The sequence below is a fragment of the Accipiter gentilis genome, chromosome 8, assembly GCF_929443795.1.
Source record: "Accipiter gentilis chromosome 8, bAccGen1.1, whole genome shotgun sequence".
In the NCBI taxonomy this organism is placed as follows: Eukaryota; Metazoa; Chordata; class Aves; order Accipitriformes; family Accipitridae; genus Astur; species Astur gentilis.
The window spans coordinates 7,182,661-7,326,839 of NC_064887.1; the positions used below are offsets into that span (position 1 = coordinate 7,182,661).

Below are 144,179 nucleotides of genomic sequence, written 5' to 3' on the forward strand. Positions count from 1 at the left end.
TTTTAGACTTCAAGTTTTCACTATCTATACATCTATCTCAGCCTTAAAAACTTTCTATTCTTCTCTTTCCCAAATCCAAGCAATTCACAGGAAGAAAGTTTAAAAGAAAGGAACAGTTGTGTTGTCTCTTTCTGGCCCAACTTTGTGGGCTAAGGAGAAGCCAACTTCGCAACCCTCCTCATAAAGGAAATAATATTAGACCCTGTTCCTGAGTCCTGCTCCACCCAAGGTCTGGGTTGGACCTTTGGATTACAGGTACCACCCACAACCAAAAAAATATGCGGGCTTAGTCCCATGGACTTCTGACTATTCTTCATCATCTCTCATGGAGCCTCTTATTCCTTTGACAGAAACAAACAAACTAACATTTCGGTTTGACAGTTTTATGGCCAATGTCATAGGTGCTGATGATACCAGATAAGCAAGGAATCAAGCCTGTCGTTCTCTCTCATCAATCTCTTACACGACAATCAAAAGACATTCTTCTTGAGGGGTTTTGAGGCCTTTACTGGGGAAGAGGAATATCTTTTTCTTTTTTTTTTTTTTTTTTTTTGGCTGCTGGAAATCATCATCCCCTTTAAAGGACAGGTTCAGTGTGCAGTTATTTTGAAATAAACTTGGAAAAGGGTTTCCTAACTGCTTAGTCTACAGGATATGCTCCTTCAACTGTAGGTGGGTCTCCTCTGGCAAAGGCTGAGGCTTGATTAAGAAGTTAAACAGTGTATGCATCATCCTGAAATTTTGGGCCTGATTCTACAAGGTGCTAAAACATACCTTCACCCCTGCATTCACCACATCAGACTCTCAGGGATTCAAAGGGACTCTTGGGCACCCAGCTTCTCACAGAATCACAGTGTAAGGGACTGAAGTTTAAAGCTAATCAAAGAGTTTTTGATAAAACTGTACAAATCTGCATATTCTCAGCTGGTTCAGGAGTATAATAAATAGGTCTGCTTCACCAGCAAAACTTCCACTGGGCTTTACTGGACACAGCTAATTGATTTGACCTATATTCTGTAAACATTTTACATATAAATCTATCCCAAAAGTCAGTTGGAAGGCTATTTTATTGTTCAGCTGTGTAGCTGAAATTAAAAAATGTGGGGTTTTTTGCAATTTTTAGGGCCAAGCATTTATGTCTTTCAGGAAGCAATCTTTCCTTCTATGATTCATGATCGTGTTGAATTGTCTAAGGTAGGAAATATCAGCTTGAAATTACTGTCATGTGCTACGTGACCCCAAAGGGAGAGTGTGGAACTAGATCTTCTCCAGCAGGAAAACAGCTGGTAAAGAATTAAGCCAACTGTGTTTCCAAGTAAATCCTGGAATGCAGTATGCAAAACAACATGTGTTCAATCACAAATCCTCAAAAGAAAAGACCATTTCATCAAGCAGATTAGCTACCTCAGATGAAGGACATTATAATCAAATAAGCAACTTGCCATCCAGGTACCTCTGTAGGCCTGCTTTTCCTTCGTTTCCTTTTTTCCCACAATTCCAACAGAAGCTGAGAATACTCAACACCATAAAATAGGTGAGGATTTAAGAGAGTATGACAGCAGGCACTGTCTCCGGAGTTGAACTAAACATGGAAATTTCTCTTGATTCTTAACAGTTTTCTCCTAAGACACCCCACACTCAGTTATCTCTTTTGCTTCATTAGTCTCACTTCTGACTCTTAATGTGAATGATATACAATATGTGAAAAATTCTACCACATATATTAAACTGCATACTGTTACTCAATCTTCTGGACATACTTTCGGAGATATTCACACAGCTGCCACACGGGCAAAAATCAGCAAGACAGAAACTTTACCAGAGCTCTGGAAGGCAGACATACAGATTTTTTATATATATTCACAAGAGCAATTGTTTTATCTTAAAACCTTTCTAAAACAGGCATATACTGCAGGCTTTGGCAGTAGAGATAAAATATTATGGGATCCAGCCTTACTTTGTTTTTCTCATCCAAATATACACATTGTTATAACAGAGGAATAGTTGCATCCAGAATTACTACTGCTGCTTGATGACCAAAATGCCTCATATACTGCTCTACACATGAAACTACTGCAAATACCCATCTCACCTGATCAACAACAGCTTCTTTGGGGTGGAGGAAAAGAAAAGAAGCATATATATGGTTCACTTAAAATGCAGTGACAAAAACAGCATTTGAAGGCATGTGTTCAAAACAGTCCCATATTGTTATTACAGATGGAAACAGTGAAGGAAGAGAAACAGAAGAAACAAAAGCCAGCTTTTGTGAGTTCCAGAGCAATCCCTTATGATCCTGGGTCTTGTATAAGATGATTTGGAAGCTTTGGAAAGGCATTCAGGGTCTCTCCCTGAATAAGGCACTGTAACACACTGTCTTCCATGAGCCTGGCCCAGTGCCATGACAGTTTCTGCGTAATTCATTGCACGTTTTGCTAAGTGTTCTCTGTATGTCTATATAGATATATACACATAGACATATATGTAATTTTCCATATGCTTTCCTGCAAAACATCAGAAAAACAAAATCAATTACATAATGGAATACAGAATTCAGAATATGCTAAACTTAGTACCTGCTGACATGTCACACGTGCCCCAAACCAAACCAGAGATGTGTTGATTCGGAAGTAATATGTACTCTAAATCTGCAGATGTAAATTATTTCTTCTCTCACAAAAACTTCATACAGCCCAGCCAGGAGACGTCTAACGTCTGACTTTCTAAGTAGCTTCTGCCCTTTTCAAGCCCCATCATCTTTTCAGCATATTAGCACCATTCCTAGCAATTCCTTGTGTCATTCCCTACGACAAAATGTTAACTAGGGACAAAACTAAACATTTTTTTTCAAGTCTTAGAGTTTATATCTCCAAAAGTAGAGAGTAGTGTCTTGAACCTCATCATCTTCGAACATAAAATGCTTAAGAGATGCATCAAGCAGATCCCTTTTCTTCTTACAGAAAAATGCATATTCTTCAAACATAATTCTCCATCCTTTCTTCTGCAGTTGAAAAAAAAAAAAAAAGAGGTTCAACTACAGAGATTGAGTGGCTGGCCAAATTGTTTATGGAATACTGAGATCTTAATTTCAATTACCAGTCTGGAAGCAAAGTCAGCATCAATCACAACCTGTAACTGGCCAGAGACCTTCCAGTGAATCTGGTGAAGTGAACAATGAACCCTCACCAAGACTTAGCAGTAGCAAAAGCACAGGCTGTTGTGAGAACTGGCTATCCTGGACCAGGCATCAATCCAGCACTGCATACCACCTCCAAAAGTGACCTGAAGTACATATTCTTTCCATAAGAAATATGCCAATGATAGCATTATCTTCCCACTCTGAGTGGTCAGTGTTTTAAGGACTATTTGAGACAGAGGTTGTAATCTTAATGCCATGTTTAACAGACACCAATGGGTCTATCTTCCTTTAATTTGTCTAATTTTTTAAATCCATTTTCACATGGTCTTCTGCATCAGAAAGCTTCACAGCTTGTTCTTTGTTTTCCTTTTGAACCAGTTGCTTAAAAATATCATAAAATACCTTTTCATTTTTTGTTATCAGAATCAGTAAATAATGACCTTCATATTTACCTACTGTGTCTGCTGTGGCTATAAGCAGAAGCGACTATGAACAGCCCACTGCCTCTGATAAAACACAAATCTATACTGACCATTTCATTTTACAAAATAATGTATTTTCAACCCTTCTTGATTCTGCAATTCCCAGTCATGTTTTAGTGGAAGTCTTTGAGTCCAGGGCTCAGACACCCACTTGTTATGTTTTAATCATACTTGTAAATTGGAAGTATTTATACAAGAGTCTGAGAACTAGGTCCTTGATTTAACTAAACTACAGTTGTTACCTCACACATGATGCAATTGTGTGAGTTCACATTTTATCTCAGTTCTTCTTCCTCTTCCTCATCTTCCATTTCCTCTTCTGAGTCATCCTTATTCTTTGAACTGTTGCTGAATTCAAGGTTCCCTTCAATATCCAGCACCTGTAAGTGCTTTAGGTTTTGGAAGGTACTTTCCTTCAGTGCTCCAACTGCAATCTTATTAAACCTTTAAACAAACAAAAAGGCCTTCCTGTTAAAATAAACCCATTTTTATATCCAGCACAGAAATGAGGAGACTAGGAGGAAACCATTCTGCAGAGTTACTCTAACTTACACTGACCCAAGTTACTCTAACATTACACTGACCCACAACAGCACTCTAGGAGTACTGATTCCTCTGGATGGAAAAAGGAAGGGAAAGCAGGTGCCGATTAGCAAGCAGGTAAATGCAGTGACTGAAAAAAGTTTGCTGACAGCACTCTGTATCACCACAAAGGACCTTGCAGGAAAATATTGGGAAACATTAAGTATTTCCCACTGATTTCAAGTTCACTGATCAAGCTTTCAAAAAACTCCTACTTTTTTCTGCCCCAGCCCCTCTTCCCCCTTCTATAACTGTATTCTACAAGGAAAAAAAATCGTAATATTGGAATTCCTCCCCCACAGATTCTTTCTCTTGGTATTCTGCTTTCTCCTTCCCAGAGAGGAAAGGCATCTGCTCCATAGCCCACATTTCAAAGTGTAACATGATTTTTCATAAAATTCTGTGTCATCCCTGGATAGTTTAATTCTTCTCCCACAAAACTCAAAATACTGGTACAAAGTATCCCTTTAGAAACAAAGCAACATGCAATAATTTTTCATCTGTTATTTGGGTTTCCGGGAATATAAATAAACTAATCTGCAATTTAAGAACCTCTCACATATACTGCTTAGTATGTTGCTCTCGAACATGCTTAAAATCATATTCTGTCTAATATTCCAGATGTCTATTATGGTTTCACAGCATTGCAATGATTAATAGCCTCCTATTAAGAAATACAACTTAGCTTGAGTGGAGGTGCCTCCTAAATATGTTAGCAAAACAGTTTTGCAAATTCCTTTTTTCTCTTTATATAAAAATATAGAATGTGGTATGTGGTTTCTGGTTTGCATCCAAGCATTCACTAAAATCTCATAAATGTGAGCAGCTGAATAGACAGACTGCTCTAATTTACACCAGACTTTGTAATTTTATTTGCTTGGTATGGAATCACTCATCCAAAAAGGTATGCTTCAGAACTATTCAGAACTACAGAACAGTTTAGTTGCATACAGACAAAATAAGGCCATATTTAGTCTTGTGCAGCAGGCAGCCTAGGCTTTTTGAACACATACATTGGATCAGCTTAATCAAATACTCTGTAGAGGTTCATAAATGACTTGTAAGCAATATTTGCAATAATGTTCCATCAGATTAAAATTGAATATATTACGCGGCCAGATTCTTGCTTCACCACTTCTAGTATAAATCTCTGCTTGAATCAGTTACATTACTGTGAATTTACATTATATGTAATAAAGGTCAGTATCTGTCACCTAGAAAAACAAAGTCCTCATCCAACTGACAGAGTAGGGAAAAAAAAACAGAGAAGCTTCTAAACTTAGTTACATAACTGTCACAGTTGTAACTTGTCACCTGTTTCTGACAAAACTATGAAGTGAATGCACACAACTTCAAGATTAGTCATACGCACCTCACTAGAGGGGGATTTTGTCAAAATCCAGGGCTAACAGACACAGGCGAAGCTGTAGTTCTACAAGTAAACTGTAGACTGTAAACTTTTAGCTCACAGCTGAATGTTGGAATATGACATAATGTTAAACATTAATTTCCCAGAATTTCTAACATGCCTAATCCATTCTAATAAGCACATAAAAGACAAACTCTCCGAACAGAAAGAGCTTATTATGTGTATCCATGTCTTCTCTAAGCAAATGAAAATAGTTTCATCATGCATTACTATAAACCAAAGTTGCTTATTTAGAACGTTAGGATTTTAAACACTTTCTAAAAAGTAAGCAGTTATAAAGTGGATGAAGAAGAAGAAATTTTGTGTGTTGAAGTGGAAACTTGACCTTACCTGAGGTAAATCCCCTTTATTTTGGGCGTGGATTCAAAAGCATTCTCTGAAACTGTTGTGATCTTGTTGTTCTGAAGGTACAGATATTCCAGAGATTCTGGCAGGCCTGATGGGATAGAAGTCAGCTGGTTGCCAGCCATGTCTAGTGACTGCAAGGAAGAGTCAACAAGGGGTCAAATAAATAATTGAATTTAAATATTAGCAGCACTCCAAAAAGGTATTTGACAACAAATGAGCTTTCAAAGGCTGGCTCTATGCACACATACCCCTTCCTTTGGAAGTTTATCCATTCTTTTTAATATATATATATACACACATACACATAAGTCTATAAAAATACATATATATGCACTTATAAAAAACTTAGTATGGTAACAGTGCAGAAGTGAGATGTTTATGCAAAGCTTATCCAGGATTTGTTGCGTTTGAAAATCATCTGGAAACAGGCTTTATTTTTCAGATGGTACTTTGCTGAGTCTGCTTCAGAACATCTCCCTTCTGGTGAGGTCAGGAAAATGACAAACACCATGTATACAGTGGACATTGCAAATTGTGAGCCATGCAGAAAGGTTCAGTTTGAGTTTACAGTGGAAAACTGAAGTGATATTTATTATAGCATAAACTAATTTAATCTACCTTTTAATTTGCATCAAGGTAAGTGTGGCCATGACAATTCTGCTCTCTTACATTACTATTTAGCATCATGATTTCACATGAGACACCATGCTGTTTTGTTTAGGAGTTCCAGCATTTCTTTATCTCTGTCCTCGGGCTTTAGCCCATGCCTGCTTTAAGTGAATTAAAAGCAGACTGGGTTTCAGATATGCATGGGAATTCCTTGAAAGCTGCTACTGCAAACACTTCACTACCTAAGGTTAGTGACTAGTTATAGTTACACATAAAAACACATGAAAGTATTCTAACATGGACAATGTATGAAGACATCAAGACTAAAGGCCATGATCATTTCTCAGATGAATTTTATGCAAGAAAATGGATCAACAGAAGTGTTGTTTTATCCTGTATTGTAGCATTTTCATAGCACCAAGCTGACACACTAGTTACAGATTATTCAAAGCTACACTTCTGCAAATGATTGTCATGATTTCAGTGGTTTTATTCTCCACATAACCCCAGTCTGGCAAACAATTATGTAAATGTCTAGCTTTGCAATTGCAGTCTTCAGTGATTTCCATGGAAACAGTGTGGACTGAAGTGTATGCTAAGTACACGTAGGATCAGGATCTTACATGATGGTTATTTGTCAAATCCACTCCAGTGCACCAACTCAACCTATTTCACAGTTAAGCCCTTAATGATAAAAAAGATTCATATGTACTATCATGGAAATAACTAACAAGTAGTAACGCTGTTCCAGAAAAAAGCAACAGCCAACAATGCACCGTTAGTCTAACAGAATTTTAAGTATGTGCTATTACCTTTAACCTTGTTTAATATGAACAGGGTTTGCTGTGGGGTAGGTTCAACTGAAGGGCCAATGTTTGATTCAGCAACATGTTACTCTGGCTTGACACTGACTACAAGGGAGTGCCAGTAGAATAAAAGTAACGTGAAGTAGCTACGAATCAGGCCTGTCAAGAAGGAGAGCTTGTCATTCCAACCAACAACTAAAGCTAACACACACACACACATACACACACGCATATATCACTGAGGGACCAAACAAATGCAAAATGTATTATTAAAGCCATGGACCAAATCTGCAGCTGATGCAAACCAACAGCTCTACAGATGCTGTTGCTGCATTGCTGATTCACATTAACTGAAAAACAAGCTATTGTTCATTCCCAGAAACAACAGAAAGAGAAATGTTCACATAGATAAATGTTTGGATTGTCTGAAAACACACTGGGGGCCAGTGTGACATATGCTCCATGTCCCTTATGCCTGATCTCTGAGGCATACAAACTTTGCCTGTACAGTGACCTAACCATATGCACCCTAGATGGTTGCCATATGACATAGGTAATACCTTTTACTGCAGGAAACAGGCTGTTGCCTAAAAGGAAATGCAGACAAATCCTTCAGCCAGCGTAACAATTCTGAAAGGTCATTTGGCACAGCATAAATGTGATTGTTCCTGCCTGCCTTATGGTTTGTGTTTAACTTTCTCCAACAATTAAGCAAACGAGAAGACTGCTGATTGAATCCAGACCTCCTAGCTGCTATCCAGGTGCCTTAGCCAGCTGAGCTGCTAAATCCTACAGCTTGGCCTGTCTGACTATAAGCTGATGTGGGGGCTTTGAGAATTAAGAGCGTTTTTGTTTATGCATTCCTTCCTCCTGCTGTCTCTCTTCAGAGCTGATTTTAAATCTTTTGGGAGACAAGCTATTTAAAAGGCATAATTTCAGTTTTAATGACAGCATTCACTAATGTTTATCTGAAAATATAGGACACCGTTAGGGTTCAGAAACAAAGATGTTTTTACATTTCCCAATATCAGCAGTACACGGTGGACCACCACCCTGGTCAGCAGTGGCAGGTACCCACCTCTGGCACAACAGCACATCACTTCTACTCTAGAAACAGAGGGTGCAGCACTTGCAATGCAAGCCCAGAACATGAGAACCAAGCACATCTAGTATTGGTGCTGTACAAATTGGCTTAGGCAGACAGACAACGACATCAGCATTACCAAAACAAGTAGAGAAGATGGTGTTTCTACCTGGAGACTGCTGAGTTCTCTCCATGCTCTCGAATAAATTGAATTTACTTTCAGTTTATTGTTGCTCAAATACAGTTCCCGCAGCTTTGTCATCCCAGACAAAGTCCCTTTTGGGATGATGCTTATCTCGTTCTCCTTCAGCTTCAGAATCTGCAAGTTCTTTGGAAAGCCAAAGGGCACCGTGTGGAGATTGTTTCCAGAAAGATCCAAGGACTTTAGTTGCCTCAGTTTACGGAAGGCCTCCCGATGGATCTGGGGACTTTTGAGCTTGTTGTAGCTCAGGTTCAGCTCTTCAAGGAAGTAAGTGGTAGCAAAGTCATTCCTGTTAATCTCAGAGATCTGGTTATGAAGGATCATAAGTGTTTTCACTCGTCGGGGGAGCCCACTGGGAATTCTTTCCAGCATGTTGTTGTACAGGTGGACAGTGTGCAGCTTCTTTAAGCCCTGGAAGGCTAATGGGTGAATACCTCGGGCTTTTAATTTGTTATTGTGGAGCAGAAGGTACTCCAGGTTCTTAATTTGGGTCAGGACATCTCTGCCAATCACCTTAATTGCATTCTTCTCCAGGTGGAGGAGGACAATGTTTCGAGGTAAACCACTTGGGATTTGTGAGAGGTTATTGCTGGACAAATCCAGATATTCAAGACTAGACAATTTCCTTGGGAAAGCAGGAAAGAAAACACTCTCCATTTAGATTCTGCAAGGTGAAACAATAACCAACTTGCCCTAGGATTTTACAATCTTTGCTTTAGAGTCTTTTTACCCAGCACAGCTCCCACTACTGCCTTTCTTTGTCTCATGATATGGCTGATGTGGACAGCAAAACAGGGAGCTCCTACACTGCCATGAGGGATTAGGACCAGGCATTGCCATTGCTCCCCAGCCACACTAGCAAGAGAACTTGCTAGAGTCCACAGACATCCAAACTGCCAACGGGCTGAGACCTGAGATCAGTTTTGCAGTCCCCTGTTCTCTCATTTGACACCACAGATAGCAACATATGAGCAATTTCAGTGAACAAATACTACAAGAAAGATGCCGTGGGAGCACCATTAGAACATAGAATTTAGCCCTTGCTTTCAAAGAAATATAGCCTGAGCATGAGTGATTTTTGTCTCTCTGAAAGTGTATATTGAAATTGAAAAGCAGGTCTGCTTTTTAGATGACAAAATGTTACTCTTATGAAAAGTAGGAATGCTAATTCAATGTCCTAGGCTAAGGTAGTGAACTTCTGACCCTCCAGCATTATGGAAGTGAGTCAGGGCTAGAGCTGCTTTGTGTAAGCTACTGAATCTGGATTCCACAGACTCAGTTGAGGCTAAAATAAATCCTCAGACCAGCCCCTTATACCAACTGGATGAGGATCAATGGTATTATATGCCAGGACTGAGGAGCCCTGTATTCCCTTGTATTTCAAGTCAGTTTCTCAGTTCAAATGAGACTTCTAATCTGCATGGCACTAGTAACCCACTGCAGATGACTAGAAAGTTTTCAGGAAATGGGAGAACTAATGCATTACAGGCATTACTTATTGGTTACTACACTGCTATTCACAACTATCCAAACATGCTCTGAATGAGCAAATATACTCTTTGGGTAAATCACTTCATTGCTGCAAGCCGTAACGTTTCCCTGGCTTGGGCACATCTCAGTAGCACTATGCTGTGCTGTACAGAGCTATCATGAGAGCAAGGAGCAATATCCACCCCCTCTGCTGACTGTAACTGGTGCCTTAGCTATAGCCACTGTACTCTGTTCATCAAAATCTTAACAGAAATGATATGTCCAACATGATCTGCAGGCAGACACAACACAGCTATGGCAAATTACTAAGGGAGGTTTCTGGGAGTGGGAAGTGGAAAAGGAAAGCACGGTTTGATACATTTTCATGTCTGGAGACCAGAAAATTTACAGAATTAATTTATGGGCAGGACAGATTATGTGATCTGGATTTTCATGTAGAACAAAGGCAGCACCCAGTGCAAGCAGAGACACAAATGTTAACTTTTTGAAGTGCTAAGTTCCAGGCTAAATTTAGGACAGCCAAAGGCTATTCCTGTTGCACTGGTTTGTAGCAAAGCTTTTGCAGCCATCTGGCTATTGAGCAGCACCACTGCATCCCTGCCTACTGCAGCAATCATCTGCACTGGGGTACAGCTGTGCCAGATGAATTCAAATCTGTGTATCTGTGGCTGCTTTCAGGTCACCCTCACAGAAACACAGAAGTGGCTTTAGCAAAGATGGACGTCTGGCCTTAACTTCCAGTCAACTGTCCCTCAAACTGGCAAGTCCCAAGTAACCTCACTTTTGAGTGGTTTGGAAGAACAGAGACCAGCTTTCAACATTGTTCTAGGTGGCCTTTTTCCAGAAGGCACTTAATACCTGGTGTGATTGGGTCTGTGGCAATCAGGGAGTGATGCAATCTGTTCAGTGTCTTTTGTTTAAAAGTATTCTGCAGTATGAATTCAAACCACTCACCCAGGCCTTTGCTTTTGAATGGCAGCATCTGAATCTTAAGACTTTTCATAAAGACTTAGCAGAGAAATGCATAACGTCATGCAGCTTTTAATAAATGTACTTTTTAAGATGTACTTTGTTCAGTAGGTGTACTACTGTACCAGAGGAGGTAGACAGAGATACAAACTACAGATCTCAATCTCACCAGAAAGTTTCGTTGTCCATTCCTTCATTAGTCAAGTAGTTATTCTGTAAATACAGCTCCCGCAGACCTGTAAGTTCACTGAAGGCTCCTTTGGGAATCTTCTCTAGCTTGTTGTTCTAGAGTCACCAGAAGCATAAAGCACATTATTTAGCGTGAAACAACATACGACATTCAGGTTCTGCTCAACTAGCACCAGGCCATTAAACTTCAAAAGGGATAGACATAAGATATTTCAGTGGGCATTATACTTCTGCTTAAGAAATAAATACAAATACTAGACTGAAATATTACAACCTATTTTTATTGATTCCCCATGGAATCTTTGGGCTAAGGAGTTAGAATTTCCCCCCCGCCCCCTGGACAGTTTTATTTTGCGTTCATAGTCCTTCCACCTTTGTGCAAATGTATAATGTAATCTAGGCAACTACCTCTGGAGTTTGCTCAAAATTCCTGGATTTTCTAAGACAGATTTCACCATAAAGAAGAATTAGGTTGGAAGCTGGGAACCAGCCATCCTTCCAGCATTAATGGCCTTCCAAAAAGTACAGTTCCTGCAGTGTAGATTCCAAAATAATTACTCCCATTGCCTTAGTGTGGCTTTGGAGTAGCCAGCAGGCAGACACGAGCAAAATATAAAACTAAATTCCACTTAGAAATTCCATACAGGAACTGTAGGAATTATAAAAGGATATATAAAACACTGACACTGAAACTGTTAAAATTCCCACAACCCACATATATACAATAACGTGATGGCCAGACTAGACTAGATTCACGTGCCAACTAATATAAAGTGGATGACACCACAGACAGATTTGGCTGAGTGTCTCAATTAATAGTGAAAGAAAAAAAAAAAGATCTGTCACATCTAAAGTACACCTTTTGGACACTTTTGGTCTACTATTGGCTGTCTCTCCTTTCTCATTGTCCTGTTTTTTTCCCAGTCAAAATATCAAGGTAAATGTTACTACTGACAGGCGGTGTACTTGAAAACAAAATGCTCGTTTCTCTCTACAGCTCCTCTGCCCTTAACACAACTGGTAACAGCAGGGAAGGATATGGGTTCAAAGTGTAGTCCTCAAAGTCTGAGACCCCTTTAGGAGATATGATTACCTATAAATGGCAATAAAATGCAAGGGACTAGTAACTTCACACTTTGCACGGAAATTCCAGCAATTTAAAGGATGAGGCTGTTTGCCTTTTCTTCAAGCTGGAGAAGCCTGTTTTCTAGAAGACTTTAATGGGAAATAGCGGTGAAACCTTCAAGGGAAAAGAAAGCTGGGAGGCAACACAGAACTGCCTAAGTCCAGGGGCTGATAACAGACTCCAGTCTACACATGTCCAAGGAGCTGTCAACACTAGGAGCAAGCGGAACCAGGACTCCCTACCGCTGCAAGCTCTCCCGTTGTTAACAAGGCTGAGATCTCTAGCACAGACATGATGAAGTGCTTTTATCGAAATCAGATGACACAGAATTAAAAATGCTGGAGACTAGTTAATACCACAACTTCTGCTATTGCACTATTGCTGGAGAAGTTGTAGCAGTAAAGAATCACTGATCCAAATTTTCTCTGTGCTGTCTGAATTGCCAGTTCAGTAGCAAACAGAAATCACTGATGCTAGAAAACAGTAGTCTATGTGAAATGAGTTATTGAGCAAAGCCAGTACGTAGTGGGTAAGCAGCTGTCAGGAAAAACAGCATCATCAGTGGCAAACTTAACTGGGAGGCCAATCACTGGATGGCCATGGAGAATGATCTACCTTCTTGTACTAATATGTATTAATATCATTATATACAGGGAACAGAACAACAATGCTACCACACAGGCGTTTGCAATACATTCCCCTGAAACACAGAAAAGCATTTTTGTCCCCTGTGAGCATTTTGGTGTTTTGCAAAAACACACTGTTACTCATGAAAAAAGTAAGGACATGGGAGACAGCTACTGTTGAGGATATAGCAGATGAGACTTAAAATGGGCCTGGGAATGTTTCCAAGTGCACTGAAATGGCCTGGCTGTGTGGTTTGAATCCCACACAAACACAGTACTTTGTCACAATCGTAAAGGAATACAAAACCTTGCTGTCATTACCTTTAAGTGTAATTTAAATAGTGCTGGAGGGAGATTCTTTGGAACATACTTCAAGAAATTGCTGGACATAATGAGTATCTCCACATTATCAGAGCCATTGAACATATTATCAGGTAACCCAGCATCTGAAAGTTTGTTGTTATGAAGATACACAGATCTGTTGGAAGGAGAAAAAAGACGAAGTCAAACAGAGAGTGAGATCTGGGTCTTCCTGTTTACCAAGAGAAACCTGTTCAAAAATTATATTTCAATATTTTCTTCTTTCCTTGAGATAATTAGATTTGTTTTGAAAATTTGCCCTTTCATTTAGCAAGGGATATAGATGCAAAACAAAATGGTTGGTCCAAATACTCTCTGAAATTTAGGTCTATTCAAAATCCAAACCTGCATGTGAATATAAATTTCACAAGTAGCCTTATCTTCTTCACAAGAAACTAAGTGCAAGTCTGGGATTGTTCAGCGCTTTGAAACAAAGAATGTCAGTGTGGTGGCCTCACTGGAGAGGGTTAAAACTCATATCTGATTAGTAGATATGCCCCCAATTTTAACTTCTATTTGGAATCAAATCTGGGCTTCTTGGCCTTGCAAAATCAACCTCTTAAGAAAGGGGCATCTCTCACCCCTCCATTCTTTCTGCTCCCATGAAGGCTGGAGATACCCCAGGAAACAGTTTCTCTCCTACTAGAACTCAGAAAGGTGTAGAGTAATGACAGGAAGAGAGCAGATTTACTCAGTCTGGAAGAATTTTGTTTTCTAATGAACCTTTGAGGTAGGGAGAAAGAGGGCTTCTTATTTTCCCTTTATCCTTCTTACTTTTCAACTTTAATATTCACAGAAGAGTTTCTCCAATCAGATTCTTAAAAATGGATTCATTCTTTCTTACACGGGCTTTAATTCTGTATAAAACAATGGACCCTTATGAAGTTATTCCTCTTTTTCATTGGCTTAATTGCTAAATGAATTAATTTGACTTTAACAAAAGAAATTATAGGATTTTACTGACTTTGATTACCTCTTCCTTTCCTGTGTTTACCCCAAGATGCAGCAGGCAGCTAAAATTGTAGAGACAGGTTAAAACTGCAAAAAGGCACAGTGTCAAAGTGTGCTCTTTTAACTTGTTCATGGATTCTCTACCAGTTGCAGAGGACTTGGCAACATCTTTCTGGAAGGAAGGAAAGGCTCAGTATGGAAACAGAGTCATGTGATCACACACTCCAGGGAGTTCAGAGCCACACTGAAAATATTGTTCACCCTGCATGGTCAGCTGTACTTTTAACTCATAAATATTTGCCTTTCTGAAAACCTTGCTTTCCAAATAATCAGTCTGAGACCGTGAACTCTGCCGGGGGCAAATAAACCAACTGAAACAACTTTGTTAGGATTTTATATCAGCAATCTTGGAAATCAATGAGTTACTATTCTGACTAAAATTAGTGTTGGTATAGGAGAGTGCAAAAATCACTTCAGAAGAGTGCAAGAATTTTAATATAAAAACACGGCAGCTTCTGCAACTCAGATTAAGGAAGAACACATGTATAAATCTATCTTCTTTCATGACGAGATATTGCCAGAAATCAGTGAGTGACTCAGCCTTTTCAGCTACCAAGAGCCTGTGAGACTAAAGGCCTAGTAAGTACAGAGTAGCTTCAGCTCTCAACTAATTCAGTGGGAATAGAGAGTTCTTCAGTTCATCACAAGACTGGGCTGTAGGAGCTACACTGCGTCAGCTATTATTAACCGCTTCCAAACTTGGGATTTGTAAATTGCTACCAATAGAGTCTGAGATGTCTTTGCAGGATTTAGATGCTGCAGTGTCTATATCGATTACTCAAAATGCCTTTGGAAAAGACTGTATCTCACAGGAGGTGGTCTATGAGCATCTGCGTTTGAGATGGGCCAATGTGCTGAACTGGATCCAGCTGAGAAAACCACAACCTGAAACTAGCAGAGACCTTTGAAACCAGACCTGAGGGTATGAACCACTTCTGAAGGTGCTAAAGTGCTTAGCTGTAATATAGTTGAGTTACACACAACTGCACTGAGTACTGTACTGTCAACCTGATTCAATTTTTTTAAATGAATGGACTATAATAAAACTAGGGATTTCTAAACAGTTAATCTCCATTTTGAGAAACCAAACCTGTTCCTTTCAACTCGTAACTGATACACAAATGAAATGGAGACAATTTAATTTTTATCTATGCAAAAGTGCCTGGCAGCTAGTAAAAGCCCTTGGAATGTGTTTGTCTGAGAGCTTATTTAATCTTTCATGCTGAGAATAACAAACAGTCAGCTTCTTTCCAAAAAACGTAAGTAGGCAATAATATGTTTTAGCCAGATAGTTTCTTATCACCCACCAACTGCATCCAAGCAGTGGCAGAACACTATTATTGTTTTACTTCCCGATCCCTTACCTCAAGTTTGGTTTCTGTCCAAATGTGAGCCCATATATCTTAGTGAGATAATTGGCTGCAAAATCTGCACTGATCAAGGTATTTGGTAGGAATTTCGGAGCCACTGTTAGCTGTAAAAGAAATATACAGGGGAATTCCAACTAAATGCAACAAATGTTTTAACCAAGTATTAGACTAGCAACAAAGTACTTTGAAATTTATTTTCTCTAAACAGGCAAAAATAAATTAAACTGAATGCAGATTGTATGAACGAAAACAAATTGTCCTCACTCACTAATCTCTCCAGGAAGGAGACAGACTTTTGCTCCAAGATATATGAATGTTTGTTTTGGTTGGAAGAGTCCTGTCTCTTTTTGGTGGAAGAAATCAGGAAATTGTTATTCAGAGAGCAAACACTTTGCTTATTATTGTTCCTAGTTCCTCAGTCTGCTGTGCCAAAAAAATCCAACCCACCTCACAGTGGCCTACTACTTACTCTCTTATGAAAGTATACTGTGGGGGGGAAGTGTCACTTCATATGTCTGTTCCAACATTCCATCCATGTACAATGATCTTATCAATGGAGGGTTCAGGTTCCCAAAGGACAGGGATGCTTCTGAGCCAAATGATGGAATATTAAATGGAACTTCAAAGCAAAGACCTACTGTACAGGGATACTTTGTTCATTAAACAAGTGATGTATCAGAAACAAAATACAGAAAGGTCCTGTCTCCAAAACTTTATAGCTGATGAGAGGTATAGAATTTGATGTGTTTGCTCTTAGTCTGTTGCTATTTTTATAACTTAATTTAAAAAATAATGCTTGTAACATCTGCATCTGAACAAAAATTGGTGGAGTGAAAACTAATGATCCAAACCGCTCAGTTTTACAGAGCATCCAGATAATACAATAGCTAGGTTCACTGAGTGGCTGCTAATAGCAAAGTCATTCACCTAGAAACCAAGAATACAGGTTACAATACAGGCTGGAGGACAGTTTTCTGGAAAGCGTAAACCCAGAAGATTTATGCATCAAGATTAAGCCCTTGGAAAACAACTTATTAACAGAATGCTGTAATAGATACAACCCTTGAGTACAGAAGCAGAAGATTACTGAATTGCAGTAGGCAGGTGCAATCACCATGGTTACAGATGTTAGCTATAGTACTAATGAGACCACTCATGATATTTTATGTACACTCTGAAGAGCTCTGGAGAGAACATCTTTTCTAGGGAGATACTGAATTCTTTGTCATCTAAAGCTTTGAGAACAGGATGGGAAAGTCTGGGCCTAATACAGTCCTGTTTTTTAAAAGATGAAAGTACATTATTTACTGTTTTTCATTTTCACCTGTGCCAAAACCTCCATCCTTAAGCTGTCTTAATTGTTTAATGGTCACAAACACAAAGAAAGATCTTTCCCACAAATCACGCTCCTATCAGCATTTCCAGATAGTACATAAGCAGTGGAAATAGGCATTCTACATACTACTACAGTTGCGATACTGCTCTTGGCTTTACCAGTAATCTCTCACCTCCTGATCTGGGAGATAGGATTTCAGGGAAGTGGATAAAGGCACTCGTCTCTGACTAGGAAGGTCTGACAGTGCCTCAGAAAGAAAGAAGTCTCGACTGTGACACAATATTGAGAATTCAGACACAGGAAACAGACCTAATCACTTTCATACACAGTGGCACATTAAAGCTTTTCTCTTGAAACACCGTCTGTTAGGTCATAACTTTTATACAAAACAAAGGGCATGGCTCAGATATGTGAAATGAGAGACATCAGAACCACAAAAAAGAGACAGGAGAAAGAGAAGTTTCATCCAAAAAGATTTTTCACTTGCTCAGGACTTTGCTTTGGCATTTCAGCACTTAGTCATGAGACTCATGTCTTCACTAGTTGACTGCTTGAAGGATTAATGCTGGATTGTTGTAACTGTTAGCAAAAATAAAGTTGACTGAGTAGCTTTGTCTAGTATATTGCCTAGTAAGTAGCAATCTGCATTTCTCCAGCTGCAATTTTCTTGCAGCTTTACTGCTGGATCTTCCTTTCCATATGGCAGACAGTGTTTCTCCACTGTTAACTAATGAGTTAACCAATGAACTCGGGTTATACAAAAGTTATTACCAGTTTTGGAAAAAGTTTTCTTGCTTATAACAAAAGTTTTCTTGCTTATATAAACAGAAGTACTGGATCCAGGTGAATCCCATATCACCTGGGGGATACAGGGAAATGTAAAACCTTCTGTCACCGAAATCACCAGCTTAAAGTAAATAATAATGACAGCTCAGGACCTGGTCTACAGTTTGGTGGAAGAGATTTCTGTTATTAACAAGGCTTACTGTGGATACTCTGTGATAGATACAAATTATGAGACTGGGGTGAAAAACTAAAAAGGACAATACACCATCCATTCTTTACTTGAAGTACTTGTTACTCATAAGCCACAGAAGGCTTTTAGTCTACTATGATATTTCTTTTCTCCGACCAACTATGAAAGATAATTTAGCTACATCTGATGGGATCACAATTGAAGATAAAGCAGCATTAAGATAATCCATAAAACAAGGAGCAAACTACCAGCAAATCCCTGCTCTCCTCCAGACACCACAGTTACTTGATCTGCAGTGTTTCCTGCTGCAGAGTGGATGCAGTTTGAAGCCAATCTGGTTTGTCCTGGCTTGTGATTTATAAAGAAATGTGTTATTTTTGTGGGTCCACAACTTCTCACTATAACTAGTTCTGACATTCGCTGATGTTTGCATTTTCTTTTGGGATCCTTTTCTCTCTGCAGTAAAGCCAGAAAAACCAAACACTTTGTTTTGTCACACAGGGAAAATTGGAGTGCAAAGTTCTGGAATATTAGTCACAGTCTGGCTTGTTCCTTTTTATGGAGTTATTAACTGCCAAGATTGTTATATGGAAATGGTGCTTGAAAGGGAGAAAAGAACACAATGTTACTGTACTAAGGAATGGGTTCTATTCTCAGTCACTCCATACAGAAATCTATGGAGTGATTCTGGATATGTCTTGGCCTGACTGAAACCTGAATGTGGCCACATGTATATAAACAAAACATCAAAAGGTCACAGATTTTAAGAGGATAATAAAATATATATATACAGACATGCATATAAAGAGAGAGAGAGACAGAGAGGGGGGGGATGGAAGGGCACGGTTTTGTAGACAAAAGAAGCTCTGCCTGACGTTTTAACTTATATTTTTCTGCGGGATCCCAGTTTCTTCTGTGGCAAATATTTGTGGATGATCACTGGGGATAACGAAAGCCATAGCGGAAACCACCCAGGTGTAAGGGTATGTGAGAAATTATTTCATTTCCTAGCCTTGGCAGGAAAGATGTGCTTCTGTCATGACATCCAACTCAGGTCATTAATAGGAAAGCACCTAGGACCTTCTTCATTAAAAAAGAAATTCAACTTCCGCCACTGCAGCTAAAACAATAAATTCATAACTTGCACAGCTTCACTGTGTGTGGGTATCCTCGCCCCTCATAAAACCTAGTAAGAATGGGAGTCAGGGAAAACTGGATAGCTTTTTACAGATCTTGATGGCTCAAACACAGGTAATTGGGATGTGTTTGTTCTCAAATTTTTCAACCAGCCTCATCCAATGAGATATGCAGCATTTCACATCATTACCCCACAGCTTATTTGCGTACAGGCAGCTACCAAATCTGCATGCAGCTGATCCAAAGCCTGCTGAAGACAGTGGTAATTTATAAATGCAGGGGCTTTCTGTACCTCCCTACACACACAAGAGAAACCTTTCACCAGTTGCACAAATACATAAGTGTTCAAAATATACCGGCATGTGTACCCTTTAACTTTTTAGCACACTGATTGTCTTGACCTTATATGAACCTACATTAGAATATCAATTTAGCAAAATCATACATACATAGGATATGTATTGTAAAAAAATTGAAGACTTGCTTGTTTAACTTTCAGAACTTGATTAGAAAAGACCTCTGAGAGCCTTGTGAGACTCTTACCTTATTGTTTGCCAGGTACAGGTAATTCAGGTTCTCCAGATGCTCAAATGCTTCCTCTGGCAACCCTTAAAAACAGGAATAACTCATCAGTGACATTGGCACCTTATTGCCTCTGAGTGAAAATACCAGAGGGTAGCTTTCTCCCTCTGGTAATATCTTTAATATGAGATTTAAATATTTTTCATTGCTACTCAAACAATCTGACTCAGATCTATTGTTGTCTTTATTTTATTTTTTTTCAATTAAAAAAACCAACCACAGACTGTTAAGAGCAATGGAAGACCATTAAAAATCCAAAGCATGCAAGATTTGTGGCCAACCCCACTGGCAAGGGTCAGGTACAGAGCTGTGTAGATTTGCTGTACAGCTGGTTATTGGTGCTCACAGCAACCACGCCATCTGAGAAGTTTCTTTTGTCATTTGCTCATAAATCTGCAAATCATTTTTCTTGGAAGGACATAATCTGACGTTGTTTAATGATCACATCAATCTGATCTATGACCACAATGTTGCCAAAATAACACCAGCATCTGCATGTCATAACCCTTCTCTTGTTCTGCTCCCCCAGAATCCAGGCAGCCACACAGTAACCAGCTCAGAGAGCTGATCCAACTCGGAGCTTACCCTCCCCCAATACTTATTAATTTTCAGCTGAATCACTCCACATCCAGCTGATCACACAAGCACAATTGCTGTCACAATGGAAAGGCTGCAAATAACATTTTCACCTGGCACTTGATAACCATAAGTCAAAGGTGAAGCTATTTCCCATGTCAAAACATATTGGAAACTCAGGGCTGCAGTGAAGCTTGTGAGAGAAACATCAAGCCCCAAAGGTAATAATGTCAAAGTCCGAATCTGTTAAGCGCAGCCTTCCTTGTACTATGTAAGAGTGCTATGTTTTGGGTCGCATGCAAGGTCCCACATTCTCAATGAAGGCTGTTCTCCATCATTGCAATAAGGATAGCAGCAGCATTCAGAGCAACTGGGTGACACACAAGTTAACAACAATTCTATCTTTTTGTATTGCATATCCTCCTCACTTACTATTTACTCCAATTCCTCTGTTTCTTTTGCTTTCCTTGCTAACTCCTTGTGAAGTTTCCCTAATAAGCATATGACTTAGCAAGCAAAACCTGCCTACAAAAATCAAAATGGTTTTAGAAGAAGGGTAGAAGTTCCCTTATTTGCAATATATATTACTTGTATTCATACCAAATTTGACAAGGACTGAACTGGACTAAACTGCACTGACTGACTGACTAGGCTGAACTAAACGAGTGGATTAAGAAACAAGGTCAGTCAGAAGGAAATCATTCAGCATGTAGACATTTCTGGTTCTCAAGTGCATTGCATTGATGTGCCTGTGGGACCGGAGGGAGTTTCCTGGATGAGAAGATCTTGAGCCACAGTACACAGTGCTGCTGCCAGGTCTCCTCCACTGGTTCAGTAATGCTGCATTCTTATACACTGAGTATTATGTTTCTGATGATAAAGTGCCTCCATGATCTGTGTGACAGCCAAAGGAGTGAGGCTTATAGCTAACCACTCCAACCGAGTCAATCCATCACTCTGTGGCTTTCCTTATCAGCTGTCACTGTCCTCATTGCTCAAGCTGGTGTTGTGGAGGCACAGGCTCTGTCCACTTCACAGCTCTGCCAGCTTACCTTTTGAAGTTAGCCTGTTATTTTGCAAATTGAGAGTTTCTAGTCTGTAAAGACGAGCAAGCTCTTCTGGAAAGATTTCTTCTATCTGGTTATTCTAAGAAAAAGGAGAGTATTAATCATCAGCAAAGCTATCCAAGAAGAATCCCAATAAACCCAGACTGGGAACTCCAATAAAATTTGGAAATGAACCCACCATGTCAAATCATTGTCAAGACTTCTCTCTGAAATAAGCCAAGCTCAGATCTCAAACCCAAGACTTTCAAACCCAGCAGCATTGGAAGGCATGAACCAAGTTTCGTAGCTTGTGCTCATCTCCAGAAATATCCAGCTTATGAACCAGTAGCGCACAAAGAGTGTGATTATGCCTGGCAAGGCCTATAATCCATCTGCCACAGCCAAACCTCGTAGCTGCAGCAAAGCATTTGCTACAAGGTTGGCACTGTGGATTTCCAAGTTTATTACTTCTGTTATTTACATGTTGTTTTAAAAACAACTCGTCACGGGCAGGGAGAGTCAAATTGGGCTCATTTTCTCTGGTTCTACTGTCAGGGGTGACTGCCATCAGATATTCATTAGCATGCTGACTAACATTTTGACCATTAATGAGTGATTCTAGTGTTTTAGCACCTAGGGGACCAGTCAAGGACCCACTGTGCTGGAAGCCAGGCCAATACACAGAAAGTGACAGCTGCTGCTCCAAAAAGCTTCTTTGCTTTTAGCAGTAGAGGCTGGAGCCATGGCGAGCTCGCGCCTGGGACAGATCTGCTGAGGAAGATACCAGCTTACGCTACAGTTTTTCTAAATACGCTGCACTTGGATGGAAAGCTCTGAACAAAACCTGCATTTCATCCATTGAACAGAATTGGCAAATAGGAGCAGTAAACAAAAAGCAGTTGGTTAAGGGCCAAAGAGGCGTTGAAAAGCCTGGAACTACTGCCACCGCTCAGAGGAGGGACGGACACGGAGCTGCCACGCTCCAGCGCTGCCCACGTCCTCAGGTGTCAGAGCACAGGCTGGGAAAGGACGCCTGCCCAAACGCTGGTCATAGGGATCCATTAACTAACAGCAGAGCACGGAAACCTGCGGACAGTCCAGGACAGGGTGCTGCTTCTACCTGAAGCGTGGATCTCATAACTTCACACGCCTTTATCCTGACAAGACATGATGTCTCTGCAGCAGACCATTTGCCGCAGCCATGACGTTAGCCTCCTGGCTCCAGGCAGCCCAGCAAGCACCAGCACCAGGCAACGCCTGTCACTCTGACGGATGGCTTCGGCCATGTTACGCCTGCTCCTTGGTGAGCCCGTGTGCTGCAGGGAGAGACGGGACGCTGGGGGACACCGTTTGGGTCTGTGTCTGGACTGGTGCACTGCGTTTACGACGCTTTAACTAACGCGTAGTGCTGCCAGAAAAATTCTCATTAGTGAAGTAATCTGGCCGGCCCTCGTCAAAGACGCCTTAGAAGGAAAGGCCTTCACCAGAAAGAGTCACTATTAGCTCGGACGAAAATTCTCCTCTTGGGGGTGGGAGAGAGCGAGGAGAGGAACTCCCCACCTTTCTCCCTCCCCGGATCTGTGAGGAGACAATTCCTGCCCCCCATCCAGGAGCGACATTCGCCTCTTGGGGCCGGGAGAGAGCGAGGAGAGGAACTTCCCACCTTTCTCCCTCCCTGGATCTGTGAGGAGACAGCCCCTGCCCCCCTCCAGGAGCGACATTCGCCTCTTGGGGCTAAGAGAGAGCGAGGAGAGGAACTCCCCACCTTTCTCCCTCCCCGCATCTGTGAGGAGACAGCCCCTGCCCCCCTCCAGGAGCGACCGTCGAGCGCAGGCGCCGTGCCTGCCGCCCCTCCCGCTTCCGGCGCGGGAAGGAGCCGGCTGCCGGCGGAGGCAGGGACAGGGGCCGCCGCGGCCCGGTACTCGCTCACCCGCGGCCGGGTCTCGGCTCCCTTACCTGCAGGGAGAGGTGGTTGGTCCGCTCCGGCAGCAGGAGCGGGAACTCCTTCAGGTCGATGCCTCCGCAGTCCACGACGCCCTCCTGGGTGCAGCCGCAGTCGCGGGGGCAGGCGGGGACCGGGCCGTGCGGCCTCCGCCGCTCGGGGGAGCCCTCGGGGAAGTCGTTGTCGGCGACCGCCGGCGGCGGGCGGGCGGCGGCGCAGCCCAGCGCCAGGAGCCCCAGCGCCAGCAGCGCCCGGCCGCCGGCCGGCATCGCCCCTGAAAGGCGAGAGCACGGCGCGGGCTCAGGGCCCCGGCGGCGGCGGCAGCGCCAGGGCCCGGCCCGCCTCGGCGCACACACGCACGGACGGACGGACGGACCCCGGCCCCGCCGCAGCTCCCGCCCGGGGGCCGCGGGAGCCTGAGGCGCCAGCCCCGCCGCCGCCGCCGCCCTGCGTCCCCCCGCTTTCCCTGGGTGCTTTTCAGCTCCTTTCGAGGCGGTTTGGGGAGCGGGGTGAGGCCGAGGAGCGCTGCCCGGCCCCGGGCAGCCAGCCTGGCGCTGACCCGCCCGCGGGACCCCGGCTACGGCCTGGCAGCACCCCCGCACCGTCCCCGACACCTCCAGCTATTTCTTGCTTTTTTTTAAACATTGAGAAACGCCAGATGATCCCGGAGATTTATAGAGGAGGTTTTGCAGTGTGATTTCTGTGTAACTGTTGGTCGTACTGTTTCCTCGCAGCTGTGCATAGGGAAGAAGCTGGTTAATGCAAACAAGGTACGCTGGAAAAGGGTGACTCACGCTCTCAGGATGCTTCTCGGAGGGGCTGCTTCACATGCATCGAACAATAACAAAATCTCACGGCTACTGAAAACAAAATGGGCTTCCTATTGATTTTGGACAGTGCTGATCTGAACCTTAGAGGCCTGGCTAACGTTCAGCTTTTATCTTCCCGGCAGCAGGTTAAAATAATTCGAACAGAAGTTGAATATCTACTGGACCAGCCAGCTGGCCCTAATCCAGCTCCTTCGGTCTCATCTGTTGCCCTTCTCAGATTTCATACATAATCATTTGCAGTAAGGGCTGGTAATGGCTTGCCTTTTATCCTTTGGGCTATTCCTCACAGAAGTATTCAACAGTGATGAGAAACTGTTATTTAGGCTGACCTTTTCAGGTGAAAAAGCACAATGGACTCATGACCTTAATATGAAATAAGTACTCAGTTCACCTCTGCCAGCCCAGGTTCCTTCTTTGCGTTGGAAACAATAACATCTCCAGAGCCAGACTGGCAGCCGTCAGAACTGGCACATCTCCATTTACATCCACGGGGCTTTGCTGCTTTGCACCAGCTTAAACTCTCTCTGGGGCTTTCATAGACTTTAGGTGCTTGGGAAGCATTGGAGAGATCCTGCTCTCAGTCACAGTCATGAAAATCTTAAATTTCTTTAAACACTGACTTACACTTGAAGAAATGGGAGAAGGTGGGACTACAGGACAGAGCATCCGGAGACATGGATGGTTTTGCTTTGGTCCTGATCTTTGCTACCTACCCACATACTGGGTGATTTTAAGCATTGAACATTGTTTGCTTGATCCCTCTTCCCCTTGCTCCACTATTTCACAGCTTTCATATCTGTCAAAGCTGAGTATAATGAAATCAATCTCCTTTATAAAACATTCCAGAGATCAGATGGTGTTCCTTATATGGCAGCTAGATATTAATAGTGAGATCAAAATTGGCCATATGAGTATGCCAACAGTGGATTACTAAAATCCTTAGTATTTGGTGACCTAATCTCAGAAAATATTTCAGAAACCTTAGAGAAAATAATCTCAGAAAGTATGATATATCAGATCTCTAACAAAGTATTCTTATATGTCAGCTTATCCTTACAGATACTTACAAAAGAAACTGAATAAAAAAAATCCTTTTTATAATGCAGGTCACAACCAGCCCTGCTGTAACAATACCAACACTGTTCCCATAGCACACAGTTACATCATGGTTGGTATTGGGCTCTATAGATTTGCACATATATAGCTGAAAAGATGTTAAAAAATTAACATGAAATATTGTTTCTATTGCACACTAGAATTTCTGAGGCAATCTCACCCCATTGTCATCAATATGCGTGTTTCTGCTACAATGCATTTGAAGTGAATGCTGCTCTGGTGCCACAGGGAGACACTTTGGGTACAGAAACATCTGCTTGCATCTGGAGTGCAGGCAGTAAAAACCAGGCAAGATTTTTATTTTCTTTTAGTTCAAAGTCTGAAGTAACTCACTCCATTTCAACCCATTCCCATGGGCCTGATCCAAAGCCTTATTAAGAAACCTTACTAACGGAGTAGCTCAAAACCCACTAGAAAGAGTCAGTCCTCTTCCCTTGCTGTCAGTGGGCTTTGGATCGGGTCCTTCCACCCGAAGACTGAAGTTATACTGAAACCAGCTCAGGGTTTTCTGTGGTTGCATCTTTCTGAGTCCAGACAGAACCACTACTGATTTCTGCACTTTGCTGCCACACAGCACCACAGGCAGAATGCTACAAAAGGCACAGTCTCAAGAAGTAAGCTGAAGTTTCAGGAGTTACTGTATGCTTCTCGGTGATTACAGTTACCTCAATAAACAACAGAATCATGCTCAAAATGTCTCATCTCTGTATCTATTATTCTCCACACACATTCTCACTGGACACACACACACAGGTGGAAAAACATCCTCTCCTTCAATATCAACAGGTTAACTGAATTTGTTACTTACATTGAATATCCTTTCTAAAAGCTGCAGCTGAAAGGGAAGCTGCTGGATGTTGTCTGAGAATCCAGCTTTTTAAAAAAATAAAGTGCTGGAAAACTCACCTTTGCTGTCAGAAATCAGATGAATGGAGAAGAACATTTCTCTTGCCCCCACAGGCTCCCTCGGCTCATGCCATGTCAGTTACACGCGCTGAGCTCAGAGCGAGTCTCCCCTTTCCAAGCCAGATCCTTTCCAGATGTGAGCAGCAGAATTAGAGAGAGTAATAGGCAACCTTCTACCAACGAGAGTTTCCTGCACTTCCCAACGAAATCGGAGAGGAATTTTCCAAAGTCACCATATGGGAAAATGTGAGTAGGAAAGAGGAAGCAGCTATAGTCTGAATATAAAGACCTGGGGAAGAAACAATCTGCCATTGCTTTTTGTCAACACAGTTTGCAAGATCCATGAGAGATGCCAAAAGAAAGCATGCTGGAATTGACAGAAGAGAAACAGAGACGGCGTGTGCTTTAGCATTTCACTGCCGGATACCGGAGCTGCACTATCTGTTACGAGATCTTTAATTTTAGCGGCATTCAACACAAAATCTGAATTCCAGGTGGGAATGCCCTCCCATTCCCTGGGGGTCTGGTTCAAATTACCCACAAACAGGCAGATCAGCAGTTTCTCCTGCATTTCGTCTCCCACTCCTTTAAATCCCCCCTGGTTTTCAACCCATCAACTGATATTCAGGGACCAGGGATAGATAAACTGAAACTACAAATGTCTTAGAGGCAAAGTCCCCAGATTTGATATAACACCCCATCTACCCAATCTCTTTTTTTTTATCTTCTAAGCCCAATATTATAGCACTAAACATGAAAACAACCCTCCACCACACATACACACACACTCTCCACCCCCCTACCCCCACCCCCAAGAAATGTTTAGCCCAGAAGCCTCACATTTCAAAAAGAGAGGAACATACTGTTTATAACACAGTATGGTCTAAGTGCAGCAATACTTCCAAGAAAGCAACGCAGCTTTTTGTCACTGACAGCAGTTACTGTTTTAAATATAAAGCCACCTGTTTTGTGAATGTTCCGCAGCGCTCCGTACAGTACCTCCACAAAACCTGCAGAGGATCTGTCCTCACCAAGAACACGATCTTCTTGCTGAATTCCAAAAAAGGGACACTGATTCTTTCCTCTTGAGTCCAGCTGAACTAAAGTCTAAAGCAATTAAGTTATTTCCTCTCTCTCTTCTTCCAGGCTCATATCAACTGGAACTGATCCCCCTCTGTGCCACGTGTAAGTTTCAGAAGTTAGTGTGGGAAGTGTGTTTTTACTAAACCAAAATAAAAACAAAACAAAGCTGGCTGCTTTTTCTTAGTGATTCAGAGATCCATGATGCATTTGCCTTCTACACTTTGTATGTTACAGTACCCTGAGTTCATACAACAAAATTTACATAGTGTTTTCAAAGGAGGAGAAAAGAAGCACGCTTATGTTGGGGGACCACCCCATCTTACCCCATTCTGCAGAGAGACAGAAGAGTGGGGTGATCACCTGGCTCACTATTGATGCCAGAGCAGCCCACAAGGGAGAGAAGAGAGCAGGATTCAACCTTTCCCAGGAGTGCATTTTTATCTGTGTTTTTGTTGTATAAGTATAGTACTTAGCTGTCATGTAGCATCTAGAGGTACTATGGGACATTATAAAAAGAGAGATATTATGCCTCCTTTAGTGGGGAAAGAGAGGCACACAAGCGTCATAGCCAACCCAGGACTGTCCAGCAGGACAAAGCCAGTACTAGAAACCAGATATCCCACGTGCAAAGGTTAACACTTACATCCTTACACTATGCAACAAATTACCTATATAGGCTGGTTTTTTCCAAGCTTTCCCTTCCTCCGCATCTTACCTTCTTATATCAACATAGCCCAAACTCACAATCTCCTATCTCCTGGCCCAGCACTGCATTTCCATCATCAGAACCCACACAAATTCCTAGGAAAACCAGAGCAGGAGTCAAACCTATCTAAAGGTGTCCTGACCCACCACTAAGCCAAAGGCTATGGCCTAGCATGGTATACAGACTCAGGCAACCACAGTTTCTTTTCACTACAGCTTTCTGGTGCTTTCACAGGAAAGAATTTCCACTGCAAAACTCACAACACAGAGTTAGTTGCAGGCAACGTTTCCAGTGAAACTTGAGTCTTTGTACTCTTGCATGTTCCCTGCTGATGGGTGACAAGTGGTGGTTGCAGCCTAAATGAAGAAACATTTTCAGGTTTAAAAACTGAAGCTGAAGACTCCATGTAAACTTTGGTACAATTACTTCTTCAGATCACGTAGGTGGGAGAGAAACAGGTCCTTGGGCAAACAACTGCTAGGGTACTTCACTGAGCAACTGGCAGCTATGACAGACAGCATGTGCACGCCATAGTGCTTTTGTAATAGGCCTGGCCCACAGCGCACTGTGCAAGACCCAACCTTCTGCACTGGCTCCAGCAGAAAAAAAGCCCTAGTGGTGGTAAAGGACAGACTTTGCTAACTTGAGCTCTTATTTTTCTAAGATACTCTTGCAGACGTCAGCGTAAGGACATGTCCAGGACCAAGCTGCAGTATGCAGTACGCTATATTCCATTACTATAACTGAGAAAGCCAGACGACTCATCCATGTTACGCCAAAGCTGCACTTGCCTTGTGAAACCAGATGATCAGGACAGCACAGAGGTAGCTCAAACCCATGAGAATTGCTCAGCTCTGACTTTGCAACTATTGTGGCTGTCCTAAAGAGATTATAGGCTAAATTTAGATGTGATATAATAAACTCAAATAACAGGCACCTCAGTAAAGCAACAACATGGCAGAGAACAAAAGGTGTAAGCAGATCTATTGAAGCATGAGCTCCAAGAACAGGGGTTCTACAGGGATCAGCTCAGTTGTGACCAGCATAGAGCGAGGCATGAGGCATTCAGGAGATTTAAGTTTTAGTTGTATCTTAAAAGGTAATCAAAAGTTCTTTACTCTCACCTTTATTTGTCTGATTTAAATAAGACTCTACAGAAATACTGGCATTCCTGAAGTGTCCACTGCTTTGTGCTGATACTGTGCCTTTATTTGAAAGGAGAGAAAAAAGCCCATTAAAATTCTTTCAAGTAACTTGCCGTCATTTGCTTCAAAAAATGAGTAATCAAAACACAAAGAGTAAAAGGGGTTTTTGTCTCCAAAGCAGGAAGGGAAGTATTTTTCAAACCTAAGAATGCACAACAGAGCCTGGCCATGAGCCTATTGGCATCTGCATCTTGATCCGAATGAACTTTAAGATGTCTGTTCTCCCAGCGGACATATACTGTTGAAAAAAAAAAAATCCATGACTGCTTTTAATCTACCTGAAATATGGGATACAGACACAGCATATTTTGTACTTGTTTTATACTATCCATGTTCCTTTCAGCCCGCTGCAGCGTTATTAGGATATTCCTCTTCCTGCATCACAGTATATAACTAACATTTCCCAGAGAATCCACCCAGCGCCATATAAAGCCATCTGCTTTTAAGTTAGCAATGAGTTCTTCTTACAGATACAGGGTACAGAACAGCTCACACTGTCACTCCACCAAATTATGCTGCTGTTTATTTAAGTAATAAAGGAATTTGTTCCAAACAGTTGGGTATTTTTTCCAGCATTTGTTCTCCACATGTGGTTTGCTTCCCCAAGTGTTGATTTTTCATAGTTAAGAGACTTTTTCCTGCCTTTTATCCACCAGGCTAATTGCTTTCTTATTCTTTTCTGTTTAACAAGAGCTGACATCCAGCTCAGTGCTCTGTAAAACAGGAAGCGATGTATTTCCTGTTCCAAGGAGGTAACAGTTTAAACCAACCTCAGATGAATTGGACATATGGGAAATGGACAAATCCAGCCTTTTGATTATTTTAAATTTTTTCTATTGTGAGATGGAAGATGTAGTCAAGTCCTTTTGTCCCATCCTCCCGCAACCTGAAATGCTCTGTTGTCCCAAAGAATAGCTCCTTAACCCAGCTGCTGCAAACCATGCTCAGCTGTTCACAACCTCCTTTCTTGAGCAAACTAATCTCTCTCTGCTGCTTACCAAAGGGATCCCAGATTAGCTTGTACTAGGAGGACTCGCTTTACACAAATACAGCCACAAGGAGACACTTGCCAGATCCTCCACTGCCCTTCTAACACTTGGAGTTATGAACACCTGTACTAGGCACTCTATGGCACACACCCTCCTGAAGTTATTCAAGAGGTAAGGCCAGCCCCATAAAACAACATACAGCTGCAGTAACTGCCTTCGCCCTAGACTGCCTCGTTGGCCCATGGATATGCCCTCATTTATCCAGAGTGCTCTCTTGCAATTACCCCAAATTCAGAATTTTGTAACAAATTCCTATTTGTTATCCTGACCAACATAGGAAGTGAGGTTTCTTGAAGTAGCACGTTTTCTTAAGAAAGGAGCCATGTTCCGACCCTCAGCAATCACTTTTGAATACACATATGGTATGAAGTGTGTAAGTGTAACGTACTACATTGTATCTATTTCTGACTAGGCAAAGCAGCAGGACTGAAAGACAAAACTCAAAAGTTTAAAAATAAAATCCGTGCTCCAAATCAAAAGCATTCACTCAAATTCTCACAAGCCAGATCTGCTGAGTCAGGCATCACTGCTCACTGGTTTCAACTCTGACAAACCATTTGCTTCTCTTATAGCACTGAAACATGTTTTACTTTTTTTATTATGAAAATACGTATCTGAAAGAATTACATGAATTTTACAAAAGAAAATAAAGATAAGATACACCTACCAAACTGACAGCATCTCTGGCTGTCAAATGATTAACACATTTATCACAGCTGGCAAAAAAAAAATCCCAATAGCTGCAAAGGGTATTCACCAGAGTCCCATGAAGGAAGAACAACCCTCCTAAGCATTTTCATGTCTAAAGCTTAAATTTCCTCTCCTGTGAACTGGGAGTCTGAAAACACTAAACCCTCTGCCTAGAGGATTAGGATTTTATTTTTTTTCTTTATACAAGGCCTTTGAAACCAAAAATTTAAACTTTGCTATGTTCAGTGACTGGCTACTTTTTGGTAGCTCTAGCTACCTCTCTAATTCTGCCCTCAAGGAATCAAGTTAACGTAACAGAATTGCAACAACACAAACTTTATAAGAAAGGTTGATCTAAAGTTACAGAGGATTTCAGCTGGAGAAGAGATGCTTAATGCTGCTTGGTCAAGAGAGCATTATGGAGTGAGAAAGAAAACTTTCATAAAGAAATTTCTACAATGGTACAAACTTAGGTAATGCTCTGAGTTATGCAAAAAATAAGTAACAGAACTTAAAGATGTCAAAATCTGCTTTTTATAACAGAGCTTTGCCTACTTTCTCATCATGATGAACAGGGCAAATTATTTCCATCCACTGTGGAATTTATTTATTCAAACTTATCAAATTCTAAGACTGCAGAATGTAAATGAAGGATTTGGGATATTTTTAAAGGACACCCCCCCCCCCCCCTCAACCTCACTCCCAGAAAAAGGAAAATTAGAAAAAGTATTCTATCATATTTAAAAAATACTCAGCAAATTATGACACAAAGAAGGTGCTGAAAGTGAAGAAATAACAGAAGACAGATGTCCAAAAAAGACATTAACTGGTAGATGGGGTAAATATAAAACTTTCTCCTTTACTCCATATTCTTAAATACTGCACAAGGAGAAATACAAAATTGACTAGTTCTCTTACTTGCAAGCAGAGAAAGCAGGCTGTGCTAACTTCTGCATTACTCCCTCTAGCTACAATGGATAAGTGAAATAAACATCTACATTTAATATAGGATTTTTCTGTTATAACAACATCATATCTGCAAGTGCCCAAACCTTAAAGTCCTGGGCCTGTACAAACCTAGAGATTTCTCTGAAAGCCAGGGTCTCAGCCATGGATATTCTTTCTCTTGGTAGCGAACAAACTCCAAAGTTATTTTTGCACTTTTGTTTTTTTAGTATTACTGCACAACTTCACCCCCCCTCCAAAAAAAAACAACCCAAAACAATTTCAATCTGCTGATGAGCACATCTTACTTAAACATTTATTGGTATGGACTACTATGATCTACATTAGCTTGTTCACATTTCAAAATTAATTTGCTTCTTTAAAGAGTGGCCAGAAATATGTTGTGTCCGTGCTCAAAATTCTTGGAAAAGGCATGTTCTTAGCTTTCATAACAGACATCTACTCAAAGCTCTTCTGGTAGTATCAGTGATTTGAAAGGAGGACAAAGCTTGCTAATGCAAGAGTGTATATGCAACTCTGTGCAGAGTAACAGATTGTTTTCAGCACAGAATTACTGCTGCAACCCTGTAATTCCCCTTTATTTTAACCCACAAGCCAAATGGCAAGAATTTACAAAAAGCAGTGGATACATTAGCAAATGTCACTTTGCAGAGCTAATACTTCATTTGAGAGACATGACTCCTATCTGCTCCAATCCTTTGAATAAGTCAATAAACAAGTACACAAGAGGAAACCCGATTCATATGACCAGATTGTATATTAAGACGTTTACGGTGGAGCAAAGCCGTATCTGTCCTATTTTAACACCAAACTAATGCCTTGGAAAAGATGAACAGTGGGGTGATAAAAGTCAATTCATCCAGATATTAAAGACCAGGGCTGAGTACAAGACCTGCAAAAGCAGGTCTGACCACTGGGCACCTGGACAGCAAACCAGACAGTTGAAATTCAGTATAAAGTGATGCATACGGAACAATAATTAAAAAGAAAAGTTTGAGCTTCACAGTACAGAAATAAGCACCAAGTTAATATGAAAGAAATGAGCCCCCAGTTTTAAGAGATCTAAGAAAACATCAGCTCAAAACTAGTAGTGGTCAGAAAAGCAACTGAGGAAAGAAAAATAAAAGCTGAAAATGCTCTTGTATCTTGAAAGCTTTTTAACAGAACAATTGGAATGCAGCATACAGGAAGGGATACATGGATGGCCAAAAGGTTTCAAAGGTCTCTCCATGTGACACAGTTAAATAGAATGTCCTCTTCTTTAAGCTGTGAAGCCTGAAGGTGATGGGGCAAGACTGTAAACACCAGGAGTGCTTTGAAGCTGTTTCATTGTTTCTTCCAGTAAAAACCAAACAACAAAAAAAAAGCAACTAAGACGTATAAAATAACACTGCAGTGTGTAAGATAAAAAGGAATAAATTTAATTCCACATGGCATGTAGGTAAGCTACAGAAATTCTTGACCCATGCTAAACATGCTGTCAAGGATTCAAAAAGGGACTGGACAAACCCATGAAAGACTATCCACCAAGAACTTTAGATACAGACATACCACTTCTGGCTCAAATTTGTGAGCTGGAAAAAAAAAATTAAAATCACTGGCAACGAGGAAAGTATTTTGGGTAAATAGATGTTTCAGCCATCTTAATATTCCTTCCAAGGTATCAATGGCCAGAAAATATAGTGGGCTAGATTGATTTTTGGTCTGATTCAGTACAGCCATTCTTACTGCTCAGCAATCTGTTAACCATTCACACTAGATAAGCAGAATGATTGGCTTGAATTAGCTCATTTCTATTATGATTTTAGCTAAACCAGGGAAGTGAAAGTTTATGCATAAGTTCCTCAGTCATGGCCCACTATGTGAGGATGCAAGGTGTATATACTGGACGGACACGTAGTTTATGGAGTATCTACTGACAATGCCAGAGGAAGAAAAAATGGACGACTGCAGGTGCCCTTTATGACAACCTGTATAAAATAGTCAATTCAGTGCATTAACATGAAATCCATGTTTACAAATCTGAGGAAGAGACACACAGAAGAACAGGAAAAGTATATTTAATTTTCTATTAAACTTCCAACCAGAATACATTTTCCCAAAAGACCAGTTAAAGCGTTTACATTACTGATAAGAATTTCATAATGATCAACACCAGATTTTCTCAGGAGAAAACGGGTAAGATGTTGGTTATATTCCCTCTCTGCTCTCCTGGCAAACCTAATTTTTCCAAGGTGAAGCATTATCAAATCCTGTGAATCTCAAAGCAATGTTCTAGTTCCTACTTACTTCTGGAGATTTTGTTTATTTTTAAATTCCAAAGTAGTAATAAGAAAAGTATTTTATAGCAAATTCCTAAAGCCTATTCTAAAAAAAATTTTCAGAGATCCCCTTTATAAGACCACTTTAATTTAAGCAGCAGCAAATTTGTTAGAATGGAAGTCTGAAAGCATTTGTATGACCTGCTATTACAGCTTTTAAAAAAATGCAACTCATTTAATTGATATGTCAAACTATTTATAACCTTTCTCACTCTCTTCCCAACTAACCTGAACAACAGCAAGTAGCCTCATTCAGCTCCAAGTTCTGTAAAATTTTTCGTATTAAAACAAAAATTGTCACAAATACCCACCATATACCATTTGTAAGAGTTAGTGCCTCAAGCTTAGCCTAAAAATCTTTGCCATAGAGAAACTGATGGAATTTATTAAGAGAATTAAGGTCTCTAACCACAGAATTTAGGTGAGAGAGGTCCAATCAAACCCAGCCTGTGTCATACTATTGATAATGTCTAGTTTCATTCTACTTTTTTGTCAAGAATATCAAGTACTGACTGTTTAATGAGCTCAAAGTTTAGCTTTGCCTGGCTGAAGTTGTAGATTCTGAAGTTTCATTGCCATGCCCATGTTCCCAGAGACTTTCAATTTGCCTTGAAAGAATGCCTAAAAAGAAAGAAAGATTATATGAAAAGCAGTACAACATATTACCACAAATGTGCCTCTCCCAAAAGTTCTGGGTTATCTATGTGCAGGTCCTGGCCTGCAGTTTTATAATTCTAACAGTTCTAGCAGACTAGCAGACCTCACATTCATCAACAAATGTATTTTCTCACACTAGAAGGTAGACTAGTAAACAGAAGAAGTTGTATGCTTATTATATTTGTGATAACTGAAGAGAATAAACTTGGTATTGCTTGTTTCTTGGATTATCATAATGATGGATCTGTATACAAAGCAGGGCAGAATACTCTATGTTTTGGTGATGACAGTTCATAGCATAAGAGTTCACTATTTCAGTTTAGGACAGTAAAGCAATAGTGTACAGTAGATGCCACAACTGATTTCTTACTCAAATCCCCCCTAGCCATTACTGGTTTTGTTACTGATGAATTCAGTTTTACAAATCTAGTTTGTGAAGCAGACACACTAAAGATTTGGGGTTTTGTCCTCTGGGCCTTCTGGAAAGATGAACTGCATGCACTAAAATATCCAAACCGTAGATGTAAAATTGCAATTGCTTCTGAATTTCCTACATGTATGTTACAACATTTCTATAATGTGTTTTACCCTCAAACTTCTCCTAGACACACTTTAGTTTGTGAAAATTCTTATTTACCCTGTGATTACCAGACCAAGAACTTAAAAAGAATGTTACCCAGAACAAATTTAGAAGTACGGAACAGCAACTTAAAACTCACTTAAACATCTGGTTTCTTTGTACACTATGGCTGCTTTTGACACACTGAGGAATGAAAAACCAAATCATAGGCATTCAGTGGATGCTCACCTCAACTTCTATTTTTCAGCATCAAGATTACTCCTTATACTAATGCCAGCTATGAGCGTAAAGCCCTCCAAACAGAGGGCCAACATTCCTCCTTTCTTAAGTCACACTGCGAACACTAGTTTGCCCCTCTTCTCTGCAAACCAAGCACTTTTATATCCCCTTCTGGATTACTTGCAGGATGTCTGAGATATGTACCTGTTCAGAGTAGATACTGTCTGTCTTGATTAATCTTACTTTGGCCAATTTTTTCAGAGAAAGTCAAGAACTGTCATTTTTCAGATCAACCATGGCAGTTTTGGAGGACGGGATTTATTTAAATTATTTCTACTTAAACACACTCAAACAAACAAGTCAGTCCTCCTACCATCTCATCTTTGCTGTACTTACTGTCTGAGGATTCATTTTGCCAGTCATGAGAGCTAGCAGGTCAGTGTCAGCCATTGTAATTGTACAATCCGCTTTCTTATCTGTAAGATAGAGTTGACTATGAAGATTCAAACTGAGAGATGAAACAGTAATAGAAGCTGCAACTCCATGAAGAAGCTGTTGATACTACAGGTTAGCAAAATGGTACCTGAAGTACATACAAATAAGGGCCATTATAAAAATACCAGCAAGAGTTCACCCAATAGCCAACAGGCATCTGTGCCACCTTGTAGAACAGACCATCTTAACACTGAAGAAAGACGGACCTTTCTGAAAGGTGCTAAGCAAATTCATTCCTTGAAAAGAAATAATAATCTACTGGTAACCAGACAGAATGTTAATTGCAAGCACTGGCAATCATCTTTAGTTTTATCAAGCTTAAATTTGCTAATATTAAGATCATCCCAGAATAAATGTGTTTTCCCCTGTGACACTCTCAGAAGATATTCATCAGTGAAATTTCAGGCATTTCCTGCCCTCTCCTTCAACGGGAACAACATATGCATTCTAAAAGCACTCATTTGAACTAATTCAAATCCAGAAGTTTTTAGGATCTTCTTACCAGAAATAAGCTGAAAAATTATTTTCATAAGCTCTGATAGAAATATTAATGTATATACCAAAGGGCTAAAAACTGCACACATCTTTTCCTGCACCCATCTTATTATTAAACTTAAGTCTTTCATAAAATGTTGTCCATACAACAGAAACCAGTGCTTTTCTTTTTGTAATAACTTAGGTCAATTAATTCCAAATCAAATCCCCTGTCATGTTTTTAATTAAAAGTTTTATGATGCAGGTTCATGGATATATAAGATTCTGAGGACAGACTGTTGTCTTTGGCTTTTTATTTATGTTACTAGGATGCATGACTTCAGATGTGAGACAAGACATTTTCATGGCAAGTGTACAGTCCTTTGCTTCCAATAATTTTATGGGGTTCCCCATCACCCCCTAGTCTGTGTCTTCTTATGTCTGCCTTTTTAAAAATGGAACTTGATATTTATGTCAGCTGGTACAGTATTAAAATCAGTCAAGTTTTATTGCTTAATTAACTGCAGAGGAGAAGTAACTTGACAAGATAGACCAGCTCACCGCCTACCACTGTGTCCAACAAAGCAACTGAAGAAACAGCTACAGATTACATTTCTGGCCCAAATTTTAAGAGGCAAGAACAACAAAACCCCTGAGGGTTGATTTTTTTTTTAAATATTCTGATTCCTGTAAAAGTCATCACAGATCTGTCTGGAGCCTCTAAGAAAACATGCAATTATCTAGACAGAATACAGAGTAGAAGACCTTTAATTTTTGGTCTGAAACATGATGTTTCATGAAGTGTCAGTAACAAGAAAAGTTTAAAATTAAGGTAGCTCTACACTACTTCTACTCAAGGTCACTATAGCTTAAACAGAATATGAATTTATACTCTTTTTCACTAGTTTCATACGTTTTCTGCAATGACATAATAAAACAGCACTGACCTGAATTAACTGCCACAGAGCCTTTACCATTTTTCACATCTACTATCCAAGTTGCTTCTTTCCCACCAGGACCATCTTTTATTTTGAAAGCAAAGACTCCACCAATTTTCTTGACATATTGCTCTCCTTCCTGTAATGACCACGTAATGTGCAAATCATTAATTTACTTCAAAATAAGTTTAAAATAGTTTGAATTAAACAGAAAGTAATTAAAAAACCTTTAACCTTTCTACTAACATAGAAATACCTATTTCCTTCTATTAGGCTTCATTTAAGCAACCATAAAAAAACCCAACCAAAACCCACAAACTATGACTATCTATATTAAAACTTACCAACTAAGAAAAAGGACCACTGTCCTAACAGTCTTGTCTTGATGTTAAGTCTGACAAAATGTGGTTTCTTCTTCCAATCACACTTACAAAGCAAGCAATAAACACCAAACACAAAGTTTATTGTGTAGTTAGCAAGCTCCTCGCATACAATCTAAACTTGCCTTTACTGAAAAACTTTTTTCAGATAGTTCCTACCTGCATAAGGGTAACTTACAATCATGGCACAGCATAGAAAGATTTCTGACACAGCAAAATTCAAAGCTGTAACATTTGTTTCAATGAGCTGTACTGAGGAAGTGATTGATGCTTCACACATGTTCTGTCACAAATTAAAATCCTGTTGTAGGTAAAAGAAGTAGTCAATACCTCTTGGAGCTTCTTTTCAATCTCTTTGAAGACCAAATGTGACTTAAATCCTTCAACAGCTGCACTGAGAGGCACAGCCGCAATACGGCCGGCGCTGAAATGAAAAACCCATTCATTTACATACCTTTAATCACATTTTCAGCATCTTCAATTTATCATGGTTAGCCTAACACCAGCAAGAACAGCCACACTGAAACACTTCAGCAGTACAGAGCAACTATATGATATCAAAGTGAAGCTTACTCTCTGATGGGCTCGACACCTTGAATTACAATTACTTCAAGTATCTAGATGTTTTTGCATGAATGGGTAGGACACTAATTTTATAATGAAAGTAAATAATTAATCTTGTTAAGATAAATCACCAAACACTATTGCCATACCTTGTGTGAAGAGAGACAAGCACATGCACACCCCCCCCCCCCCCTTTTTTTTTTTCCTTTGGCAAAACACATCCCATTTTGCCTCCCAATTCATGTGAGTCTCAACTGTCACGATAGGTACTACGCATTATTCCTGATTCTCTGGAGCAGTGACATGCATGGCCTGATAGCAGCATGAAACCTAATTCTTCATTTCTGCAAAGGTACCCAGAGCCAAAATAAGTATAGAGATGTCCAAAGAAATGGCAATTCAAGCAGCAGGAAAACCAAGGTTACAATTATTACCATCTCTTGGCAGCAGAGTTCAAAACTGTGGTCAGGTTTGATATTGTTAAAGTGACAGAATTGTTTAAGGAATGTTGCTAGAACTTATTTGTGTGGTACTAACACTACCCTGTAGAGGTATGCTAGGGTAGCAATAGTAGGGACTGTCTCATCTGAAGAGGACACATCAATTTCGCTAATAAACCAAGGCTGTAGTAGCAGGATGTAAAATTGTAAGGTGTCAAAACAAACAAACAAACAAAAAGCAGAACTGTTTCAAAGACTGATCCAAAATGGATCAACTCTTGCTGTCATTTACCTTGATGGACATTCTTGGCAGCTATTACCAAAGCCACTAATTACAGGTTAGATCTGAATCCAATTATTAAGTATATGTGCACTGCAGTAGAAAAAACGGTATGAAGTATCTTCATAAACATGAAATGCCACCACCTTTCCCTTAATTACACAATATACAACATCATTCAATTACATAAACAGAGTCTGAACAGATTAGCTGCACTGTTTTTTTCCAAAGTCTGAGATACATTAGTGCAACTCCTTGAGTCAGGTATCTCCCACACACAAAGCCCTTGGGAGAACTAAAGGCTTTTAAGCTTCTCTAATGTAAGATAAAACTAGTATTGCTAAGATTTCTCTGTTTCAAGTTGAACCAAAGAAAGGATTTTAAAAATTCTCAATACTGAAGAAAGTGAAGTGAGCTGTAGTAAATTAGACTTAATTTCTTCTACATCTACACACGCAAAGCTTTCCCAGACAGGAAGGCACTACTTCTAGCAGTACCTCAAGGTTAAGCAACAGATTCCCTGTTCCATAAAATGGCAATATTTTTAAAAACAAAGCTCAAAGCAATGAAAAACAGTATACTCCTTATAATAGTCTTTTCCCCTCTGATTTAAAACCATGTACCAACACCTACTGCCAAGTTTTGTAAGCACATTTGAAGAGAATCTATGAGAAGACATGTTTTTTCTTGTATCACACCTATTTTCTCATATGGTCTAACCTCTTACAGATTACAAAAGTGACAGGATTGCCACTTCTGACACTGTACTACAAACAGTTAGTGCTGCAGCCCTTCAAAATTCAATTGCTTCTCTCATCTCTTCCAGAGATTATAGTGCCACCTCCCAGGAATTGTACAGGTCTAGCTAAAACAGTCATTTGAAATATGAGTTGGGAGGGGAATTTCTTTCTAAAAGTCCAGTATACGGTAAATTTTACTGTTCACAGGTTTTTTAGAGCAAATACAAAGCACTGGCATTGAGCTTTAAAACCAAAACCATAATACCCACAAAGAGTAGCTGAATCTTTCTAAGCAAAGTTGAAAGTGAAAATGTACAGGGAACTGTGTATTAAAAAAGCACCTCCTGAAATTCTGGTATATTTACAAATTTTAAGTATTTTCCCTCAATTCCTGTCCAACCTAGCATATAACTACAGCAGATTGCAAGACAGCTTCACAGCAGTGTTCTCCTCTCACGCTGAAGTATGCTACAATTGCAAGTGCAAATTCTTTAGCCAGGACTGGATGAGTAACATGCCTGAATTCTAATGAGTACTTAGAATACCACATGAAACACATACAGCTGAAAGGAATTCTTCATGAAACCAAACTGGTTCACAATTTTAGCAGTGAAAGCAGTGAGTATCTCTAGTCCCATGGATGTCTTGCTTTTTTTGGCAAGTCCCTAGTTTCAATTAATTCATTTTGATGTGGCCCATTTTGTTCCTGGAAGGGTTTTTTTGTTTTGTTGGCTTTTTCGCCCCCCTCAGAATATGAGACTTTTCCTTACAGGGAATCACGCGAGCTATTTTGATGGGCCAGTTTGCTCTTTTCAATAACTTATAACGTACAGTGTATCTTGTTTCTCGGGAATAAGACAGCGAGTTATAATCTCTGTATACACCTGCAGCGCTGTAGGCACACAACAGTCCCAACTGCTGAGCGAGTTTTAGTCTACAGGGCCGTTTCTTCCTTGCACAGAGGCAAAGAATAATTCTAAGAAAAATGAACCGTGAAACACCAAGGTATGGGAGCACAGTCAAAACAAAACAAAGTGAGCTTAGTTTACACCACTACTGAACCCCCAGTGAAAGTTTCCCATGGCAGCACACGAATGCCGAACGTGCGTTTTCGTTCCGCAGTGCACTTTCTTGCTCTGTAGAGACACGGCCCGAAAGGTGACTGTTTTGTAAGGTCTTTCACTGCACACAGCGCTTCCTTCCTCCTCCAGAAGTCGGCTGCGCGCAGAGGGCAGACCCTCAACTGCCCCACCGCTCCTCCTGCCAGGCCATTACGCCGTGGAATCGGGCCTCCTCGGCTGGATGAAACCCCGCGGGGCTCTCACCTGGCGGCTCCGGGGAAGCCCATGCCGTAGAGGGTCACCACCACGGCCCCGCCGATGCCCAGGTTATGCTGCAGCGCGACCTTTGCCCCGGGGACCTGCCTCCTCCCGGCCAGACCGCGCAGCTGCCAGCAGAGTTCGGCGCACTGCGCCAGGCCTGAAAAATCGAGCACAGAGCGTAAGTGGTTAAACGCCGTCAGGAACATGCTCCAGGCGTGTTCCGCCAATTTCCTTCCCTCCTCTTCCCTCCATCACCCGCAGACCTCCGTGCCTTCCCCTAGGCAACAGGCCTTCGGGCAAGGCAGAGGAGGAAGCCGCATTCTACGCGCTGAATTTTACGCACTGCCACCCAAAACTTTAACGAAGGGGGCCAGCGAGAAGTTTTGTAGTCCCAGTCATAGATGAGAATTAATCGGTTTCATTTACATTCTCTTCAGCCTCACGGAGGGAACGCGTACCGTGGCACAACCTGCCCTGAAATGGTTTGGAAATTTAAGGCAACTTCTATGACCCCTGATAGCACATAGGTGGCCTCAAGACCGCTTCCCGGTGAAATTAAGCGGACGGTCTGTAGACATGTCATTTTCTGCATTTTAATGACTCTTCCCCCCCATCCCATGGCAATAGAGGTGTGAATACCAGTAATTGCCTCTACGTTTATCACTGTGTCACTGACAAAGATGTAACACAAACCTAGCAATGTAATACTCTCATCCTGTTACAGATACCGACAGTCTCATTTACCTGGAATGTTTTTCTTCCAAAGCCTCCTAATACTTCCCCCCCCTACGCTAACTGCAGATTATCTAACCGTTACAGCTGTTTAAATTAAGGTTTGTTGTTTTACAAGGTTTCCTCTTCTCCAATTTTCTGACAAAGCCTCATTTCCAAAAAAGGAAGGTGAATTATCTTCACAAATCCATACACGTTTTATCCAAGAGCCATCTCATGTGGAAGCAAGTGTAGCAGTTTAAAGAAAACAAAAAACAAAACAAAAAAAGGAAAACCTATGTTGCTGGGAAACGGTGACTAACTGAGCTTCTGTTGTAAACATCAGATAAATATTTTGACATCCAAGGCTTAACAGAAATAGCTTTTATTACAGCTAGCAAGGGTACAGGCTATTCAGATGCAGTAAAAATCTCCAAAATCTGAATTTTAAAGGATGACAACATATGAAAATAGTTATTCAAACTACATTCAGTAGAAGCTGTATTATTGAGCAATTTAGAAAAAAAGTTAAGCTGTTTTGCAGCTTGCTTTAACAACAACAACAAAAAAAACGCACCACAAAATTGAGTGCTAATGATCAAATTCACATTCCAAGTCTTTTGGTTTGAGCAATACTACGTGGTGAACCTGCCCTAAAGCTTACATTAGTTGGAAACGAGAATCAACTCCACAGCTTCCTTCTCATCTTATGAAGCCCTCATGTTTCATACAGACAAATAAAAGTGGGAAGCATCTGCCTGCTCAAAAGCTGTATCTCTTATCTAACTGGCATAACTAAATGAAATGTTTCTGCGTACCTGTAGCACCAAGTGGATGTCCCTTTGAAATCAAGCCACCACTAGGATTAATAACCCATTTTCCTCCATAAGTGTTGTCTCCTCTGTCAATCAGGTCACATGCTCTTCCTATAAAACAGTATTTAGAAAAATGTTCCTTTTTTGGTTTTAAGTGATTTTTCAATTCTACTGTCACTCACCGAAGATGCTGCATGTCAGTCAAAACCTAGGAAATACTACACCACAGATTTTACAACGAGCAGACTGAAATTACCAAACTATATTAATGAGACTTGCTTATAGCACTGGAGAAAGCATAACATGGAGAAGAAAGAAAAGGCCTAGTGTTTGATAGAAAAGCTTTTTTAAATTTGCTGTTGAACTGTTTTGTTGATATACAGTATTATGATATAATCAATATAATGAAGCTGTTCATTATTTTATGAATGAAACTGCAGATAACTATGTTTTTTGTAAAACAGGGGTTAGTCATAATTTGTGACCCCCAGGACATGGAGGTCCTGGTGAACCTACAGTTGAACATGAACCCTTGCCACAAAGGCAGCTAACGGTATCCTGGGCTGCTTTACGACATTAAGATAGTAAATAAACCCACTCATAAGATTAATGCTTAGAATTGCTTAGCTTCCCAGACTATTAGCTCCCATGCCTTCAGCAGACAGTTCTCCCTTACTCCTTTATTCTTGTACCAGCTTCTTCAGCCTACATTATTAACACTGAAGTCTAAAAAAGATCTGCCACAATTCCTGTGTTTATAACTCACTTCTGCCATTAAATGAGAATACCACGTTAGTCTTGCACATCTAAATCCACAATGTGGTTTATGCCATTTCACTAATCTCTATGTCTAATTAGTCTACCGTTCCAAGGTAAATTTACATACTATTCATGTCAGACTGACTGAAAGGTGGTGAGAATTGTACTATTAAATTACCATACACATGACTTATTGATCAAATAGACAAGTACCATTAGGATTCTTCTGTATCTTTGATTAAATGAATGAAGCTAAAAAGTTTAATATATCTATTTAAATAATGTCAAACGGTTACCATTTTTACTGCAGATACTATAGAAACAGCGCAAAGATGACAGTAAAAACCAAGCATTCAAAGGCAAATATCTGAAGACCAACAAACACAAAAAGTCTTCCTGAAGATCTATGAACCTCTCTGTTACAGTGAGAAAGCTTAGACATAATACAATACACCATCTAGTGATAGAGTATGATATTTTCTCAAAATTAGTTAAAAACAAGTTTGAGAAAGATTACATCAGATGATTATTTATGCAAAGCAAGAATACATTCAGAGTTTAAATATATCAAATACCGAAGTAGCAGTTCAATGCATGATGTATTTGAAATCAAACAAAAAAACTCTTCAGTAGAAAATGTTAATGGTTTGACTTACATACATAGAACTAAGCTCCACTGCCATTTAACCTGTTGTAAATCCACTCACTTCAATGAAATTAATCTGGACAGATTGTGCATTGCTATACAGCTGACTTTAGAGGCATGTTCACAACTTGCCAACAACTCTATTTTCAAAGGCAAAGATGTTTCAAGATTTAAAAAAAAATTATATCAAAGATAAGTAACTTGGTAAGGCCCTTCATAGGCAATTCTTGTCTGATTTTTACCTTCTTAAAAGGAAATACAAAGATGGAGGGAAATCTTGGGGTAGGTAAGTACATACCTGAAAAGGGGGGCGTAATACTGAGAAAGATCACAAGTGTCCTTAATTTCCCTGCTCTGCTTGCTTAAAAGAGCCATCCCCGCACAAGCATCCAACGCTTTAATTTGCTGTGTATATTTCTTCAGAAATGACAGTAACACACTCATTTGTTAAACTAATTCTAGAGTTTGCAGGTATTCCTTATGTTACTGCAGCAGTAACTTGCTTTTCCCTCTTATGAGGTTAGGTAAGAAGACTTTCAAATATAGAAGATCTGTCCAGTAGACAACTCAGTTTTAATTATATGAACAGATAAAAAGATATTTTTAATGCTTTCCATTTTAATAGAACAATGATCTCTATTGAGGCTATTACCTTCTGGACAGAGTCCCAGAGCTTCGTAGGTAATGAACTCATTAACTGAGAAACAGTCATGAAGTTCTATCACATCAACATCTGTTGGTTTTAGGCCTGCTTTTCCAAAACATTTCTCTGCAGCTTTTTTAGTCATATCATAACCAACCTGCAACAAGAAATTGTACATTAAAATATCATTAAAGAAACATAGCTAGCAATTTCATTTCTACACTTAAACGTGCTTCTATATATCCTGTAAGTGAAAGTAACCTGTAGGAGATGGCATTCCAATTTATTTTAATGCATCACATATCACAGATTTTAATATTCATACAGCACAAATTGTACAGAAATAATACATTCTAAGTCTCATAGTTGGCATGTGGAAACTTTTCTGGGGAATATCCTCTATTTCAACCCCGCTCAAAAGCCAAATTGCTCCTTTGCACGACTCAGACCAACAGCCTTGAAACAAACCCTCAAACTGTCTTGCTACTGTTTTCTATCAGCCATCTGACTAGAATTGTATTTGAAACCCAAACAGAACATCACTGCAGTAGAAACTATTGGATATTCTAATGGTTTGACTTGCATCCAATTATTTTAGTCAATTTGCAGTGGGATCCAAATTTTGCAGTTCAGGTCTTTCCCTTCATTCTATGTAAGCAAGTAATCATGACTACACCCAACAGGTTATTTCAGCTTCAGTATTACACAGACATAAGTAAAATTGTTTTAAGTTTCATTACTTTTATAACAGCAAAATTCAAGAAATGTTTTTCTTGCTGTTCAAATTGTTTAACAAGTACCCTTTAAATAATTTGTTAAAAATTAGGTTTTTGATAGCCTGTTATAAATTTCTTCCTGTTATTCCACAACCATACCCTTTGTTTACTCCACCTGCCCAAATGAAATTACTTTCATATTCACCACAAAGTAAGATTTGTTTCTCTACTGACATGGAAATAGCTACAGTATCATTAGGACTTGCAGATGTTAAAAAAAACTGTGAGGAGTGTCAGGGAATACAGAATTGTAAACCTACCATCTTCATACAACTGTTTTCTTCAAATGTGCTTGGATAATCAGTAACCATCACCTGGGCTAGAATTTCCACAGCTTTTGACTGCAACTTACGCCTTTTCACAAACTCCTCACTAGCCAAAACTGCAGCTGCAGCACCATTTGATGTCGGACTGATTGAAAGAAAATAATGATGTCATCATTCTAAATGAGTAATGTCAATCTTCCACAGAATTATCTTCTAATACAAACCAAAAAACAAAAAGGACAAATGAAAAACCACTTCCTTTGGCTGATGCCATTGAAACTGTAAATTCCATCACTGTTTGCTGGACACTTTCAGCAATATTTATAACAGACATTTGAAAAGCATGACATAAAATAGAAACATATCATTAGGTTTTTCAATTTAGGAAAAAAATCAAAACTTCGACTTGGCTATAAACATTGTTAACAACAAGCCTTTCAGGAGTGTATAGGAAAGGCTGAAGAGAAGAATTAACACTTAACAGCAACAGATGCACATTGCTAAAAGATACAGAATGTCAAGAGAGCCCCAAAATACAAAATGTGTTTCAGCTTACTGTATTATAGTGTGAACAAGTATCTAGATAGTGTTTGGTCAAGACAGGAGATTCCACATCCGTTTCATTTATAAGAAGTTTTATTTAAAATAATCTGTACATTTTAATTTACACACAAACAGGCTTGTATTTAAATAGATGTCCTACCATATTTGTCTTAACATCAAGATCTATTTCACAATGCTAAGTCCTTACCAACACTGTAAGACAGTCAAGAAATCAAAAATTTTGCGAGATTGCAGAACTTCATCTAATGTGTACTCTTTTTGGAACTGGGAATACCTAAGAAAAACATAAGAGATGCCATCTTAGTTTTAGCACAGCCCTTAGCAGTAGACATAATAATATGGCACTATTAGGCAGCTATAGAGCTGTTTTTACAAAGTATAAGGCACTGGATATAGAATTTATGCTGGGTATAATTCTCATTCCATAATAAAGAATACACTCCACAAAGTATTTCTAAAAATAATACTCAGTTTCGCATGAAATTTTAGCAACAACGTATGTTCAATATAAAGGTAGAGTCCATTACTCACGGGTTGTTAGTTGAATGGCTATGATTCTTCCACGCAATTTTCGCAAAGTATTCTGGATTTGTCCCTGGAAGGGGAAAGCAAGCTGTGTTGAAATACTTTGTTTACCCAAACAGTGCTAACATAGCAGTTTACATACTGTGTCATAAGAATTTAACCTTTACAAGCATCTTTACAAGAGACTCACTGTTATCAAGGCTTTCATTAGAACTCAAGTTAGGTCTAAAAATTAGATAAAGACTACTAAACATGGTTGAGTTTTAGCTAACAACACCCTACTTGGATATTTAACACTTACTAACACAAAAATACAGAAAGTAAGTGTATTTTATTTGAGGTATTATTATATTACTGAAACTTGAATGCTCGTTTTCCTATCAGTGCTAAACAGCTGCAGTACAATACTGGAGTCTAAGTCTAAAATTTTTCCATATACTAGTCTGAAACTAAATGCAAATAAAATATGCTCAACAGGCCAGACTGTTACCTTGGAGCCAATTCCCTTGTCTGGTGAGGGGGTAAGAAACAGCAGTGGCACCAGCCTAGTACTATATATTGAATCAAATTCCCAAAAGTTTTTGTCAAAAAATTCAGTTCCAAGCCTATCTACCTACCCTAAGACACAAGGAAAAAATGTAGGAAGTTATGCAACCTTATCACCCAGACCTTACAGAAGCACAAACCATACCATTAGCACGATTACCAGACACTCTGTATCACAGCCTTAATTCTGTCTCTTGATGGTTTAGTTTGCTTACCCATCGCCAACTTTTCTGTAGATAACTCTTTATCCAAATGTATTCCCATCTGTGTTAGCTGTAGATGTTGCAGTTGTAGCACTTGGGTAAAAGGACACTGAATGCTATCATTTTTTAAAAATGAAATCCTAATATATTATTTTTAAAAATCACTTAATTAAAAGAGGACAATGAAAATATGTGTTTTAACATACCATATTTCTCCATATGTTCTTTTCCAGCATTTGCAAACATCTGAGGTGCTACTGGAGCACTTGCTAAGCCATATTTATTTATCATAATTTCTAAATGTTTGTCAATTGGGTTAGTTCTGTCTGAAAACTAAAAAGAAGAAAAATAGTTATAAAGCAAGTCATAATTTCCTTTTCTTTACAGCATCACCTCAAAAGTGCCATGGATTTCAAGCAAAATAGTGGTTTCCCTGATATTGTAACAATTCCACTGGACAGTATGTTGCACTTCAGTGACATGTTTTGTAGCATTCATAATTTCGCAACTGCAAGAAAGAGTAAATAAGCAGAAAATGCTTAACATTATAATCACTGCACTGATTCATGGTAAGGAACACTTCTATCGCAGTTGCTATTTTCAGCAGAGGACTTCAGGTATTTTTCAACTCAGCTTAAAAACCTATAGTTAATATAGTTCCAAGTTATAAAATTAATACTGTATTAGTATTTTCAATTAAGCTTAGATGAAATATCATAAAGCATGTTAAAGACAACTCTTAGTCATTTTAATCAGTTGTTAAATTTAACATTTCTCACCCAAACCTCTGCATATATTATCAAATTTTGCAGTTCTGTAATTAAACAACATATGGGCTCTAATACTGCTTGCCATAAGGCAAAATACAAACACCCCCACACACACTTCTCCAGTAAAAACAAATAAGAGACAAGAAAGAAAGGTTTACAAAGTCCTTAGTTTTTTGGAAAGCATGTTAACTGGTAAACTGAGTAAGCAATCAAGCCAAAAGCCAGAAGACCCAGATTCTTTCTTTGATTTGCTGTGTCATTTCAAGAAAGACGCTTCAATTGCTCAATGCTTCAGTATTCTATCTGGTATTTTCATTTCTCCCTATTAACCCTGCCTTTAATGTATTCTTGGCAAAATACTAGAAGCCTGACATACTATATAAAATTAATTCTAAAACATTCCATAGAAAATTTGTGTATCATAGCTGCAATCACAATCACAAAACTCATCAGAAATTTCCATGGATCAAAATAATGGTTTATTTTGTAATCACCTACAGCAACATCTTAAAGCAACTCAGAGAATGAGGAGGCATATTCCACCTACAACTACAATGAAACATATAAAGTGTTTCAGACACTTACACCTGAAGCAAGGGATCCTTTTGTCATCCTCTCAAAGCCAAGTGCCAGAACGCAGTTTGCCAAACCTTAAAATAAAATTTGTGGCTATTTAAAACACAATTATAAATGACATTATGTACTAACAACTATTCAATTACAAGAAGTATACATAAACACCTACCAGGTGCTCTTCCTCCTTTCTTCACTTTTGAAAGAGAGTCAAATTGGGGTGGGAGTGGTATGATACACATTGATACTGAAGAATGAAAGATCACTATGGGGTTTGGGTTTATTTTTAAACTGTTTGACAGCAATTATCTTAGATGACCAAGCACTTATGTCTCTGCCACAAATAATCATATAGAATATTACTATAGTTTTCATTACAGAAACATCAGCATTTGAGTGAAAGAAAGTATCAAAGTCCACAAAGGAACTGCAGAAAAGAAACACTCACCTGTCAGTTTAAAGCATAGTCTCTCACAAGACATTGCTTTCTTACTCTCCCTTCCAAAAATGCTTTAGTCAAGCACTTGTGTTAACTTCAAGTTAAAAAAAAAAAAAAAAGAAAAAAAAGCTATGCTTTTTAGCGGGTTCTTCTCTCCTTTGCATCCTGCAGAGTCTAGTGTCTTACAGTACTATAATGCAACTTGTTCTGCACTACTCCAAACAATTCTTCCAGAAAAAAACTTAACTGGCTTGCTACTTACTAGGTTCACACAGCTTATGACACAGGAAAGGACATTTATATCCATATACATCATCTTACTGCATCACAGACACAGTCTCTTAGGTGCACATATAACGCTCTAGTTTGTAGTGATAGTCTTACTCTTTTAAGTGCTTGGTCTTATGTTTGTATATACAACTGACCAACCTTTTCAGCTGAGTGAGGGAGAAAACACAATTTTGCCTATGAGGATAGGATATTTACAACTCAGAGTACTCACACATTCACTAGTTCCGTTCTTCATTCAAGTTATATTTATAGAAATAAAGAATATGTATTACCCAGGCCCAGAGCAAAACAACTCACCTCCTTCTACTAGTTGTTTGGCCATGAACAAAGCAGTTGATCCAGTAGCACAGTTGTTGTTAACATTAGTGATAGGAATGCCAGTTAAACCCAAACCATGATAGATAGCCCTTTGTCCAGAGGTTGAGTCACCTTTATACAGAGACACAACATTAAAATAAGGTACATACTCAAACTTCACTAGCAAAAAGAAATCCCACCATGTATGTGCAATGCTACCACTTAAACTGTAAACGTGAACCTTCAAACTGTCATCTTGAGCACATCTCTCAAGTATCCACAGTACAAGAACCTTAGAAACAAGATGAAAATCATCAGATTTTAAAAACAGAAGTTTGTCCTGCTTCTGTGCCACCAAGCCGTGAATCAACAGACTGGACTGGACAGAAATGTCTTAGACGTGCAGTTTGGAAGCCACTACAGGTATCACAGCTGACTGACCCTACTTCAGTTGCCAGAATACAGTCATCAATAGAGAAAAAGAAAGAAAGAAATTGGTAAACTCTCTTTGTAACGGAAACTGATTTCCCCATAATAGAAATCTGATTTTGACTGCTTTGAGAAATACATCAGGCATCTGTGAATTGGAGTGACAGGAAAGGTTCAAACCAGTCATTTAACATCATCTCCTCTCACTACAACAAGCAGTGACTCCAAGTTAAAAGCCTCTGCTGAGGGTGTCTACTAGAAATCTGTTTGAGGGTTGTGCTGGTTTTGGCTGGGATAGAGTTAATTTTCTTCACAGTAGCTAGTATGGGGCTATGTTTTGGATTTGTGCTGAAAACAGTGTTGGTAATACAAAGACATCTTCATTACTGCTGAGCAGTGTTTACACCAAGTCGAGGCCTTTTCTGCTTCTCAACCTGCCCCACCAGCGAGTAGGCTGGGGGTGTACAAGAAGTTGGGAGGGGACACAGCTGGCACAGCCAACCCCAATTGACCAAAGGGATATTCCATACTGTATGACATCATGCTCAGCATATAAAGCTGGGGGAAGAAGGAAGGAAGGAGGCGGACATTCAGAGTTGTCCGAATACAGCATTTGTCTTCCCCAGTAGCCATTAGGCCTGATTGGAGCCCTACTTTCCTGGAGATGGCTGAACACCTGCCTGCTGATGGGAAATGGTGAATGAATTCCTTCTTTTGCTTGGCTTGCGTGTGTGACCTTTGCTTTACCTATTAAACTGTCTTTATCTCAACCCACAAGTTTTCTTACTTTTACCCTTCAGATTCTCTCTCCCCCATCCCACTGTGGGGAGTGAGCAAGTGGCTGTGTGGAGCTTAGTTGCTGGCTGGGGTTAAACCATGACAAGGGTCCTGCTGGTAACGAAGGCAAGGCAGCACTGCGTTGGTGTGTGAACAACTCGGTTTTGTCTACATCAGCTGTGAAGCATTATTCTGGAGCCATACTAATGCAGGTTCTCTCAATAATCTTATATAGTACATTAAACCATGGTTATGTTTCTATACATGTCCACAGGATTAAAATAGTTATGAACCTCTCACAGAGTAGATCTCATCTATCACTTAGAGTTGAGTCCAAGCAGATCTCTCTTATGTGCTCTTGGGCTGAAAGTGCAAGGACACAGTACATGTCTGATCCCCCAAATACCAATTAGCAAGTGTCTTCAACTCAAAATGTATAAACAAGCATATCCATTCTAGTGTACACACAGCATCATGCAAAGAATAAAAGAATTTTCAAGTCTACTTGTGTAAGCATAATACATAAGCTTTGCACCACTTGAATAAGTATACCATCTGATCTTGCTGAAAGAGATACTTGTATAAAACACATTTGCAAGACAATTTTATGGAATTCTTTCCATACCTGTGACTAGAACTATAAACTCCACAAATAAACAGACATAGCTCTGTGATCACTAAAAATAATATTTTTTTTTAAAAAGTAAGAGTTCTACAAACTGACACAATTAAATATTACAACCTGAAATTGATGGGATGCCCCATATTTTCTCCACACAGATATCTGCAAGTGTCACGGATGCTACCTCCCAATGACATTACTTACCATAAACATAACCCACACATGCCTGCTCCACCGCCGAATAAGGAATCCCAGCATCAGCTAAAGCCTTCTGGCCTAAAAAAAGTTTAAAAGTTGAAAAAAGTTTAAAGTTGAAAGGAGAAAAAAAAAGGCAGCTCTCACAACCATAACAAGCATACCTAGAATAGTACGTATGATTCATGCATTCACAAACATGAGCGAGCTGCAAAAATTCCTTATTATATGATGCAAATGGTTAGTACTGTCTTGCACCTTAATTCTCACAAGGACAATTTTGCAGTATTTTGACTTCTGAACAAGCTCCTTTATCAGAAAATTTCATGCAGTCAATTCTGTGTTCATGTACAAAGGTTGTTTGTCCCAATGAAAGTATGTTTGAATAATATAGGTAGGTATGAAATTATTTAAGTCTCCAATTCAATTTTAAGCTATCCTTCTGACTTTGGTACTGAAAGGCCCCGGAGTTGAACAGGTCAGTTATGGATTTTGTGCAAGTGTTATTTTTTATCAGTTTTAGATTTGCTTTTTATATGTATCTATTTACTGAACAGTAGCTGTTCCTTCATATGTATAATAAAAAGATTAACTGTAAGACTTAAAGTAAGTGTCAGCAATCAACCTAAATGCTTTATTACTAAATTACCTGCCTCCTTAGCCATGTCAGGATAATCAATGCTCTCCTCATCAGGCTTTGTGAACTGGCAACAAAAAAAGAAGAGGAAAAAAAAACCCAAGAACAAATCACAGTGAGATTTAATACACCTTTTGCTCAAATTGGTATATTTAAAAGCTTTATATTTAACTTAGAAACAGGTTTGTGAACAATCAGTTTTAAATAATGCAAACAATTTCATTTGACTGTCCTGGTTTCAGCTGGGATAGAGTTAATTGTCTTCCTAGAAGCTGGTATAGTGCTATGTTTTGAGTTCAGTATGCGAAGAATGTTGATAACACTGATGTTTTCAGTTGTTGCTAAGTAGTGTTCAGTCTAAAGTCAAGGATTTTTCAGCTTCTCAAGGCAAGCCAGCGAGAAAGCTGGAGGGGCACAAGAAGTTGGCACAGGACACAATCAGGGCAGCTGACCCAAAGTCGTCAACAGAGTATTCCATACCAAGTGACATCATGCCCAGTATATAAACTGGGGGGAGTGGGGGCAGGGGAATCGCCACCTGGGGACTAACTGGGTGTCAATCAGCAGGTGGTGAGCAATTACACTGTGCATCATTTGTACATTCCAATCCTTTCATTATTAGTGTTGTCATTTTATTAGTGTTATCATTATTACTTTCTTTTCTGCTCTGTTAAACCGTTCTTATCTCAACCCATGAGTTTTCCTTCTTTTCCTGATTTCCCCCCCCCCCATCCCACTGGGGGAGAGGGGAAGCGAGTGAGCAGCTGCATGGTGCTTAGTTGCTGGCTGGGATTAAACCACGACATTGACCCAAAAGTGCATGCACAAAATCTGCACAATTCCCATGTGCTACTGCCAGACCCTGCGATGTCTAAAACCAGAAAATAGTGCAATTTTATGGAAGCTGAGCACCATTTTTGCTCAGTCTTAAAGAAGATCCATGACTTGTGTGGAGATGGACAACAACCCTGTCCAAATCCTCTGGGTGGGACAGAGAATACCACCATTTTCGCTGATTTGTTATAATACATGACATAATCTTCACTAAGGCTTCAATAAATACTTCCTTTCCACTTTATTTTGTTATACTCCTATTTGTAACAAGAAAATGCTTGTTCTTTGTATGGGACTTAATTCTACATAAGCCTCCTTTTCCCAACCCTTACTCCACTTTGTTACAAATCATATTGTACCTTACCCCTCACCATTGGAGTAGAGGTGGTATTTCTTTGTAGTATGACTCATTAGAGTCCACCAACAAATACATGTGTTTTGCATTTTTACATCATTAACAAAAAGTGTCACTGCTAAGAAAAAAATCCTCATACTAACTACTTACAGTTCTACGAATTATTTGACCTTCACTGTTAGTATATAAAAGTTAATTTGCTACCTCCTTATGCTTACCTCCCCAACTCCAGTCTTTTGCAACACTTAGCTGTACTTTCTGCAGTGCCTCCTTTCCTTAATTTAGACAGAGAACCTTCATACTGAAGGTCATAAGAAAAATCAGTCAGTGAATTGATCATTGTAAAAGTCTGCAAGAGCAACTGATGTTACCTGGGCTAACAAAGAGAGAAAAAGAGTATTGACGATTTCTGAAATCACGCTAAACTGGTAACTGGGATGATCCACTACTGAAAATGAAAGGCATGATCTGTGGAACTGACAAACACACACACAGGAAACAGACTGTTGTTTTGAGAAGGTATACCAATTTTCAGCAGACTTTAAATCATCAAGATTAAAAAAAGAGAAAGGATACAATCCTAAAAGACTTCATAATAAAATGCTTCAGATGCAATATGGTGACAAGTTTTAATTGTCTCTTCCACACTGCTGTTCCTTCCTTGAGCACGTCACAAATGAGTTTAAGGTGAGGTCCAATAACTTCCAAACCTACATTCTACAATCCAGTCCAATAAACACGATTAACAGAATTGAGTCTTATTTCCTCTGCTATCACATCACATGCTGGAGAAATAACTTTTTTTATTGCTGCATGGGTATTTAAAAAGTGTGCCTGGGGGGGGGGGAGGGGGGGGTTCTGACTACCTTGGCAAATACCAAAGTCGCCTTGAGTTTCATCCACCGAGATAAAAAAAGGTTCCTTCAGCTTTTGCTCCTCTTTCAACATGTGCCACACTGTGTGAACCTTGCGCTGGCAGCCGAATGCCCAGGAAGGAGCAGAAACCCGTCAGGAGATCGAGTGCCTGCAGGGCACCTGCTCCGCGCCCGACAGTTCCCCCCGAGCCCGTGGGCTCCCCGGCCACCCAAGGCGAGGGGACGAGCCCTTGACCCCGGGCTGCGGCGACACGGGGACCCGCTTTGGCCTTTGTAAGTCCGTTACATCGACCTGCTCCACGGAGCGTCAGAACGTTTAACTTGGCCGGCGGATCCCCACTCCCCGACCTACCAACCAAAGGTGAACTTTGCGCGGAGCCGCTACCGCCCAGGCCTGGCCCGCAGGCCCAGGCTGGCACCACACGCCTCCCCTCTCAGCAAAAGCCTCCCCGGGCGACAGCGACCCCATTTTGTGAGGAGCCTTATCCCCCACCCGAGGAGGAAGCCCACGGCTCCCACAGCGCCGCCGTCCCCCTCCCCGCGCCCCCTCAGCCGCCGGCAGCGGCTCCAACCGGCAACGCCAGAAGGGAAGACGCCTCAGGACCGCCGCCGAGACAAGACCCGCTCGGTCCGGCCCCGTACCTTGGTCATACCGACGCCCACCACGAACACCCGGCGCTGCATGATGATGGCGGCGGCGGCGGCACGCGCCCGCGTCCCCCCCTCCCCTCCTGCTTCCCGCCGGCCGAGACCCCTCACGCAGGGCGTGAGGCGCGCGACAGCTGAGCGAAGGGGCGGAGCGCTTCGCCCCGCCCACCCCCTCCTTCTTAAAGGCGCAGCGCCCCCCCCTCGGCCGCCCCGCCCCGCCGCCCCGCCCCAGGCCCCTCGCTGCCGGTTGCCGGCGGAACCCCGGGAGCGAGCGGCGCCATGATGCGGCTGGGGCGGGCGGGACGCGAGTTGCTGCGCTGGGGTCGCGGCGGGCCCCCCACGGCCGCCCCGCGGCGGGGCGCGGAGGTGCTGGTGGGCGCGGCCGGCGGGGAAAGCAGCGGTGAGTGCGGCGGCCCCCGCCTGCAGCCGGGGTGCGCGGGGGACCGCAGGGGGCCGGGGTTAGGCCCCGGCTCCCATTTAAACGCCGGTTCCGAGGGGTCGGAGGAGCCGATCGGGTGTCAGAGCCGGTTTTCTGGCGCTCTAGGGGAGGGGGCACGTCGATCTACGTGGTTTTACGGATTCCTGGTAAAAACGCCTCAGCTCCCGGCCCCTCCCTGGCCCCCGGCTCTGGCAGCCCTCGCCGTCCCTCGGCCGGGCCCTGAAACACTCGAGCCGTCCCTGCAGCGCTGCCCGGACATCTGGTACCGGGGGTGCCGGGGCCACCGAGCCTTCCATTGCTCTGACGCCCTCCTATACGGCCCAAAAGGCGAGCGGGTGCCTCGCCGAGTCCGTCGTGGGCAGGGTGCTTATAGGAGTTACGCCTTAACGCTTTTCTGAAGAACACAGCTGCCAAATAAATAGCTAGGTGACTTTTAAGTTGTGTATGCGGGAGGTCTCAATACAAGAAGTTCTGGTTTGCGTACCTTAGATTTTTCTGGTATCTGTAACGTACGGTGCTGACGGGGCACGTCTGTGCATATTTATGCATGAGAGACACTATAGGCAATTTGAGTTGTGGTTCAGATTGCCAATGCAATTACTTTCTGGTAAGGGTAACTATTGCAAGAGCTTACAAACAGTTCTTCCTAGTTTTGCTAGTTACATACACATGAATGTAGTTACCGGAATTGTGAATTTCCATTGTTTGCTGGTGCCCGCTGTTACCTGTGTCTTTGTTTCCTATCTGACACATCTCTTGTTTACTAACTGGCCACTGGCAGAGGGACAGAGACCTTCTAGCAGGGCAGGACCAAGCGTGACAGATGCGAGGTACATCTCTGCACCTACAGCAGCAGCAGCAACAGCATCTTACAATGTTAAGGCCTGGGAAGTGAGCAGAAGTCCAGCCAAGGAAACAGGAGAGATGTTTTTTGTCTCCAGAGCATACAGAAACCATTGGATAATAATTTAGAAAACACAAGTGCAAGGGAGAAGTAAGTAGAGGTTGTGGTCTTACTTTTCTGCTTGGACTTAGGAACTTTAAGTCCTTTCCACTGATGAGCTTATTAACTTTAAATTAAATGGAGCTTCAATTTCAAAACTGCTCTGGAACACAAACCAAGAGTGACAAGTTTGTGCTATTCTCATGCTAACAGCAATCCCAAGGGGATGCTTTTCTTCATTACTTGAACACATTACGACTGTACAATAAAAACTGAAATAAGTAACATTCGAAATGGAAACCTAAGATGGATCATTCGGGTTTGGGTTTTTTTCTATTCCTGCAGTAATTCTAAGGCATACATTCTTAGATGTCATGTTAATTTTTTAAATTTCTCCTTACTTATATTATTCACAGTGCTACTGCATTTCACAGTTGTCCTGCTTAACTGGGTTTTGTAGACATGGTCTCCCACCTCCACTTTTAAAATAACTAATTGTTTTAGAATATACTTTATATACATTTTCAGGAAAGAGAAGATGCAGCATATGCAGATATTGTTCCCAGTTGAATTATTGTGTCAGAGAATTAAATGAAGTATAACTGAAATTGTCTCCTATTACTAAGGTATTGCTGAAATCCTAATGAACCGACCGCACGCGAGAAATTCATTGGGAAAAGTATTTGTAAATGAAGTGAGTATGGGCCTGGCCTGTAAACGTGTTTGGAATCATGATCAATAACTAAATGCAATAAGCATAGTTGTGGGAAATCAGAAACAAAAGCTTAATCTCTTGCTGAAGGTCAGTGGGAGACTGCACTGGGGCAAGGCAGGTTAGCCTGAAGAAAAAGAGATCGTGATATGTCTGTACTGCAGTAACTTCAGCTGTGGACTGGACAGAGATACTGGAATTATTTGAGTTAGCTAACTTGGATGCAAGTTACTGTCCTTGCTTGCATAATTACAACAAAAACATACTCATTGTCAGAACTTAGCAGATGATCTGTTCGAGGTTGATACATTCTAGAGAAAGTCTGGCTCATGCCTGGACAAGAAGGGCAGTTTAAGCTACAGCAAAGGTTCATCTCTGAATGGAAGAAAATAAAGAGATGGGGAAATGTGTCATTCTGAGGCTCTCACGGAAAGATCCTGCTGGCTCCACATATATGATTTCCAGTAAATTCCTGGCACCTGCAGGGAAAAAAAAAAAGAAACTTTTGTCATAGATTAGGAGCTTGCTATAATTTAGGCATATACATCCATATGCTTTTAAGTTTTTCTTCTCTTGTTTGTACTCCCTCCCTCATAGCTGTTCAGTGCTCTGGAACAACTCCGCTCTGATGAGAAGGTTCGTGTGGTGGTGTTCAAGAGTGAGGTGAAAGGTGTATTTTGTGCTGGTAAGTAACAAAGGCTCTGAAAACTTGTTAAAAAATTTGATGGTTCTTAAGGCTGTGTGCTAATCAGATTGTGCAGAAAAGCCATTGGAAATGCATGCTAAAAGAAAAATGGGCTGGCTTTTGTGTAGCAAATAACAAACACGTTCTCTCTTTCACCCGTCTGCCTACTGGCTTCAGCGATGAAGACGTGTGATGGAGTGAGCCGCACAGGCGGTGCTACTTTTTGTTTTCCATTTATAACCATCTTCAAGCACAGGTGCCTCCGGTATTGGAGTCCTTGGTTTCCAGTTTTATGGATTATTGTCCTTACATACAGGGATTGGTGCTCATCTGGGAAATCTGTTGGAAGGGCCCAGAGGAGCACCCTAGCCACTGCTCCAGCCCAAATGTCCACACTCCAACTTCCACTGACTTTACTTAACCAGAATACTGTATTTCAAGACTTAGGAAATGGTGTGCCCTCTGAGAGGGACAGGAGGGAACACAGTTCAGATGTCTTTTCCCTTTTCCTGGATTCTAACCTTTTTCTCCTCTATTTAGGTGCAGACTTAAAGGAACGTGCAAAGATGGATGATGCAGAAGTTGGACACTTTGTTAAAAGGCTGAGAAATCTCATGGATGAAATAGGTAAATTATCTCAGTTGGGAAATGTGTCCTAGACTGCCTGTACTGAGACATTTAGAAATGCTGCAGGAGGGGAAGGGCCCCAACAGTTTATCCATTTAGGAGTTGCTTCCCAAATGGCTCCAGTTTATGCCTGAAACAAAGATCTGATTAGAATTAAATACCAACTATCCTTCTGCCACTCCAAGGACAAGATGCATTTCAGTACTGCCTTTTCTATGATGAAGAGCAGCACACACACATACATATAATAAGTACCTGATATAACAAATTATTCTATATACAGTTCTATGTAATCCTTGGGAGACAATGCTTGACAAAATGAGCTATGTTGGTTGTCCCCCCTTCAATACATGCTGAGAAGCACTCATGATATGGCAATAACCTAAGAACGTGGATTTGGATCTCTGAATGGATTTTCTAAACAGATTTGTTGTATGCCAGGGGGGTTGTACCTACAATTCCCCCTACCCCCCACCCCCCACCCTTTTTTTTTTTTTTTTTTTTTTTTTTTTGCAAAAGGAATATGACTTACACAATTGATTTTCTTCCCCTATTTATGAATGATTCTGTTCTCACTAGAGAAGAATACCAAAGCGAAATCTGACTAAAATAGCAGTCAGAACAAACAACAACGTAGAGAGAATGACCCTGTCTCACAAACCACAAAAAGCAGTCGGGGTAGTTACGCACAGAACTAGCACATGTCTGAAGTCTGCTTCCAGCTCCCTGAGTATTTAAAAAGGTATCTTATCAAGCAGCTAATCTCCAGGTACCACAGGTTCCTCAACTATGAGGTGACAACAGTGTTTACCAAGTTCAGGAGCCTTGGCCAACAAAAGCACCAGAAAAGCTAATCCTTGTAACAGTGACTAGGGATGGTGTCTTTGACTGTTTAACTGCAACAGCTGGATATTCACATTATAAATTTGCAAGGAGACAATTCATCCTGTTTTGTGTTGCAGTACTTTGTATTTACATGCTTCTTTGCATGTACAAATAACGTTTTGCATTCTTCTTACAATGAAGGGAGAAGTGCAAAAAGACAGTTTCTGCTGTTTAGAGACAAAGTTTGTGGCAGAAGAAAATTAATTCCTTAGCAATTTTGAATTTGAGAACTACTAAAAGCTTTACAATTTAAGCATTTAATTTCCAGAAGTGAGCGGAGCAGAACTTCTAGAACAAAACTGTATAATCCGTGTTGTCTTCTCTAGCTGCCCTGCCTGTACCCACAATTGCTGCAATAGATGGCTACGCATTGGGTGGTGGACTAGAACTGGCGTTAGCTTGTGACCTTCGAGTAGCAGGTTTGTGTGTTGCTTAATATAGGATTCTTCTTGTAATGGGTGACTATATTTTAAAGAGAACTTACATGCATGACAGTTGGCTGTTAATGCAATCGAGTAGACAGAGAGGAACTTACACAGTTCAAGAAATGAGTAGGCATTTGTCCAGAAAACATGACACTTAGTTACTCTTGGGAAAGCAGTTTCCTTGCTTAAAAAGTAAAGCCTATTTTTAGACAAGATTAGGATTCCTTCAGAAAACTATTTGTTGGTAGAATTAAATAGTTATTATCATGTAATACTGGATCAGCACTCTGGTTAGATCTAACCTTCCCTGCTTAAATCAGTTTGGAGTGGAAGACTTCCTTCTTCTGTTTCCATTCTTCTATCCATTACATTTCATCTAGTATGGACCCAAGGTTCATTTTTCTAGATAAAATTACTACATTAGGGGTAAGCAGCCATATTACACATCCCTCATCTGACTAGAGATGGACACTGATTAAGCACTATAGTATTCAGACTTTCTAGCAACCTGGAGGAATGGAGTTCCAGTTCAGTATTGATAGTTTGTAGTTTTATTAATCAGTTCAGAATGGAAAATTTGTAGTTATACAGATAAAAAAAAGTAACTAAACCCTATATTTATTTTTCTAATAGCTTCATCAGCTAAAATGGGCCTTATTGAGACCACAAGAGGGCTTCTTCCTGGAGCAGGTAACCTCCATTAAATCTTCAGTCTCTTATTTTCTCAGCTCTATAGTAAATATTTTCTCATTAGAGCACTTGAAGTGTTTTGAATGTAAATTAGAAGTAGCATCTTACAGTGACCCAAGAGATCTGTGAATCAAGAGTTCCGTGCCAGGCCCTGTCTTGGACTTGCTATGAATTTAGGAAAGTCCCTTTACACTTTTTCCTGTTTATCAAAATAGTCAAAAGGATGCTGAAGCGTTTCAGATGCCTTGCAAAATGTTGACATATTCAGCTAGTTATTAAAGAAACACATCATCCCTTTATTTTTCAAACCTCCTTGTTATGTAAGGAAACAAAATACTACTTTTTGGGGGGTATTTCTCAGAAATGGATAATGCTGGTTTTGCTGTTGTCATAAGGTGGAACGCAGCGCCTGCCCAGATGTGTTGGAATAGGTCTCGCAAAGGAACTCATTTTCACTGGTAGACAGATTGACGGACAACAAGCCTTCTCAATGGGATTAGTAAATCACACAGTGCCACAAAACAATGAGGGAGATGCAGCTTACCAGAGAGCATTAACTTTGGCTAAAGAAATCCTTCCTCAGGTAAGTGTATTATTCATGTGGTCACTGTAAAGAAGGCATTTCTGCTTCCTTTAAGAGAGAGCAAACAAACAACTGAAATTCCTTTCTATGAAATATTAAAGTCTTGGTTTCTGATGCTTAAGTCTTAACTCTGTCCTTTTTTGCGAATGCAGTTTCTGTAGAAACAAGTGTTAACATTGAGCTGCTTAACCCATAGGACAGTTTTACCTCCCAGTTGGGGTTATGCAGACCTGCAGGACACATTGAAACCTTGCACCGTGTACATCTATTAACTGTAGATAATGCTAATTTGTTTTTTGAAAATACTAACTTACTGCAAATTTCTATAGACTAAAAGGTCATTTGGAGCTAGGATAATGATGTCACAGCTACACTATTATGAACTGATGTGGCTTTAATTATATTTTAATGTTTCTTGTGGTTTGGTTTTGTTGTGTTTTTTGTTTTGTTTTTTTTAAATAAAGGCTCCATTTGCCGTGAAAATGGGAAAACTGGCAATAAACAGAGGAATGGAGGTAATTATTTTTATTTTAAATACTGATGTAAATGAAGCAGACAGGCAACTCTTACAAATTACTACAGTAAAAATGTTTAGAACAGATGAGTTATAATCCTTGTTTAGACAAGGCATTTAAAACCATTTCAGGAGTTTTAAAGATTTTCTTTAAGAACAAAATTAATACAGCAGGATTTTTTTTCTACAGATGCTAACACTGTAGTTCTAATACAGGAGTGAAGGTCACTCACTATGTATTAGCATTTATTGATTTGAGGGCTATGAAGTAGTTTTGAGGGCTGTACTTCAGACAATTCTCATTCTTTCCCTCTTATCCCCAGGTCGATATTGCATCAGGGATGGCTATTGAGGGGATGTGTTATGCCCAGGTAGGTTACCTTCAAGAATACATTCCTGAAAGGAACAACTGTAGATTTTTCTAAAGCTAGGTATTCACAGCATCCTCTTGTATTTTCCTCTCTATAAGGGAACACTTAACAGCTAAATCTAAAGCTTTGAGAACATACTCGTGTGCAGTTCCAGATAACCTATTTCAGAATGTTAATTGTTGTGTCATGCATAGCTGCCTCTCTCAGCCTGCATGAGACCAAAGTCCTTCCTTAAATACCCTTCTGTCCAAAGTAATTGTATATTCTTAGTGTCAACAATGTTAATTATAGGATGAGCTTCACGAATGGTTTTAGTTTTAGCAAATTAAAAAACAGGTTTCTCCTGTAGTCATTCTTTCTGACAAGTTTTGAGAGCATGTACCTTTCTCAGCTAACGGAACAATGTAACTGCTGTGCCTCTCTGTATTTTAAGATGGTAAAGTATTAAATTTATGGAAAACTGTTTTCTTATGTAGTTCTATGGTCTTTGTCTTAGATGCTTTGCTTGTGATTTACACTACAACCCAGTCTCTGTTATTTTCCTAATTGCAAAATGTGGAAGGTGGGACTTAACGTATCATTGAAAGAAAAGCAATCTTGGTCTTAGACCACTACTGCCAAATTAGTCAGTACTTAAAAAACTCATCAGACTTGTCAATCAAAAACATACCATTTTCTTTTTTTAAAACGTAGAATATTCCCACAAGAGACCGTCAGGAAGGGATGGCTGCCTTCAGGGAAAAACGACCACCTCAGTTTATCGGCAAATAATGCTTCCTAGCTTCCCCTTGATTTTTTGAAGGTAAAGAAGGACTGAAGAGGACCCACTGATTTTTGGGGATTATTTTTATGACTGCATTCTGTGTACTTAGCTCTTTGCCTTGGACTACATTTCTGAATACTCCACTGGATCATTTTGCTGTAAGAATTCCCAAATAAAGATTTAACTTTGTACAGCTGATCTTTTAAAAGTGCACATATCTTGAGTCAGCTGTTATGACTCTCAGATGTCAAGTAAGGAGTACAGAGAAGCTTTGGCTCACTGTAAGCAAATTAAAAAAAAAAAAAAAACACAAAAAAACCCCACAACAACAACAAAAAACCCACAGAAAACATGCCGCATCTAAACATCGATGGGAAAAAGTAAAAAAATCACTCTGAAGAGGAAGTCAACTTAGAAAGAAAGAAAACTTTCCTAACTTTCCTAAGCTTGCTTCCCATTATCAGTAGTCTTCCAACTAATCAGACAGAACAAGGAGTATTAACACACAGCAATGGCATTTCACCCCAGATCTGTTCTGAATAGTGCAAAAACACAGAGCTACCACTTCAGCCAAGTGAACTTAAGTCTCTTTGGTATCAGCGCCTGAGAAAATGCAAGGCCTGTATGTCTATGTATATATGACCACCATATCAGTCTATGCCAGACATCTCTGGCACGTCACCTCTCTCCCATCACCTATTTTCCTCTGTTGCCTGACTGGAAGTGGAGGTTATTTTCTCCCTCTGCTTAGAGGTTCTCCAGCACTGAGACATGCCACACAATTTAGCTCTATGGCTTCTTACTTCCCTAGGTGGGGGCTTTCAAGCAAAAGTGAATTAGTATAGTTAGAGAAACATATTTTTAGTAAATAATTTATAGGTTATCAAAATATACTTACAAAATGTGGCTTATCACATCAGAACTGGGTGTCACTTCATGCTATGATAGTCTCAAAGCAAACCACAATTTCACTTGTGCCAAAAGTTAACCGAACAGTTCTTGGGTGAGGTAACCTTACCAGATTATACATGTACAAGTTTCCTATGCAAAGATCTGCAAAGGTAAAGCAGAGCCAGGATCTTCAGCCTTCACAAAAAAGATGACAAATGTCACAGGTGAAATAGAAGAGTTGAAAAGTTGCTTCCAGAATTATTCTACCCTGGCAGTAACTCCTGAAGCTCCACAGGAATGTGAAGAGACCTTTCTGTAATTGGGACATGCAAGTAAAGTTAGGGGATTTATACCTTGTAGGCATTCATACTTTTCAGCTTAAAAGAATTCTGCTCACTGTTTGTTTGCCTGAAGCATGTAGGAACAAAACAAGAAAGGTATGGAAAATCATTTACAATCTCTGTGCTTGCTGGTTGCAGAACTTCATGAAGCGACGTCTTCACCATCTGGACTGATGCCAGTATCACATACATTTTGTGCTGCAAGTAGTAGTAGAGTCTTTTTTCCCCCCATGGTTTTAGTTAAGATGCTTCAGCAAGTTCTCCTGTTATTAGGAAAAACCAGTACTGTAAGGAGAGTTGTCATCTTTATTTTAAAATCTTGTAGCAATTGATTTATATTCGTTCTATTAACACCAATTTTGACAAGTTTTGCATTCCATTTCATGTAATGGAAATTTCATAGCAGAAGTCCCATAGCAGACATCTCAGAAGGGTGGGGAGTAAAGGCTTGGAGTCCATTTTTCATTTTTTAAACCACCTTCATAATTCAAAGCTACAACCAATTTAATTTCTTTCTGAATCAAGAAAACTATATATAACCAGATGCACACGAGAAAACGATGCTAGCTGAATTATACCTTTGTACAAAAAGCAATTACACAACATTGATTAAATTACTGGATCAGTACCTTTTGAAGTTGCTGAAATACACAATAATTGGATTATTGAAGATTAGAGGTCATGTTTTTATTTGAAGGATGGGAGTTGGGAGAGGGAAATAGTTAAAAATAGTAAAACATGGTCATCATGAAGAAGCCATCCCTGCTAGTAAGCTACCAAACTAAGTTTTCTTTTTAAACTCAATTACCAATATATTTACAGAATAGTCTCTGAATATCAATCAGTTGCCATGGAAATATGGAGACTAACCAGATAAACAAAAACAATACCTGAAATTAAATTGAATTTGAATGGACATGCAGTTTGCTTCCAGGCATCTGTATGCTGCGCAATATGTTTCATTCAACACATCATTTGAAACCCATAGGTAACCAAGAAAGAAATAAGTTGTTACAATTAGCATCTTTTATGTAAAATTTCACACTCCACAAAACAATGCAATGGACACAGGGCTCACATAGAACATTGGGTGATATTTTGCACTGTGATGACTTGGAAATATAATTCACTGCACAACACTGACAGAATATTTACAGAAAAGAACAGACCAATCATTAGTCTCTTATAAATAAGGTGACCAAATATCCTGGGCCTCCTACCAAGTCATGCAATCCCCTTCGTGAAGACAAGTCAGTATTTTGCTCTAATGAGCCTTCTCCTTTCCCTATCAGTATTCTAAAAACAAAAGAAAGATATCACACACAACCAAAAGTAGTCAAACAACAACAAAACCCCCTTCTTGTTATCAAGTTTAAAATCTCAAGCTTAGTTCATCCTTTTAGTATTGTGTCTCATTTTAATCTTGTTTCTATTACTTTACTTGAGCATGTCTCCCATTTCCCTGATGCAGTGCTGATCCCCACCTTATTAAGAGTAGGGAAGACTCAGGAGAGCTGAACCTCAAAAAGGCATTGTTCTAGCAGCAAGGAAAACAGAAGAACACAGCTTGCAGGCAAAAGGAAAAGGAAGTTAAAGACCCCATTTGAGTTTAGAAGGGTTATGAGGCAACGGACATTTTGGTCGCCTTAGTTACAAGTCTCATCGTAACCTGCATGCATGTACTTTTGTTTTAATTGGTAAAAGTGTTGAATCTCACAACCACACACAGTTCTATTCAAACACCAAACTGGTAAACAGTGTTGTGAACAGCAATCATAGGGATGAAATAACCTTCTCTCCCAGAAGTCACAAACCAAGATATTCCCAGAAGTCTTTTTTCAGATGTGCATATTGATCTGTACAAGTCCCATCTCTTTGTAGCCAGTAGTAATCCTACAGGTATGACCAGCTCAAGCAGTGACCCTTTACAAGTTGCATATGCGGTTGCCATTAAAGTTGACATTCACCAAAGGTTACCATACATGGTTCTGGGTACCACAATTATCGGCAAATCACTTTAATGGTGACCACTATATTACAAGTTACTCCAACTACACACACATCAGAAAGGATTATTACAGAGACAATACTTTACATTCCTATACCTGCAGCTTTCAGTTTGGTTTATTTTGTTGCTGTTTTCTACATGGCGGTGGTCTCCCATGACGCATAATGTGTTTTTCCAAACTATCTAGGATGGCAATAGCAATCCTTTGGACATGTGGATCAGTCTGGACGTTTTCCTTGATGTTGTATAAATGCTGTAAACCACCTTCTTCAATTAACATGCTGCAGTATCTGGCAGCTGTAGTAAGATTAAAAAAAGGAAATTTAAAAAAAAAAATTATCTAGGGTAAGTGTAGCAGATACTGTAGACACTGATTCAAATCCACTTTTGTCTCCTAGACCAGGCAGCATTTAGGACACTCCCTAAAGTGTCTACACAAGTGCATTTGTACTTTAACAAGTGACAACAGAACAACAGAGTTGCTTGGACAGGACTCCAATTGTAATCAGGTCTGTTTCCATGTCTGTCTGAGTTGACTGGAAAGTGCCTTGTAATATTCATAGTATTCTCTGTCTTCCCCTGCCTCCTCTACAGGCATTTTAAGTGCACATACATAAATTTTAAGAAATGGGAATCAGAAGTACTGTAGGATCTATGAGTATCCAGGTAAAAGTATCACCTTTACCAAAAAAACTCAGTATGGAACAGTTACCAGAAAATGGTATCAGATATACCACATCATTTGTATACTCTTGTAGAGTGAATAGGAACTAGTTCCTTTGAAAACAGTTTGCCAAATACATTGATGGTGACCTTTAACTAGTTGTAAGTTGCTATGAATGCCTTTTGAGGGATAAAATTACACTTTCCTTTCCACTTTCACTAGTGATTTTAAGAAGTTGAAAGCGCAGCTACATCAGTTCCAGTGTTATTAGGTGTAGGGACCAGCTATAAAAAGAGCCATATATTTAATGTAACATGCAAGCTTCAGAAGGTGTTACAAAAAGGTCAGGATGACTGTAATGCAATCCACAGAGCATTACCTCAGATGTGCCCAATTTCACCATTCATCTCGGTGAAGCAACACCAGAGTTGTTTAAATGCTGACAGAAGCATTTCACTGGGGATCCCATTTACTGCAGTGCTACTAATATTTTAGTTAAGTTAGCTCATTGAGGTGGATATGATAGAGAGAAACAGCAAAAGGAGAAAAAAAAATAAACAAGAAAAATCAATCTCATTAATCCTAGATTATTTTTCACCCTCATCTAAAAGAGGAGGTCAAAATAAAACACATCTCTTCTCAAGGGCAAAAAGCTCTCTTGTTGCCAAGCGCCAAAAGCTAAAGGTTTTCCCCCAAAATAAATCTTCATGTTACAGAATTAAGCACATTTTCCCTCCAGGTAGGTTATTACATTTCCTACCAAATGTTTGGTTTCTCTGCAACTTTGTCCAGAAGCTTCTGGCACCAACTACCACCAGAGCTAAACTTCAGGAATACTGTCTTGATCTCGAATCAGGAGTATGCCATCCAAGTATTTCCAGCCTCTCCATTCTACAGAGCAGTTACTCGCTGTCAATACAAACCTCTGTGGCATGTTGAAAGCTCAGAGGTTAGGGCAGAACAAAATAAACACTAAATATAAATAGAACAAACAGGACCATACTAAGTTAACAGGGCTGAGGCACAAAGAGAAATTACAGGGTCTTAATAAAAAACTGTTATCCGGAGTCTGACCAGTAAAACAACTTTGTCAGAACAGTCCTACTTCAATGTGGAAAAAGTCCTCACAGATCTCTGGCTAGCATACCCTGGGAACAGTGTCTCATTACATTTACGAGCTCTATAAAGAGCAAGATAACAGTACTTTATGTGCAATTATATATTATGCCATGTTATTGTTTGGTCCTGAATAGATGTCTTTTCACTGTAGAAAAAGTAATTTATGGGACAGGGATAAACAAGCATAGATATACTGCTGTCAAGAAGATCAAAAAACTGGCACAGAAAATACTTTTAACACTTTAGACGAAAGCTGCTTTGTATCTCGTAGAAGTTGATGACAATACACACATTCACATCATACAAACTTATGTCAAAAAAAAACCCAACCATTAAAAGCCAGGAAGGTTTATCCACTCTACATTTTGTTATACTCAGGGGATTTATTTCCTTTCCCAACACTTGTGCGTTTCATCACATGCTCGCAAATCATTTTACAAACAAGACATTGGTGTTCTCCTTTTGCAGATGGGAAAGACAGATTAAGAAACTGACCTCTGTGTCACAGCAGGTTATTGCAAAAAGGCGATTAGAGATGAGGATTACCTAAAACTTCTGTTCTGATAGTAAGAGATAGCTACCTGCTACAATAACTGTTCTTAATTTAAAAGAAATTCATAGTCCATTATTAAGATTTATATTTCTGAATAAAAACACCTGTGCAAGCCAAAAATGTAGTTAATCTGAACACACGTCCACATTTTGGAATTAATACTGTGCATTTAACAGCAAAATTCCAGTAACTAAAAATGATATAAAGAACTTGTATTACTCTCTTTCCCTGCCCCATTTAGTCAAAGCCTAAATGTAGTTTCTCCAGAGGATTAGGAATGAATACCCTTTGTTTCTCATTTTTCCCAGTTCATGCTAGTGAATAATATGCTAAGAAATAAGAATTTTAAGGGTAATGTTATCTTAATACATACGATTTTTGCTGCAGACATGCTGCATGGCCCACACTGCCCATAACTGGACACCAGGTGTCATGAAACAGCCAAGCAGTGGAAAAAATGGATTGAAAGACCTATAAAAAAAAGAACAGCAACTTGCTTTACTACTAGATACTATTACTTCAGAGGTCACATGTTGTTTACTCATTCAGCCACAGGTTTAACTAAAAGAGACACCTGATATTAAAAGGCTCACCTGCTGCACCTAAAACTAGTTTAAGACAATTACTAGCAAAAATCATATATAGTGGATATGTGGTGTGCTTTTACCATAGCATTTGGATGCCTCCTGCTCCTTAAAAACATGAGTAAAACCAGTGGAAATTATAAGGATTAGATGGACAGTAATTACCTAATTGTACTTTTTGGCCTCAAGCTTCTTTATCTAGGACAAACAGTGCTAACCTAGTGCTAGCCAATATAACCTTACTGGTTAATCTTTGTGTCTAAGTCTTTTAGGCATGCAGCTGAATATCTTTAATAGAAAAGCAGCAGAACAACATTACATTTTTCTTTCACAGGAGTCCCTAATCTTCTTTGGTCACAAAGGGAAAATTAATACGCTGCGTATTTTAAGCTGACAGGTGTTTTTCCACTGGACAAAACCATGCCTGACTAGCAGCTAACTCTGCTTTGGGAACAAGTTTTAAATCTAGTTCAGTTTATTCTCCAAACTCTAAATCAAGACAATAGTTACCTGTAAGCCACCATCTCACATTCTGGGGTTGGCCAATTCAAGATGGCAGAATGCTGCAAAATACAGAACCAAGAACACTCATTGTTAAATACAAACATTGAAAAAATATAAAAGAGTGTGATAAAATTCACCATCATTTCTGTACCAGCTGTTCAAGGAGAGATGTCCTCTGGCTGCGACTTAACGTCCAGGCCTGCTCTCCTCGAGATATCAAATGAGCAATAATCCCTGCTGCAAAGTAGCTAACTTCCACCTCCACACTGTGCAATAATTTACTGATGTGGTCTATAAAGTCCTTCCACATTAACTCAGAATGGAGTTCTTTAACTTCAGCTATGTTATTCTGGAGGTGGAAAGAAAAAAGAAAAGGGAAAATATCAACCGAAAGAATAAGATATGAGGGAGATAAACACATAAACTTGAACTACATTGTGTAGGTAACCACATATAAACACTAGGATGAGATCTTCATACATCCAAGTGACCACCAGATGCCAAAATACTACTTTTGCTTTTGAAAACTCTTCCAGTCTAATGCAGGAATTTGCCTCAAAACAAAGAGGTTTTCTCATAAGTAATTTTAGGCCATTAGCATGTAGATCACACGAAATTAAAGCCTAGTTTTAACATTCTCAAACACAATTTCAGTAAACTTCAGCAGTGCACAGTTCTGAATTCCATCGATTTTCAACCTACTTTTTGCATATGGACTCATCTGAAGCCTCACTCACTGTCCCTTCTTAAAAGCTCTTTTTGTTTACTGTAACCATCAATTTCAATATAACTAGTGCTTTTGGAGAATTGGTAAAACAGTCCAAAAAAATGTCAGTTGCAAAGAATGCATACTACAAAGATTAAAGAACAACATAAAAATATTGGGCAAGTTTTCAGATTAACATGGGATAAAAAAAAAAAAAAAATTAAAAATTAAATTTTAAAAGTACATATTTCAGACTTTTTTGTTTCTTTTTCATCTCACCAGAAGTCCAAGAACTTTCTGTTGGATGGATGATTCAGATGGAAAAGACTGTGGAAAAAAGAAACAAACTATAGGTAACCACTTATGCTTATTACTGAAACAATGTTAATTATAAACCTATGTTGATAATCCACGACCAAAACTGTACTCCTCACCTCTAAGACTCTCATGAAAAGTTCTAGCCCTTGATTTTCAATGAAGTGCCGACATGTTGTTGGAGATTCATCAGTGAGGTTCCAAAGTGCACTCAATGTGAACTTGAGGGTAGTATCTACAAGGTTCTGATTTGTTTTCTGTTTAACTATTTGTAGAAGTTGCTGGGGAAAAAAAAATAATCAAAAAATCCCAGTTATGATTGCATATCAAAAAAATGTAATAGCTCCTCTGCTGCTTTCTGCACCAACTGGGGTAATGCATGGCTATCATTTATATGCAGAGTAAAGATGTACATGTTTAGGGTCAAACTATACAAAATAAAACAGCTATTGAACTTTTTACCTCCCCTTTGAACATGGTTGCCTGCTAGAGGAATTCCTTTGTCTTCACCATAATTACACATGCAATAGTACTATTACAGGTGGCACAAAGCCATCCACAGAGCTCTGGACCCCACACGAACATTGACAGCACTAACCATTTACTTTGGTTATTCTCTTTTTGAGCATCTTTCATCTAAAACAATGGATTTCAAATCAAGAGATGTCTTTCTATGTTACTTTGTATTAATTGTGTCAAGTTTTTCTACTTCGGCTTCTTTTCATCTATGCTAATATGTCTCACTGCCACTGTCTCTGATATTATCTCTAATAAACTCTCTAGGCTTTTCTCTTCTAAAGAGCTTTCAAATGAATACAGGATAATGTCTTCATAGAATTCTATCTCCTTATGTTTATTTTGTATCTTTAGAATACTGTTAACATGATTAGCTGGAGAGGATGGTATTTTTGACTGTCAGGGAAGTATCTGACTTACCCTAACAATGAAGAGTTCTGCGCCAAGTTGAGCTGTTTGCTCTGTTGAAAGCTGTAAACAAACAAAACTGTATCAACAATTTTTTAGACTTCAGAAATATTATCCTATCATCTCAAAGGTAAATTTCATACCTTTGCAGCAAGAATGGAAATTATGGCTACAGCCATCCTTTGCATGTTTTGATCTTCATGATTACACAGCCACTGCATAACAAGTTTGGCAGCTTCAAACCTGGAAGTTAAAAATAAATTTAATTTTTAGAAGTCTCATAAGTCTTAGTAAAAGAAAGATGTACACAGACAACACATCAGATAGAAACGCATGCAAGACAAAAGTAACTGGAAGAAGTATGCCTCATACCAAAAAAAAGTAGAAATGCACAGTGAAATTACAGGTATTGCATGAGCCTCAGTCAGCTTTGAGTTGTTTGCTTAGGGTCTCTTACTTCTAATTATATATCTAAGTGCACAGGAATTGCTTCCAAAGAAGGAAGAAAAATTTGGCACAATCTTCTGAAACATCAGACCAATGCAATCCAAAGCATTTGGGCAAAACACTGAAGTAAAAAAATCTCTGCAAAAAACAATCCCATTGTTTCCGAGAGAAATCCTGACTTCTGTTACGTGCACTTAGTGATAACCCATCCAGGTGAAGTAAAAAAATACCTGTGTACCAAAGGATTTTTTTCAGACCTACATTCAGTTGTGAATTACAGGCCCAAAATAATTACAGGGCAGACAAATTCAGCACACTTGATTGATTTAAACTGAGCAAAACTGAGACCAGAAACAAACCTTCTGAAGGAACAGACAACAAAGAAAATTATTCTGCAATGCTACAACTCATTTTAACTGACTTATAAAACTTGCCTGTTAAATGGAACATCCTGAAGGATTCTGTCACTGCATAGTGAAAGAAGACAATTCTTTTGCAGCTATGGGAATGAAAAAGAATTACTTCATCAGACATACATGTTTCAAAATACTTTCTTACTATGAATTATTAAACATATTTCCGTGAGGTCATGAGATGTGGAAAAACCTTTTGTAAGGCCCACAAGACACGGAATCCTACAGAAAATAAAGGAATTTTGTCTTTTACCTGTTGATGATTTGGGAAGTGTTCCATGGCCTTCAGGAGCAAATGAGTGACATCCGCCAGAAGTCGCACAGGCATGCCTGCTGCTAAATCTTGCTTGGTTAGGTTAAAGACACACGCGCTCGCTGCTAACTGCACGGGCAAGTTCAGGGGGTGATTTCTCATTCCAATAACCACAAGCTGAAATGCAAGAGTTTTGCCTACATTAGTTACTTAAACATTTGCGCACATACCCCAAGAGCAATCCACTGTTGCTTGAGGCCACCACAATGACTCACAGCACCCAATTTCTGCCTCCCTTCTACTTAAGTGAAAAATCCATCTGGTGTGATTTTAATTCTCAGGAGGAACATTTTCTTCTGCTCAGTGATTCAAAGCTGACAACTTCCATTTTTCCAAGTCCTTTTGCACTGGTTGCAGCAGCCTCTCAAAGGAGAAGCTGCCTGGAATGCAAAAGATTCTTCGAAAGATCCAGGGTTTGCTTTACACACTGGGATAAAAATCACCAAACTCTTTCAGAGATGAATGAGGTAGGACAGAGTTTCTGCAGTTTAATGGTAATGATGTAGTGGCTTCTTGTTTGGTGACTAGCCATTTCAGATCACATCCTAAGCTGCTAGGTCAGGATATATTTTTCACAGCTTCTTCCTGAGTTATGTTTTTGGCTATGTATGTTGATTGTGATCTCACTTAAGAAAATATTTTTCTTGTTGCCTATTGATTGCCAAAGTCTTTTTGGTGTTGAAGCCAACAAAATCAAGATCACTTGTTCAGCGTCAAAGAGGACAGGAAAAACAAAAAACATCTGTGCTACTGATGCCTCTTTTTATGATCACAGTAAAAATTAAACCATCTCTGCCTTTCTAGACATGGAAAGGCAACGCTTGGAATGGATTTCTAAGGAAGTTTCTAGGATTCTCGAAGTTAGAGCCCAATATAGAACACTAATGATATTTATTCACTTGCTGTCATACTGGAAGGTGACAGTGGAGAGAAATATCACTGAATGCCTTCATTATTATTACTGTTTGGTAAGCATCAGCAGAAAGCACCGTTGTACCTGGGGAATAAGACTAGACAGACCTTTGATTTGACCCAGTACAGATATGTTCTAATGGCAGAATTCGACATCTGAAGAAAGCTTCATACCATATTCAAAATTACATGAAAGAATTAATGTAGATGCTACTAAATTTAGATAGATACTAAAACATTAGTCCAGATCAATTTTACCTAATGTAAAATGCTACAGGGCATCTTCTACATCACTATTGTTTAAAGAGTTGTTAATTCTTATCCAACATTATGATTTTAATCTTAAAAACCACAACCAAAAAATGTACAAGCTTAGAAAATAATTTATACCAGGGTTTTAGGGATGGGCTCAGTTTAAGGAACAATGCATGACAATCATCAAAACTATATTATTTTACCTTTAAAATTTCAGGCTTTGTTTTTTCCATTACATGTGTCAGGCTGAATAAATGAAAAAGTGCTTCCCTCACAAAGAAGGCCCGTTCACTGTAACGCTTCAGTGCTTCAGAAATCTGAGTTTCATTTGCTTCTCCTGACACCTATGCACAAAGAAATAATCTTTAGTTCAAGATGTCATCATTTTACCTTAAATTCTTAGAAAGTGCAAAGCTGCAGTTTCAAAAGTGGTGACATTTTCAGCCAAATCCTTCAGTAAGCAAATGGTTACTTTATCTTGCCATATTAATCCAGAACTACACAATCTTCAAACATTCCTCACAAAGAAGAATCCACATTATAAGCCAAAATTAGGCTTCAGCCATATCTTTAAGCAGAACTGTAAGAAACCACTAAGTAAAAGTAGCACTTCATAACTAACAAAAGCTTCTTATGATGCACCAAATGCCTAATAGTACTATTTGTAAATTAATGCTCTGGCAAATGCAGCTGATAAACTGATGAAGATGGTATTTTGGCTGTAACTTTTTGGCCCTGGGTTCTAGCTCTGGCAATAAAAAAAGACTTCCATTCTTTGTCTACATCAAGTTTCATATAAGCTGTATCTGTAGCAACAGCTTTCCAGCACCTTATTAAAGAACTAGCTCATGCTCTCTGCAAAAGAAGTAATTCTTAAAACCAGACTTTAAATACATGTGAAAACTAAACAATGAGCTAACTTAGGTGAAGACTACATTAGAAGCTACAAGCTGTTGACTAATACAAGCTTAAGTTCAGAATATTAAATCAGCAACTACCTGCAACTTTTTACACTTCCCAATCTGCTATATTTTCTATTTAACTATATTTTATCTACTTTACAACTGTTAGTTGTCTAACTGTAGATGGTTTGTTCCTCAGTCCTACTATTTAATGAATCATTGCTGCAATCATTGTTTTCTAAAATTCTTAGGGAAGCATGCAGAACTTGTTCTACTTTATGTGTCACATGTTCATAGATTGAAGTGTCACATCCTGTGCATCCTGTATTGAATAGAGACAAATTTTTCGAAACTTGCTAGATCAGGAATATGTTACAGCCTTGAGATAACTGATATCGTCTTGGATTTTGTTTTATATTCTCTATTGATTAGAACAGGGCAATTATATTTACTGACATGTTTTGCAGCCAATTACACACTATATGAAGAACTTCCACTTGGCTTTATGTTCTCAACTATAATGTCTGCCTAGTGTTCAATCTTTCAAGAATTTTCTGTAATCAAATTTCACAGGACTTCTGTAAAGACAGTAATATTTTACTTCTGCTGTCTCCATGAGTGCTGTCCTGTTTATTCTTTAGCAGTATCTAGACTAAGCAGCTGAATATTTCAGTATAGACACGAAAGAATTTAAGTTACACCCAAAAAAAAGGGAGGGGGGAATCGCTGCCTACAGTCTCTTCTTGACAACAATGCCTTAAAAAAAAAAAAAAAAAAGATAGAAATGCAAACTGCTTTTTGCTAACTACACTGCTACAAGTCCATCATGATTTTCACATTACTAGAACCTTCTTCCTTCCTGCCTTTTCATTGCACAGTCCCTTGTATGAAGCATGTATTCTAAAGAGCAAGGATTATATTGAATTATTTTACACCAAACATGAGGTATAATTTCCTGATGCCATATATCATCACACCAAACAGGAACTTGCTTTCTCCAACAATGCATTTCAACATTCAGACACATCACTATCAGCTGACTTGGCCATCAACAAATGTCAAAAGTTCCAGGGGGAAAAAAAAAATTATAAAATTGTGTAGCTGTGTTACCTCAATTGCTTGTAGCAACAGCATTCTGAATTTTAAAATTGAAGTGCAAAACTCAACTTGCACAAGAGACAGACTAAACTATGGACACATTATGCAAACTCTTCCTCACTCCCTTTGCAGTTTCCATTATCCTCATGGCAAGAAGATAACAAGACTCAGAGTCAAAGATGATATACCACTGACACTGACATGTCTAAAACATCTCTTTTTCGTCTTTAATTCTGACCCCTTCATAGCAGGGACAGGATAGGGTCATTCTCCAGTAAGTGCATGCATATTCTACAGAACAGGGCACAACATCTTGTTGCCTGGCACTAAAAGACAAATAAATGCACTTCAGCAAACATCATCTCATCCCAAGTGGCTAAGTAATTTAGGATTTGTTCAAGAAAAGGAAGTTTCTCATCCTAAGTAATTGCTTCTTACATGTTCATCACCAAAAGACCTTTCAAGGTGGGTAGAAATATTGTAACAGGAAATAGAAGTGGTGATGGAGTAAAACAGCAGCTCAGTTATTAAGTTTTATTGTATCTGCTGTGTTAATCATGAACTGCTCAAAGATTATGCAAATTGTACCTCTTACACATTGCTGCCTTATGCTAGATACCGTGCTGGAATCCAGAGAATATTATTCCAGTAAATCACTTCAGACTAGACAAAGTTCAGCTCTCTCAGATCTGATCTGTTAAATCAGGATCTAAGGCTCACTGAAAAGGCACAGAAAATAGATGCTTCTTACAATAGTCTTATGTAAATTTAGCAGCTTCTGTGCCAGAATTAAGTAGGAATTTGACATAAAGTCAGTAATTACAATTAACAGTTAAAAAAAATGAACCTACAGCCTCCTTCTGAAACACCCACATACATCTGTTACAAATGATTAGTTCTATTTTTCCTGCACATTGTAATTTTTCAGTAAAATTAATTCCCCCACTTAACCTTTAGGTTTCCTTCTCCTGTTAGGAATTCTGAGTAGCCGGCGTCAGTAGCTAGCAGTCCTACAAACTGCATTGTGGGCCGTTGCTGAATAAATGCTTCTACAGCTTTATCTGTAACATGTTTTCTTCCAGAAATGTCCAAAGACACAAGGTTAGGCAAGATATCCTTCTGTTCCAGTAAACGAAGCGCTATGTCTGATGTGAACTGTTTGTCATCTGAAATATCAAGGTGATTCAGGTATTTTAGTTCTCTAATAACATCCAGAATCTGGGTTGTGGTCATTTTCAAGCATTTCAGGTGGTGCATGGTCAAAGACTTGAGTCGGTCTTTGCAGGTGAGGAGTGCTGTAATGTCAGTGACAGAGGTGTTCGATATATCCAGACTTTCTAATCTAGGAAGTGAAGCAACATCTGCCAAGTCCTCATTGTAGAACAGAACATTGGTAATACTCAATGCACGAAGCCCAGACAACTGACTGAAGCACCTCTCGTATGGGTCTTCCAGAGAAAGAGTTAGTGAGTTCAGCACAAGGCATTGTAGATTTTGTTGGATCCATTTATTGCTGCCAAGTCCACTTATAATGTCTGTGATTGTTATATCTGCATTCACCCCAGTAGCATCAAGTTCTACCAGCTTGTGATGGCAGAATGCTTTCCGGAAAGCCACAGCAGAGATTTTTGCTTTCCGGATACAAGCTCGTTTCAAACGCATCTGGTTGCCTCGGAAGATGCCCACAGTTCCATCATTCAGAAGCCCTGTTGGAAAACAGCATCAGTGTTTGGATCCAGTGTTATAGAACATTACTTTTATTTTAAGAACCCGAAGGGTACAAAGCGTTAACAAAGAAAATTAATTGCAAAGTAGTTTGTCTTAGATCATTATGCCACTGATCCCAAAATTTTATATTTGAGATTCCACTTTTAAGATTACAATTTCACTTTTGGAAAATTCCAGGTTTAAGAATAGGAGAGAGAAATTAAGATGTAGTATACACATTTTACCTGTTTGGTTCAGAACATGGAACATGCAATAAATAAAATGTGGATATGATACAAAAACATTTAGACTGCTGCCTGCATTTTCTGGATTTTCTCACTGAACTGGTTAGAACTGTGCTAAAAACAGAATTTCAAAATTTCTGAAAGTTATTCTTCCCTGGTCACAGTTCTCTTAACCTCAAGATAGTACCAGCAATCAATGACCAGTTTTCATCTTGCTTTAACTCCGTTGAACCATTTAGCATTTGACTGAATTAGTAAGTATGATCAATACGCTAAACGAAGCTTGTTAAATTCTTCTATATATCCCTCATGAAGAAGGTAGGAGTGTTGCTCAGAAACAAGCCTAATGTGAGAAAGAAACCTAAAAGGTGATTCAAAGAGGAGAAAGAGGAGGACAAGGAAAGGGTGGGAAGAAGAGAAAGACAGCCACGAAAAAAGGAAATGCAACAATCTTGTTTGAGATTATTATCTTGTTGCTCTGTAGCAAGATGACTGCATAAGTAGTCTTTTCTTGCAGCATACTGGCAACATCCTAATTGAAATAATAAATTCAGTTCCCTGCACAGGATTATCCAAAATGCATTGAAAACACCAAGATTTCTTATTTGTATCTTACCAACAGAAGGATTACTGCAATATAGAAAGCCATCTGAGAAGGGTATGGTTGTACAAGCATGCACACAAAAGGAGTAGGAAGAACATGTCCTTCTAGTTTCACTCTAGAAGGTTATAAATGTCAACACTCCTGTTTTTTATCTCCTATCTTCAATTATAATGAACAGAAAAGAAACTGAAAATAGAATATATTTGAATAAAAACATCATTGCCACTTCAGTTTGGATTTAAGTCAAAAGCTAGTAATTGCCTCTGTGACAAAGTCAAATTAATATTAAAATTTGCAGACCTTTCTAAAGAGCAAACGGTTTAAGCATTTCTGACCAAGTAGTTGGGGCACTGCTCTTTTGCAGAGATAGCAAAAATACGGGGTGAAACATTTGGTACCCAGCAGAAAAATTAAATGTGATAAATCATTATAATTTTGTTAAAGTATTGCTAAATTAATTGAAGATCGAGTTAGGCTCTCTCACTGGCCTACCTTAGCCACACCCTGTTTATATTTTTTATCAGGTTTTTTCATCCTGCACTCTGACACAGTGTTTGTGATGTTTCGGTGTCTGGAACTGCCTTCATCACTACTGGCACAGACAGTAAGTTTCTGCTAATTCAGTTTCCTTGAATCTGATTTCTTGGGGCTATTCTAAATAATTAACCTTCAGAAAGTAATGTATGTTGAAAATGAAGTTTGTTTTGAGTTTGTGGTTTTTTTAGGACCAATACTTCTGTTATATCTGACTAGAACAACTTGAGAAAACTAGAACACCCATATTTGCACAATAAGAGCCAAATCTGCACCTGTAGGATAGGGCACTTGGTCTGTTTACAATAATTTTTCTAATGTCACATTTCATCTCTTAATAAGAGTCTCCAGGTTCTCCAGGAACTGGTCTCCTGCCTCTTCACTAGGATCTATACACTCACTCTTTTCATGCTAAGAAGCTGTTACTGACACATTTTCCTTTGTCATGCTTAAAGGATGCAAACGAGGGCAGCCCTGTCCTCAAAGATGTGCTGACAGAGAATATGATAGGCCAGTACCTAAAATGTAAGAACACCACAAGATGGTTTTCACAGATGTTTATACTACTCTTGAAACCGACTGCTTTCGAGCAAATAATTACACTTCAACAAAAGTGCTAAAAGAGATGAGAAACTATTTTAATGAAAATCACAAGATTATTTCCTGGTTTAATCACAAGAACACACAATAAAGAAAATTCAATTAATTGCTCTGCAAGAGATACTGGAATATTTGAGTGCTGCTATAAGTAGTAGAATCAAATAATTTTTATATTTTTTTTAAAGTGATTGAAAGAAGATCTATTAAAGAACGTTCACTGAAAGGAACATTAAGTTAAAATCATAAACCCAAGACAAAGGACCTTCTATTTAGAACTATATGGCAATGCAACATTCAGCTGAAGCTGTGGAAAAGCAAAAATAACAGAAATTCTCTATTAAGAGATTAAGGAATACAGCTTTAACAGCTGCAACAGCAGATTCTACTAGAAAATACCAGAACTGCAGTGTGACATTCCAGTAAAATATTTTCACTGATGACCCACAAATAATTGTTTTTACCATGAAATGCCATTGTCTGCAGCAATCGATCAGCCACTTCTTGAGGAAACATTCCTGGCTCCTGCAAGCATAGCGTTCCATCTTGCCTTTCTGTGCAAAATTTCTCTAGGTTGGCAGTCAGGAAATTCAAACAGATATCAAGTAAAGAATAAGGAGAAGCTTCCTCCTGTCATATGCAAAACACAATGAAACAAAGGAGATTTAGTGAAATCTTTCTCTGTCTATGAATCTTCCATTACTCTATAATGTTGTTTTTAGGCAAACCATTCATTTTTGTTAATCTGATTCTCATTGGAACAGGCAAATATTACAAAAGGAAACACATCCCTTAGAGCTACACAAGTCGGGTCACACAATAAATAACTGGCCAAACCGATGAGCAGCCTCCTCCCCCAGTCACCTCCAGAACCACATCCAGTCTGGTCTGTTGTGCTTGAACCCTGCTCGCATTCAGAGGAAGAAAAGTAATTGCTGATAAGATCAGTTGAATTTATGAAGTCTACTGGGAATTAATCAATCAATCAAGACAGACTGAAAGAAGATTTTAAATCAAATTTTACTTCTGGATTTAAACGATTTATTTTAATCTTTCATTTAAGTCAACCCATATTAGAAGCCTACTACCAAGCTACACTAGAAGTGCAGATAAATTTCATATATTGTTAGGAGCAATTTTTGATACTGAAAAGGGCACTTAGAGTTCCAAATCAAAAAAAGGAAACTCAGAAAGAACTGAGTTTGAAAATTCCAAATTTTGTGCTGCAATAAAGTAACAACTATTACAGTATTCCCTCCAATTAGGAGATACCAATTCCTCCTTTTTATGCTAAGCACCTGAAAATCATCTATAGTAGAACCCTGTGTACAAAGGACAAGGCAGAATATAAACTTGAACTTTTCCTTCAGAGTTTGAGATTGTACATTGATATACAAAAATCTCAAAGGTTTTTTTATTCCATGTCTAATAATAGCCTACTGTTTTCAGCCACACAGATTAATCAACATAAAGAATGACTCGCAGCACTGTGAATCATCCCCAGCACCATACAAAAGAAGGCCGAGTGACTGGTACATACTCCCCCAGACAATTTTGAAAATAACAGCATCAACTGTTGCCAGATCTCATCTGTAGGAAAAATTGTGGCTTGCCTTTTCTACTGAAAGTTCTGGATAATTTCACCTTTCTTTCCTAGCTCATTTAACTTCTCTTCTGTTGCCTCATTTGCCTAATATGTTCATCACAGAAGTACAGAAATATATGAAAGGTTATATAGAAGAAATACAAAGAAAATGACAGAAATAAGTCTTCCAAAATAAGTTGCATATATTTGAAGACTGGGAGGTACCACATTAGGGCAAAGATGGAATGGAGCTTATCTTTAATGAATCATATATTGACAACAATGAGAGACTGGAGTTTAATAGCTCCTAAAGACTTAAGTACAGGTTTGGGAATAGAATCTCCAAATTATTCAAATACAAGTTCTTTCTGCAGTTTTTGACATGCAACTTCCAACTCCTTTGACTCAATCTTTCTCAGTGTTTAATTTTTATGATTTTTTTTTTAAAGATTGAATATTACATTTTATTACTGAAGAAACAGGAGTCACTTTGTGATACAACTTGCTCACATTACCAGAAAACAGCAATTTTGGCTGCTTCCAATCTTAAGATGATATGAAAAGGAAGGACAGAATTTGGAACTGTGAATGTCTTTTGTTTCTTCATAATGTGCAACAATGCCTAAAGTACTTCTAAAGAGAAAACACAACCAATTATTTTAAAATAGTACATTTTTTAAAGGAAAGGGGAAAATTTTCTTTTTAACCTGAAATTAATACACACACCCAGGACTTATACAACAGCTGCTGATTAAAAAAAAACACCACCAGAATCCTTACTCAAAGGCATATGAAAATCATTCCGACTAAAGCAAAGATGTCCTCATCTCCCATTAGATCTTGGGTTTCTAATTTGATGCTTAAATATGACAAAACCAGAATACTGGCTCTCTTCATTCTCTCTGGCACTTTTCCATAATTCCTGCCAAAAAAGCTAAAACACTTTTATAGATCAGTGAGCAAACTCCAATGAGAATTTTTAGCCTTGCAGATAGGCCACTAGCATATGACTCAGAAAACTATTTTTTCAACCAGTACCTCTAACTGGCCAATCTGTAATTTGGAAATATTGTTTTAATTTTCATATAAAGTAATCACTTTAGAAGTCCATACAGGACATCTCCACACAATAAAGGAACAAAACCCACAAACATGGCTCAATTACACTTGCAAACAACACAGTATCATTTTTATTAACTCCACTTATACCAGTTACAGGAGACATTTATAATGTTTCTTCAACTTGTTGCCAAAAGGCTGAAGAAACACACCTAATGAAGGCTCCTGAGGTAACCTGGGCAGATAGGCGAAACATATTTATCTGTATCTAATAAAGTCCCTTGACAAACATCATAAAAACAGTTTCCTAGACTGTCTGCTACTGAAATAGAACAGCTTGAATGCAATCTGTAAACCTTTTATGTGAGCTAGCCGCATTCCGTTCTTCAACTTCTCTTTACTTAAAGATAATATTGCCCAGTTAAAGACCTCATAGTAAAAGTGTTTGGTAGTATTTAAGCTCTTAGAAGGTTAGGATTTAAGGGGTTCCCTTCTCTAGCTATGCTTTTGACTGTCAACTTGAAAACAAACCTGGCATTTGTTTTCAGCTCATTTCACTTTCTGGTTATGATACTCTAAGGAGATGCTGTAAATGTCTGTCAACCACAGTGCAGGATTTATTATTATTAATATTATTATTAAAGATCATCCAGCAATATTTGAGTTGAACTTTTATTATGTATATCTGACTTTTTCATAGCCATCTTAATTATCTGATACTTCCATGTAACCTCACAGTTTATTTCATTCTATCAAATTAATTCAGTGATCAGAAAATAAACAGAAAAATAAATTCCCCAAAACACAGAATTATGCATTATATAATGCGAGTCTGGGCGTCTTCATTAGCTCAAACACATATTATAAAGAGTAATGTAACATATCTAAAACCAGCTAGCTAATGGAATAGTACAGAGTAGAATAATTGCATTTATATGAGCTTTTTAAGGCTTATTTAAATTAATTTTTTAAAAAGATAACTTTATAATTGCTTAATATAGGCAAGGCAAGCAAACAAAAAAGAGAGCCGGGGGGGGGCGGGAGGGAGGGTAAACTGCATGGCTACTGGCATCTAACAGTAATCCAATACACTAGTGGACTGAAATGCAATACCGACGTCAACATGATGTTAACCAGTTCAGTTTAGAGCTCACACACTAGTGCAGTTGGAAAGGTTCTCAAAGAACACTATACTCCACATTTTCTTTTAAAAACTCTTTGGATCAACTTTAAATATTGCTAGAATATATTTAACCTATATTGCAAAATGCAGTTAAAAAGAAAAAAGAGTTTAAGGGGACATACTGAAATACCTGGAATAAGTTAGAGAATCCTAAACCCAACATTATGCCTAGATTAACTGGCCGAGTGTGAGTATCAAAACAAAGTCCTGTTCCTTTGGGGAAGCATCACCGTGCAACCACCTGCTTCTACAATAGTAACTAAAAAAGAGACAGGTTTAACTGATGTTTTCCATCGGTAATTACAATCTAACTTTGCGCAAGAAGTAAATTCTACTGCTGCGTGGGCCGCCTTCACTATAGGTATTGTGATCGTACCAACTCCAGCTGGAAAAATTTGCTTCCTTCTGGCTTTGTGTCTCAGTCTCGTTAAAAAACAAAACCTTTTTTTCCATAGGTAGTTTTTTGGGGTGCCCCCCCTCAATAAATCAGTATAAAACACTGGAAGACAAATACCAATTTCAGCTCTAACAGAACCACTTCTATGATGTATTCCCCAATTTTCATAGCCGATTGCAGACTCAGTATGACAAAACCCAGATGTGTAAGGTCTCTGTATGCCTGGCCCATCTGCTTTTTTCTCTCTGAAGTCTGAAAGAAGGAGATGGGGTACAGGATAAGGGACTTCTCATATTGTGGCAGTTATTTCTCTCAAAAAGTTAGCAGGAAAATAAGACATAATTTAGAGCCTTAGTCTTTGGTGCTGGACATACCATGTTTCTAACTGTTTTCCACCTCTCCACAGCTCCAAAACTTTACTTACTTAAAATGAACACTCTTAAAACGATCAGGAATGATCAACTCAAGTAATGGTCATCAAAACTCTTCTGAGCGCTAATAAAGGAAAGGCAGTGAAAAATAAACAGTTCCATGATTTACGTTACGAAGAAAGCTTTATGATTATCTACTTAAATTAAATGGAATGAAACAGATGTAGGCAATTTATTAACCAGAGTCAAGGAAGGATTATGCTCAAAACTCAGATTTAGTATTAACTATTCTGGCACAGCAAGTGGGAACATACTGACTAAAGTTGCTAGCGATACAAAGTTGACAGAGCTCAGGAGAGGTCTAAAATTAAACAGTGCCATATTAAAGCTACATAGTAAGGCCATGTATTTCAAGATTAATAGCAAGAACTTCAGATATGAGTTCATCAATTAGGAATGACTGGAGAGAAGAACCTGAATGGTTTGCTTAACCACAAGAAAACAATGTGAGGCAGCCAAAGAAGGCATCAGGAGAAGCATAAAGCAAAAATAAGGAAGTATTGTGTCATTTTCAAGACACTTGGAGATCTCACGGGGCTATTTATGTTAAGAGATACCTGCAACATTTCAGTTTGAACGTAACAGCTACTAGAATGCTCGGGGGAAAAAAAAGCACGTTGGTAGTAGGAAACAAAACCAGCTTTTCTTACATTAGCAGATCAAAAGGTGAGAGATATGAAAGCTGCCTATAGATACAGCCCAGTGAATAAAAACTACAGAAGGAAAAAAAGCTATTAAGGTGAAGCACTGTGCCAGCACAGCAACAAAGGTGCATTAAAATGCCGTGAAACAGAATTTTTGACATAAATTTAAATGTCAGTACATAGCTCCAAAACATCAAACAATGAAGTGTTACCCTAGCCCACTGAAAAGAAGAGCAGGTGCAAAAGGCACCTACTTTTAAAATAAAGATAAAAAACTTTATTAGGGTATTAAATGAAATTAGGCTTTTAATAACAAGGGCTGAGACTAGACAACACAGGAAGGTCCTGCTAGTGCTTTAAAAGCAAATATGCACACTCATCTCTCAAACACAGGAGAGACCAAAACAGCACCCATATGTTCTGCTCTGAGGCCTGTCTTCCAACAGAGAGAGGCTGTTCCTCCACCGCCAGTTTTGGCCAGCTCCGTGCTGTTCGGAGCACCCTACTACACATTACACAGATCAGCAAAGCCCACGTACCGCGCATACCACAAAACCCGTGCTTTCGGTGGCACGGCTTTTTCCAGACAGCCCCTTTTCCAGGACAAAGCAAGCCCCAGTGGGAAAAGTGCTGTCTGAGGGTTGGACTGCACCCAGGCTGGGGAGGGGGGCGGCAGGAGCTGGACGAGGGCACAGACGGCCGCCCCGTCCTTCACGCCGGCCGGCTGAAGAGCTCTGCCCGCCGGGCTGCCCCCCGCACCTGCGTGGCGGGAAGCCGGCCGCAGCCGCTGCTCCTCGGCCCCACAAGGTGCTGTGAGAGGAGCTGCTCAGCGGCAGCGAGGCCGGGCCGGCCAGCCCCCTCGCAGCGCTGTGCCGATGCCGGGGCGCCCCGGGCGGGGCTGCCGCTGCCCCTTCGCATCGCGCCGGGCTTGAACCGTCCCCTCCGCCGGCTCTCGGTCGCCCTTTTATATAATCGGTAGGACGGCAGCCGCAGAGGTTACACAACAGCGAGGGGAACGAGGGCTGCCGGCCCGGCTCGGGGGGACGTGCGGGGTGCCGGCGGGGCAAGGAGCGGCCGCGGACCCCCCCGCTCCGCCGCCGGCTCGCTCCCGCCTCTGTCCCTCAGCGGAGGGAGGGGGGGGGGGGGGTAAGAGGCGCGCGCCCGGGGCCCGCCTCGCGCCCGCTCCGGCCAACGGCCTCACCTGCCCGGGCGCGCGGCAGCCCCCCCCCCCCCCCCCCTCACCACAGAGCGGGGCTCGCGGCGCCGCCATAACGGCCCTTGCTCCCCCCCACTCCTTCCATCCCCCCGGTGGGCGACGGCGGTTCACCTCAGCTCCCCTCCGCCGGGCTGTGTCACCCTGGGGCGGGGGACACACACACACATACACACACACACACACAGCCTGCCCGCCCCCACCGGCGCGACCGGCGACCCCCACCCATCCCCTCAGCGACTCCTCGGCCCGGCGCTGCCCGCCGCGCTCACTCACCATCGCGGCGCTGGGTGCCGGAGGCGAGCGCCCAGCCAGCCGGGTCCCGGAGCTTGGCTCCCTTTTTTTTTTTTTTTTTTTTTTTTTTTTCTTTTTTTTTTTTTTTTTTTTTTTTTCCCCTTTCCAACCCCCCTTTTTTTTTTACACACCCCCCCACCCCCGACCTGGAAGTGAATCTGCCTCAGCCGGCCGGGCAGCAGCACCGAGCCCGCCTCCCTTAAAGGGGCAGCACCAGGCACACACTGCCGGGTGGGTGGGAACCTTAAAATCCAGGTTTAAGCATGAAAGGCGTGAAGCGTCAGGAGAAGGGTCTATTACTCAGCAACGGGCATTGGCGTCGCGCGTGACGGTGGGTGCGAGAACTTCCCTGACGCCCGGTTGCTTTCATTTCGGAGCAAGGATGAAGGAACACCGAAGCGCCGGTGAGTCTGTCCACGCAGAGGATGCCGAGGACTGAAGCAGTTCCTTGTCTTTGGATAACCTCTCACAACCAGGAATTCAACGTCAGCTTTATAATTGCTGCTCACAGATCAACCTCTGTTATTTAAATGTTTCCTGCCCAAACCAGTTTATTCCGGTAATATGAATAACAATCTGCTGCAGTACAATAGGTTTCGCCACCTGCTTCAGAGTTGGAGAGGAGCTTTGCCATAAGCTTTTACACAAAATAATTTCAGATACAGTAGTAGTGATGAAAACCTGTCTCCTGACAAATAATACATACTATAATATGTTGTTGGTAGAAAGAATACAGTTATTTTTTTGTTTCAGGACACAGAGAGCGATACAATTTCCCTATCCAAGTAAAATGAAATTATAATGAGTTTACTGTTCAACCTTTTAAAGAATTGCTGATTCTACGTACAGCAGCTTTGAATACTAGTTGTTTGCAAACCAGCAAAACAAATAAACACTAAGGAACAATTGCTAAAATCATTTATGTTTCCGTCATTACAAGATGACAAAATATTCTACGGCTATGATCAAACACAATTTTGCCTGTTTAGGGACTACATAACAAAGGTCAGTTATAGTCCCGATTCTTTAGATGAGGATGTTGACATAGAGAAAATAAATTACGTGCTCAGGATCCGACAACAACAGAATCAAAAGTCCTCGTGTTCTGAATTTAACCACTTAAAAATCTAATCTGCTTAGAAGAAATACATTATATAATTACAGGCACAGAAATTAGCTTATATTAGGGAGGGGCTAGTAGTGTTATTCCCAGTCCATTACATGTTTCTTCTACCTCCTAATGTCTTTTGGAGCTTCCAGGCTGTTCTTTCCATAGCTATTAACAAATTCACTCCAACCAGAGTATCACCAGATGTCTTGTCTTTGCCTTCTTTTTCTCATTCCATTCGGATTTATGACGGGAACTATCTTCCTTTCTCCTGCCTGGGCTCAGACAGTGAAAACTTTCAAGCGACAGACAGATCCCTGCTCTCGGTGCCCGTTCTTGGCCTGCCCCACAGTGCTCGAGCCACAGCAGCAAGGGAAGCCTTGCTGCACCACTTCGCTCCTAGTATGGAGAGGCCATACGGTTGAGTTGGCACTGACTCAATGTCAGCATCAGAAACTGCAGAGGCAAAATCCCAGCAAGAACAGACTCTTCAAGGATTTAAACGAAGAAACTCCAAAGAGTTTCTACTGTGCCTGTGCAAACTGAAATTTTTCAAAGCTGGATTTTCAGAGAAACACTATTGCTGGTACCAAAGCAGTTCATCTTCCAAAGACCTTCTCCAGAATAGAGGACTTGACACAAAAATTCTCAGGTAGCAGTCGGCACGTGTAGGGTTCAATTATGTGGATCTTAGTTGTCAGGCCTGAAAGTAGCTCATGGTCACAAGAGTGTTCCAGACGCCTTTAGAAGGCTTTGAGCAGACTAAACAAGAAGATAGAAGAAGAAAGATCCCAATTAGAAAAACACAGGTGCACATTCCACCATAAAGGGACCTTGGCACAAACTACGTCAGTTCAGGGGCTTATCTCGACCAATTGGACTAAGACAAGTCTTGCGTGCTCTAATTAACACAGCCAATTATGTCCCGTGTTTATGCGCATGTACAAAGCGAATATAACTAACTTTATCTTACGTTTGTGCACGTGGACAGTATCGATGTAACCAATCACCGCTTATGCTTGTGCGCGTGAACACCAAATGCTTGCATGCAGCAGCCAATCAAAGCTTCTAAACAACTTGGAGAATAGTATAAAAATGATAGGCTAAGCTCAATAAAGTGACAACTTTAATCATCATATTGGCGTTCTATCGTCCGGGCCCCACACGGAATAATCCGTAAACCCTACAGGCACGGGCCAAACTACCTATTCTCTTCTTACTTGTTTCTCAGATGTGTTGGTGGTTTTGGTCGATACGTTTTGAAAACAAGATTTTAGCTTCATGTGGACAATGTGTGTTAACTCCAACGCAAATACTGAAGAGTCTGAAAAGTTTTTAGGAACCTCAGCAGCATGTCTGGCATGTGGTGCCATCAGTCCCACTGGCAACGGTTCTTGCAATTAGCTCCAGCTGTTAATAAACAACCAGGTTTCTTCCAATGGGAGCCTATGCGCAAGATTTAACCAAGTTTTATTTATCCAAAAGCTTGACAAGACAGTGTTATGTTACTGAAATAATTTGGGACAAAGCGTTCTCAAATATTATTTGAAATTAATTTTAACTCTAAGCAGTTTGTCACACAAATTTCTAACGTGCTGCTATACTCTCAGAAAATTAACTTTGTGCTCAAAACTGCTGGAATGGGATAGCGTGCCATATTTTGTACAAGTACCCTAACATCACGTCTGGCTTAAATGAATCCGTAACTAGAGCACTGGGGTTCGCTGCGCGTTGTTAATTGCTTACCAGTCCCTGGGTGTTTTCAACGACCCTGGCACTGCCCGCTCGGAGACTCTGGGACGCAGGGTTCCATCTCTTCAAAAAGCGTCTGCAAGAGCTCTTGTTGTGCCACAAAAAGGGACAATTGCAGATAACAGCCACTAGCAGCAACTCCCCAGGTCTAAAATCGAGTTGCAAATCATTTAGCTGTTAATCCGGGACAAAAAAAAAAAACCCACCGGCAACAAGTTGGGGAATTGGTAAAGCCGCCCTGGCTTCTAGGCCACGCGTAGTGTGTTAACGTGTACAGTAACGCCTCAACTTATGGCTCTGATCGCCCTGAACGAGACGGCAGAAATACGTATCCAATGGTGCAAAACTCCTAAAGTTAAACGCGAAAAACGTATCGCGACTTAAAACTGGTGAATCGGCGGGCTCAGCCCTGCCGGGAGGCGGCGCCGCCCCCGCCGCCGCATCGATGTCTCGGCGCTCGCGGCAGGCCGCGCATCGACGGCTCGGCGCTCGCGGAAGGAAGGCGCCGTCAGCTCCGGCATGGCCGGCCTGGTCAACTTCGAGGACGAGGAGGAGGTGAGGGGCTACCTGGAGAACCTGCACGTCGAGTACAGCTACCAGTGCTTCAGGGAGAAGGACCCGGACGGTAAGCGGCCCCGCCGCCACCCCGGCCCGCCGCCCCGCGGCCGGCGGGCGGGAGCCTCCAACCCCCCTCCCCGGTGCCTCGCAGGCTGCCAGCGCCTCGCCGACTACCTGGACGCCGTGAGGAAAGACTTCGCGGCGGCGGCGCGGGTGCTCCGCGGCAACTGCGAGGCCCACGGCCACAGCGAGAGCTGCTACCGGCTGGGGGCCTACCAGGCCATCGGCAAAGGTGGGCCGGGGGCGGGCGGTCCCGGTGCTGTCTCGCTGCCCACCCCTCGGTTCTTCGGCGGCGGCCCTGCCGGCCGGAGGAACTCCTCCGCGTACGGGCGGCGATGCCTGTGGGCGGCGGCGGCTCCCGCTTTCGCGAAGGTGCCGAACGCCTGCGTTCCCTCCTGACCTCGCAGGAGCAGCTGCCTGCCCTGCCCCTTTTGTGGTCAGGTAGTAGCAGCTGGGGAAGGGCGGAAACCCCTAAACTGCCTCCTTCTGAAGAACCAGCTCCAGGTTAACCACATGTATTATTATGTCTCTATGAGCGGTAAGTATATCCAGGGCTGAATGCTGCTGTGTGTTCTCTTCTTAAAAGCTGGATTTCTTCTCATCTCGCTGTTCTCCTTTAGAGGAAGGAAGGAAGGAAGGAAGGAATAAGCTTGTGGACTGGTAACACCGCTTACATAAGTAGGCCCCAAGTCTGCCCAAAATGTATCTGCTGGTACGGTAGCGGGAAGCAGTTAAAGTAGTGAGGCTTCTTCCAAATGACAATTCTAGTAAGGAGCGTGATATTTTTTACTGTAGTTCGAAACTAGCAACGGTCTCAGTTTATGTGTAGGTATACTGGCAAAAGAATACTTTGCCTAGTTTAAGCTACTAAGAAATCCATAGATGTAGTAGTAGAAAGAGCGTTTTGTGTTTCGGGGTTGGTATTTTTTTTGTCCACATAAGCTGTTGTGGTAAGTGAGGAGTGGAGGAGGATTTCCCAACTTGAAGACATTAGCAAAACCTTTGTAACTGAGACAATGATAGTGTCTCTGAAGCCCTAAATTTTGACTGTAGCACCTAAAGAGAGGGATGCTGTATTTCCCAAAGTGCACTGGGAAGCATGCTGCAAAGCAGAGAGCTCCCATCTGTTTTAGCATGTCCTTACAGTAATCTTTTGATTTCTTGGCCAACAGGTGGACTCGACCCAGATTTGAAAGCTGCCTACAACTCTTTTATGAAGTCATGTGAGAAGGGTGGGAAGAAGTCAGTAAATGCGTGTCATAATGTTGGGCTGTTAGCCCATGATGGGAGAGTAAACGACGACAAACCTGACCCTGTTGTCGCTAGAGACTATTACACAAAAGCCTGTGATGGCAATTTCGCTCCTAGCTGCTTCAACCTCAGTGTGATATACCTCCAAGGAGCACCTGGGGTCCCTAAGGACATGAACCATGCTTTGAAGTACTCGCTGAAAGGGTGTGAGCTGGGTCACATATGGGCTTGCGCCAATGCCAGTCGAATGTACAAACTGGGAGATGGCATTGAGAAGAATGATGCCAAGGCAGAGGATTTGAAAAACAGGGCAAAACAGTTGCATAAAGAACAGAAAGAAGCTTCAAGTTCTTTAATATTTGGGGAGTAAAACTGTCAGTTGCAGTTAGTAAGACTGCAGGTTTAAATGGCAAGTGACCTTGTTATTTAAATTGTGAGCGTGCAGTTTTCATTCATAATAAATAAATAAATATCCAAAATAGATTTTGCTTATGCAAATAAACTATTTTTGTGGATGCAACAAACATGACCAACTCTGCTGTGCCTTTCTACATTTTTAAATACACAAGTTCTTAAGTGTATTGCTTAGATCACTTGTCTTTAAAAGGAAGGCAAAAACAGGCCTTTTGGAAGTTTTTCCCCATGGTTTCATGTATGAAAGGCTCTCTTTCATGTCTAGTGCTTCAGTATTGAGGCTTGTGCTCAGACCAATTCTAACACACACACACGCAAAATCACAGTTGCAAGGTAGTCCCAGCTTGGACATTCAGAACTGTGCCATCTCTTACATGCAGTTGTGGAACTTTGGCAGTGTGCACGCTTGGCTGATGTCCTTTAAGGCTGCTTTGTACCAGGATGGCTTGAGAAACTTGAGAAGGTTTATTTGCTGAAGGTAACATTTGTTATCCTAAGGTTGTATATAGACTTGCTGATATAGTTACTTTGTTGTCGTGGCATCAAAACTGCACTTGTAACTAGGAGAAAAAAAAAAAATTACTTGTTATAGGGAGAAATAGTAATTTGATATCTTGCTGATCTTTAAATTATACGTTTAATGTCATCATTTCATCTGAGAAGTTTTGATTTCTCAATTCAGTCTAAGTTTTACAGGCTGTTGCTATAATTATTTAATTTGTGCAAATGTTTATTATTTGATTGTAAATCAGTGTTATGGCATTATTGGGTGTACTTTGATTTCTAAATAATTAAGCATTCAATTGGAGCCAAGCCAAAGATTTCCTGTCCAAGAGCATTTTCAGTAAAAAAACCTGGGTTCAGGAAAAAGGGCCATGTGGGAAAGCTGTGAAGAAACTGAGGGGTGGATCACTTCAGCAGACAAGTAAAAGCTGTTCTAGAGCAGCGTGCAGTCTTGGGCTAGACTTATCCTGAGCTGCTGCCTTCTTTATTGGAGGTCTAGCTACAAAATTGAAACAGATTTCTGTTGGGTGACAACCTCTGAATGCTGGTGCTCTGCCATTCACAATGTGAGCTGCATCCGTGGGTACTCATTGATTTGAAATGCTCGCCTGTGCACACCCCTGCTCAGTGTGTGTGCCTGGCTCTGTCACAGACCTCGCTTTACTGGGAACACTAATTTGCACAGGGAGTGCGTGTGCAAACCCCATTGTCACTAGTCTCCTTCCTGCTTAACTTCATGCTTTGGTGTTACACTCAGTCTGATGACTGCTTTTTGGTCTCGTCTGCCATTTTTATATATTAATCGGTATTTCTAAACAATGTGATATGAATCTTCTACAATACTTTTTTTTTTTTTCTCCTTATAGTAAAAAGCAGCTTACAGTTGCTTTGTATTGTCTTTTAAATAAAAAATAGTATCTCTCAAGATACAAAGAAAGAAACAAATGCCTTGGTATCTGAGAGTGAAAAATGACATTGAGGGTTCACCTACAACAGAGTTGGTGTGCAAACATCCTGATGTGGGATGTGGCACTCCTGTACAAGTGCTGGATGCTGACTCAGTTGCTGTGTTTGTGCTATATACATCCAGAATGCATGAAGAGGTTCTGTTAGAGCTGCCAACAATACAGACTCTCTGGTCTGAACTGAACCTGACACTTGAAGGACCAGAGGATAGTTCTGGATACTGGTTTATATTACAACCATACTGCTGAAGGGATGTCAGCTCATTTGGAAAGTTAGCAAAATACATGCATTCGTGTGCTTCTCAGCACACCAGCATTTCAGCTTGCACACTACCATAGCAACAGCTGAAATTAAAGAATTATTTCTAACTAATTTTCACTATTTTTTAGGAGGAATGGTGAATTAAGTATGCTAATATGTTTTCTGCTACCTACTGCTTAAAAAATTCAAAACATGCCAGATTTGCACTAACAGCAGCTGGCTCTTTCTACCTTCTCTTAGGCTGTTGCTTAAAACTCAAGGCCCAGAACTTACTAATACGTGCAGGAGTAATTCTGTTGAGTGCAGTGAGATGGTTCCTCTGTGAGAGCTGGTGGCTAGATATTTACAAGCACTCACAGATTTCTGAATGCTCTAGATATGTTCTGTTGAAGTACCTGAGCCAAATGGTTGCGTTTAAGTCCTCTTAGTTCTTTCAAAGCTGTTCTTTGACATCTTTGTCACTGAAGCGTCACTATACTGAGGAAGCTTCAAAGTGTGTTAATTGATTTATGCAACTCTAGCATCAACAAAGCTTACGACAAGTGTCTTGGAAGGAATTATTTTTTTTTAACTGAGATGTTTTAATGTTTTTAGATCCAAAATTTAATTTTTACACTTACAGTGAATTTTGGATAAGTAAGGGTAATAAATCACCAAAAGATGCAACCAGAGGAAAACTGGAAGATTAATCAAGTGTACAAATAAACACTGATACTGTATGACTTTGTTGTTGTTGTTTTGCATGTGACAGCCTCAAGAGATACAAGTGAAAGAAGGTTCTTGTATATATTCTACTTCAAATGTATTGAACAGTATCAACAGCCAGTTTCAAGATGGCTGTGTATAGTTTTTCTTGTGGAATTATATTGCCCCTAGATTTCCACAGTACATGAATTAAGAATATAGAAATAGTTTGTGGAATATAGGAATATAGCCTGTATTTTGAAATAAAAATCCATGGTGACCAGTGGAAATAAGCTTCAGTGCATTACAGCATCAAACTGACTAAAGAGCAATCATACACAGTGAACAAGTTCTGAAAAATTAGTCCACAACATCCCTTTTTTTTTTTTTTTTTTCCCCTCCAATGCAAATGTTAATAACCAGGAACTGGAATTCTGTAGAGGGCTCAGGCCGAATAGCCTGTTGCCGTGTAAAGGTTTCTGCTCTTCAGAGACTTGGGAATCCCATGTACTTTCTTACCTAACCTGCTGGAACAAGCACAGATTTCAGGCTGCTTTCACGTGGTGTTTAAGTGTCAGCACTTCCACTTTAAAACCATGTTTATTTTTCTCTCTCTGGACACAAATACTGTCCTTTGCTTGTACGGTCAACTTTTTAAACTATGAGACGTTTGTCCAGGCAGCATGTGGTCCTGGATGGTGCCTCTTGCTGCCTGTGATGATTCCAGGTCCAGGGGGGACATGCTGCTTTAGGCCCTGAAAGTGTGAAGCTCTTCCCTGGTCAGCTTAGATCTAGAAACATTTAAGTCACATTCAGATGATGCCAAGCCCAAAATGGTAATGAGCCTGTATGGCAGTATGTACACAGAAACATCTCTGCCTATAGATATTGCAAATGAAATAGGCAGGAGAGACAGAGAGACAGCAGAGAGAGGAACTTAATTAGCTCTGCTGGGCAGATGAGCTTAAGGGAGCTGGCCCAGATTGTGGAGAAAATAAGTAAGAGAGCTAGGAATTCGCCTAGGTCTACTGAATTATGGGCAAGTATCCAAGGCCAGATATTCCCTTTCAGGCAAGGCATGTGCACAGGTGTTAAATACCTTTAGCCTGAAGGTTGTTTTTAGCATCTTCCCAACCAGTTTGTCACTGTGTATCTGAGTGCCACACGTGCCTGGCTGCTTTAGGATTGCTCTTTGACGTATGGTAATCACCCCTTATTCAATTACACACAAATTGTTCTACTTTCCTGACAGCTTCTGAAACACCACGTTCTCTTTTTTATAATACAGATTTAGGGAACAAGGTGCTAACTGAACAGATTTTGGACTCAAATCTGTAGCTTACATATATGCAAACCATAACTAAATATACATTTTCTGAAACAGCTGTCTGAATAAGTAGGGCAGTATATGTAAATGTATTCATGCACTGACACGATCCTTTACAATTTTGGTGTGTATAAATATATGCAAAGTTGTGATGTGTGTGTATGTTTTGCTGTAAAAGAACATGAATGCTCTGGCTATGGTCTGAATAAAGATACAAACTTACTATTGAAGTAAATTAAGTGGGAGTAAAAACAGCACTAATTTGGCTGTTGCCACAATTTGAAAGCAGACTTGTTAGAATCTCATTGCATGCTGTCTCAGGCAGAGCATGGATGAATTAAAGCAGTTCTTCCAACTCACCTGTACTTTTAACAGACTTCTTGGAAAGCTTGTGCTTACCGCTGGAATAAAAACCCCAGCGGCACAGTGCAGCGATGAAATGGGTACACGGTAACGACAGATGGCAGCATATGAAAAACATTCTTGCATACCATAGGTGTAAGGCCCACTAAGGCTCTTGTTTTCAGCAGCCTGAAAAAAAAAAAAAAAAGGGTGACAAAAGTGAGATTAATTTTTCTGTTAACACAGTTAATAGCTTGTGGCAGTTTAAGAAGGTAAAGCTCTTTTAGAGGAGCACACTTTGCCTGATTCTTTGCTAGGTACTATTCTGGGCATTTGTTTCACTTAGGAAAGGTAAGTAAATTCTACCTCTGCGGAGTGTAACAGTCTAGTAATAAACCAGTTTGGAAGCCATGTGCTCAGAAGTAAGCAATTACAGGTGACTCAAGGCATTGGAGAATTGGGTGACATTTTAAGCCCTGATCTTTTTTTTTGAGCTTGTAATGCACACTGTCTCCCAGTGGCTTGTTGAGATCCTCAGTCCAAACGAACCTGCCACACTAGAGCAGGCTTTCTTCTGCCAGGACTAATGATTGTCACTGATCCCCCCCTGGGAACTTCCAGTCAAACAGGCACCTGGGAACATCCTCAATAAAAGTGACATGCACTGCAGATAATTAAAGCTACATATAAAGTGCATGTTGCGGGGAGTTTTTTTCATATCACTTGAGAATTCAGGGACTTGCAGAGTTTATATATTATAAAATGAACTATTTTCATAAAAGCTGTGAATTGTGTTAGTACAGATAAGTTTATGAAGTATCATCCAATTTTGTACCACCGGTTGAAAAGGCAAACCTAAATTAAGGAACGGTCTTTTCTTACACTAAAACAACATCAAAAGCAGTTTAAAGTGTTTTCAGGCTGTCTCTGAACAGTTTGCTACCTGTTCAGACACACCTCTATCTTTTTTACACAGATATAGATAATACTGTTAACAGATGCATTAGACTATTTGACTGTTTTCCCTCCAAAGTGACAAAACGTTAAAAAAAAAAACCACGGCCAGTCTCATTTCAGCATATTATAAATTATATGTGGTTAATGCAGTCTATAGACTCTACTAATAACAGTCTATTCTCAACCTAGAGATTATGTTCAGCAGATGTAATAAAAATCTGTTAAGAGGTGAAAATTGTACTGCAAGTCTTGGATTATAACCATCTTGCTCTGATATTATGAGGGTATTGCCAAAAGGTCAGTATCTTCTTGCTCTTTCTTTTTACCTGATGTTACAAAGGCTAAATTTTATATCCTCTTGGGAAGAAAATTGTTCCTCCAAATCCTCTGAGGTCACGAACGAAGAGTGATAGATATGTGATCATAATAGCATACTTGGAAATATGGAAGACCTGTTGATCACGTCAGGATCAGTGGATTTTCTAAGAAATAAAGGAGTTTATCTCAGCTGTAGGAGTTTATCTCCTAAACCACTGTCTGCTTTCTCTTTCATTTGTTTGTATTGATCTAAGCATACAGCCAACCTCCTTTAATAAAGCGGCAATATACTTCAGAAGGAATGGTGACGAACTCTAATTAATTAAATAGACATGAATACATGGCTTTGAATGATGAAAGCATTCACTGCAGGATGCTTCCTGCAGCTGTGAAAAGATTGCCAGTGGAGTGCTGGTTTTGTACTGAGATGTAAAAAACACTGGTGCCACATCATGTTGTTTCATTAAGTGTCATTTGGATTAATTCTGGACAAAGGATGCTGTCGGGTAAAGAAGCCGCATGATGTTGTAGAAGCAGAAAACCAGACTTGTTCTGGTGGTTCTGTTTCTGTGTTATATTGTAATAAAAGCAGTTTTGCAGCTTGCTTTCCTTTTATTCGGCCATCAGTAACAACTCCTCTCTGCAGTATACGTGTGAAGGTAGTTCTTGTAGCCACACTCACCCACCCAGATGGACAGTCCGGGAGACTTTGTGTGTGTAATCACCACACCAAGAAAGCAAAATAACAGTGTTCCTTGTTACAGTAAAAACTCTTTGTTCAGAGCGGAAAGAAATTCACTTTGTCGGCAATTTTTCGCTTCATCCTGTGAGAGAGAAGAACTCTCCCAGGTAGCTCTTCTCCTCCTTTGGTAGATGGAGAAGGAAGAATTTCTCCTTCCCTTGTGCTTCCCAGCATCTCATCCACTAGACCTCAGAATGATACACTTCTGCTCAGGGCTGGGCTTTTTCGGGGGTGAAGCAAGAAGGCAGAGGGAGGAAAAGGAGTTATGGCACAGCAAGAAGCAGATTAGAAAATAAGCAATATATCCAGTTGTATTATTATTGCAATAATTTGTGCTGGAGTGACACCCAGGCGTTCAGTTCAGGTCCTGATATTAGACCATTTGTGTGCACCCGTGACGACACCCCCGATCCAGAGACCCACAGCCTAAGAGTCAGGATTGTACGAAGTCCCTCCTACATATTTCAGTATCAAACACTAGTACTCTGCTCTAATTTTCCAGACACTATCAACAATATGGCCCAGAATCCATACAAAACAGATTTCTCCAAGACTCTTAAGACTTTAATGATCAATTCTGTGCCAAATTTTTGATGTCTAATTTCGTATGCTGTATCTGTAGCCTCCCAGTGCTTTCATTTTTCAGTATCCACACTTGAAGTAAACACAATAACCACTAATTACACTAATTGCAGACTATATCACATATTTCTAATTGTTGTTATTGCCTTCTACTCTAACACTAGTTACAATTACCACTGGTATATTCCTTCCAAATACAATGTTTTATACTTGTTACATACACACTTTGTTTTACAGTCTTGTTTGTAGTATGGTCATATGGTTTTGTAATATAGCCTTTTTTTGTAATCCTTTTTCCCCCTAGATCAACTGGTAAGAAATTTGTGTGATACAGAATTATAAAATTAAGGCCACTTTGGAGCGGTGATTTCAGATGGGGATTTGTGAACAGCATAATCGTAATGCATACATATGCTCCAATTCATGAGTATGGTGGGAGTTCTCTATAAGGTCTCATTCTGTCTATGCAGAACTGAAATAAGGTGCTTTAAACATACCCTGGAGAGTTTTTCTTAGCAACTGAGAGGCTTCTGGTAAAACAGAAGAAAGAAAGAAGATGAAAACCCCGCATGTTTATACAGCAGTTGTCACCCGCAGCATTCTAGTGCACTTTACCCAGTGAATCACAAGAAACACAGAGTTGCTTTTCAGCTCACAGAGCCATTACATATGGAGTTGGGGTAAGAAAGCCATCCAAGAAAAATGTTAATTGTTTGGCCATGATGAAGATGAGACTAACCTGAATTTATGTTAGATGTTCCTTATTCTGACAGTCCTCGTTTGACACTTAATGGCCTGGTCCGAGCATTTCATTGTCTCACAAAAAACACTGAGAAGAAGTGAGCTGGTTTCCTTCCAGCTCTCCTGCAACTGGAAGCAAGCCATGTTCCTACAGAGCTTCCTGCCCAGGAAACTCTCATTGCTTTGCAAAAACCTTTTCTGCAAACTCCCGAGAAGGAAACCTGTATTATCTCTATAGTACAGGAAAGGAGGACAAGGCACTGAATGGCTATTGACTTATTTCAGGTCACACGATGTCAGGAGGGGCCCACACTGGATTATTCTCCAAACAATATTTAGCATGGCAAGGACTTCTTAATTCTTTACAATCCAAGAAACACTAAGATGGGAAACTGCCCTTTCAATGTTATTCTGATAATATTTGTGGAGTGTTATTCTGGAAAGATGCAATAGCTACCTCAGCACAAGTGTTGTTAGTAACTGATGAAAAGAAAATACTGTAATATTCGTGACACTGAAAGCTGTGACACTGTCAACACTGCAAGCAGTCTTGCTGTGTTACTTTCAGGGAAGTTATTTTGTGTGCAGCCTTAAATGGAATGTTTTCCCAATGGCATTGTTTTGCTTATTTGTTCTGCAGTTGGTACAAAGGAAATATATCGTATCTTACTTGTCAGGTAGGCTGAGATAGAGTGACATTAGCTGTCACAGGGACCCAAGCCAGCCTCAGACTGGCAGCTCACACACCGTGGTATTTATGATGAACAGACACTGGCCCTCAGAGAGATTATACATAATTTGAGGTAAAAAGCTTTAGATCTTTTTGAAACGCCAAGCTTATTCTAAGTTCTTTTTTGCTGGGTTTTGTGAGTTTTACGTGTTCCTCAGAACCCAGGGGCTGACACCAGAGGATGCCAGGGACTGACATAATTACAAAAGCCACAGAATGTGTGAAAAAATTCAATACAAGCAATGGTTTCTATAGGAGCAGTACAAAGGTTTTGTTACAGCAAATAGTAAAAACTTCCCACACTATTTAACAGTTAACCAAAATGTCTCTGCAGTGTACTTGGCTTTGTAATTTGTTTTCTGTGTATTACAGCATGAAATGCCCAAGTATGATGTTTGCTTACTGTTCTGTTCATTGCTCCCACAACAGGCTACGGACATTTCCAGATCATGCTATCACACCATAGTGACAATGCTGATCCATTGATGGTTTAAACTGCAACACAAATTAAAAGCTAGTTAATACACTTCTATAAGTGATAGGAGATAGGTGATCCCTAGTGATCAGCTCTCATTCTCTATGAACTTTCTTTCCTAATCTAATGCCATCCTAATACATGTGTTAAACTGAAGCCTATGATCAGAATGTATTTTATTATGCAGTACCTGTATGTGACCCTAGTGATCTTTTGGTAAGAACGTAAAGCATTTGGTCCTTTCAAATGCAGGATGATTTTGCCTTAGACATTGTGCAGTTACAGGTTGCAACCGAAGGCTATATTTATACCATAGCAGAGCCCTGGAAACATTTTATATATACTATTTTTCCCATTATAATCTTTGGGGAACAATTTCAAGAAAGGGTTTTGATCTATGATTTGAATAAATAAATAACCCCCACTTGACTTCAATGAATGTTTTCCCTCAGCATTTTGCAGTACCGAGCCAGAATACTTGCTGTCATCCCACAAGCAGATACATTGCAACAATTGATGAGAACGTTGAGCCAAATAAATTGCGGAAAAGTTTTATATCTTAGAAGCACCAGTCGAAACCTTGCCCTCTGGAGAGCCAAAGGTGAGGTCCTTTGCCAGAGTGCAGTGCCAGCATTGCACACACAACCTGAGAAAATGGCATATAGAGGCAAGCGAAGACACCTGGTGCTCAGGAGCCTCCTGCTAACACTGCTGAAGAGCAGCAAGCTTCAGGCTGCTCACGCTTCGCTTAGTGCTCTTGAAAGGCATTAACATTGCCTGGGGACATACATAAGGGTGACAGAAAAAAAGTTAGTAACATCTTTTGATGTTTAGGTATGAAAGAACAAAGCTTTTTGATTCAGTTGCTGTTCAATAGGCTGAATCAGAGATATTGTGACTGGAAAACAGATATAACCTTGAAAACTAATTGCATTGAACCTTCATACTGGAAAATTTTCTTTCAGAAGGGTCCTCGTGCAGTCTGGGATAGGGTATATTTCTCTGCTTTTGTCACGACACTGCAAATTGATCAGATGAATGTGTGGAGAGGAATTGATTGAGTACTCTCTGTGCTTGGAGGCTTGAACTAATAAGTGACAAACATAAATGCTGTTTCTTGTTAGAAATTGCTATGTGCAATACTGCTCAGCCTATGAATATAGTTAAAACCAAAGGGATTCTGCACACTTTCTGCAGCACATCAAGTATGAGCTTCCACCAGCTGGGACCTATGTGATTGTTTTAAAGGACTTGCTGCAGTGTAACTTAGCTTGGCCCAAACACTCCAAGAAGATAGTTCATAGCAGAGCTGTTGAACTAAAACAGGATCAAAACTAGAGAGTCTGAGAAGAAGGGTGGGTTCACAACAAAAATGAGATGGAATAAATTGCATAGCAGAGGAATTATTTCTAGCTAGAACTTACCTGTCCTTTCACAAAATGAGATCAACTGAGTAATTCAACATGAATTCTATTTTTTCTCATTGCTCAATCAGTAAAAGAAAAGGACAAGTAATTCAATATGGCCCTTGAAGTATCTCCTGATCCCAGGAAAGCATCATATCAAACTGCTTTCTTCCCTGATGTCTCCAGAGTGCAGCAAGAGCTACAGTAACACTGTGTGCAACAGAAAGCCTGCTAGGACTCCTTATTGATGCTAGACTACCTTGTTTAACTCTGGAGTTAAACAGATGATGATTTCCAGAGCTTGGTCCCAGGTATGTGTGTTCCTAAAGGAAAACATCACAATCCAAAGCCTATTTTGCTAATTTAATGAAGGAAACAGATCATGGCACATTCGGATCGGGTCTTTCCTGGAATATAATCCTAAATCAGATCAAATTAGCTCTCAGATATCTGCAAAGTGTCTGGACAACCTGAAACAGAAATCATTCACGAGTTCAAGATCTCTGTTAATTCCTCTACAATCCATACAGAGTGAAACTCCCAGCAGGAATATACCCCTATGGCACCAACATACAGCTGTTAATGTGCATTTATTAAATAAGAGCCTGCACAGAGTTTAAACCCCTGTGGGGCAGAGGAGGCGAGGGCTGGGACAGAAACGTAGTCTTCCATCATGGGCTTCTTCACTTTCTATCTGTAGCCAGGGCTGAACCAGTGGGTGGGTGCACACACACACACAGAGGTCTGATTTTTGGAAACTGAGCAAGTTTTTTAGTTCAGACTTAGCTGTGCATTTATTTGATGGGATTGCAATAGCTGCTTGAAGCATTCTCAGAACCAATTAAAGGCTGAAGAGTGCCCCAGCACTTTAGATTGCAGGCGGTCTAAACATTCAAAATGGATAAAAGATTAGAGCTAGCCATCTATATTTAAAAAAACCCCAACCAACCTAACCCCACAACAAAACCCAAATGTTCTCATGATTTGGTGAGCCTTTTGTGTGCTGTCCTCTCTACATGCTGTTCAGCTGTGTTTTTCTTATTTTCCTGTGAGAGGACTGTTCCCTTGGCTACCAGCGCTGGCCTCTAATAGTTGGCATTTGGGCACTCAGACCTAATAGGATGAAAACATTGCTCTGTTTTTCTTTCCTTTCTGCAGGAGCACAGGGAACACAACTGGACAGGTTTCTGGTAGGCAACAGCTCCAGGTGATACCACTGCGTCGAGTTACGTGATTTTGCCCTGCTGCACCCTTCCCTTCCAGGTGCTGCTCTGGTAGATCTCTGTATTTCTGCTGGCCACTGCCTTGTCAGAGAAGTGCTAACGGGAGGTGAGAAGTGGGGCTTGTTTCTTTGCCCTCCTGCACAGAAGATAGCACATGCTGCCTTCAGCTGCTCCAGCCAGATGTATTTCTTTTTAGCCACATGCATCACCATCATCAGTACATCATGAGGCATAACATGCAGAGCCAGTCTCATGCTAACAGGAGGGGCAGGTCACAGCAGACACAGCTAATACCTGGGAGCTATAATCAGTGTCTCTTAGTCTTTCTGGCTTTCTGTATTAAGGACATTGTTGCTTTTGCATTAGAGGAATGAGAATAGCCTTGTCTCCTCTTGAGACCTCAAGGTCCTGCCTTCATTTGCCATCAAGTGCTCTATGAAACTCTGTTTCATTAAAGCCTCCACACAGTGACCTTTGCACAATAACCTACTCTCTGTAGTCCCTCCATAGTCTCAGGCTGCTCTCGTTTAAATTACTGTTATGCTGAGGGAATCAAATACATCTTTTTCCCTACTTAACTGTCTGGAGCAAACTAATGTCCTTCTGCAGTCTTGAAATGCAACAAAGGGACTGTGATTCAGCGAGCAAGGTGAGGTTTGCAATCTTTATGGAAACTGGAGACCAGTCTAATAACAGGGCAGAAGAGGAAGCAAAAGCACAGGTCCATGAGATGAACAGAAACCATCGGATCTCAGACAAAAGCTGAGAAAACAAGGCAATGAATGTGGTAACTGGGTGATGATTTGTACACTAGGTAGCTGTGAACCCAGTAGGGACCTGTTGTGATTTGTAAGCACCAAACCCCGTGGCACAGCAAAAGCAAATACTGACACCACTAATCTGTATGGGGAGAAAAAGAGGAAAAGTCACAAATACAGAAAGGCTATACTGCTTTTGTATTTTTCTTCCCCATGTTTTCTGTTGTGGCTATACCAGATGAAAACATAAGCAAATCTGATAATTCAGGGACATGCCTGGTGCACATGCTGATCAATCCCATTTTTGTAAGCAGGGCTGCTGGCTTTGCCCGCCAGAAAGACTCAAAGGATAAGAGGAGGCAGCCTGGGGAGGAGGAACATGGGAGGCATTGGGGCAGGAGCTGCATTCAGGGTTTAGCTGTTTTCCAGGAATTTGCACCATTCCTGCCTAGTTCAAGAACTGAGGGAAGGTGATTAGCATGTTGGTTTGCTGAGCCTGCGTGACCTGCTTTGTCTTTGTTGGGAAGATGCGAGTGCTGAAACCTCTCTTTTCAGAGGCCCAAGAGGTTAAAAGTGAAAAGTCTTGCTGCACAGAAAGTGTTAGTTCTCCTTCACTTTGGCATCCAGGAGCCATAACCAAAGAACTGCCCTGAATCCAAAAGCATGGAAATGCTGGAGGTCCAGTGAGCAGGTCCGTCGAGCTAGGCAACCAGCCCAGACGGTTACAGCTCATATCTTCCTATTAAACAAATTGAACTCTCAATTTTATTTCTACAAAGCCTCTCTCTGTCTGTTTTGCAAAGGTAACTATTTCCCAGTGGTCCAATCCTTTGTGATCACCCCATGACCTGGGGCTCTGCTTTTCCTGGTTTGTTCAAGAGGCACCGCTTTCAAGCACGCGCCAGCCTTGTTCAGGGCACAGCAATGCACACTCACACCAGGCACTGCTCTCCAGTACATCAGCTACTGCTCACCAGTTTTCTGTCATGATAACATCGTTATATTCAGATGCAAAAGTCATACTCTTCATTCTTGCAGATGGCACAAGGTAATTTTGTATGAATGTTCTCCTGGGGAAATCAAATTTTATTGCAGTATGAGTGATATTAAACCACACCACACTGGGACACTAATGTGCATGTTAATAACGTATGTGCTGTATAGAAACCTGGGCAAATTGAGCTAGAAAGGGCCTTGCAGTTATGCAGTCTATTTCTCTGTCCCAAGCCAGAATTATCTGTATTTATCATATCTAACAGCTATCTGCCTCATCTAACCTCTACTGGAGGCTTCACAATTGCTGCAGGCAATTTTTTTCCTGTGTTTACTGATCTTTCCGGCAGAAAACTCATGATTTCCTCAACCACCACAAATACAATGAATGAATGTAGTAGAAGGACAATAGGCAAGCAAGCAAGAACAACCCAGCAGCCCAGATGCAGGAGTCCTGGCAGTCTAAGGGAAGTCCTACTTGGTTCAAGTGTTTATTTAGTTCAAGTTGACTACAGTAGGATATTGTCTATAATCAGGTGAAGGACAACAGTTCTTTCGGCATGCTGGGCAGACAAGATATGATTCCTCAGCGTCAGAAAAGATAACTAGCAAAGGGTCAATGTAAAAATGTAGTTCATTGCAATGAAAGAGAAAGGCAGAATAAATGAGAGTAGCCTTTTATACTAGTGATAAGGGTTGGGCCAGATTTATTTTTCAACTGTGTCAAAGTGTAACTGCTCTTCATTTTTATTGTTAGTGCTGTCATTGCAATAACATGCCAGAAATTAACTGCTTTATTTATTTATTGGTAAGAAAAGAGATTTACCTGCCATGTGATATGCTGCTGTATTCATGCCAGTACAAAGATTGCATCAGAAATCCCAGCCAGCTGACAAATATCTGGAATTAGAGGAAACCTGCTGCTCCCAGTTTCTATCCTAGGAGAGGTGCTATAAAATGCACTATGTCCCGATTTATTTAAAATACTTTTATTTTAAAATGAAAGCTCTCCAGTGGCTGTGGTGCAGTTCCCCAGAAAAGAGGGCCCTTGCCAGAGTGTCCATTGCTGGCACAGACAGCCCTGCTCTGTCACCTCCCTGGGAAGCACAGCTGAGAAGACAAAGCTGTTGATCTGACTAAGCAGCCTCAGATGGTTTTCCAGCCCTAACCTGGTAAACATGCCTCTAAAGGTTTGTTTGATGAGATGGAATAGAGAAGAATACGTTGTCCTCTGCAAATATGGCTTAATATATCATTTTTTCAGCCCAAACCTCCCATTTCAGACAAAGGAAATCAGAGGAAGCCCAGTGACAACCCTGTGAAAACGGAACTCACCCACCTGCCCAGCTCATTTAAAAGGCTCTTGGTGCAACCCGGTGACTCAGCCTTTCAGGCACCTCATGTAGCAGAAGGTCTCAAACCCCTTTTACTGACACAATTCTCTTAGATTTCCCAGGGATAAAACACCAGACCCCAGTTGCACATCCTACCATTTCCTCTTTGAATTAAAACTCTGAGCTACCCTTGTGAAGTCAGTGCTGCCCTATCACGCACCCCAGAAGGTCTTCAGTCATATATATATATATAAAAACTGAATTAATATTCACTTCATCCCTCATAGCTCAGAGTTCACAATTTAAAATCTCAAGTGCTAGCTTGGTAGCTCCAGCAAACACTAGGAAAGATTGCCAGAATCTCTGTAGCTCCTAACCCCCTTGCTTTGGGCCTCACAGGTACAGAGCTGCTTCTAGGGAGCATCTCCGACCATGGGCTACTCCCCTCGGACATAACAGATCGACGGCCCCAGTCGGAGCACCAGGGGTAACAGACCATAGTTTCCATTTAGCTCAAAATCATGATTTATTGACGCAAGTAACAAATGCAGCCTAAGGAAAAGAAAAGCTGCATTTTATTATTGACTCAAAAGAGAAATCAATACATTCACATATATGAGAGGGCGCAATCTCCATTAAAAAGCAAAGGGATGAGCACCACGTTCTTCATACTTGCTAGGATCCCATGGCTTTTTTAACATGTTTTAGTCTCTGTCTTAAGACTCTCCCTCAAAAGCTGATGGGCTCATACAAGAGATCAGCCCCATCCACCTGCCCTTAGTGACCCCTTGGAAACGCACAGCCAATTACCAGACCCTGCTGGGGAGGTGCATTTGCCAAAAGTACCTGGAGGAGCTGCAAGGTAGAAAAAGATTTAGAAAGATTTTTGCCTGTGAATGGTCCAGAGTCATCCAGAGTGCCTAGAAGATTCAGTGAGGTTCAATTTGACTATATTGACACAGTACATGCTTGCATTTGCTCACTTCAGAAAATAACATTACATTGATGGGGTTTGCGGTTCCCCTGATTGCCGGGAGGTTGAATGGGCCCAGTTCAGATAAAAAGTACAATTTTAAGTGCAGTGCTTTGCAGAGGTGTCCTTGTTAAAAAAAAAATTAAAAAAATTAAAAGAAACAGTGTGAGTCATTAACAGTCTCTTTGTCTTGTGATCACTTGTGGTTTATTTTACTGAAATGAAAATTTATTGGGAGATCACTGCAAGTAATTTCACTGTTTTCTTTCTGGAATCAAAAAATACAAAGCACTAAACTGGTGTAAGCAAAAACTCCATCAAAGAAGGCAGCAGACATCACAGGAGTCCATAAGTGGCACACGCTACCCTGGCTCTAGGAGGCAGATTTGCATGGTTGCAGTCTACCCCAAACTGCTGCTTATTATAGAACGCTTTTTCTATGGCAAAATCCACTAAAAGAAGTGAACTGCAACATTTGCTGCAACAGCTACATGAGAAAATGGTACATATTCTTACTGAAAACAAGGAACTCTCAAAGCGGTTCTGGTCATACATTGCATTTTGCACCTCAAATGGCTGCAGCGGCAGGACTACAGGACTAATATAACAGTAAGTGTGGTGGAGAGAGGAACATTAACTGAGAAAAAGCACTTACTTAATACAGGCAGCAAAATCACCAGCAGAGACTCACTGCCAAGTTCACAATATGCTGGAAGCCACAATTCTACCGAAGTGTAAGCGCAACTGCTGTTTCTCGTGGTACATGAGCTATAAAGAGTCATGGCAGCCCTGAAAAGATAAAAAGTAGAAATGTGTTAACTAAGGAATGCAAGGTGTACATTAAGGGAAACTTGAATAAGGCAGGTCTACCTATGAAGTCAAAGTAATATTTGTACATTTACTAATAACTCAGAGAACAGACTCTGGGGAGGAAAATCTTCTGTACTCAGGTAGCTACTCCAATGAACCTGGAGTAGAAAATATGGACTGATGATCACAGCAGAGGGCAGGGTCCTCAGCATCACTTTCGGCTTTGAGAATGGTTACTAGAATCGGCCCTCAATGCCAAGTTACCTTATAGCTTGTGGTACTTTGGAAGAAAATCCTGAAAAACTTGTTAAAACCAGGGATAACTAACTACAGATTATGTGCTTTGTTTTCTTTAATCTGTCTTTAGCTTTGGATCCTATACGCCAATGAAACTTTTAACCCTGTGCTTTGACAAGACACACCAGACTGCCCCTTACACTGGTGTGCTGACAAAGCAGCTGGAGAACCTCGAGGTGTGCACTGGCTTGTTGTGCAAGGCCAAGACTCATGAAGTTTCTCCTGCTTGGCATGCGCCGGACAGTCCCCGAGAGCCGGGGCACAGGCCACCACGCCAGGACCACGTGTGGTGTCGATATGGGGACACTCATGGCAAGCAGCGTGCCCAGGAGGGAGGACTTGTACTTCTGACAACTTCCCTACCTCCACTGCCCTGATGAAGCACTTTCTGTTTTAGCATCACTGCCTCAAAACTCTTATCAGGGTCTCTTCTTTCATCCACTAGTAAATGCTGTCTTGGCAAATCAGCTGTGGTGACATCTTTGCTGCATGTTTGGCCCCAAGTGCGGCTGTGCTATTCACAAGCTAAACCACAAGATGCTGCAGCACCGCTCTTTATACAGAGAGGAGGCAAACTGACATGGTTACACTCATACCTCAACTTGCAGAGTAGTCATCACTAAGTATATAAACACATTGTTCATTATATACTCTGTATATAAAAACATTGCATCTAACTGAACATGCTCTAGCTAAAATCAGTTTTTACTCCCTCTCTGCAAACTCAGTGGAAGTCAAAATAAGCTCATCTGTTTTAACCCCTGAGACTAATGTTGCTTCCTCTCTTTCATTAACATGAGTTTATCCTACTCTCCCTTCAACAGGAAACGCATCAACCCTGAAGTTTGATTAGGGGTAATCAGAAGACATCCACACCTATATGTAGGCAGTGGGAGGCTTTTCAATTAAAAATGGATTTTAAGAATATAATGTCTCTGTTTTGAAAGGACAAATGCACCTTTTAAGGAATGAGAGCTATAAAATTCATTTATGTATTGTGTTTCTTCAAGGATAGTAATGCTATCAATCAGAGAATGAAGTATCTTAATAGTTGAAGAGATTAATTTCTGCTCCTTGGAATTAAATATATTCAATGTCACTAAAGTTCTGGTGAGTTTTTCAAAGGTTGGGTGATAGAACAGCCAGTGCTTATCATCTGTCCAAACAGATCCCTTTTTTCTTGCCCAGTTTAGGTTTAAAACACAAGTCCAAGGCTTGTGGTGTGGCGACCTGCACCTGACACAAAAGCAGCCCAGAAAATACTGAAGCAGAGCTGTGCATGGTGGAGCAGGACGATTACTGCCGAAGAAAGCAGAATGGCAAGGAAGCAGTGCCTAACTGAGATAAGTGATTTTTATTCATTCTGTTTCCAAGTCTTTATTATCTTTAATGCCTGTTGAAATAAAACATTTGGAAGAAAAATCCTCCTTAATGGTTTAACTTTCTCACCTTTTGGTTGAATTCTAATGATGTTTCAGCTCCTCATTTGTCAAGTTCCCAGTAAAGCCAGAGGAAGGCAAGAGTTAATATTTCTGTTACATCTAAATGTAAACTGTAAGCAGAATTAATTATAAACAACACCTACAGACCTCTTTCATATGCTATAAAAAGCTTAGAAAAGTACATCTGTGCACTGCTGTTTCCTTTTCATATTGCCTTTCACCTCTCTGCTTCTATTTCCCTAAATAGAAAGATAATAGTATTAATCTATTCTTTATAGTATTAATCTATTCCTTGGGGCTCTTGTGAAGATTCATCAGTTAATATTTATGCAGCAAAATGGAATAAGTGCTGTTTAAGAGCTAAGCATCATTACTGTTCTCTCTCTTCATTAGCACGTCATGTACATCCCAAGTAGACCAGATAAACACAGAAATTAACTGTCTTCAACGTAAGGCAACTGCGAAAGGTAACACGACTGCTGGAGAGCCACTAATGAGAAATGTTTGCTGTGGGCAATGTCTATGTCTAACAAAACAACCCACTACGTTTTAAATAATTAAATATATTTCTTTACTCATTTGAGCAAGTTCTGTCTGCAGCAAAGAAACCCTGAGAACATGTTCAAATTAAATATGCTGCATGTTTCCATGCGAGTTGTGCTTTGGAAACCACACATATAGTAATAGACACAGGAAATAAATGATATCTGCAAAGAATCACTGAGGAGGTTTCCAGATTTTAGAATGCAAAACCTACTTGCTGCCTCAGTTGGATTCCTGTTTAAGAAGCAGCCACTGTGGGAGGGGACAGCCGTGGAGGGGTGGAGGGACAGCTCTGCTCTAGGGCTCTGCGCTGGGAAACACTCTGTGCTGGAAGAGGAAAAACAGAAGAAAAAAAATAAAATCAGAACAAAGACAAATTCCAGAAAAGAAACCCAGTGGATTGCATCGTGGCTGTGGATGGAAGAGCAGAGATGAGCAGCAGCACACTTTTTTGGTCGGGTGAGCCCTCCACCTCCCAGGCCCACGCCAGCACAGAGCCGAGGTTTACAGTGCCCATGGCACACAGCACCCTCGGCACACAGCACCCACGGCACGTGGATCCCCTCGCCCCACAGCTCCCGGCAAAAAGGGGAAGCCCAGGAGCCCCCTGCACTGGGAAAGCCACTTTCTGTTCTCTCTATCCTACCTTCACTTAAATGCTGACTGCCTCCCTTTTTCTTTTTTTCATTACCAACAAAACAACCCTTCACTGCCCCAAGCTCTACCCACCATGTGATCATTTACCTGTTCACCACGGATCTGTAAAATGCAGCATCCTGATCTGGCAATGTTCTACACTGGAGCACACAAAGCTGATGCAGCACAAAGTATCTCTCTCAGCTTAAAGACATGCTCTGTCTTGGAGGAATTTTGTCCTGAGCTGCAAATCTCTGAGCCCGATTTGCAAGCAGAAGCCCCTGCTCCCTGCAACAGCTGAGGGAGAGCATGCTCACCAAGGCATGTTGCAGCAGTGGCAGGTGCTGCACAGCGCAGCGGTTTGCAACTGGCTCCATCTTTGCAACTACTATAGTAACCAATTCCCATTTCCACAGGTTTTTGATGCAGGAATTTAGATTAGTCACAATATCATTGGGACTTCTTATTTGTCCATCTCAAAGTCTTTTTGTCTGGTCTACCTCAAAGCACAGCTGGTGGTTGTTTTTATACTTGCCCAGAATACCTTGGCTTTTGCTTTTGGAACAGCTTGTCTTCACTTAGAAATTTTTCATGATGCGGCACAGTGTTATTGTCTAGCTGAGGCTAGCATGAACGGTGCACAAGTACTTAAGGTGATAGTCTAACAGAAATAGGCTTTTTATACTGCTTCACAGTCTGACATATAAAATTGCCGCACTTCTTTTATCAAAATGTTGCAGGGCTGTAATCATAGCTGCTGTCCGCTCAACTGTGCATCAGTGCCCAGCTGGGTATTTCAGCAAAGGTGCAAGGGGAAAAAGAGAACTTTGTGCAGAGGTTCTTGCAATCCAAATCCCTAGTTTGGGAAATTAAAACCACATATGGGACTAAAATCAGGCTATGAAACCCGATTTGCTTTTTTTCCCCAGAAATAACAACTTCATAATAGCATTCTCCCGGACATGGCCTTCGGTTGAGGGGAGGTGACTTTTATTCCTGCTTACGCAGTTGGGGAGTTGAAGCACCCTTCCACGGAAATCCCATGGCCATATAAGAGTGGGTGTACTCAAGGGACTAATCCCCGCATAGCTGCTGGCTTGAGTGGCTAAGCCCTCTGCACAAGCAGCTCTTCCCTGCATCCCTCTACATCACCACAGCCTCCTCTCCTGCTCTTCCAACCTCCAGTTAAAACTGCTTCCTCCCAGGGTGAATCTGCGGTGGATGACTTGCAAAATGGTGATTCATGACTAAAGGATGTTAAGATGTACCAGTTCTGTGATGTTTTGTTGATCAAGGAGCTTCTCCCAAACAAACCGATTAGAAGTGTGCAACCAGGGAAGGAATAAAGATTATGGAAGAAAAACAACTTTTCACAGCACCTGGAATTTAGGGATTTGGCCTTCCAGTTGGCCAAACTGAGGCTCTGTTTTTACTAAGTTACAGTATTTTACTTATTACTGTAGTAAAGCCTAAGACTCCTTCTCACTCACGTTGAACCTATGGTTCTGGGTACTGCAGAGACTCAGTGAAGAGCTTGTCCTGCATAAAACATTTGCCCTTTGGGCATGCCAAGATGGGACATGTCAATGCTAAGGAAGGATGTGTCCGTAAGAGAGTGCTTGAAATGCAATGTGCCTGTATGTGCATACACCAGCTCTCCAGGAAGGCCTTAAATAATATTGTTTCTCATGCACAGCATTCTCCAGAAAAAGGTCCCTTTCATCCATTATCACAGATAATAATGGTCTTTGCCTTAGGAAAGGGAAACATGAAAGGGATGCAAAAGACTGTGCTTCCTGGCATAAATCAGTTCCCGAAAGGTAGTAACTTCCTCTGAGACTCCCAGGACTCTTGTCTGTGGTAGTCCTGTTAGATGGAGCTAATTCCACCTGCTTTCAGAGCCAGACCTCTGGAGCATACGAAGTACTGATTTCAGAGAGCACAGCAATTCCTGTGTCCCTACTAAGAAGACGTTATGGCAAGCTCTCCGCTACGGCACCATGGTGTAGTAATCCTGCACTTTTAAAAAATTATGAACATCTCTGTAATGAGATCAAGTTTGGAGAAGTTTGGCTTTGTCTCTCCTCAGAATGCTCTGTGGAGCTGCCAGATGGCAGCTGTGAGCAGTTGAACTGCTGAAAACCTGCCTGTTCCAAGCCAGCACTGGCAGGTAAGCAGTCCTAACAGGCAGGGTCAAGTCACTGGAATCCCAGAGGAAGAAGAACACCCTTCAGAGGGTAAATTGTATTAAAGCGTACCAAGGGAAATACGGGCTTTTCACATTTGCAGAGGCCTGATGGTCAGGAAATTTGGGTTGGTTTCCCACATCTGCTAAAGATGACTTACATGATTCCTTTCTCTGTATCTCTGTTTTATCTCCTGCCCTACATGGAAAATGTACCTTCTTCTCTCACAGTGGAGAAGAGAAGGTTGAGACGGGCTGAGAACAGCCAAGGTGCCTTCCCAGGTCTGCTCTTGGTTGAGTCCCTTGGGCAGTGCAGCATTAACCGCTCTCTGCCTCAAACTGACACCTGTGCTGCTTCCTCTTGCACGCAATTGTCCTGTTACACAACACCAGGATTTAGGATTATGATGGAATTGCATCATCTGGGAGGAGGAGGTGCTGGACTGCAAAGCAGAAGCAGACATGCCCTTCAGAGCAATACGGTTTTACAGTGGTAACCTGTTCCATTAGCTCAGATTTCATCGCAGTATGATTAGCCTTGCTTGTGAAGTGTTGCCTGTTTTAGATTAGGCTTTATATTAAACCCATTTTCATTCTGGGGCTTTAGAAAATAATTTGCACGCTTCAAATTTTGAATTATTGAAGACAAATTGAGAGTTTAAGTAAGACTCCATAAACTGTATTTATACAGTGGATGCTGATCCCCCCCCATCTCATTCAAATCCAGTCTCTGACCTAAAGGAATCTGGCTCACAGGTTGTGCTTCAAGTCAGGACTCAGCCTTCAGAAAAGACAAACTCACTTAATGCATTTTAAATGCAAGTCAAATCTGGCTGGGAAGAAAGCCCTTTTTTAACAGCTACCAGTCTTCTATTCTGTGACATTACTAGACTGTGTGCTACAAAATCCATGCCAGATGTGTTTATTAATAACAAAGATTTTCTCTCTAGGAGTATCTGGCTACCTGATGGAGTCTAATTAACCCTGACACAGACAGCTGTCATAAAGAGTATTGAACCATTTTTTGTTCTCATCATTTGCATTTCAGAAATGTCTTAAAGGAAAAGGAGGAAGGATTCCTGGCAAATGCTGTCCATTAATTTGCCTGATCTTTTCCTTTCAAGAGGAATAATTACCAATGAGAAGCAGTGAAAACTGCAGATGGCATGTAAGAATAAGTGCAATGTGCATCTATAAATAAAATGTCCATTTGCCATGGACAAGAGCTAGTAAAACAAACTCAGCGAAGCAGGCCAGTTTTGCTCAAAGGTTTTGCTCTGACCAGCGTGGTCGGAATCTGACTGTTCTTTCTTTGAGCAATTACATTGCTTTTTACACGCTCTTTGCATTTCAGAACCACTCCTTAAAGCAGCCTAAACTTCTGGGGTCTTCAAAACATTTCCAGATAAGAAGAGAGAGACTTCACAGGTAAGGATAATAGCAATTCTTAACAAAGCAAGTTTGTCTTGACTTTTCGTGTTCCTAGTAAATTAACTGGTTTCTCTTATCTTTTTTTTTTTTTTCTGTACATGTTTCAGTAATGAATAAATGGTTTAGTGCATTTCTTCCATTCAGACTAGGCAAAAGACATTTCATCAATGCAATGTCTGAATCGTATTCCTCTAAAATAGCAATCTACAGTTTGTATAAACGTTTCAACCTTTCTGAGCCTGAGGCACCTCCTTATACAACAGATTTTCATTATACTTTAACATGCAGCGATGCCATCCCACAGCTCTGCTAGGATGTCACACACTGCTTGCGGTTTAAATGTTAAACCCACCCCCTCCCCCCCCCCCCCCCCCATTACTCTCAGTTAGAGATGCACCCATGTACCAGAGCCACCCCCCTCCTGGCACTGTGCAAATGTTTGACGGTTTTGTTGGAGAACAGCAGGAGCAAGGAGAGCATCATTAGGCAAAATTACCAGCAGCTTTCATGATGGGTAGTTTTGGACCCTTGCTTACTTGTATCAGTACCAATGGATGTTTAATTGTTCATTTTTCTGCTTATTTCAGTGATGTAGGATCAATACAGTATATTTACTGAAGTGTGGGTTGATCTGCATTTGGTATCTTCCATAAACATTCGTGGGAACTGTTAGAGATAGACAAAATCTTTCTGCATCTCTTTGCTTTTCAGTGTTTACCTATTGTTAATGGTAAGCACATTGCAGTCTTGGCATTTGGGATTTATCTCACCTGCCTATAAATATCTGAAAGGTATGCCTCTGCTCCAAGACAGACACCTGGGTCCCTTTGAAGAGCAAATGACAGTAACACATGTTGCTACCGGGTGAAATCTCTCTCCTGGGCCACGATGAATTACCAAGTGCTGGTTGCTGTCTATTATTTCCATTGGCTACAGGAGAAGTGTGGACAAATAGCTGAAACCAACTAATTTTTAGATAGTTAAAATAAGGTGAGACAAATCTACCCTTTGCAGCTGTATCTGTTTTACTTTGCTTTTAAAAGATCTGCTTGGTTTTACAAAACATATGCAAGATTCTTGCTTTCAGGACAAAACCAGGAAGATTAAAGAAACTTCCTTCCCCCATTGGCACATTGTTATTCTTCCCTAGCCATCTACTACTGTTTTTTTTAACCATCCTTTCTGCAAAACACCTGGTAGTGGACACCCTGAGGTAGCTGCTGGATTGAAATGAACCTTCACATGGGTTCAAGATGGAAATTCAGCTATTAGGAATTCAGCAATTCTGATGTTTGAAATGAATACTGAATCATGCACAGGCACAATGCTGAAAAGTTTACATTTGTCTATCCCATGCCCTTCTTCAATTACCAGTTTGAAAGAACATCTTCTGTTCCACCAGTCTACACTGCAGGGAACCAGTGTAAAACTTATGTTGGGCTGTTTTTTCCCTTGACTGGCTTTTGCTTTTAACAAGAGAAACATGCAAATCCCTACTCCTGTCTAGTGCTCTGTTTATGTGACAATCCACAGCAATCCTTAACTAGAACTGCAAACTGAAAGGGGGCCCCATCAATTAACATCATTGCTACCAATTACACAATGAAGGAGAAAAACCCTAGTCTTTTAAAAATAAGAGACTAAGTGTAGCAGTACTTGTTAACTGCAATTAATTTGCAGGCCTCTCTGAGGAATCCATAATGGAAAGCCATTATGTTATGGTCCACACCTGAAGCTGGGAGAGACACTGCCTTTTACACATATTTGCTGTGCTGTAACTATTTTGCTTGTACAGCAGGGTTTGGACTGGGGGAATGTTTTTTTTTTGGGGGGGGGGGGGGGGGGTGTTTCTTCTTAATGTAAACTTAAAGTTAGCTTAGGTTTTTTTGGTTGTTTGTTTGGGTTTTTTGTGTTTTTTTAACATAGAACATTGTATGATTCCATCTTCTTTTCTCACTTGTATTTACTTCTTTCTGGCTGAAGGCAGGTGAAGGGAGCTGGGGAACATACTGGGAGGGGGCCAGCACCGGTATATGCCAGGACTGTTCTTTGCTGGAGAGAAGTGACAGTCAAAACTGCTCAAGTGTTTCACTGGCTCGCTGGTGAACAGTGTGATTTAAAAAGTATTCCAAGAGGAACTACAGGGAATTAAAAGACCACTGAGGCTGACGGCTCCACTGGGCCAGCTTGTGGAAATGATTACAAAAATCTGAATCAACAAGTCTATGGACAAACATGGTTGAGCAGGAGACTGTCAGTACAGCTCTTGTAGAGACAAGTCTCCTCCCAGATCTGTGCAAGCTCCGGGGAGACAAACCATGGCAAAGTATTTAGTAATCATCTTACCCAACCTTGTTACTAACATGAAAAACAGTCAAATGTGGTTTAAGATGAGGGAGGAGCACAGCAGGTAAGTGGTGCTAGAAACCAATGGGCTGTGGTGGAGGGGAGGGAGGATGTGTTGCTCAAGTACTGTGACTGGTGCAAGCCCAGCGTCAAAAGTAAGAATGTGGTAAGGCGAGGGGTTCCAGAAGAGACCAGGAGCAGGACTGTATAATGAAGTTACCACATGGACATGATGAAATAATTAAAAGTCACTGAGATCATGCCAAAGAAACTGGAATAGTGAACTTGGTTCTTAAGCTTCTTAATGTGTTCTTAACTATCCCAGTATCAGTGATGCTCATATGCATAAAAGGATGCTTTTATTTTATAACAATAAATGATTTGTTAGCTGGCCTCCCCATCTGCTCCCTCATAATTTAGATTAATGGCATTTGTGTCTTTTCTTTAAAGAAATGGTTATTGCAGCTTTCCCACGGTGCCAAAAGAAAGATGCCTGTTGTTCTTCATGCTAATACTATCATTTTTTAAAGTCTAAGCTGTTTTTTTATTCACTTGAAAAGGGAATATGAATAGCAAAAGTGAATTACATTTGCATTGCATAAAATAAAGATGAAATCACTTTTGTGGAGTCTTGATATACACTTAGCAAGCATTTTTAAAATTCCCATATTCCCAAAATGTACATATACACATTGAAGATCAGTAGCTTGTTCAAAGGATAATTTACTTCATTATTATTTATGCTGTTTGGCTACTGAAATGATATGCTTTCTTCTCCTTCCAGTAAGATTCTAGGTAACCTGAAAGGACCATAGTCAGATGTTAGTTCCTGTGGATGTAGCTTGCTCATCCAGTATTATAAGCTTTCTTGTGCCTTTGCCCTAGAGGATAAGAATTTTATGGCCAGCATTAAAGATGCTTACATTTTTAGCATAACTTGCAACAGCTCAGTCTTTATCTTTGGAGGCTGCTGGTTCAGTCCCATAGGAGGACAGCACATGGTCCTTTACATAATCTGGCAGATACATTAAAATCCTGTTAATTAGAGCTAATTTTATAAATTTGGGAATAAAATAACCTACTCTCTGACTAGCCCTGCAATACTAGGTGCAGTATCTTACCCATCATTTGTGCTTCAAGTTCCTTATTTCATCCTGGTGATGAAGGCCACAATGGTGATCAGAAATCCCAGCAAACCTAGAGAATTTAGGTACCAAGAGCCAGTGGCCTGGTGTATTCAGGGAGGTAACTGGAGAGCAGTTGTCAGTGGTGTGTTCGTGAGCAAATGGCAGTACCCAGGCTTTACAACTGGATGCCTTCTCTTGCAATCCTTTGGCACATCAGAATGGGACTTTCTCAGCTTTTTCATCAGTGGTAAAATGGAGAGATGATCTGATTTGTTAATTATCTGGGAAGACGAAAAAAACCAACATTGCTACAATTTTGTTGAACAATTTGGTTTTCATGATCTGCATATTCCTATTGCTAATTAATTCACATTCACAGCTTTTCTTCACATTCCCTGTGAATTTACCTCACTCTAATAGTTCAGTATCTTTTAAAATTTGACTTGAATGAAGCCTTTTTTTTCCTCAGCTAATTCTGATTGTTTCTAATTTGGAAGCCAGATATGACTTAGCACGTCACTAACATCCCTCAACACTCTTCAGTTTTCATTTGGCCACTGGGTAATTCTTTAGTGGCTGACTGTCAGGTTTAATTATATGGCTTTGTTGGAAAAGCTGTTTTATTTCAGTCCTTTACCCTCCTGAGCCACAGAAACAAAACTGGAAAACTGAACTGCTATTTGAAAAATGGGTATTGGAAGACAACATGTGTGCAATGGCAGTTCACATACTTTTTGTATCACTTAAAAATCACATGGTGCCCAAACTTACAGCACTGTACTGTCCAAAACACCAAACCATTAGGATCATATTCTGGAATTGTGCTGAGGGAGTTATGATACAGTTTCTCTGATAATTGGTATGTATAATTAGGTTATATTTCATTTAAAGAAAGCACCTAGCAAGATGAATTCTGACTCCAATCACATTAATTCACATAAAGCAAGATTTTTAATTACATTCAGGTATCTGGAGCTGCAGCAAAGTGCTTAATTTACCTGGTTTGGTGGAGAAGTAGGATACTATCTGTTTTATAAACCTCACTTCAACTTCCTTAAGACTGGTCCATCTTTCTTTTCTCTTCTCCAGCTCTCTCCTCAACTCTCCCAGCCTGTGTTTTGGGCTGGCTGTGAGCCATACAGCTATGACAGCACAGTCCCGAGGCTGACCAAAGCAGATATCAGCAGAGTCAGGGCTTTGCTAACCCATTGTTTGGGGATAGTACTTCCTAGCAAGCACAGAGTGAGATCATGTCTGCTCATAAAAATGTGTAGGCAGACCGTCAGATATCAAGGTAATGTCAATTATTCCTCCAAATTGCTGGCACATAGAGTGCAGCAGAGATTAAAAGCAAGTCTGGCCTTAACACTCTGTGTTTTGCTGTTCAGGGCTCAGCAAATGTTCTCAGCCAGCAAACCCACAGGGAATCCACTTAGTCTGGCTATCAGGCCCAGGACCATAAATCTTTGTACTAGAAATAAGTAGCAATGAAAAGTATCAACATTATTTAACATTGTAGAGCTCTTTCTCCAGAGCAAATACAGTTGCTACAGGGATGAAACACAGTTTATGGATTTACAATGTTCTTTGTGCCATGGCAAACTGAACCTGGGCTACCAAGTACATACAGAAGATTTTAGTGAGCCAACTTAGTGGGAGCTCCCTGTCATTTTCTTCGTCTGCTGTGCTGACTCCAGCCTCCAGCCATGGATTGTACTTCTCTGGAGTCCCTGAAGAACACTTCTGAACGTGGAAGCTCAGTGGGAAACAGGGCATCAATTCTTATCGATCCTCCATCTACACCTTCATCCTGGCTAGATGAAAGCATCCCTTGCTAGCAGTACCCCTGGATATTTTCCAGTGCTGGTCTTGCACTGGAGAGCACAAACAGGGAAGAAAATGCCATCCGTCTTTCCTAGTACAAAACAAGGACAAAATGTTTTTCAGTTTACTTATGTGAACAGCACAGCACCTTGGTAATTAGTAGTTTAGGGATTTCTCATTCTGCCAGGTTTAATGAATATTAGCGATGTTGAAGAATACTGCTGTGAACAGCCGAACACTGCTGTAGTTGTTTATCAACAAAAATTTTCAATCTAGGTCAGGCACAGTGGATTAAAAAAAACAGTTTATGAAGCAGTACTGGGTAAAACACAAGTCTTGCTTAAAAAAAAAAAAAAAGGAGCACAGGGGAAAGCTATTATACACGGTATTAACTTAAAAAAATTCATCTTTAGACATCATTTAATGTCTTTGTGAGGCATCCTCTAACATTTCAGTACTGTTAATGCCACAGTAATTGATCAGTTTGCACAGTAACAATCATATGTTAACACAGCAAACAGTTTTGCCCTGTAATATTTTCTCCTAAGATTTTCTCCTAAATCTATATTCACATAGGTACATTCTTTTAAAGTCCTTACATAGGAAACTAACAGCAACATAGTGGATTATCTCAAGTGAAACCAAGCTGGTCCCAGGTTTTACATGGATTCAAATCTTTTCTCAGGTATTTTGCATTTTTGTCTACATCAAGCTACCAATCACAAATAAAAAGCAGTCCTAAGCCACCCTTGATGATATGATGCAATGCTTACAAAAATAATGAGATTTTTAAGTAACTGTTTATGTCCTTGAGGTTTGGCAGGGGATAAGATCCTATCATGCAGATTTGCAAGCCCTCCCCACCAAAGAGCAAGCAACATCTGTTCTTTTTTAGTTTCCAGAAGAATGTTTGTTATAAATCTGGGATTAAGGCCAGGTGTGGTCACAAACAAATTTGGGAAGGTGAAGTAATTGTTATCTGCTGAAAGTAATTGCTTCCTGTTATGATCACCATAGCAATTAATGTAATTCTTTATAATACTCTTGGGAATATTAAAGTTACTGGAGAAGAACAGCAAACAAATACCTTTGTCTGCTTGCTCTAGAAAACAGGTTAGTACCAAACCTGTTTTATTATATGGACAGCAGAAGAGCTGCATTGTCCTTAGCACTTCACTTTCTCGCTTTTAAATGCTTGGCTTAGTCAAAGTTATGAGAGACAATTAGGTTGTTGTCACTTAGCAACCATAACTGGGTTCAGGAGCAAAGCACTTTGGAACAGACAGTACTTGACTACTAAACATTACCATTACAGCATACCTAGGACCACTCACTTCTGTTTAAAAAAGGGGAGACTGGGCCACCGAAAAGCAATCAAAGTACCTTTTAAAAATGTTCACATTCCATTTTTCAAGTTGCTAGAGGAGCTTTATCTTCCCCCGATTTCCCACCATCCCATCACCCACACAGATGAGTTTTTGAAGAAATGTTTGAGACAGGAAGGATACAGGTAAGCACCTAAGGCTGTCTCAAGGCATCAATGTGCTAATGCCACCAAAGTCAACTGCAGTGAAACATCTACATACCACGGATGTCCCAGTGGATCTCTCCTTCTGTATGTTCACGTGTATCACTCAGGTGCTTTTGAGTTTCAAGTAGGTACTTTGGATATCCTTGGATGAACAGGAAGTTCTGAATGAAAAGATTATTACTGTAATTCTACATTTCCTGTAAATTATGGGACTGGTACTTCAAAAGTGGTAGACACATCAAACATTGGTGACAAAATATTATTCCTTTGTATAAAAGTACTCCAAGTAACTCCTTTTTCCCTCTCTCCAAAAAATCCTAACTCAGTGGATTTATATAAACCACACAGTCCTTTCTCTGTCTACTCTTGTAACACACTGGAAGGGCTGGGGAAAGGAGTACGGGGAAAGGGACAATGTAGCACAAAGGACAACAGAGCAGACATTCTGGCCCAGACCTTGATGCATACCTACAGTGCAAATTATTAAATATGTGCTAAGAGTTATTTGAGAAAATAAAGCATAGAAGACAGAAAAGTGACTAATTTAGAAGGACCACAATATTTAGTTAAAACTCACGGCCTAATTCTGATATTGTTTAGAGCCATTCATACCAGGGGCTCTGAAAAAATCAACTTACACCAGTGCATATGAGGGCAGCATCAAGCCCCTTCTGCTTACAGCTGTGACCTGAAAAAAGCACTCTTGAATCACAGATGCAGAGTGGGAGGCTCAGGGCCATGCAGCATCATCCAAGAGTGAGTCAAGTGTGTATTTTCCTAGGAGTTTAAACACAGACTTGAAAAATGCTCCCAGTGGAAGCAGAAGCCCAGTGTGGCTGGTCTCAGAGCACTAAAGGATGAAGAGGCTTTTGCTCTCATATTCTAGCATCCAGCTAAACTGTTTGGTTCTGAAAGACTGAATAGATGTAGCTGAAAATACCCCTAGCCAAGTATTTATCATTGCTTTTTGCTGCTGAAAAATGCTATGGAAAATGAAGGAAATTAATTTGGCTGGGGCATGCAATGCTTGCCTGGTAGTCCTTAAGTATTTTGTTCAGTCCCAGTACACAGAAAAGAAAAATGTCTGAATATATTCAGTGAAGGTTCAGTTCTCTGCTTGTCACACTAGGCAGCAAATCTGTGACTAGCTGAAGCATGCTGCTGCTGTTTGGGCAAGAGCTGCTCTCTCTTGCCAGACCACCTTGCCTAATCTCTGGCACTAGTGACCTGCTTATCGATCATTTCCCGGAGGTCCAGCTTTACAAACATCACCTGCCAGGAATGCAGGTAGGCAGCAGAAAGGGAGTCAACAGGTATGAAGTGGAACCTGCAGCTATGGGGCCTTGGGAGCTGAAGAGCAATCGCCTCCCCTCAAAGCAGCTCAAAGCAGTAAGCAGAAGCAGTCCACAGGAAAAGCCATATTCCTTCCATTGTGATAGCAATATCACAAAAGTCTACATTTACCTGAATCCCTCACTGCACCATCTCTAACCTTCTGTCCAGCCAAGTTCCTGGTTATATACCAGCTACATGCATCTTGTGTGTATTTTTCTTCTTTACTGCCCATCCACAGCTATTGTACCAAGCTGCCCTGTGCTGCTGGGGATCCTCCTCCATGCTGAGAGGCCTGTGCGCTTCCATTAGCCATGAAGCTCACTGTCTCCTTATGGAGCAAATGATTTTGAAATGCAGGAGAAGGCACAGAATCAACATAGACAGCAGAAGGCTAAGAAATGCTTACAGTCCTGTCTAATGGCACTCTTAGGCTTCAGAATGTGATGTTCAGAGCTCCTGGGAACCGCAGTTACAGGTGAAGCAGTGGGTGAGAAGTGATCATTTCAATATAAACAAGTGATTCTCTGTAAATCTGCTAACACTGAGAGCTCGTGGCTACTTAGGGTTTTAAGGTTTCTATGTCTAAAGATCTTGTGTTTTGAAGACAAAATTAGTACAAGATCCAAAAACATTCTTGGTATATTAGACATGTATTAATTATGTTCTACAGAGGATTAAGATGACATTTAAATTGCTTCTAATAATGTAATTGCACCATGAAACTACTATATTTCCTTATGCTGAAGTAAAAAACAATGATTGTGATGCTATTTTTTCTTTATTAAGAGATACTGTTCTTTTTAAACTTATGCTCCTCATTAGCACAAAATAATGGATAACCACTGATCTAATTCTCAGGCTCAATTTATGTTTAACAATTTGTTAAGTCTGCTCCTTAACCACCAGAGAAATGTGGGCTCCTGGGTGTTTCCTTCCAGTTCCTTTCTTAAGTATGTGCGGCATTCCTGTGTCCTAAAAACTTGTTCTGTAAAAGGCTGTTGATATGTCTTTGATACTGTGGGATCCTATTCTTCCTAGCCATTGGACTGGAAAGCTTATGTGTTACTCAAACATTTGTTAAAATATTCATATTCCAAATTGGTTTCAAGACATACCTTAAAAAAACTCAGAAGAGTTTAGATTCTGAAAGTTACCAGGGATTAGCTTAACATTTTCTAGTCAAACCCCACAGTTTTAGGTATTGAAGTGAACATAGTGTTCCTGAAAGAGAAGGACAAATTGGAAAAGTATAAATGTTAGGGGAGGTATGAGCCAGAAGCCAAAACTCCAAATACTTTTCCCTGAATCATCTTAAGCTGTGAGACTTGAAATCTGCACAAACACTGTTCCCTCCTGAGGCAGAAACAAGGAAGAATTTGAAATCTGTAAGGCTGAAAATAACTTTCCCAAAAATCTTTCTCTCTTATTTCTGTTGCCATGTTAGACACCAGAAAAAGTACAGAAGTGTGCAAACATTTGGATGTGAACAGTTGACAATGTGTCATGCTGTCGTGTGATCTGCCATTAAAAGCAAGTCACAAGGGTGACTGTAATGCAAGCATTGCTGAGTACGACAGTGTGAGCTTTGGCAGTTGCAGGAGGATAACATGAAAGCAACCTGCCCTGAATTCTTTTGCTACAGCAGCACATCTGCATCCCCTCTGGATCAATAAGCCCTGGGTGGAGAATCTTTTTGTCTCACCTGGTCCTTTTCCTCTTTCTTTATGCGCTTTTCAAATAGCACACAAAACCAGATGGTGTACCCCTGGCATTGTGCCTCACAACTTTGTCCCATACAAGCCTGAGCCACAGAATTTTTTGCAGATTATGATAAAGCTGGACTTGGCTGTCTATTGTCCAGTGTCCTTGACAGGACATATCAACACAATTTTACAGATTTTATCTCTGGTGTAAATGACCAGACAGACCAATGCCTTCCAAAGGCTGTTATCTGATATATGCTGTAGAAAGACTCCCTTCTAACTCCATCCTTCCCTACTGTGCATACTTGTTGCCCCTCTGTTTCCCTTCTTCTGTATGTTACTGTGTGGGATTAGCAATGGATGCTGAGCACTGCTCAGATACAGCCCAATGATCTGCCAATGAATTCCTTCTAGGGGTGTTTGAATTCCCGAAGTGTAACTTCCAGATTTAATTTAGTCCCATTATATCACTGAAACAGAGTTCTGCACTTTCATTATTCTCTGTCCCGGGATATTTTATTCTTCCTCATGCTATTCCAAACAGACAAGCAAGCAGCTGCACAAAGCATCATGATATGTGATGGTTTCGTTTTTTGCTGGCTCATAATTAACAGTTACCTGGTGAGTTAAAGTATTATTTCACATCCCCTGTCTAACACTATGGAGTGACTGCTCAGTGCAACTGCTTTACCACCTCTTTTTATAATTATTTAAGATATTGTGGCATTCTGAATAAGTTTTAAAATTACTTTATTGAAATGTTACTGCTGTCACTGAGGATTCTTCAGCTCCTCATACCACTTACTGTTGCCAAGCTGATAAATATGAAACATTGCCTGTTGATAACTTGCAAGGAACATTATTTTCCTCAAGTGGAACAAGGTCTCCAGTTATGACATATTGGAGGGATCTTTACTCCAACTGCCACCCATTAATGTGCTAATCAGCAGCAAAGTGAAGAGTCAGAGCCAAACCCACAAACCCAAAAACTCATCAAAACTTGAAGGAAATCACTTGCACGTTACTCACCAGTAAGGCTGGCATAGGTTTGCTGTAACTTCATGAGTTTTTATTTTTTCTCCACAGAGCGGATGACATTTATGTGAGAGGTGTTTTCCATACTGACTGGGTGCTTTAAATCCCTACACAGAAGAAAGAATAAGAGACAATGGTGAATCACCACTTATGAATGAAAAGTGGAGTCAGAGTGGAAGGGGGTGTAAGAATTAGAGATTTCCCCTGCAGTCCCAGGATGCCAATCCCATCCTCTTCTATCTCCCTTTTATCTCCCTTTTACCTCCCTCCCCCCTGCCCAGGACAAATTGCCATCAATAATTAACCCAAACTTTCATTCTGCTTTCCCATGAGTGACCTAGACTCCCACCCTCATGAAATGATCTGATCACTCCATCTTCAAAAAATGCAGTTAATACCCCTGAAAATAGTCCATAATCACCTGCTACACATGGCATGACAGCATTGTCCCTCTCTATGGCCCCTGCTAGCTGGATCCATTCCCAAGTATCTGCCTTCTTCCAAGGTCTGCCAAGGCAGCATGTGTATCTGAATTGGCCAAACACTAGGTCACGCCACTCAGACCCTGGACACTTGAAGGTTTATAGCCATTTATTTTCCTTATAGTCTCGTCCTTTCTACTTATTACCTTAACATTGGAGGTGGGGCTGTGCTGCAGGCTTGGGATTCATACTTATGTCTGAGAGGGAAAGGCTTCTGTATCTGAAGTGGCAGTTTAACTCCTCGTAGGTGGAAGGTTAAGCTTTGAGACAGGATTGAGTTTACAGTGAGAATTTCTTCCAGTCCCAGGTTTGCTGCTATTGAAAGGGACAGACATTCTTTGGTCTGCATTACAAACAATTACTCTGCATCAGAGAAAGTAAATTACATGTTAGCCAATTAAATATGGTGGGGATTTTTAGGAATGAAGTTTGCACATTCTCAGACTGAACTCTTAAATTTCTTGCCTGGAAAGAAATGAGATGACAAATGCAATTTGTGCATACCATTTCTGTCTCTAACACAAAATGAACATCCCTAATGTGTTGGCTTAGGTGCATTTACCTCCACATTTTCGCAGCATGAACACAGCTTAGATACAGGCAATGATATGCAGGAGGCTGCATGCTACTTCTTGCTGACTGCTCTTGAGATCTCTGTCCTGAAAAGGGCTGAGTGCTCTCAAGTCTCCATGTAGTCAATGAGCAGAGAAGTCACTTAACCCATTAGAGACCATATCTTACAACCTCTGTCTGCTACAAAATCACCCTGAGTGAATTCTGGCATTTTTCCTCCATATAACCAAAATAAGAAAATGTCACCAGGACATGACTGAAACTCAAGATCTGCCAGAAAGGAGTTTGGGTGGGTCTTATCCTGCCAGGGGCTGAGTTCGCAGCCTGACTCTTGTGGGATAAGAAGCGGGTACTCCCAGCAGTGGTTACATCTATTCTCTCAGTTCTAGTGCAAAACCAGGCACTTCTTTTCCAGCTGTGCCCCTCACAGACTCACTTACACTGTTGTCATCAACATGGCCACGGTGTGTGGTTGTCAAACTCTGAGACTTAGAATGGTGGACAGGTGGACTGGGCTGAATTTTTAATGATGCTGGTATCAAACAACTGTCACACTGCTCCCACATTCTGCAGCACTACTACAGCTTTTGAAGAAGAGGTCAGTAGAAATTCAGAGGACTGTAGGTTTCTTATTTTGCTTCTTTTTCCTAGCTAATCCCACTAGAGGACTGGGATCATCCATGATAAACCCCAAAGCCTATCACAGGGACACAATGCACTTGCTGGGACCTTCTCCATCTTGCAGAATTACTTTTTAGTGCACAGGATTCCCTTTCCAAGCACACCTCTCTCCTGGGACCCAACAGCTGCAGATGAGGCAGGCAATTCTGCTCTGCTGCTTTGCTGGGAAGAGAGAGGGATGTGATGGGGAAGAGAAGGAAAGTGCTGTTTGCCTCCAGCCCTTCTCCCACTGGAGTGGAGGTGCCATATGGGGCACCATTACAGCCCTGGGGAGAGGAGAGGAAAGAATGAAGGCCAAGGCACAGCAAGACCAAGGCAAACCACAACAGCCCCAAATGAAGCATGAGATTAATATCATGATATGGATATGTCATGACAGCATATATATCTTTAAAATCACATTCCTACCACAGTATTGTTGTACCAGCTTTACCACCAGTTTGTGCTCAGGCTCAGTACGTTCATCCTCAGATGCAGAGGTAAGGATCTGTAGGACACATGTACCACTTTACCCAGCTCTTCAAAAGATTTAACCAGATCTCATGACCTTTGCTTTCCCCGCTCCTGCCTTCCCATGGCAATGGAGAAAATAAAACATAGGAAATATTCACAAATTACAGGATCTAATAACTTGCCCTTTAGAAGAATCATACTACTCAGAAGTGTTCTGTACATGTAGTCATTAGAACCAATAACTTTAGTAATTGATTTCCCAACTGTGGCTCAAACTGTTATTATTACTTTTAAAAAACAATGTATTGCATGAATACCATATGTATTTCTTGGAGTTACTTAATGTCTCCCATTAATTGTGGAGATTCTGAATTCATTGCCTTCATCATAAAGCTATTTATTTCACTGGAAATATATGGCTTTTCATTCAGTATGAAGCACTCAGATACAACCTCACGTGTCATTAAAGTCACTGCACCTTATCTCTCAGCATCGTTAAAATAAGGAATAAAGTACTTATCTCTGCTTAAAAATGCAAAGAAAAATGATTCAGCTGCAATATTGTCTCCTCTGTAGAAAGGATTTTGGGGTGACTGATCTTTTTTTAAGAACAGCAAAATGCAAAACAATATTGTATTGAAAAAATAACAAGTTCCTTTACCTTTTTTAAAATCCAAATGCATGAATTCTGATTATTCCTTTCCCTCCCCTCAGTTCTTTGCACCTAAAGAATCTCTTTAGCAAAACCAGTAACTGACTGAAGGGTGCAACCAGTCTATAAAGCTCAGATGGGGTAAAAAATCGAATTTTGAAACTTTGCAAACAAGTTGCTCTGAGCCAATTTTCCCACAGCTGAATATATGCTCTTTTCTGTTCTCATTTCCCACAGGTAGTTACGGCACTGGCAATCTGAAGTATTTCATAAATAACTTGCTGGTATTCAGCATGTTGCTTTATTTCCTCTCCTATAATTGAGTTGTGCTGGTTTGACATTTTGATTTAGCATTGTAAAAAGAGCAGACTCAATTTACTGAAATTTCTGTGGTTGATGCATTTAGGAAAAAATACTGATTCAATTTTGCAGTGCATTCATTAAGGGAAATGTACTTATCTTACATTTGTTTGCAGAACCAAGTAGTCATTCATCAGGAACAAGAGGAGTATCTCGCTCTACTCCCTGGAGTAAGTCACAACTTTGGACAGGGACAGTTCTGACCTGAGGCCTGGTTTCCAGAAGGTCCCATGGCTATTTGAAAGCCATCTGCAGAGGCATTTTGGTACTCTCTTGACCCTACATCAACATCTGAAGGGTTTCCATCTGCTACAGACTGTGTGAAATAAGGGGGAGAACATGGAGGCAGAGATAATGACAAAGGACCATGTCATTGCAAGGTGTTATCTGTGGAATCCAGATTATCGTAGTAAACATGAGAACTGACAACATGTGATGTTCATCAGCCAGCTGCCCGCTCTCCCCTGCTGCTTCTCTCTAATCCTGGGGGCAAACCCTGGGTCTTGCTTCTGCACACCCTTTTGAAGTTGATACAGATTTTGCCTGAATAAGGGCTCAGGAGGCTCAGGATGCTGTTCCATCAACACCTCCATGCCCCTGTGCAGAAGTCCATCCACGGCCAACAAAAGCTCCCAAAACCTCTAGGTGACACTGCTTGACCCAGCTGGTGTAATGCTCAGCTCAGTTAATGGAGCAGAGAAAAAAATCATGGTCCTTAATACCATATTGCCACCAGCTTCTTTTTAACAAGAGGGAAAGGGAAGCTGTGGTTTCATAAGGTACTCTTCAGTGAGAGTATCCTGAAACATCAGCTGGAAAAAAAAGTGCTTTTAAGCAGCTCTTTGTACTTACACTGTTTCCACTAAACAATTTCAACACAAAGTGTTGCTGTTGCCATCAAAACGTACTTTTCTGTATATAAAGCAAGAATCTTCAACTTTCTAAAGGATGTGGATTGAAAAAAGCATAGGAATAATGGAGAAGACTAAAAAGATGGTTTTTTTAAGTAGCAACTGTGTAACATACCTAAAAATCTAAATTTTAGTATACTGGTCAGAGGCTTACGGAGTCAGAGATACCTGGATAGATTCTTCCCATACAAAGGCATGTTACACAAATGTGCTATAAAGACACACACATATATATAAAAATCAATTATCGCTACCTGTAGACCACAGTCTCATGGTCATGAAGGAACAACAGAATAACAGAAAAGGGAAGCTAAGTGCAATAATCCTGTTGACCACTAGAAACCAGCACTCTGTTTCCAAGGATTTACGCCAGAAAGGAATAGTGGTTGGGAACTTGGACATATCCTGGTGTTGGTGGTTGTTCAGATCAAGTTTTCAAATTTTCCAATTTCTCAGTGTAGCAGAGATTTCTTTTTTGAACCAGAAATAGCTTCATATAGCTAGGAACTGCCTCTCCAAAAACCTGTCCATTGCAGAATTCTCTCATCCTCTGCTTTTAATGCAATATATTAACGGATCTTTATCCAACTAGTCAGTATCTGTTAAAATATTAAGTCTATTTATATTTTTTCTTAACTTTCTAAACTTCTAAAGAGATGGCTAAGAAAAGAACAAGTAGATCTTCCATAGACACCTACCTACTGATGACTCCTCTGACCTTGTAGCTATAATCACTTCCAAATCTATTGAGCAAAATTTTAAATTCCTCACCTCAAACTAAGAGAGACAGGATTTCTGCTTCACACTAACAGATGAAAACATAAAAGCTTCTCTTTTGCATTCCTAGGAAGTAGCTGAATCTTTATGCTTTTCCTGCCTCATGTTTTCCAATACTTGAAGGATGGAACAATCTTGAGGATCTCTAGCATTTATCACATTAGGAAAACAATTAAAACAGACATTGTTTTCATTCAGTAAAACTGTGACTTTTCTTTGGTCTTTCTTCCATAATTTAGAAATTGCAAAGAACAAAGCTTTCAGGAATTATACTTAAAGAAGGTGATTAATTATGCAAGTCCTTAAGTATTTGATTGATATTGTGGGACCACTGATTAGGTATTTTCTACTTAGACCCAAAGTTGGATTAAAGATTACAAGTGAATAGCCAGTTATTAATATTGAAATGTCTAGAGAATGGTAGGGATGAGAAAGTTAGATCACTTTGGAGTAAGCTGCCACTTCTGCCAGTGTGACTCCAAAGAAAGATGCAGCCAGTCCCAGAACTACCAGTGGGACCCAGCCAGCCTGGTCCCAATGAAATCAATCAGTGGCTGCTGATATCCATAAATGTACAGAGACAAAGCACACTTTCTACATCCCACAGTCCATGAGCCCTATCACATACTACTACACAATTCTTCTATCATTTTTATTTTGCCCTTATGATTAGAAAAATTCCTCAAATTTTAAAAACCATAAAAAATGCTCATAACTCCTGTGAGTTTTATTAGCTTCTGTATGGCTGATGGTAGCAGAACAGCCCTGATTTTGCTTTACTATGGTCATTTAAACGACTTAAGCTTAAAATGTTCCCAGGGCAAAAGTTAGGGCTATGCCTAACAAGTACATTAAGCCTTATTATGTCTATTAAGCACATGGAGCCACCCTTGTTGCAACCGCACATTATGTTTGAAAGCTGTTATGGGCAGCATACTGAATTCCCTAATCAAACCAGCGTGGGAGGTACTTTTTTTGTGACATTTAGAAACCCTCAATTACAAAGTAACCAGCTAAAAGGGCAAAAAAATAGATTTTTCTAACACAGTACCAGAAAACAAAAACAGGCATTGGACGTAGCCAAAGAACTGGAAGCATTTTTTTGCATTCTGGTTTTACTTTTCTTCTGTTACTTTGGTATCTTAAGATATTCAAAATGAATAAAAAGCCCAATATCCGAGGGAAAAATAACCTCATGACTTGAGGAATAAAACATTTACAAATTGCCCAAAAATCAAAGCTATTTTGATCTGCAACATTCAAAATAGAATAGAGTATCTTTTATTACTATAAAATTTAAAAAATACAAAAGTGCTGGTTCAAGTTTGTATGAAGTTGAAATAACTCAAATCCTCTTTTTTTCATGCTCTGTAAGTCTCTTACCAGTGATTTAAAATGAAGGATATGCTTCCAGAACGTGTATCTCAGGGCTGGAATCCTCAAAGAAAACCAGATGGCAAAAAACATAAATCTTTTTCCCTTCTGCTCTTTGACAGTCCCAATCAGAGAAGTTATGAGGCTGGAAGATCAGGTTTATGTTCTATTGTTATAAAAAAAATACTCTCTTTGTGCATTCAATGTGGTTTTAATTTTCTAGACGTCCACAGCAGCAAATGCCAGTTTAGTCAGATAGTACATGCAAACAGTTCTAGAAAGTACATACACCACATTCTCTATTTCTTTTGGACGCACGAGTGTATTTTTTCACACAAGTAATGTGACTTAAGAGTAGCTCACACTAGAAACACTTGGAGTTTTTTGATGTGTTATACCAGATAGCTATAGATAATTTTAAATTTCAAGCACTATCACACACAAAGATGTCACTCCCAAAAAGTAGACAAGGACCTGGTCTTAAAAAGTTGAAATGTAACTGACTTGGTAGGTAACTGTTTTAGGCTTTACCTGCAAATGGAAGATATAATCTGTCTACTGCCTTCACATAAACAGCATGGTTAAATATTTCAGAAATTCTTTTGATCACTGATCTTAAAGAACCCTCACAAGATAGAAAGAAATCATTATCATTAATGTTCATGATTTGGAGGCTGAAAGCTTGAAAGACTTGAAAGCTCAAATACGACAGCTAAGACTATGTTGGTCGCTCCTAATGACTTCTGGGGAAATAAAATGTGTGATTAGAGCTCTTTAATTACCTGAAGGAAGTTCAACACTTCACAAATTAGTGCTCCAAACCAGAATACTACTGGAAAATTTAAGTTTGCTTCAAAATAAATATTCCAGATATTTTGATGTAGGACCTGCAAAAGATTTGTGGATGTTTATTTCTATTCATTTCAGTGTTTACTGTTTCCTATGAAAACAGCTATTGAAATCAAAACTTCCCTACAAAAATTCACTTTCTACTAACTTCACTTTTTTGTTGGAAAATTCTCCCATCAAAATAATTTTAAGATCTGAGAGAATCTTCCGAGGAAACAAAGGTGGAGGAAAATGATAAATTAAGAAAAATACAACACAAACAAATGTCAGACTTTATTGAGGTACTGCATTCACATATGTTTGTGCACCAAACAATCACATTTGGCTAAAGACAACTATATTTGTGGTGTGAAGACACCACGTTAAGACGGCACACAGGGAAAGCTTGAAATAAGGCTTGGTCAACATGGTGTGCCAAATTCTGCTCTGCTTGACAACTGTGTTATCTCATTAGAATTGCATGGGATAAAGACAACAATTTGCATGAAAATGACTAGCAGCAGTAGCTGGTATGTGCAAATCAAAATATACTACTTCTCAGTACAGTAACCATACACAAATACATATCCCAGCACAGCTTCAGATTGGCCTATTATTATCGATAGTGGCTGTAATAGCCAGGAAACACCTCTGGAAGTGTGAGTCAAATTCTTGTAGCTCACAGTCACAGTTCATCCTTGTGGCTCAGGAAATCTCTTGAAGCCACTTGGCTTTATCAACAACTTGTCTCAGCGGAGGCCTTGTGAAGGATGCAGCTCTGTACCTGCAAAATACCAAACACAGTTGAGAATTAGACTGAACGGGGGGAGATTTTTTTCCTCTGCTGCACAGCAGAGTTGATAAGGAGATCCTACAAACAAAGGCTGAACAAACCATACAGCTCAATGCATTTCACTGGGATTACTTCTTTCCAAGCATCTCATTAGAAGTCCTAATCTTTATCACGTGAAGAATTACACCTCTGAAGGGCATCACTACAGCTATGAAAAACTAAATGACTTCTCTGGGGATGCACGTGGTTATACATTCCTGACCAACTTAAATCAAAATGTATGAGACATATGTATAAAGTTAGATTTGTACTCTCCCCTAGTATTGCCATCTGGTTGACAGCAGGCCCAATACGAGTCAGCAGTGTACCCTGGCAGCCCAGGGGGCAAGCCAGATCTTGCAGTATGTTAAACACAGTATAACCAGCCAGTCAAAAGAGGTGATTATCCTGCTGTATTTAGCCTTGGTGCATCCTCATCTTGAGTACTGTGTGCAGTTCTAGGCCTTACAATTTAAGAAAGATGTTAAGGTGCTCAAATGTGTCCAGAGGAGGGCAACAAAGCTGGTGAAAGGGCTGGAAAGCATGTTCTATGAGGACTGTCTAGTTTTGAGAAAAAGAGGCTGAGGGGCAACCTCATTGCTCTCTACAGCTTCCTGAGGAGGGGAGGTGGGGAGGGAGGTGCTGAGTGCTTCTCCCTGGTATCCAGTGTTGGGACACAAGGGAACGATTCAAAGATGTGCCGGGGGAGGTTTAGACTGGACATTAGTCAGTGTTTAAGAGGCACTTGGACAATGCCCTTAATAATTTGCTTTAACTTTTGGTCAGCCCTGAAGCAGTCAGGCAGTTGGACTAGATGATCATTGTAGGTCCCTTCCAACTGAAATATTCTATTCTATCCCCACATACAGCATTTCTGATTAAATATCAGATCAGAAGGGAGCTCAGATGTTCCTGTTATGGCCATCACTTTTTCTCCAGACTAGGGGGCAGACCCACACACAGCCTGACACAGCACCCAAGACTGTCTCTACTCAGAGCAGCTTGATAGACATTTCCTTCCCAGACCTGGACAGTCTCGCAAAAAACAGGAGCTACTGGTGTGGCTTAAGGGATGCCCAGGGCTAAGACACAGCCCCCCACACACTAAGGCTGTAAAGATCCTTCCTCTATCTCACTTTTGACAATGGTGAGTTTAGCCTGTTCAGAATGCCCTTGGAAAAAAGTCCCACAAGTTGCCTCATTGGCTGGTCCAGTACTATTTCTACCCTTATAGTCTGGAGGAATATTTATTACTAAATCTGGATCCACTTCAATGTGAAATTCAGCACATAACTTACCCTGCCTGCCACAGACATGGAAAATAATCACTGTCCTCTATTCTACATAACTGAACACTGTCACTCATCTTTTCTTTCCTAGATTTAAGCCAGCTTACGACTGTCCTACCGTTCCAAAATCTTCATAATTTTCTCAGTTTTCTCTCTCCTCCAGTATATCAACACCTAAGAGCATTACTATAACAGAGGCAATGCCACCACTAACTGGAGCAAATTATTACCTTACATCCTATATATAGTTCCCTTCTTTAGTATGTCAGACTAAAAGAAGAGCCCAGAACACTAATACTCTGTTTATGGCATACTGTAAATCCCCAGGTGTTTTTTCCCCACACTACTTAGTTATTTTCCCTTAGGTATATTTGAGGATTTGATTTCTCCTTTTTAAATACAATACTTTGCTTTTATCTTTATTGTATTTCACTTTTTTGATTTCAGACCATTTCTCCAGGGCACTGAGATAATTCTGAAAGGTAGTTTTATCCCCAAAGTCTTGCAGCTCTTCCCAGGGTAGTGTCATCCATAAATTTTACACATATGCTCTTTAGTCTTTTAGCCAAGCTCTTACTACTCAACTGGGACAGAGTACCAAGACATCCTTCCATCCAAAAATGTGTTTGAGAATGATCCACTGAAAACTTCTCTTTGACTGCATCTTCATAAAGACCTGTAGTCATACCTGCTTGTTCCCACTTATCTGACAGGTAAAATTACCTTAAGAAAGAGAGAAATTAGACTGATTTGGCATGATTTGTCTTCATGAAATCTGTATCAGATTTTTCTTGTGCCTACCTCGATTGTCTAATAATTTGATATATTATCACTCCAAGTTAACAACGATGCCTCCAGCTGCCTAGTTCCTCTCCTTTCCCTTCTTAAAACTAAGAGCTGTGTTTGCCCTTTTGCTGGAAAAAAGCATGCAAACAAACTTGAATTGTATGCTGAACTACATAAATTGCAAGGGTGTAGAGGGTCCTGTTCCTAAATAAAACCCAGTGAATTTGGCAGAGGAAGTACGCATGCTAAATCAAATCTAATTGCCACATGTAGCTTTCTTACAGCAGGGGAAGGTTTGCAGCCACTGATGGAACTCTCTGGCTTATCACTGCACTGTGAAGTGGCTCCTCATAACAGGTGAGGGCATGAAATCTACAACAAGCAGACAACATGAAAAGCAGAGGACAAAAAACAATTAGAGACCTGAAATTTCTACCAACACTTAACCAGATTATCTGTTGAAGTTCAGAAAAGATCCTTGCCTCTGTTTTCATTTTCACAGAAAGTTCCCAGCTTTTCCATTCTGGATCTGGAAGCAAAAAGACTGACAGTCTAAGGGCATAGTTTTCCTAGTTTCAGCTCAAAAAGAGGTCTCAAGGATTTTGAGTCTTCATGATAATGCCAGCCTCATTTTGCCAACAAAAAAGGAATTGGATAATTCATCTACAAAAAAACCTTCTAAATTTTTTGGTGCTTCTATAACATGTGCATTCAAACCCTACAAAAAAGTCCTTTGCAGCTGGCCTTTCAATTCTCTCCCTGTTTCTCTCTTCCTGTAAGCAACAGTGGTTAGCAGGCTACACTTCAGGGCACTCGTTAAACATTAGTCTGTGTAACACGGTGGAAGGCAGGCAAACTGAAGCATGAGGAAATAAGAGGCTCATGGCCTTCAGAAAGCACTGCCATATTTACAGACCTGAACTGAGGTCTCATCTCAGTACTTAGCGCCTGCTTCAGATATTTTTGAATTTTCTCACTACAGACGGCTTTCTGACTGCAGGATCCTTTTTAGTCTTCCCATGGCATTTTTCTCCCACAAGCCGTTTCATTTGCAACAGCAGAAAAAAAAATGTGGAGGTGGTTAGAAGTTTCAAAATGAGTTTTGTTACACTTAAGTATTTTCACGAGGACAAGCAGCCCAAACCAACCTGTTATGCTGATAATAAAGAGCACTGAGAAAGATGTGTTTGTACTTGTGATGCACAAGGTGGCTTTTTTTTAAGGGTACAAGAGAAAAAACATGAAGCAGGGAACTCTGACACATTTATTTTCCTGCTCATTTAAGAACAACTTCTGAGCAAACAGGCCCACTGTTTTTTTTTCTGTGACAGACATTGTTGATCTATGGCTATTCTCACATTCTGTGGCTGTTTAGCCATGAGTTTTCATCCCCTGCAGAAAGTAAAATGGATGTTTCATGCCATCTGAAGTCTTTTGCATTATTCAAATTCCTCTTAAGTCTGAAGTACAATTCATCTGTACTGACGTACATTTTAAATACTATTTTGCATGGTCTGTGCCATAGGCAGTTTGACCTTTAAATATGATTTCAGCATAAAAATCAAGTCAGCATATGAAACTTCATTTTTTCAAGATAACTCTCTTCAGTTTTCTATCAGGCTTGACTCAGCACTCAAAGGTAGCATCCCCAGAAAGCAGACTATGACTAAACTACCCACCAGATACTTCACTGCTCTTACCCTTTGTCACACAGGAGTCTTTCTAGCAGTTCATTGCTACAGAATTTCTTTTGAATAATAAGTTACAATGGCTGCCTCCTTAGTAAGCTCTGGTGATCAGGGACAGCATCAGGGAAAGGACAAAGACAATATAAGGGGAATGTAATCTTCTCTGGCACACAGCCATGATGGAGTATTCACGTACAAGTAAATCAAGAAGAGATTTCTCTGAAAGACTGTTCAGGTCTCTGCACATAGTTCCTTGTGCAAGGACAGCATCAGGGCAATATATATGTAAATCAAACAGAGACAGTTTGGTAGTGCTTTTCAGAAAGCTAAAAACCCACATAAAGAATCATGGCATTTTGAAAAATGCTTATCATATCTGCATGACCACATATAAAACAGACCAGAGGGTATACAAATACAATAGAGTAAGATGAAAATAAATGTTCTCACTGTACCTATTTTCATTACAGCATTGGTGGAATCCATCCAGTGCCTCTGTTTTTTAACATATTGAACTCCCTCTGGTCTCACTGTCTGTAAAACAAAAGCATTTTTAGCAAAACTAACAGGATTATTCTTCCTTTAGTTGCAAGTAGTAATACAAAGATGTGTGCACTGCACTAGAAAAAAAAACACAGTTCCTGGATTCTTCCTTTACAGTTTTTAGAGGTTGGGATAGACCAGAGTCATTCCACTTTCCATTCCTGAGCCTCTGGGAGGCTACAGTTATTAACTTAACTTATGTTAAACAGCAATAAACATCAAGATGAAGAGCAGTTTAACATAGAAGCACTGTGGTATAAGTAGGACTTATAGCAGGAAATCAGAGTGTCTCCTAAAAGAAATGGCAGAAAAATCTCCCATATACACAGGAAAATAGATCAGAAATCTCAAACTTTCACCCCTCTCCAAACACGATCAGTCACTATTGCCTTCACTGCACCTTCCACCCAGTGATCCCAAAGTACTGCACGGCGGAAGGCTCACAATACTTTGCATGAAGGAAGCGTCACCCTTGTTTTTCAGAAAGATTAAAAGGAAAACAGGAGCAAATACAGCAATTTTTAGCTAGGGATTTCACCAGTTGCCCAGAAAATCTTGAAGTTCTGGCATCTCCCATCTTTTGAGTGCTTGGTTTTGAAGCTTAGTTGTATTTGAATATTGTTTTTCAGAGCACAACTTCATAGGTTAAAATAAATAATAGTTCATTAAAATTCCACCAGGTAACTGATACAGACACTTGTTCAGAGCAGAAGGGCTGAAATCTTTAGATTCAGGGCAGACAACTTGAGTTTGCCCAACTGATCAGAATAACCAAAGCAAAAGCAGTCTGCAGTGGTTCACTGTCAGGAACGGAGAAGAGAGATACTCTGCCAGTGGTTTTCACTGATAACTGCTGACAACAGAGAAAGCAAAACTCTGGAAGGAAAGACTTTTCTGACCACACTTTGAACTTAATTTCTTTTCTTTCTTACCTTATATTCATTCTTTCATTCCCTTCCTGCTTTTCTCACTCTGTTTCCAGTCCTGATTTTCTGCTACTATGCTTCCCATGCTAGTTCATGTCTCCATGAACAGTTCATACTTTAAGTCCCTCCTATCTCTTTTCTCTGCCCTAAATCTCTAGTTGTTCCAACCCTGTGCATACTTCCCATCTGCAAGGATCCCTTTTCATCTCTCTCCCCAACCACTCCACCTCTGCTCTCCAGCCCACCCACAGCCATTTTTCCACTCTCTGGTCCTCTCAGGAGTTTCTCCACCCCCATCAGCATCGCTGCCTCCCTGTTCTGCTGCTTTCAACCCCATTAGCGCCATCCCTCTTCCACAAGCTCCCAGGCACAGCCAGGTCCTTGTTCAGTTGCAGTTCCTCCTTTACTTACTGGCTCTAAAACCTCTCCCTGCTCCATCTTCTCATCTAACTCTCCTTATGGAGCTCATCAGTCTTCTCCCCAGGCTGCATTTCCTTGTATTTCCCATTAACCTCTAGTCCAACGCTGTCTGACTTCATCTTCCAGTTTCCCACTGCTTGGGCCAACACAGAGAACAAAGAGAAAAAGATAACCATAACTGGGCAGTGTACTTCTGTCCAAGGAAGTGTGTGGGGAAGGGATTAAAAAAGGTTCCCTATATCCAATAGGGATTAAAAGTTGAGAATTCTAGTATTTTCATTTTAAAAAACTTAAAGCCAATTGGGCAAAGGAATTATTTGTTTTTGAAGCATTTTCAAAGCTGCATTTATTTTGTCTGAATTGAAAAAAGCAGCGCAATTTGGTTTCAAAACATCAAAATGGGATTTGATAGTTTGACATTTCAAAAAATCTGTACAATAATATGTAAGCCAAGATCTTAGTTGAAACCAAGTCTTTTCAGCGAGTTCTCAGCTGTGATCAAAACCCACCAAACCCAAAAAGAAAAAAAATTCCTAATCAGTTAGAGTAAGGCACCCTGGTTTTGAAGCCTGTCTAGATTTCGTATCTAAACCAGCTTACAGCATCTACGGGTATCTTTGCAGTAAAAAACCTGACTCAGTGAGCTGCAAAAAACTCACTGCTATAAGAAAGCTTGGGAAATTTAAAAGCTGGAGTCCAATTTAAACATTTCCAAATTTAATCTTTTCTAGTGACATAACTTTGAGCTAATGCAACCCTTCAACTAAATTTGAATTCCCAGTTCCAAAATAGGAAATTTCCTGGTTTCCTAAAGAAAAAAAAAAACAACAAAAAAACCCACTTTTTTTTTTTAAACAGTTGAGCCCATTTGCCTGATTTTTCCTATATACAAATATCTGAGGCAGATGGCTGGTGAAGAGATAAGTAGCCTAATGGGAAAATTTAAGGCCAGCTGCAGAAAGACTATATAGTGGAAATTACTGATAAAACTAGAAAGCAAAGCTATCATACTCCAAAACCCAATCATAGTGTCTCTGAATTCAGGCAGCAGCTATGTGGTTTCAGAACCAATATAGTCAGATAATTCTACTGAGCTAAGGAGGAGAAAATGCGAGAGTTTGGAGCTTTTTCATCAAAATATCTGAATGTTTCATATATTTGAATGGTGCCCCATGAGGAATCTTTAATTAAGGAGAGAAATAGGGACAGGAAGGTCATCTGGCTATTTTTTGAGCTGAGCTTTTCCTTATTATGAAATGAAACCATGAACTTTTGCATGCTACGATGTCACTGCTTTGTAAGAACAAGGAATTAATCTCTTCTGTGAAAGCACATTTTTCCCAGCACTTATGAGTAATTCACAAGGCCACAGTTCTCTTCACACTCCAACCCAAAGGTCCCTGCTGCCTGACTCTAAATGCATTACAGAGGTCTTTCTGTGCTAAGTTTCAAAGGAAAATGTTAGTTACCATCATAAAATGTAATTTTCTGTTCTCACTTTGCAGTGATATAGGACACCTCACCCCAAAGGTCTTCCTGGACTAACACTGGCAGAAATACAGGGGCAACTCAGAAAATGTGTTTACAAACTGTTTGGGTCACCGAGGTGGAGAGTCTCTACCTACCTTTTTACCTCTGATGGCAAAACCCATTCTAAGGGGCCAGCAGAGATGACCACTCCTCTCCCACCAGCTGCCAGGTCAATGGAAGCATATGTACACCTTTTCCCAGAGCTGAGCAGCAGATACACCTCTAGATTCTCCCTTTTCTGCCTGTTTACTACTCCTCTCCCAACAATTATGCAATCTTTACTCAGTCCTTCTCATGACCCCTCCACGCTCCAGCATTGTTCATTCAGCATTAACAAAACACTGGAGATCTTGACTCTAATTCTCTACATTTTGAAGGGGATAAACCTTTTGCACAAAGAGAAGATTTTTGGTTAGAAGGAAAACAAAGCATATGACCAAATTCCCTTTCATCTTGGGAAAACCCCAAAAGTTTGTGTTCTCGGGGCTTGGATTTCTTTGCGGCCTTTTTTTACCAAGAAGAAACACTTTTATAGTTCAAATGGGAGAAACAAACATCTACAACAAGTTCAATGAAAAAATCCTCTCTCTCTCTGTCCTGGTTTTGGCTGGAATAAAATTAATTTTCTTCTTAATAGCTGGTATAGGGCTGTGTTTTGGATTTAGGATGAGAATAATGTTGATAACACACTGATGTTTTAGTTGTTGCTAAGCAGTGTTTATACTAAGTCAAGGACTTTCCAGCTTTTCATACTGCCCTGCCAGCAGAGGCTGGGAGTGCACAAGAAACTGGAAGGGGACACAGCAATGATAGCTGACCCAAACAAGCCAAAGGCATATTCCATACCATATCACATATATAAACTGTGGGGGAGTTGGCTGGGGGGGGCACCACAGCTCAGGGATTGGCTGGGCATCAGTCAGTGGGTGGTGAGCAACTGTATTGTGCATCACTTGTTTTGTATATTCTCTTAGTAGTAGCAGTAGTATTTTCCCTTCCTTTTCTGTCCTATTAAACTGTCTGTATCTCAACCCACAAGTTTTTTTAATTTATTTTTTCCCCCGATTCTCACCTCCATCTCACAGAGGCAGGGGGTGAGTAAGTGAGCAGCTGTGTGGTGCTTAGTTGCTGATGGGGTTAAACCGCAACACCTCAGAAAGAGCTTACTAAGCAACTGTTATGATTAAAAAGCAAGTTCACTATGCTAAGAAAAAGTATTCTCCAATGATTTGAATATTCACTTTGGACGCAAAAAACATGGCTCAATTCTCTTTACCACAGAATTCCTGTCTCAAGCTAGTCTTAGAGCTGTGTTTTTAGTGGTGTCATAAGCAAAAGGACAAAGGTCTTCTGGTTAGTGACGTCCTTTCAAAACTCCACTTGAGATCAATGTATAAACTGACACACAAAGCATTAAAAATATGACACTTCCCTGCAGTTCTGTCTCCTTGTGAGATGGGCTAATAGCATCTCCCTACTTCAGAAAGGTAGCTGTGAGGATAAAGAGAGGAAAAACTGTGAAGAATATGACACTTCAGTAAGGCAGACCATCAACCCACACACCAAATCCTAGGTGAACCTTGCATTCTGAGGCAGAGGGCAAACAATAAGAAAGCAATGTACAAAGAGCTGAGATTTTGCCTGCAAAAGGAGAGGATTTCATTGAAAGAGGTAAATAAAGAAGGTTGCTGCTTTTTATTGGGAAATACTAGATCTGACAAGAAACTAGACTGTAAACTCCTTGAGATATGGCATCTTTTCATTTGCCTGTACACACTGTCTTGCATATAAGGGATCTACTCTCTGCTCTACATTATGATACTACAAATAGAAATTAATATAACTCCATTAACATTTAAGTAGTTACTCCTGGTCTACACTGATGACTGAGTTCATTTTTCCTGAAATTCAGTTCTCAGATTAAAATGCTAATTTTTGCTAGGACTAATAACATGCTTAGCTAACTTGGGAACCCCATATGTAATATCTGTGTTGATGCTCTTGAAGACCATTTGTTCAAGACTAAATAGAGGCAAATTCCAGCTGACTGCCTTTTGCAGAATCAGAAACTTTAACAAAGGCCGCACATCCAGTTTATTGTTAGATTTATGATCGATCTTGAAATTAGTTCTGTAAAAATTCAACAATTCCACTTCTATATTTAGGAGATCTCAGATGAGCCCGCAGAACAATGACCAACTTTGACTATTACATGAGGGAGGAAAGGTATACAATAATCAATTGTATGTTTAATGAAATACAAAACTCCTACTGAGCTGATATATTACGAGTGAAACTGAATATAATAAAAAATATTGCTTTCATAAACGAGTGCTTTCTGAATGCTCCAGGGGTACAGATGTTGCACAACACCTAATGCGACACAGCCTTCATCTAAAGGCAAGATTATGCTCATTCAGAAAAAGCAGGGCTGAACTGACTTCACAGTTAAAATGCACAGTCCTCAGGCCTAAAATTTTCTGAAGCTCCTAAAAACTGTTTTAATTCTTTTAATTCATTTTTATTGCCTATGTATGATTACTCTCAAATCTCAGAACTGAAAGAGGAGGAGAGAAGCTGCTTTACTGTTCCCTAGGCCTGAAAGCAGCTAACCAATCATTTCATAAGATACTCAGACCTTGCATGACTTCCATGCAACAGAAACCAAAGTATGACGAAGATAAGCACTCAGGCTTGTCAATGAAATCCTTCAGCATTTTCAAAGATATCTCAACCTTGGCAAAGCAACTGGCTTTCAATTTCTGGCAACCCACCTCATCAACAGCTAAAGCTATCAGAATTTAGATGTGAAATAATTGTCATTCACAGCAGCCAAAGAACCAGAATAACAAAAGTGAAAAACAGGATGAGAGCAAAGTGAAAACAGTGTTTAAATACAAAGCAATGCAGTCTGAATAAAGCTCAAAACAACACAGGAGATGGTTAGGAAAAAGCAAAGATCTCTCAGCTTCCTGGAGTTGTAACACCTGGAATCACGAGAGACAGGATGCCTACGTGAATGCTGGGTCATCAGTTGGGGAGCTTGGGATGCTGTTCGTCTCAAGACAGGAAGAGGGGAATGATCTCTAATGCCAAAGCAGGATGTGGTTTTGCAGCAGGGTTCGAGTCTGTAGAGAAAGATGGAATCACTTGGCAGCAGCGGTGCAATAGCACCTGTCTCCTTCCCAGCTCCCCATATGCCAAACATGTCTGGCACAAAAATACAAAGCATGAGAAAAACAGCACTGCTGTCCTGGAAATGGATTAAGAGCTCATGCCATAGCAGGCAAACCTGAGGGAAGAAGTTAAACAGCAACACTTTCAAAAGCATAATGCCAGTTTATAATTAGAACACAACCATCTTGTAAAAAGATCACTAGGCATTTTGTTCATCCCACCCAAGAGTTTATTTAGGCCATTCTAGGTAGCAGGTCTTATTTCTACACTCTCTCTCCAGGACAGGTGTGAAGTTTTCAATTTGCAGATTAGTACCAGTTTGCTGAATGTGTGACTTTTACTTCAGCAGCTTGCTCAGCTTATATAGCTCCAAAGTGAGGCTTTGCATTTCCTGATGGCCCTATAAACCACTTTTAGACGAAAGCCTGCATTCTCTGGAGAACAAGACATAGGAAGTTTGGTATGAAGTGGACTGTGTTAACTAGACATTCAGGAGGGGGGCGTACTGCTGTATAATAGGCTGTAATTACAGTAACTCA

General features: G+C 40.3%; 6 protein-coding genes across 11 annotated transcripts in view; 2 read left to right on the forward strand and 4 right to left on the reverse strand.

The window, feature by feature from the left end:
• Positions 1-1,798: 1,798 nt before the first annotated feature.
• PODN (podocan) lies at positions 1,799-27,445 on the reverse strand. Of its 3 annotated transcripts, XM_049809190.1 has the most exons (12): positions 27,233-27,445; positions 26,271-26,396; positions 23,433-23,692; positions 21,483-21,576; positions 19,816-19,880; positions 15,818-15,927; positions 13,404-13,560; positions 11,311-11,426; positions 8,649-9,306; positions 5,963-6,111; positions 3,864-4,065; positions 1,799-2,504 (listed from the first exon to the last, which is right to left on the reverse strand). In XM_049809190.1, exons 2-11 carry the CDS (start codon positions 26,305-26,307, stop codon positions 3,897-3,899), a joined length of 1,815 nt encoding a protein of 604 aa, XP_049665147.1. In that variant the 5' UTR covers positions 26,308-26,396; positions 27,233-27,445; the 3' UTR covers positions 1,799-2,504; positions 3,864-3,896. The 3 variants fall into 3 exon arrangements, with proteins under 3 accessions (XP_049665147.1, XP_049665148.1, XP_049665149.1); XM_049809191.1 differs by lacking the exon at positions 26,271-26,396 and having other exon boundaries at positions 27,270-27,445; XM_049809192.1 differs by lacking the exon at positions 26,271-26,396.
• Positions 27,446-34,013: 6,568 nt separating this feature from the next.
• On the reverse strand, positions 34,014-55,723 carry SCP2 (sterol carrier protein 2). Its single transcript, XM_049809208.1, has 16 exons — positions 55,570-55,723; positions 52,876-52,930; positions 52,236-52,307; positions 50,204-50,335; positions 49,189-49,253; positions 48,040-48,166; positions 47,091-47,154; positions 46,747-46,833; positions 45,990-46,140; positions 44,963-45,110; positions 42,909-43,016; positions 41,383-41,536; positions 38,364-38,457; positions 37,663-37,792; positions 36,143-36,222; positions 34,014-34,911 (listed from the first exon to the last, which is right to left on the reverse strand). Exons 1-16 carry the CDS (start codon positions 55,609-55,611, stop codon positions 34,816-34,818), a joined length of 1,605 nt encoding a protein of 534 aa, XP_049665165.1. The 5' UTR covers positions 55,612-55,723; the 3' UTR covers positions 34,014-34,815.
• Positions 55,724-55,840: 117 nt separating this feature from the next.
• On the forward strand, positions 55,841-63,410 carry ECHDC2 (enoyl-CoA hydratase domain containing 2). 3 transcript variants are annotated; one of them, XM_049809249.1, is made up of 10 exons: positions 55,841-55,975; positions 57,584-57,651; positions 58,267-58,354; positions 58,895-58,981; positions 60,193-60,285; positions 60,925-60,981; positions 61,377-61,564; positions 62,029-62,079; positions 62,402-62,449; positions 63,143-63,410. In XM_049809249.1, the coding sequence occupies exons 1-10, from the start codon at positions 55,855-55,857 to the stop codon at positions 63,218-63,220; spliced, it is 879 nt and encodes a 292-aa protein (XP_049665206.1). In that variant the 5' UTR covers positions 55,841-55,854; the 3' UTR covers positions 63,221-63,410. The 3 variants fall into 3 exon arrangements, with proteins under 3 accessions (XP_049665206.1, XP_049665208.1, XP_049665207.1); XM_049809251.1 differs by having other exon boundaries at positions 55,895-55,975; positions 56,796-57,651; XM_049809250.1 differs by lacking the exon at positions 55,841-55,975 and adding an exon at positions 55,982-57,008.
• Positions 63,411-64,736: 1,326 nt separating this feature from the next.
• On the reverse strand, positions 64,737-86,745 carry LOC126042293 (protein zyg-11 homolog B). Its single transcript, XM_049809179.1, has 14 exons — positions 86,637-86,745; positions 80,313-80,478; positions 77,113-77,867; positions 74,365-74,505; positions 72,935-73,111; positions 72,703-72,767; positions 71,965-72,064; positions 71,834-71,884; positions 71,017-71,178; positions 70,862-70,909; positions 70,028-70,225; positions 69,883-69,935; positions 69,162-69,259; positions 64,737-66,749 (listed from the first exon to the last, which is right to left on the reverse strand). The coding sequence occupies exons 1-14, from the start codon at positions 86,637-86,639 to the stop codon at positions 66,559-66,561; spliced, it is 2,208 nt and encodes a 735-aa protein (XP_049665136.1). The 5' UTR covers positions 86,640-86,745; the 3' UTR covers positions 64,737-66,558.
• Positions 86,746-89,974: 3,229 nt separating this feature from the next.
• On the forward strand, positions 89,975-91,851 carry LOC126042001 (cytochrome c oxidase assembly factor 7). The gene is made up of 3 exons (XM_049808510.1): positions 89,975-90,139; positions 90,224-90,364; positions 91,305-91,851. Exons 1-3 carry the CDS (start codon positions 90,034-90,036, stop codon positions 91,751-91,753), a joined length of 696 nt encoding a protein of 231 aa, XP_049664467.1. The 5' UTR covers positions 89,975-90,033; the 3' UTR covers positions 91,754-91,851.
• A 40,923-nt stretch (positions 91,852-132,774) lies between these two features.
• Positions 132,775-144,179, reverse strand: part of SHISAL2A (shisa like 2A) — a 21,025-nt gene continuing 9,620 nt past the window's right edge. Inside the window, exons 3-4 of one of the 2 annotated variants that reach the window (XM_049808417.1) lie at positions 137,500-137,578; positions 132,775-133,233 (exon numbers count right to left, since the gene is read on the reverse strand). In XM_049808417.1, coding sequence (XP_049664374.1) covers positions 137,547-137,578 — 32 coding nt within the window. In that variant the 3' untranslated portion in view covers positions 132,775-133,233; positions 137,500-137,546. Of the gene's footprint in view, positions 133,234-135,635; positions 135,729-137,499; positions 137,579-144,179 lie in introns of those variants that run through there. The other variant, XM_049808418.1, reaches the window with a different exon arrangement.

Bases quoted from the DNA above. Each gene is read 5' to 3' on its own strand.
- PODN (XM_049809190.1), bottom strand. From the start codon at position 26,307: ATGTTCTTCTCCATTCATCTGATTTCTGACAGCAAAG. The intron at 19,881-21,482 runs GTAAGCTGGCAG...CCTGTTTTTAAG, and splicing joins TAACAGGCTAACTTCAAAAG to GGTTGCCAGAGGAAGCATTT. The intron at 4,066-5,962 runs GTAAGGTCAAGT...GTTTGTTTAAAG, and splicing joins ATAAAGGGGATTTACCTCAG to GTTTAATAAGATTGCAGTTG.
- SCP2 (XM_049809208.1), bottom strand. From the start codon at position 55,611: ATGCAGCGCCGGGTGTTCGTGGTGGGCGTCGGTATGACCAAG. The intron at 52,308-52,875 runs GTAATTTAGTAA...AACTTTTTTTAG, and splicing joins TGACATGGCTAAGGAGGCAG to GCCAGAAGGCTTTAGCTGAT. The intron at 46,141-46,746 runs GTAAGGACTTAG...TCTTTCAATCAG, and splicing joins TTGACTGTCTTACAGTGTTG to TCCGACATCAAATGGTGCTG.
- ECHDC2 (XM_049809249.1), top strand. From the start codon at position 55,855: ATGATGCGGCTGGGGCGGGCGGGACGCGAGTTGCTGCGCTGGGGTCGC. The intron at 58,982-60,192 runs GTAAATTATCTC...TGTCTTCTCTAG, and splicing joins AAATCTCATGGATGAAATAG to CTGCCCTGCCTGTACCCACA. The intron at 62,080-62,401 runs GTAATTATTTTT...TCTTATCCCCAG, and splicing joins CAATAAACAGAGGAATGGAG to GTCGATATTGCATCAGGGAT.
- LOC126042293 (XM_049809179.1), bottom strand. The intron at 73,112-74,364 runs GTAAAATAATAT...CTTGCATTTCAG, and splicing joins CAAAGCCTGAAATTTTAAAG to CTTGTGGTTATTGGAATGAG. The intron at 71,179-71,833 runs GTAAGTCAGATA...TTTTTTCCCCAG, and splicing joins CAGAACTCTTCATTGTTAGG to CAACTTCTACAAATAGTTAA.
- LOC126042001 (XM_049808510.1), top strand. From the start codon at position 90,034: ATGGCCGGCCTGGTCAACTTCGAGGACGAGGAGGAGGTGAGGGGCTAC. The intron at 90,140-90,223 runs GTAAGCGGCCCC...GGTGCCTCGCAG, and splicing joins CAGGGAGAAGGACCCGGACG to GCTGCCAGCGCCTCGCCGAC. The intron at 90,365-91,304 runs GTGGGCCGGGGG...CTTGGCCAACAG, and splicing joins CTACCAGGCCATCGGCAAAG to GTGGACTCGACCCAGATTTG.